The 121,896-nt window shown below is 46.6% G+C and overlaps 4 protein-coding genes and 1 long non-coding RNA gene across 7 annotated transcripts; 2 read left to right on the top strand and 3 right to left on the bottom strand.

Annotated features, from left to right (window-relative positions):
- The first annotated feature begins 16,350 nt into the window (after positions 1-16,350).
- On the top strand, positions 16,351-17,416 carry LOC129152068 (uncharacterized). Its single transcript, XR_008558815.1, has 4 exons — positions 16,351-16,441; positions 16,557-16,642; positions 16,762-16,916; positions 17,121-17,416. It is a non-coding gene; the product is annotated as an uncharacterized LOC129152068 (long non-coding RNA).
- Positions 17,417-24,631: 7,215 nt separating this feature from the next.
- LOC103289503 (core histone macro-H2A.2) lies at positions 24,632-64,974 on the top strand. Its single transcript, XM_008145427.3, has 9 exons — positions 24,632-24,770; positions 47,562-47,792; positions 55,821-55,927; positions 56,691-56,888; positions 57,900-58,010; positions 59,681-59,780; positions 61,096-61,185; positions 62,923-63,097; positions 64,213-64,974. The coding sequence occupies exons 2-9, from the start codon at positions 47,621-47,623 to the stop codon at positions 64,376-64,378; spliced, it is 1,119 nt and encodes a 372-aa protein (XP_008143649.1). The 5' UTR covers positions 24,632-24,770; positions 47,562-47,620; the 3' UTR covers positions 64,379-64,974.
- A 20-nt stretch (positions 64,975-64,994) lies between these two features.
- Positions 64,995-83,112, bottom strand: AIFM2 (apoptosis inducing factor mitochondria associated 2). Of its 2 annotated transcripts, XM_008145426.3 has the most exons (9): positions 82,808-83,112; positions 74,363-74,552; positions 73,889-74,004; positions 72,464-72,583; positions 71,621-71,713; positions 69,688-69,796; positions 68,572-68,724; positions 67,198-67,398; positions 64,995-66,544 (listed from the first exon to the last, which is right to left on the bottom strand). In XM_008145426.3, the coding sequence occupies exons 2-9, from the start codon at positions 74,538-74,540 to the stop codon at positions 66,393-66,395; spliced, it is 1,122 nt and encodes a 373-aa protein (XP_008143648.2). In that variant the 5' UTR covers positions 74,541-74,552; positions 82,808-83,112; the 3' UTR covers positions 64,995-66,392. The 2 variants fall into 2 exon arrangements, with proteins under 2 accessions (XP_008143648.2, XP_054584829.1); XM_054728854.1 differs by lacking the exon at positions 71,621-71,713.
- A 2,062-nt stretch (positions 83,113-85,174) lies between these two features.
- On the bottom strand, positions 85,175-94,140 carry TYSND1 (trypsin like peroxisomal matrix peptidase 1). Its single transcript, XM_008145504.3, has 4 exons — positions 92,863-94,140; positions 90,860-90,990; positions 89,686-89,871; positions 85,175-86,822 (listed from the first exon to the last, which is right to left on the bottom strand). The coding sequence occupies exons 1-4, from the start codon at positions 94,026-94,028 to the stop codon at positions 86,605-86,607; spliced, it is 1,701 nt and encodes a 566-aa protein (XP_008143726.2). The 5' UTR covers positions 94,029-94,140; the 3' UTR covers positions 85,175-86,604.
- Positions 94,141-97,557: 3,417 nt separating this feature from the next.
- On the bottom strand, positions 97,558-114,462 carry SAR1A (secretion associated Ras related GTPase 1A). Of its 2 annotated transcripts, none has more exons than XM_008145425.3 (7): positions 114,332-114,462; positions 109,768-109,841; positions 109,522-109,641; positions 108,592-108,657; positions 105,035-105,138; positions 101,325-101,456; positions 97,558-99,970 (listed from the first exon to the last, which is right to left on the bottom strand). In XM_008145425.3, the coding sequence occupies exons 2-7, from the start codon at positions 109,823-109,825 to the stop codon at positions 99,854-99,856; spliced, it is 597 nt and encodes a 198-aa protein (XP_008143647.1). In that variant the 5' UTR covers positions 109,826-109,841; positions 114,332-114,462; the 3' UTR covers positions 97,558-99,853. The 2 variants fall into 2 exon arrangements, with proteins under 2 accessions (XP_008143647.1, XP_054584848.1); XM_054728873.1 differs by lacking the exon at positions 114,332-114,462 and adding an exon at positions 113,908-113,926.
- Between the last annotated feature and the right edge of the window lie 7,434 nt (positions 114,463-121,896).

Raw genomic sequence — 121,896 nt, 5'->3', positions numbered from 1 at the left:
AACCAACCCTAACAGAAATCTATGGAACATTTCATCCAGAAACAACAGAATGCACATTCTTTTGAAGTGCACATGGAACATTCTTGAGGCTAGACTGTATGTTAGGCCACAAAATAAGTATCAATAAATTTTAAAAGACTGAAATGATACAAACTATGTTTTCTGACTATAATGGAATTAAATTAGAAATCAATAACACAAGGCAATTAGGAAAATTTACAAAAATGAGGAAACTAAACCAACACACTCCTAAATAACCAATGGGTCAAGAAAAAAAATCACGAGGAAATTAGAAAATACAACATTCCAAAACATAGAGGATGCAGCTAACGCAGTGCTTGGAGAGAAATTTATAGCTGCAAATGCCTATACCTAAAAAGCAAAGAAAGGAAATAAGTCTCAAATCAATAACTTAATTTTTTCCTGAAGAAAACAGAAAAAGAAGGCAAACTAAATACAAAGAAAGCACAAGGACAGAAATAATAAAGACCCAATGAGAAATTAATGAAATTAGAGAACATCAAACAATAGAGAAAAATCACTGATAACAAAAAAAAATGTGTTCTTCAAAAAAAAAAGTTGATTTAGCCAGACTGACAAAGAAAATAAAGAGAGAATTCAAATTACTAAAACCGAATGAAAGAGAGACTTTATTACTGACCTTACAGAAATAAAAGAAATAATAAAGGAATACTATGAGTTATTGTCTGCCAACAAATTAGATAACATAAATTAAATGAACAAATCTAGAGACACAAACCATCAAACCTGACTGGAGGAGAAATAGAAAATCTGAATATAATTATAACAATTAAAGAGATTAAATTTGTAATTTTAAAACTTCCCAAAAGGAAAAGCTTCATGGTGAATTCTATCTGGTTCCCGACATTGCCCTTTGTACAACTTCAAAATATTTTTCATTATCCTCTGTATATCATAGACCATAATTATATACATATCTATATATTCTACAGATAGATAGATAGAGATATAGAAAAAATACAGATATAGATAATATGTGTATATAAATTTTTTCCCATTATAAATGTGTAATTAGTAGGCATTTTCTTAGAATCAAATTTAAAGGCATGCGATCTGTTATGGACTGAATGTTTGTGTCCTCTCAAAATCCATATGTTGAGGCTTTATCCCCAAATATGATGGTAATTGGAGATGGGGCCTTTGGGAGGGAATTAGATTTAGTTGAGGTCATGAGGGTGGGGCCCCCTGACCCGAGGATCTTTGCTAGAAGAGGAAGACAGACCACAGCTCTCTCCGCCACGTGAGCTGACAGCAAGAAGGCGGCTGACTACAAGTCAGGAAGAGAGCCTCACCGGGAACCAAATTTGCCAGCACCTTGATCTTGGACTTCCAACCTTCAGAACTGTGAGAAATAAACACGTGTTGTTTAAGGCACAAAACGCCTGTTGATGTTTTGTTGTAGAACCCAAGCTAAGACAGGATCTAAAAATGCTTTGTAACCTCCTTAAAAACACACCCAGATTAACCAGATTAATTACACTCTGGGGAAAAAAAAAATCAATCAAACATTTACAAGTCTGGGGGAAATTAAACAACAGAATGTAGTTTCTTCCTGAATAACAAAATTGTGGGTTTTTTTATCATTGAAAATAACATCAGTACAATTGGCAAGGAATCCCAAAAATTATTCAGGAAAATGAATGTAATAATTTATATCAAACCATAAGGCTTTGGAATACAAACAATGCTAATTTATAAGAAAAGCTTTCTACATCCTTTCAACACTTAGAGTAGGAAACCACCACCCACCACAGAATTCCTATGGAGCAAGCTGTGGTCCACGCTGGTTGCTATAGAGCCATGGTCGGCAAACTGCGGCTCGCGAGCCACATGCGGCTCTTTGGCCCCTTGAGTGTGGCTCTTCCACAAAATACCACGGCCTGGGCGAGTCTATTTTGAAGAAGTGGCATTAGAAGAAGTTTAAGTTTAAAAAATTTGGCTCTCAAAAGGAATTTTAATCGTTGTACTGTTGATATTTGGCTCTGCTGACTAATGAGTTTGCCGACCACTGCCCTAGGGGAACATAAAATGCTCATTTCCATAAAACACTGGCCCCTCTGCCACCTCGTTGAAAAGTCAGCTCACCCAGCACCTCAAGATTTCTAAGAGGACGGATCTGAAATTATTTCTCTTCCCATAAATATCCTGCTCAGAGACTCCTAAAATTCCTAGACATTTTTTCTTTAAAATGATGGATTCCAGCAATCATTTTCATTCTACAACCTCTGTTAAACTTCTCAGCCAATTGCTAAACAATATCATTTGTAGTTTACAGTCTTTCCAACAGATTGCAAACCATGTGACTGTGTTTCTAATTCCAAGGCATCTTAAATTTTACTGGTAAAATTTTCAAACACTGAAATGTGTTGTTAACACATAAGCACATTACATCTACTGCATCTCCTCTCATTTAAAAGCTATCAAAATAAGCTACAAAACATTGCCTGATATAACTTCTTCCCCTGTTAAACCCTCTGTGCTTAAAACCCATTACTCTGTTCTCTCCAATTCCTTACCATGTATTCAAAAACATCAATGTTAGTTTTAAATATGAATATTCTCAAAATGACACAACTTTGTAACGCATCTTCTCCTTAACTCCCAACAGTCTTCCATCACAGCCAAAGAAAATTCAGAAGTTTCAGTGACTAGATGGCTATTCTTTTCCAACCACAACCCGTCACAGGTGGGCCAGGGGTGGGACTTAGGGGTGGCCAAGTGAGTGTATGTAAAGGTCACATCACAAAACAGTCAAAAGCTGGGAGAGAAGACTAAAGCCAGCATCCCAGGGCAGGGACAGGATGTTCAGCCAGAGAGAACAGTTACCAAAGTCAGTTTCTTTTGGGATAAAAATTGAGAGGTGGATCCAAAGAGTAAGACTGAACAAAACTGAACTGAAGCTCCAGCAATTCCAGAACAACTGAACAGATGGTGGAATCACCTTAATGGGGGCCTGGGAGTTATCTTTATGGGCCAATTGGCATGACATAACAGCATATACTTTAAAAGATGGACAGGGCTAATCTTTAGTATGAATTAGACCTTCTACAACTGATAAGACCTGCTTCACAACTTCATAAATTTTCCTCTCTCCCTTTACAAAATTAATTATTCAACCACCTGCCCAATTATAAGCAGTCCAACAACAATAGATCCCGCTTGAGGTGTCCTCTCTAGCTCCTCCTCCTCCACCTCCTCCACCATAAACTCCGCGGAAGCTCACTCAGGTTAAGGCACTTCAACCCCCCGTCTCATGCCAAGCTGAGAGAAGGCTGCTGCCACTCTGCGGCACTGGCCAGTGCTGTCTCACCCATGCTGGTGGGAGTGAGGAATTCTACATTTTTGGGAAATTATCTGGCAATAGCTATTGACATTCAAAATGCACATACCTTTGACACAACAGTCCCACTTCTGTGACTATACTTTACCAAAAAAAAACTGAAAGACTCAACAAGAATGTTTCTTGCAGTCTTATTTGTAGTGGTAAAAATAGGGAACAGGCTAACTCAATGTATGTACTAGAATGATAATATGCTATATTAACCAATTTTTTAAAATATGTTTTTATTGATTTCAGAGAGGAAGGGAGAGGGAGAGAGATAGAAACATTGATGAGAGAGAATCATTGATCAGCTGCCTCCTGCACGCCCCCCACTGGGGATCGAGCCTGCAACCCAGGCATGTGCCCTGACTGGGAATGGAAACATGACCTCCTGGTTCGTAGGTCAACATTCAACCACTGAACCATACCGGTCGGGCTATATTAACCAATGTTTAAAAATAATTAGCTAACCTAGAGAGTCAGCTCTAAAGCAAGAGAAAAAATTCCAAGAACCGAAAGTAAAAAGATAATTCAAATTAGAATGATAAAAAGAAAGAAAGAGTACAGTGGCATAAAGGGATATTAGACTTAAGACATAATCGTTTGCGGTTGGGATTTTCATGCCCACTGAAGACATGAACAAATGTCTAAGGCTTATATAAGGCAAGAGCTAAAATTTAAAAAAAAAAAAAAAAAACAATTTTGAATCGCTTTGTCTTTAAAAGAGGGACTAAGCCCTAACTGGTTTGGCTCAGTGGATAGAGCGTCGGCCCGCAGACTGAAGGGTCCCAGGTTCGATTCTGGCCAAGGGCATGTACCTTGGTTGCGGGCACATTCCCGGTGGGGGTTGTGCAGGAGGCAGCTGATCAATGTTCCTCTCTCATCGATGTTTCTAACTCTCTATCCCTTTCCCTTCCTCTCTGTAAAAATCAATAAAATATATTTTAAAATATAAATAAATAAAAATAAAAGAGGGACTAAAAAACACTATCCACAGGCCCAAGGATGCAGCAAAAAAATCTGCTGTCCACCTGGGCCTGGGGCTGGGGCGGGGGGAATGTGCAGTCTGAATTTATGTTATTTGAATGGTAATATAAACTTGGATGTTTTTGTTTTTATGTATAAAATAAAATAAAAATGCATAAAATAATATTCACACCACTTTAAAGTGTACAACTCAGTGGTTTTTTGTTTATCCACAAAGTGGTACAAGCATCAAAACTAATTCAGAACATTTTTACCACCCCAAAAGAAAACCTGTTACTGTTAATAGCAATTCCCATTCCCCCTCTACCTACAACCCTGAAATTAACATTAAAATTGGTTGGAGATAGTAAAACCCCTACAGTATTACCAGAGGCAAATGCAGAATTGTCTATTAGAAAATTTCTACAAACCGTATTAAGAACTCCAACATAATGATTCTTGGTGAAGATTAGTTTGCAATCAAAAATTACAGAACACACGAGGCACAAAGCTTCACACAGGAGAAATAATATCCTAAGAACCGACAATAATAGAAAACTGAAAGATGGAATAAAGACCATCTGCTTAAAATTTTAGAGATATTTTAAGTGCAGAAGCTATATCGAATGAACAAGACACTATGAAACAATCAGACCATTTAAAAAAATAAGCAATTAGAAATGCTAAAAAAAAAATCATTTAAATATTTACCAAAATTAAAACCCAGTGAAGTAGGTTCTATTCTGAAAATGATAGGCTAGCTTGTTTTGTTCTACTGAAAACAGCTACAAAAGCTACATTAATATTCTTTTTATTTGCTGACTTGAAAACAGCAGCTGAGGGGTGGGGCAGAGCTCTCAGGTGACTCACTGGCTGGGAGAACAAAAATCGAAGCTGAGCCCACCAGGGAGGAAAGACCTTTCAGATGAGACTCTGAAGAGCTAAAGGGAAACGTGAACTCTCTAAGCTGGAGGCACTGACAGGTGGATACGGAGAATCACAACTTCCACAGAGCCAGGGTTGGGCAGGAAACCTGAGCTGTGATTGATGCATTGCTGGAGGCTCAGCGTGGACAGGTCTGAGAGCTAGTAACTCCCGGGAGCCCTGTCCCAGGGTAACCCTCCCACTCTTGTGAGTTTTACCTCCAGGAGCCCTCCAAGGTCCTCAGCACGAGTATCAGAGAAAAATGCCCTGTGCTTCGGGCAGGAAGGGGGGAAAGGAACCATTTTGAAACACCCCAGAGCACGCTGTTCTTTTTAACAAGTCTTGCCCTTAGGAGAAATCATTTTTCCAAAGGCTAACCTGCTGGGTTTTATCAGAGCCTAACCAGCCGGGTGAAAGGGAAATACCCAACTCCAGTTCCCTCGAGCCCTCCACGTAGGGAAAAGGAAATACCTAACTCCAGACCCCTCTAGCCATCCTGTCCCGCCTCCTGGAGGCGGGGTGGGGGGAACTGCCCCCCGTGAAGTTCATAGTCCATGGACACAGGCTGACCAAAAGACTGACACTCCCTCATAGACTACAGAGTGCTCCTCTTCCCCTGCATCTCACCACTACATTACTAAAGGCCTGTTCACTGCAGTTCCTTTTACCCCAGACTCCAACCACAGACCCAGAACACGCAGAGAACACTAAGGATGGGTGCAAAACACAAATGATAACTACACCCAGGCATATCCTACCCAAATTTCAGAAAATCAAAGTAAAGAAACAATCTTGGAAGAAGAGGGGGTAGAATGCGTTACTTATAGAGGAGCAAAGATGAGAATTACATCTGACTTCCCAGAAATCATGCAAGCAAATAGGGAGTGAACTGAAATATTTAAAGTGTTAAAAGAAAAAAATAATGCCAACCTAGAATTCTGTGCCCTGAAAAATTATACTTCAAAATACTTGCTCAGACCAAAAAACAAAACAAACAAAAAATTGAAGGAACTTGTTGCCAGCAGACCTGCCTTGCCAAAAGTTTTAAAAGTTCATTCAAGACACAGACAATGATATATGTCAGAAACTCAGATCTACATACAGAAAGGAAGAACATCAGAGAATGAATAAGAAAAGCTAAAAAAAACCTTTTATTTCTCTTATTCTTAATTGATATAACAGCTAACAGTTTGTTCAAATAATAATACAATGTATTTGATTATGATAATTATATAGATAAATGCTTAAATTTGCATACGTACAAGTAAAATAAATGACTATCCATGAAGCAGTATAGTACTGCTTTTAAAGTGGACTTGAATTAGTTGTAAATGTATATTGAAAACTTTAGAGCAACCACTATAAAAGGTTTTTTTGTAAAGTGTTATGATGTACTAATAAAGGAGAGAAAGTATCTATACTAATAAAAGGGGATTATGCTAATTAGACCGGGAGACATTCTGGACGTCATTCCAGACAAAGCCATGGTGGCGGGGCCAAGGCAGAGGCGGTTGGGGGCAATCAGGCCAGGAGGGGAGGGCAGTTGGGGGTGATTAGGCTGGCAGGGGGTTGCAGTAGGGGGCGAGCAGGCCAGCAGGGGGGGCAGTTGGAAGAGAGAAGGCCAGTGGGGGGGGGGGGGGCAGTTGGGAGCGAGCAGGCGGGCAGGCAGAGTGGTTAGTGGTGATCAGGCAGGCAGGCAAGTGAGCAGTTAGGAGCCAGAAGTCCCAGATTGGAGAGGGTGCAGGCTGGGCTGAGGGACACACCCCCATGCATGAATTTTGAGCACCAGGCCACTAGTAATTATATAAAATGCTCAACTGAAACCACAAAAAGCAAAAATAGGAACAAAGAGCAAGGGCCAAAAGAAAAACAGTAATAAATATAGTAGATATTAATCCAAATATATTATTATTTTTATTCTGCATGTTCCTAAACAAAGGATACATGTCATTATACATTTGCTGAAACCACTCCAAGAGTGAACCCAGTGTAAACTATAGACTTTGGATAACAACATGTCAAGATAGTTTCATCAATTGAGACAGATGTACCATTAAAGGACAGGATGTTGATTATGTGAATGTAGCCAGGGGAGGGGGGGAAGAGGGAGGGGATGTGGGAACACTCTGTACTTTCTACCTAATTTTGCTGTGACCTTAAAAGTGCTCTAAAAAAAATAAAGTTTATTTAATAAAAGAAAGTAATTTCAAAAGTGTGAAAGAAGATTAGAGAAAAAGTAACAAATACTGAATATAGGCAAAGAAGATTCAATATATAAGTTCATAGGAGTCTCCAAAGAGGAAAACTAAAACAAGGAAACAGAATCATTGCCAAAACTGCAATTCAAAAACACATTTTTTAAACAAAATAAGTTTTGAAACTACATTTTAAAAGAACACACCATGTACCTAAGATTACCAATTCAGAATGACCCACATCACAAAGTATTCTAATGAAATCACTAAACTTTAAAGAAAAAACACTTTGAGCATCTAGTTAAAACAGTAGGTGAGTTATAAGAGAAAGAATTATACTATCATAAAATATTTCTGCACTAATATTTCTCCAGAAGCAAATGGAACGTATTTTTAAGATACTCAGATAGAAAATATGAGCCAAGGATTGTAGAAACACTAAAAGTGACTTTTAAGTATAAAGAGCAAAAAATGTTATCCATGTGCAAAAATAGATAATTTTGGTCCCATGAGACCCTCCTTGAGAAATATACTAATGAATGAGCTTCAGTCAAGCAAAATGACTAAAGAAATATTTAACACAAGGACTAGTGATAAGTAATGAACAAGTAGTTATTTATAGAAATAACACTAAAAGGAAGAGATTTATGCAACGGCTTGCTGTGAAATTCAAACAAGGTAGATACAGCTAATTGTTTTTAAATGGAGGTAGAATGGGGAGACGATATGCAAAAAAGTATTTAGTTGCTCTTAGTGATAACATTGGTGGTAGTAGTATTACAATTGTCCCGAGGGTGTTTTGTATGAGTGAGGGATAAAGTAAAATTATGGGTTGTTCTAATTATATCATCTTTTATGTCCTTGAGAATCAAAATTCCTGGTGGAGAAGAGAGGAGATACAGCAATATAGAAAAGGTTGAATTTTACAACTCCGTGGTTACGAATTACAAGTATCAAAATAAACTTATAAGATATTTTCTCTTCTAAAATAAAGAAGTACACACACATAGCCCTGGCCAGTGTGCTCAGTGGTTAGTGTTGGCCCACACACCAAAGGGTGGAAGGTTTGATTCCTAGTCAAGGGCATGTAACTGGATTGTGGGTCTGCTCCCTGGCCCCAAGTGGGGTACTCAAGATAGGCAACCAGTCGATGTGTCTCTCTCACATCTCTCTCTCTCTCTCGATCTCTCTCTCTCTCTCTCATGCAATTTCCCTCCCTTCCACTCTCTCTGAAAAGAAATGGATAAAATATCCTCAGAAGAGGATTAACAACAACAACAAAAAAGTCCACACACAAGCACACATATAAAATCTTAGTTCTGGGCCCTGGCCAGCTATCTCAGTTGGTGAGCATCATCCAGATACACCAAGGTTGGGGTTCAATCCCCGGTCAGGGCACATGCAAGAGTCAACCAATAAATGCGTGAATGACTGGAACAACAAACTGATGTTTCTTTCTCTCCCCGCTCCCTCCGCCTTCTTCTCTCTCTAAAAAACCTATACAATTAAATTTTTAAAAAATCTTATCTCTGTTCATAAAGAAGCCTGGAAACAATGATGACCTAATAGCAGTGATCATCCATAGCACTCAGATTGTTTGTAATACCTTTCCCACAGAAAGAAATTAGGGCTTCTCGGGGAAGTTGCTGTTCCTAGTTTGGGGCAGAATTTGTACAAAATGAGCCCAAAACATCTTGTCACACTAGATAAAGAGGCAGCTATCAAGCTACTAAGGTATTAGAAGGACTCAGAGCCAACTTGAAGAGGCTCCCCCAAGCCAGAGAAGGGACAATTTGAGCTTCAAAAAGGATAATTATTGCAATTGATTAAAACCCATCAATCTATGAGTTAAAATATTTAAAATGATTTAAAAAAAAAAACTAATAGGTCATCCTGAGAGAATAATATGAAACCAATTCATTATCTTAAATGAATCGTTTATTCTGCCTTCCCATATAACTGTACCATGGGTAATCAAATAGTAATGAGGTCATGTGACTCTTTATAAAGGTACTCCATCTAATGAATGAAAAAAGAAATTAAAGAGTTAGAATATCACCATTTTATAATCCTCAATCAATTGATAAATTTGGCATTAAGCATTAATGCTAACATCACAAAAAGAGAGTCAACCGACATTATGTGCCTCCTGGTGAAAGAGGACAGAAGCACTGTAATCTCGCCAAAGATATTGAACCCAAGTCTGATCAGACCTCTGGTGCTACCCACGGCAGGAAACACAAAAGACTAGCGCAATGTGTGAAGGAACTGAGCCACAGATATTCACCAGCAAAATCCAGAGCATGAGAAACCACAGGTCAAACAGTCCAGTTCTTCCACAAATAACATGAAATGAAAACAAAGGATGGAGAAGGATTCTGTATATTAAAATAGACCTAAAAGATATATAATAATTTTTAAAATATTTTTATTGATTTTTTACAGAGAGGAAGGGAGAGGGATAGAGAGTTAGAAACATCGATGAGAGAGAAACATTGATCAGCCGCCTCCTGCACACCCCTCACTGGGGATGTGCCCACAACCAAGGTAAATGCCCTTGACTGGAATCAAACCCGGGACCCCCCCCCCACCCCCCCCCCCAGTCTGCAGGCTGACGCTCTATCCACTGAGCCAAACCGGTCAGGGCTGTATAATATTTTTAATGGGCAAGACTAACCTATAATTTCTGGAGATGTACATTTGGGTGATAAAACTACAAAGTAACTTAAGGAAGTGATCACTATAAAAGTTGGGATAGGGACCACTGCTTCTGACCACAATGGAGTAGCGGGGACCAGATTTACCCTCCTGCGTGCAATAAATAAAATACAAGACCAAATGTATTTTATTTATTTTATTTTAATGAATCTTTATTGTTCAGATTACAATTGTTTCTCCTTTTTCCCCACATATCTCCCCACCACCCAGTTCCCACCCCCTTCTGCCCTTTTCTCCCCCCTTCCCCCCCACTGTCCTTATCCATAGGTGTATGATTTTTGTCCAGTCTCTTCCCATACTCCCCACACAGACACCCCTTTCCCCCTGAGAATTATCAATCCACTCCCATTCTAGGCCTCTGATTCTATTAAGTTCACCAGTTTATTCTGTTCCTCAGATTTTTAATTCACTTGACTTTTAGATTCACTTGTTGATAGATATGTATTTGTTGTTCATAATTTTTATCTTTCTTCTTCTTTTTCCTCTTTTTAAAGAATACCTTTCAGCATTTCATATAATGCTGGTTTGGTGGTGATGAACTCCTTTAGCTTTTTCTTATCTGTGAAGCTCTTTATCTGCCCTTCAATTCTGAATGATAACTTTGCTGGGTAGAGTAGTCTTGGTTGTAGGTTCCTGCTATTCATCACTTTGAATATTTCTTGCCACTCCCGTCTGGCCTGCATGGTTTCTGTTGAGAAATTAGCTGATAATCGTATCAGCTCCCTTGTAGGTAACTAACTGTTTTTCTCTTGCTGCTTGTAAGATTCTCTCTTTGTCTTTTGCTCTTGGCATTTTAATTATGATGTGTCTTGGTGTGGTCCTCTTTGGATTCCTTTTGTTTGGGGTTCTGTGCGCTTCCTGGACTTGTAAGTCTATTTCTTTCATCAGGTGGGGGAAGTTTTTGTTCATTATTTCTTCAAATAGGTTTTCAGCATCTTGCTCTCTCTCTTCTTCTGGTACCCCCCATAATTCTGATGTTGGTTCGCTTGAAGTTGTCCCAGAGGCTTCTTACACTATCTTCAACTTTCTGAATTCTCTTCTCTTCATGCTTCTCTGGAGGAGTGTCCTTGGCCTCTTTGTATTCCAAATCTTTGAGTTGATTCTTGCAATCCTCTAGTCTGCTTTTGGGTCTCTGTATAATATTTTTTATCTCAGTCAGTGTACGTTTAATTTCTAGTTGGTCCTCATGGAATTTATCGGCCTTTTCCATGAAATTCTTGAAAAACCTTATAACCGTGGTTTTGAACTCTATGTCCAGTTGCTTGTTCTCCTCCATTTCTTTGGTTTGGGATCTGTTTCCTTGCCTTCTCATTTTCGCTGCTTCCCTGAGTTGGTAGGGTAGCTTTGTGTACTAGGTGTCCTATTGGTTCAACGGGTCAGCCTCCCAGTTACTTGAGGTGGACACTCTTGGTGTACCCTTGTGTACTGTGTGTCCCCCAGCAGGAGCTACAGCAAGGGCTAGTTTTCTCCTCCTTTGCTTGGGCGGATTTGGAGCAGTCTGACTAGAGCTACAGTTAATTTGGTTGAGCTGTCACAGAACAGGCCATTTATATGCAAAAGCCGCTGTGTGGAGCCTGGGCGGGTTTGTAGAATGTGCGGGGCGGGGCCTCGGGGCTGGGCGGGGTCTCAGGGCGTCACTAGGCTGGGGCGTGGCCAACAGCGATGGCTGCCGTCAGCCCTCTCTGCCTTTCCACGTTTCCAAGTCCCTGCGCCCCGCGCTCCAGCGCAGTAAACAATGATTGCTGGGCGCACCACTGCAAAAAAGTCACTCTCACTTTCCGACCCGATGGCCGAGAGTCCAGCTTCTCCCCGTAGGTGTCTGGGTCCCCCGAGTGTCCCCAGAAACTGGATTTCAGAGTGATCGGGAGCTTGTCTCCCTGCGGGTTGAAGAAAAGCCGCGCACCCAACCGCCCGCCGCCGGCCCGATTCGCGTGCCTCCGTACCTCAGCTTTTCAGCGTTTGTGCTCCTTTCTCTTCTTAGCTGTATATCTTCCACTCAGCCAGCTTTCCCGTGGTTCTGGGTGGTAGATGTTTTGTCTTTTAGTTGTATTTTTGAAATTGTTGTGTGAGGCAGCAGATTAGTTGTTTAACTATGCCGCCATCTTGGTTCCTCCCCAAATGTATTTTAAACACTTGGTTTTAGAAATTGGCTATCTGACTGCCCAAAACAGTGATCCCTGAGAGAGGGGAAACAAATGAGGTGTGTTCTTAAATTGCCCCAGCTTGCTTAAGCCTGGAGAAAATATTCAGGCCAAAACATAGAGAGGAGGAACCCAACTGTCTTCCTGAATTGAGGAGACAAAACTCAGAATTCAAGGAGGCTGTGTGGCTAGAATCCACAGGGCGAAGTACAGGAGCATCGAGGAGCACACAGAGATCTGCAGAGGGCACTCCTTGAGTACTGATGAGCACATGGACATAAGGAGCTACCCAAATCTGGAGAAGGAACCACTCAGCAGGAGCAAGGTGAAAAACATCTCGAGTTCACATAGAACCAGGTGAAGTCTGTGGCTGCACCAACTCGAGTAGAGAAGGCTTGTAATTCCTGAGGCATTAGTGAGGCAAAATCAGCCCCAGAACAAAAGCTGCTCTGATCCCATCTGACAAGAGCTTAAAAGAAAGTCTCAAAGTAATCAAACTCTTTCCAATTAACTGAACCCCGGGAATAAACTCAAGAATATTGGTAGGAATGCAAAATATACAGTACCCACAATACCTGGAGCCAATTAAAAAATTACCAGGAGCCAGGCCAGTGTGGCTCAGTGGTTGAGTATCGACCTATGAACCAGGAGGTCATGGTTCCATTCCCAGTCCAGGCACATGCCCGGGTTGTTGGCTTGATCCCCAGTGTGGGGCATGTAGAAAGCAACTGATCAATCATTCTCTCTCATCACTGATGTTTCACTCTCTCTCTTCCTCTCTGAAATCAATAAAAATATATTTTAAAAAAAGAAACTGCTGAACTATTATATTTTAAAAATTACCAGGAAAATATGATCCATAATAAGAAGATACAGCAATGATATGCATAGAATTAATCAACAAGGACACAAAATCAGTTATTATCATTACAGTCTATATAGTCTATAAAGCTGAGAAGAGATTAAGCAAGTGGAAATATGAAAGATATATTTTTAAAGACCCAAATGAGCTAGAGGTGAAAACGGCAACATCCGATATTTTATAAACACACTGGATAGAAGGAATAGCATATTAGATATTGCAGAAGAAAAGATTAATGAACTTGAAGACACTACGATAGAAATTATACAAAATAAAACATACAGAGAAAAAAAAGACTGAATTATTTTTAACAAACTAAAAACAAAGAAACAAACGAAAAACAGAGCATCAGTGAGTAGTGGGAAAATGTCCAGCAGCCTAAAAATATGCAATTGGAGTCCCTAAAGGGGAGAAAAGAGGAGGGATGGGGCCAAAAAATAATTGAAGAAATAATGGCTGAAATTTTTCCAAATTTTATCAAAATTACTAACCCATAGATTCAAGAAGTAAACAAGAAGAAAACTCTACCAAGGCATATCATAATTAAATTGCTTAAAACCAGTGATTAAGATAAAATCTTAGCCCTGCCGGAGTGAACCAGAAGGACTCTGTTCGATTCCCGGCCAGGGTACATGCCTGGGTTTCGGGCTGGATCCCTGGTGTGGGGCATGCAGGAGGCAGTTGATTAATGATTCTCTCTCATCATTGGTGTTTCTATCTCTCTCTCCCTTTCCCTTCCTCTCTGAAATCAATGTATTAAAAGATAAAAAAGACAGAAAGGATATGAAAAAAGTGTTAACAATGGTTATTTTATTGATGTTGAGATTAAGAATCATGTCTACTTTTCTGTTTTTCCCAAAATGCCTACAATGAATAATATTCACTTTTGTAATCAGGAAAAAAAGAAATAAAACCAAAAATACTTAGAACGAAAATACCTTACCCAGAAATTGTATGTATGGTCCTTGGGGACAAAATGCATACCTTTGGATCCATTTCACTGCCTTTGCTTCTTTGGATTGATTGCATTAGTTCTACCCATTCCTATCCAAATTGCTTCATGGTACGTGCTAACAACCGAAAGTAGGCATTCAAATAATTTTATACACAGAACTGAATTAAAGACAGCTAAAATCACATTTTATGAATCTGTTGTTCTAATTAATAATAATATTTGGCTGAGCGTCGGGGGATGATGAACAGTTACTCCAAAGCCAGAGCTGACAATCAGCTACCCTGGAGGTTCCTCTGTGAGGCTCTGATATTGTCCAAGAAATCATGTGATTGTTTTGTAAACAGGGAGACTGAGCTATTGCATTTCAAATTTTGTAGAAAAACCCCTATGTTCCCAGTATTCCAAACAGAAATATCAAGTGCCTCTAAATTACCTCTGACACAAGCCTTATGCCTGAACTAGCAGCACCCCCAAACAAGAACAAGCCTGAATGAAGACAGCCACAAGCCTCGAACCGCACCCAAACACTGTACACCAAAGAGGACAATCAGCACAAGGAAAATTCCAAGTTTGACTGGAAATCTGAGGCCCTGAAAAAGGCACAGAGTACTATGCACTTAATTGCTCACAGAGCAAGCAGGAAAGTGAAAAATATACCATGAACATCTGTTGTTTGTGAATGACTGGGGTTGGGTCTAGTAAGATTAACCACATAGAATACCAACCTTATAGTGTTTCCCAAGAAAACACCTCATGCATTCAAAATATTAGCAAAGGAGCTACAGTACACATTTAAAAAAAGAATGCCTAGTTTGATTATTGATTTTTTTTTACATTTACAAAAGTGAAAAAGAATGCATTGTGGCACATGGGATGTCTCACCAAGTATAATGCAGAGTTTAGTTCATGATAACAGAATTCAAAAATTGGGATTTTATCTACCTTTGAAGCAATGGTAAGAAAATGTTAAATAGTCCCAGTTGAATTCAATTGAGTCATTAATACCCATAACCATTTTAAGGCTACATAAGCGTGAGCTAACGGTAACCTGAACACTCATTCTGGCTTGGAAAATAGAAATATGGACGTGTGAGGGTTCGACTACAGAGTTTATTCTTTAAAGAATGAGGGCCTCTGAGAGGTGAGCATTTGCTTCGGTGGGTTATGTACCATAATGTCCCGGACATAATTTTCATTACAAATGACCATATGGGTTACCAACGCAAACATATATATCACTGCAGCACGCTGCAGTAATGTATGCAGCCCCTTAAGCTGACTCCAAGATGGAGAATGCAGTCCTGGAATCATTTCCTAGACAGGGGACCACTAGCAATAACCCTTAATAACCCCGGGTCCCCGGCGGCACCTTTAGAGCAGGATTCCTGGAGCCTGCATTTCAGCAGCCACCGTGGAAAGAAAGAAACGCTTTGGAGCAGCGCAGGCCGCCCTGCGGTTCAGAACGGGCTGGTTCTGAGCCAGTGGTTCCTCATCCCGATGAGCAGCGGCTGCCAGGGCCACTCTGCGGGGATGTTGTTCTGAAAGTTCCTCAAGATCTTAATGGTGACCATCCCTCTGGCTCTCAGTAAGGTTCTCCTTGCTCACTTGTCCTATTGTTTGAGAACACGGAATTTTATGATCATCGGCATAGAACGGAGTGGAGCACACCCTCACGGCGTGAGCTGGATGAAAGGAACCACCAGAGAGAGGGGCGGAATGGTGAGCCAGAAAGACAACGGGGCCTCCTGGCAAAACTGCTCTCAGAGGACAGGCTGCTGCGACTGTGCACAGAGAGCGTCATCGGTAAACGGTGATGACACAGTCTATCAGTCATAGATCTATGAATATGCCTTAAGAGTCTAGACAGGGCCATTTAGTACGCCTCTTTAAAGAGTGTCTTTTTATGAAAATATATGTGTAAATAAAGAGATTGGGCCATTTTTATTTCTCCACATAAGACCAGTTCCAAAAAATTCTCAAGTTGAAATATTTGGGAGTCTATTCTAGCCTGTGATGTGATATCTCACACACACACACACACACACACACACACACACACACACACACACACACACACACACACACACACACACACACACACAGTGATGGGGAGTGATTAACTGGGCCAGGGAGAGGGAATGGAAAGAACCTTAGAATCTCCATCACAAAGCCCCAGTTCTGATGCCTGCCAGGCCACTAACCAGCTGTGTGACTCGGGGCCCACACGACAAGGTTAGAAGACGGTGAAGTAAGGGTGCCTCCTGCCAGCGATATTCTCAGAGAAGGCTGGAAAGGGGAGGGAAGAAGGTGCCCCAGGTAAATTTCAGTGATTTGTTGCGATGGGCTGTTCTTCTTCTTTTCTCGTTCAAAATGCTGATTTTAATGCACATCGCTTAGTTTAAAAAATGTGACCCGCTCTCTTGTTGTACAGTAGGGGAAATCAAAATGCTACCTCCCTGCAGAAAGGGGAAAGTGATTCTGTCGACAGTGGAGCTCAGGGGGGATCTGCTCCAGCAGGTGAGGAAGGGCTGGTCTTTCTGCCCCAGGGTCTCCCCACCACCATCCATAGTGCATGCACAGTTGTCAGGGGAATCTTCCAAAAACGGGGCTCTCAGACTGTCCACTGCCCTATCCAGGAGCAGCTCCAAGATCTCACTGCTTACTGAAGCCAGTACCAAGCCCTCACCCTTGTTTCAAGGCTCCCCGTACTAGGTCTCCCACCTAACTGCAGGAGTGCTTTGTGGGAAATAAAGCGGAGTGGCATGAGGCATCTTCAAGGAACCATCAAGAGGTAAAGGGAGGCCCTGGCTGGTGTGCTCAGTGGTTAGAGCACCTGCATCTACCAGTACCTGGGTTGCAGGTTCGCTCCCCGCCCTAGCGCCAAGTGGGAGGCCACCAATCGATGTGTCTCTCTCACCTCTCTCTCTCTCTCTCTCTCTCTCTCTCTCTCTCTCTCTCCCCCTCCCTCCTTCCCTTCCTCTCTCTCTCTGAAAAGCAATGGAAAAAATATTCTCAGGTGAGGATTAACAGAAAAACAAAACAAAGAGGTAAAGGGTGGATCCTCTTATCTCCAGAGCTGGGGTCCTGAACTGTCAGCCTGCGAGACAAATGTGCCCGCGCGTCCCTGGCTTTGACTTAAGCCAGGTGAGGCCCTTCCCAGATCTGAGATGGACCTTTCACAGCCGCATCAGCAGGAGGCCCCGCATGGATCGTGCCTTTGAGCGGCTGAGACCTCAGCAGACAGGAGTACATGTGCTGCCTTACAAACTGTCCCCTTTGGGATTTGAATATTAAGACTCAAATAAGACCTCCAGCCACAAAAAGAAACCTGAGAGAAAAGTACGTGCATGGAAGGACAGAAAAAAACGTAACTTCGTCTACATATGGGACACGAAAGGACCCCTTAGACCACCTACCTTTCCACCTTTTGATTTGTCTATCATACTCAAGCACTGCCTATTTTAAAATGTTTGGAAAATAATAAATTAAAAGTAAATAAAATTGGGGTGGGCGGGAGTACCTGGTTAAACTAGTTTTTTGTTGTTTTTTTTAAAATATATTTTATTGATTTTTTACAGAGAGGAAGAGAGAGGGATAGAGAGTTAGAAACATCGATGAGAGAGAAACATCGATCAGCTGCCTCTTGCACACCCCCCACTGGGGATGTGCCCGCAACCAAGGCACACGCCCCTGACCGGAATCGAACCTGGGACACTTCAGTCCGCAGGCCAACGCTCTATCCACTGAGCCAAACCGGTTTCGGCTGGTTAAACTAGTTTTAAGAGTGCTTTGGAAAACCAAAATGTAAGAATTCGTGTTAACTTAAGAAAAGTGTTCAGTGATTACTCCTGACTCTTGTTAACTTTGCTTATTTCCATCCTCACCGGAAGATACTTTTCCATTGATTGTGAGAGAGAGTAGAAGAGGAGGAGGAGGAGGGGGAGAGAGAAAGAAACATCGACATGACAGAGACACATCATTGGTTGCCTCCCCTAGGCAATCACTCTTGACCAGGAATTGAACCCGCTACCCTGAGGTCTGTGAGCCGACGCTCTAACCACTGAGTCAAAGCGGCCAGGTGTTTTGTTAACTATTTTTCTTTATTAATTTCAAGGTGATTACTATACCTATTGCCATGTTCTGAGTTATCAGGTAGATCGCAAGTTTCCTGAGAGAAAAGAACATGCCTCTGTGTACCTCTCATGTGATGAGAGTACGTATTAAGAAATATTATATGTGATACCTTAATCAATAAAGAAATTTTAAAAAAAGAAATATTAGATTGCATTACAAAATAAATATTAAAAATAAATAGCCTTAGCTGGTTTGGCTCAGTGGATAGAGCATCGGTCTGCAGACTGAAGGGTCCCAGGTTCGATTCCGGTCAAGGATACATGCCCGGGTTGTGGACTCAATCCCCAGTAGGGGGCATGCAGGAGGCAGCCAATCAATGATTCTCATCATTGATGTTTCTATCTCTCTCTCCCTCTCCCTTTCTCTCTGAAATCAATGAAAATATATTAAAAAAAGAATATCTTTAATTAAGACACCTAGGCAATAAATAAATAAACATTCACTCAAGTGTCTCCTTTATGTGTAGGGGGATTGGAAGAGGGATCCTTCCCTTTTCTTCCATTTCTATTTCTTCCAGCCTAGAGTCCTTTTTTTTAGTATCCTATATAATAAAAGGCTAATATGCAAATAGACCGAACAGTGGAACAACCGGTCACTATGACGCGCACTGACCACCAGGGGGCAGATGCTCAATGCAGGAGCTCCCGCCACCACCACTGTGCTAAGGATGTCCAACTGACGGCTTAGGTCTGTTCCTAAGCCATCAGTTGGACATCTCCCAAGGGCTCCTAGACTGCCATGCACCAGGCCTCTAGTTAATAAGATCTAATTTTTTAAAATATATGTTTATTGATTTCAGAGAGGAAGAGGGAGAGATAGAAACATCAATGATGAGAGAGAATCATTGCTCGACTGCCTCCTGCACACCCCACACTGGGGATCGAGCTCCAACCCAGACAAGTGCCCTGATGAGGAATCAAACTGTGACCTCCTGATTCTTAGGTTGATGCTCATCCACTGAGCCACGCTGGCCGGGCAAGATAAAATTTTTAATAAGGGCCATCAACAATGCCTAGAGATCAAGTGGTCATAGTCATTCAGTGATTTGTCCTCGGTCCTCCAAAAGCGAATTCAGGGCTTGAGTTCAAGCACATGGGCCTATGCCCACCCATCAGAGCACTGAGCTGTCGCGTGGCCAAAGTTCTCTGAATGCTTTTATTTAGATATTTCTTCCAGAAGAAGCATGTTTCATGTGCAGCAATCTTAGTAAATGCAACTGGGCTCTATTTCTTGGCTTTGAAGCAATGAAAAATTAATTACCGTACTTTACAAGTAATAGTTTCCACTCACAGCACTCCCTTAGAAGTAAATATATCATAAATAGTTACTATTATACAATGGCTGGTGGATTGGGCAGCCTGTCGTCCATATCGTTTTTCAACAGACATGTTATTTCTTCTGGGGAACAAACAGATTTGTTTTAGATCAGAGAGTCAACTGACAGATGGCCTTTGTAAAAACACACCACTTGTATAAATAAATTATAGTTTTACTATGGCATTCTGCTTTTGTAGATTTGGAAAGTCAATGCCCCCATTCTCTGGAGCTGATCTAAATTATAGAGAGCAATTTTGTTTAGGTGCGAGGCTACACTGCCCAGATCTCCCAACACAGATGCAAAGGTCCAGACTCTCGCGCTGCATGCTGCCACTCCCCAGCACAGAGCTGCAAAGAGCTCTGCCTAGAGGTTGATCTCCCAGAGAGCTCGGCACCGAACAGACCCAGGCACCAACTGGCACACTCCCCTTAGCTCTGGGCTCTGCTTCCATTAAGTTTAATGACATTATGTGCCTTATTTTCCTAACCACAACTTTATGTAATTGGGGGTGACAAGATATTTCTCTTAAAAGCCTAAAACATGTCATTTTCCTTTACAAAATAGTTCATGGGTTAAACACTAAACATTTGGCAGATCCCTTTAAAATCCAAATCAGCCTTAACTCTGAGCCTACTATAGTCTGAGTCGCTATCCATCTTATAAAGTACGCACATGTAACACACACACATCAAATATTTATTTATTCCTATACAGATGCATCTACATAGATACGCATTTATACACACGTTCCCACTCATTAAATCCCCTTTTCCAGAACCAAAGGGTCAGGACTTAGTATCCAAAGCGCTGTGAGTGGAAACTACCCATGGTAATGTTGTTGTTGTTGTAGTAAAGTGCTTCTTTTGTTAGAGAGGAAGATGTTTATTTTAGCCAGCCACACTAAGAATGGGCTTTGTTAGCATAATGATTGCCTAGGTGTCTTTTCTTTAAGGACATTAATCCTTTCCACAAGAGAGGAAGATCCTAACGCCACCAGTTCTGATCATGGAAATAAATGTTTAGCGTTAATCATGTTCGCTATTTAAAATATAACAGCAGGAGCCCTGGCCCGTGTAGTTCAGTAGGTTGGAGCGTCGTCCAGTGCACCAAAGGGTTGTGGGTTCGATTCCTGGTCATGGCACATACCCAGGTTTCGGGTTATGCTGCGGGTTCGACCCCCCTTTGGGGCATGTATGGGAGGCAGCAGATCAATGTTTCTTTTTCACATCAATATTTCTCTCCCTCCCTCTCTCTCTAAAATTAAAAAAAAAAAGCATATCTTCCAGTTAGAAAAGACTTTGCATATTTCTAGCTAATAAAAAATGTTAAGTCAGATTGCCTAGTATTTCCCAGGCTATACGGTACATTTAGAAGCTGTATTTATGTCTTAGAATAAAAGGGTACCATTTCGCTTGGTGCTTTGTCTGCATTCATAACCTCAGGGCCCCAACTTGCCACCTAGAGTTGTGCCAGTTGGTGCCTTGATGGAATTAATATAACGTCTAGAATTGCCCCAAGTTTGGAGTTGGTGGAAACAACATGAGCTGGGTATGTGGGAATGCACCAGAGCCTCTCCCACGTGGCCTCGATAAGTCGCTGCACCCACCTGAATACCAGACCTCTCCCTATAACATGAAGCCTTTGAACTCTGTGACCCCTTCTAAGAACAAGAGGATCATGAAGCTGACAGTCTCCTTGATTCTTTACATTCAAAGAAGAGTTTAAACCAATGATCCCCATCTGCTTTTATAATACTCCCAGGAAATCTCAGGTTACTTCAAAGAAGATGAGAAACCTCACATAAAATGAATCTGGATATGTAAATCATATCCACATATGTCAGATATCAATACCTACCCACATGACATAGTCTTTCTGGAAGAGCCAAGGGCCAGGAAATTAATAGGGTGATGGCATAACAGGACTTCAGAAGGGTAAAACGATCACAAATTACAATAGGTGTCACAAATTATATAAAAGTCATTAGGACTAATCATGGAAAATAAAAACCCACTCACTCCACACATCATAAATTTGGATCATGAGAAATAAAAGGTTTGGGGGGACAAAAATCATGAAGCTATTTTTTAAATAGGTGATTTTCTGGATGAACTACTAGTAGACTTAATAGAATATTAATCTAGTTGCATGGTTGATTAATTTGTTCAGTATCTAAATCATGCTACATGTCTGTCTCTAAGTGGAGAAGTCCATCCTGCATCCCAATAAAATGTTCACTAGACATCCTTGTCGCTAATGGAGTCAACACACAATCAATACATTTATTCATAATATTATGCACACATACAGGTCAAAGGTTAAGGAAGTATTTTCAGTGCAACAGTAATCAAGCAAACATCCTATAATTAGGCTTTCTGCTGACTGCTTCAGGATATGTATTGGGAAAGGTCCAAGGATATGTATATGTAATGGTTCAATAATGTGACTAATCACAAAATTCCTTTGTTTAAACAGAATAAACACATTCATACCACCAGACTAAGGCAGGGATTAAGAGCACGAACCTGCCACTTCCTAACTTTGTAACTGTGAGCACGTTTCTCATCCGTTCTCTGCCTGTTTCTCCATCTGCAAAAGGAAGAAAATAGTGCCCACCCCATAGAGTCGTTGGGAGGATTAAATGAGTTGGTAAGGGGAAAGCTCAGTGCACATGGTAAGTATTCAATACGTGTACATTCTTATTATCACAATTATTCACCTTGTCAGAGGTTCCCTGAGCTGGAAGCCACTGCAAAACTCAAGATTACTGATGAGTTGATAGTCACGTTGACTATTTTTAATGTATTTTAACTACACATTATTATTTGTGTTAAATTTGGCTCGTGTGTTAAATGTTCAATATTAAATAGCTATAATTTAACTACATCTGCATATTAGGTTGCCTATTTGTCCCATATACATCCTGAGAAGTTTGGAGTTGGTGGAAACGACATTAGCTGGGTATATGAAAATGCACCAGAGTCTCTGCCACTAACTACCCACGTGGCCTTGGGTGAAGTCACTTCACCCACCTGAATACCAGACCTCTCCCTATAACATAAAGCGCTTGAACTCTGTGACCCCTTCTAAGAACAAGAAGATCATGAAGCTGACATTCTCCTTGATTCTCTGAGTTGCAACTATCATCTATTTGAAGAAACTAACCTGTAGGACATGGGAGACAAGTTTCTTAGACCCAGCTTTTCTCAGAATAGCACTAAACAAAATGCTAGGATGAAACGAGATACATAATATGCACATAAAAATGACCACACCTGTCATTTTTATTGGGAAGTTACAGGGAGAATGTGAATCTAATATATATTGATAAATTATTAAATCATATCTCAGTCAGCCTAGCTGATTGGATCATTTTTCCAGCACTCCCAGAAGGCTCCTGAACCCTCCTGAATGTTGGCCTGGAGGCTAATGCTGATCAAGAGTAGACACCAGAAATCTCTATAAGAAGGGAGGTAGGCGCTTCCTATAGGAAGAGGACCGTGAAACCATTATGAGATGCCCAGGGGATCATTTGAAACCCTTTAATTATAAGTCTTGGGCAAAGAGGGCTTTATCCCAACTAGATTTCTGACCTAGAGAGTACCAGGTCAAAGACAAAGACAGTGAAGTCGTCTAGAGAGAGGGTAAAGAGAGTAGGAAGAAGAGTGCAGGGAACCTCACTAAACTGAGACCAGTGAGTCCAGGTGAGTTTGAGAAACCATGTGAGATTTAAACAGTGAGAGGTTTACTTACACCTTCACGATACATCCAGGATCTTTGGGTGAGTCAGCTGACTTCCCAGACACTTGTTTAAAATGCACGTGGTCTAAAGCGCTATCTACTAAATACGTCAACAGCCCTGATTAACTGGGAATATCCAGAAGGCAGTGGGCATCTGGGTTCTTCCCACTCAAGCAATTGGAGGCTCTCAGTCACCCCAAGATTCCCCCTTGCCTAAACATTTATAAATTTATAGGGGCAAATATACACAATTATACACAAATATACACAATACTGCCAAATGTGAGAAGCTTTCAAACACATTTGCTCACTGCTTAGAGAATTGTGGGTTTCTCCTTTGTGGACAAATAAAAATGTTGCCTCTCACAGTCCTTCATCAGGAAAAAAATCAGAGGAAGTGTGGATAGCCCATAGCAAGTTAGCATTTCCCACTGAAATTAAACAAATTCCTTTGACTCGCCCCTGGAGCCACAGAGCCCTGGCCAACATCTCGGGTTACAAAGAAGAGACTGGCTTCCAGAAGAAACAGAGCAACTACTAATCCCGTCACCACACCCGATGCTGCCCACCACAGGGCCATCAAAAAACGTATTTTCTAGAAACTGATAAAAATTGGTCCTGAGGACAAGAGCCTTGTGTTAATCTTAGTAAGAGCTGAAATATTACACATTAACGGACTGTAAAGCAACTGAACTAAAAAATCCTGTCCATGCAGTTATAACCACCACAACATACATCTGCTGCTCCCAATATTACCGCCGCGCTGGATTCTAAATCAGCCTTACTTTGTGAAAAGCCCACAGGCATGGGCATGAATTCTCAGTCCTTGTGGCTGGGGCCACCCTGTGCTATGGTCCCTGCGGTGGACACAAGCGTTAATGTGTTTATCACGATTCAAGGACACGAGACCATCGCAGGTGGCAATGTTTGCTTTCATCTTCTCAGGCTTTTCCCCCAGAGCTGCCCACGATCGCCCACACCTTCTTCCACCAAAGGTGGGTCCTGCAGACTCTGGATCGCGACCCTAGCGCCGGCGCCCCGCTCTGGGGAAAGCCTGGCCCTCGCCAGTGGCCCTCGGCGCATCCAGCGGGTCCGCCAGCGGCGCGGAGGCCGCGCGCTCCCACCCTTCACGCTCCAGGAGGACAATAGCCCATCAAGCCCCGCGGAAAGCCCTGGACCCGTCGCGGAGCTCGGGCTGGCGGGGGATGAGGCAGAGCAACTCCTCCTAGAGGTGGTTATGTGGAGAAGGAGCAATCCCTTCTCCCTCCTCCTCCTCCCCCCGCCGCTATCCGCGGCCCGGGGAACTGCTGCTTGCCGCCATTGACACGCACGGGTAGAACCTAAAGAAAGGCGAAGAGTCCTGCCCCGCACCGGCGCCGCGCGGGCCGAACCTGCGCGCGGGGAGCGGCGCGCGGAGGGCACCGGCGCCCGGAGCAGGCGGCGCAGCACCAGGTGAGCCCGCCATGGCGGTGGCATTATTGTTCGGGGGTCTTCGGGGTCTGGAAACAAAACCGGCCGCGGGAACAGGGCAGGGGCCCGGGAGAACCCCCCGCCTCTCCCCGCTGCCCAGCCCCTGCGGGTGCCCCCGGGATAGTCCACTCGCCCCGCAAAAAGAAAAATGTATAAATCAAGCCGCCCAACTTGCTTCCTTAGGAAATAGGGGAGGGGATGGGAGGAGGGGGGGGCGGCAAAGAAGCGGTAACATTCCTGCGGCCGGTGAGGAGCCGGGGCATCGTGGGCGAAGAGGGAGGGCGGAGGCGGGGTGCGGGTCCAGCGGCGGGCCCCGGGCGAGGCTGGGCGCGGAGGGAGCGGGCGGCTCCCGGGGATGCCGAGTTCGGGGCGCAGGAGGAGGAGGGAGGCGCCCAGCCACCGAGGGGACCGGCGCGGGGGGCAGGGGGCTGCGCAGGGGCCGAGGGAGCCCGCAGGGCCGCTCGGGGGGCCTCGGGGGGCGCCGGGCCGGGCGCCGGCTTCCCGGGCTGACAATGGAAAGAGCGCGGGGGCGCCGGGCGGCGGGCAGGGACCGGAGCCCGCGGGGCGAGGACGCCGGAGCCGGGAGCCCGGCCGGCGCGGAGGAGGGCTCGGGGCCGGGCACTCCCCTCCGGTTCCCTTTCCGGGGCGCCCGGTGCCGACGCGCGACGCGCTTTCCCCGGGAAATGGCGGCCCCTGCGCGGCTCGCTGGGGCAGCCCCGGATCCCGGCTTTGCGCGGGAAAAAATGATGATAATAATAATAAGGAAAAGGGGGTAAAAGTAAAGTGGCTGCGGTGCGATCGCGGGCGGGGGGCGGGCGGGGGGGCGGCCCGCGGCGGGCGGACCGGCCTGCCCCCCGGGCTCCCAGCCCGCTCTCCAGGAGGTGCGCACCCCACTTCCAGCCTCGCCCGCCGGCGGCATCGTGCCCGTGGTGTCTCTTCCCGCCTCTCCTCGTGGGGGCGCCCTCCGCTCCTGCCCTCTTTGTTCCACACAACAATGGCCAAAAGGGCATTGAGCCCCCAAAGAGCCACGTGCCCCTCCTCCAGGAGTTTCCCGTCGCTGACACGGGCCACCACGGGCCTGGCTTAGGCCCGTTCGCTGCTGGGGTTTATTGGTAAACTATTGGGGTTTATCGGTAACAGCTCATCGAAAGGGCAAGGGCCAGGGGAAATGGGCTGAGAAACCAGAGCGCGGGTCCACGTGTGTGTGAGGGTGCAGCCTCGCAGGCCCGACGGCAAAGGCCGTCCTGGTGTTCCGACAGCCCTGGGGCTCCGTCCAGCCCAGGGAATTGAAAGCAGGGCCCCCCAGGCCGCAGGGACCCGAGGGGGGGTCAGTCAGTCCACCATCACAAACGCCTTCCTCGCTTTCCGCATTTGTGTGTGCGCTGAGATGCAGTTGTACCCTCGCTGGGCTGCGCAGTCGGTGAGAGGAAAGGAAACATTCCTAAGAGCGGAAATATGTCTTCGCTTATGTTGTTTCTCACCTAGAACCAGCTCCTTTGTGAAACACACACGGAGCTACTCACAATTCTCGATTCGTTCATGTTTAATTGAAAGATACCTCTTACCGTTCTGGGAAACTCGTATTTCCAAGTAGTGTTCGGAGTGCCATCATTTTGGAATCACGCTCATGGAGTTTTAGAAATGTTTTAGCCCAAGATTATCATATAAACAAACAAACAAACGCACCGTCATTCACACCTTTAAAAACCTCTCTTTCCTCTCTCTAAACTTCCTTTAAAAATATGCCCAACTCTGCACTCCAGGTTTTCCTTCCCTGTCACAGTTCCTCCTCACCTGGATCCATTTATTGCCATGCTTTAGACATTATTAATAGTTTCCTCTCTTTTGAAACTCTATAAAAGAATTTATTTCCTTGGATGCAGAATGTTTCAGGATTCTGACCTTACTCCCTCATCCTCTGCCTTCTGTCTAGTTCCCAGGCATTCTAAGGCGCCTTTAGTCTGCTCTTTCCCAGTGGGTGGGACACCCTGCCATCTATTGTCTGAGAAAACCAGGTCTGTTTTCCCTGCCTCCTGCCAGCGAAGCAGGAGGGAACCCTGTCTTAGGCAACTTTAAATGAGAGATGTCTGTAACTTGTTCAGAGGGAGGTGTGTGCAAAAATTCCACCAGCTTTCTTAAGAATGTTTTTCATTCTTAAGACATAGCCTCAAAGTTAGATGCGACCTTGGGAAATGCTTTTTGAAAAGTGTGTATTGCACAGAGATGAGCAAAGAACTTACGGTTAGAGATCCTTCAACAAGCATTTATTGAACACCAATTACTAAACACCTCTGAATACGGGACGATATGCAAATTTGAAGTCATCATGGGTCTGCTCTCAGCGTTTTCAACCCCAAGCCCAGGAGATAAAATATATATGCAGGGAAAACAAGGTAAAAAGTTATTAATATTGGCAAGCTGGTGGGAAAACTCATCCTTCATATACTGCTGACAGGTATGTACATTGGTGTAGTTAAGTTGAAGGGCAGTTTGGCACCATGAAAATTTATAACGTGCACATTCTATGACCCAGCATTTCCACTTCTTGGTATGTGTCCTAGAGAAGCAGGCACACACCAGCACAGATTTTGTAATTCCCTTTCATTGCAGAGTTTTGCTAATTCTGAAATTGAAAACATCTAATGGCGAATGATAGGGAATGGCTAAATAACCTGGTACATCTATCTTCCGGAAAATTAGGCAGCAGTTAAAAAGAATGAAGTAAGTCTGCCTATACGGAGACAGAAAGATCACCAAGACATATAGTATTAATGAAAAAAAAACACATTGCAGAACCATACATACTGTATAGTACCATTTTAAAAACAAAATAAAACTATGCATTTCTATAAGTACAAACGCATAATACATAAATGGATAGGGAGTGTGTAGAACGAGATACCCACTCAGAGACAAGAATTGGAGGACTTGTCAAGGAGGCATTTAGTCATATTATTATTCACTAGAAGCCCGATGCATAAAGATTCGTGCAAGAATGGGCCTTCCTTTCCCTGGCTGCCAGCATCGCCTTTGCTCTGGCCCTGGAGCCGCCTCTTTCCGCTCCAGCCCTGCCTTCCCACACTGCCCAGAGGCCCTGAACGGCTGGGGTGGTGCAGAAAACCTGTGTCGTCGCCATGGTGACGACGCAAGCATCCCACCCCACCCCTGGCCGTTGGGTGCCTGCATATGCAAATTAACCTGCCATCTTTGTTGGGTTAATTTGCATGCTCACTCCTGATTGGCTGGAGGGTGTCGTGAAGGTACAGTCAATTTGCATCTTTCTCTTTTATTAGTGTAGATATCCACCCATAACCATGATTAAAATATTAAAATTTGCATTAATTTATAAGTTGGTTGGATAACAATTAACAACTTAAGAGTGACTAATAATGTGCAATAAAAGTCACAAGTAAAATGCTCCAACAATTTTGAAAGGGAGAAGAGAATTCTAGGCTGCAAGCGAGGACTTGCACTAGGCTTCATAGAGAATACAGTGAGGTAGCGGGACAAGTGACAAGGCAGGTCGAAGGAAGCCTGATGCAGACTCAGAGCTCCAGCTTGTTCCTCCTCTTTCTTCATCAGGTTTACATAAATCCCCTTGCAAGGCTGATTTCTGCCCTTCTAAGGGCCAGATGGAGGAGTGAACTAAGTAAACAGGTCACAATTTCTTGCACTGCGATGATTCTATGGATGTCTTACATTAGATTTAGAAGGAAAGAATGAGCCAGTAGAATCCTAACAATGGTATTGGAAGGTGGTGATTTTTAAAAGGAATGGACGGTGTTGCTCAGTGGTTGAGCATGGACCTATGAACCAGGAGGTCATGGTTTGATTCCTGGTCAGGGCACAAGCCCGGGTGAGGCAGCCAGTCAATGTTTCTCTCTCATCATTAATGTTTCTCTCTCTCTCCCTTTCCCTTCCTCTCTGAAATCAATTTTAAAAAATATATATATATTTTTTAAAGAAATGTAGTGAAAACGAGAATGGGGTGTGGTTTTTTTTTCTCTTGAATGCACGCTGGGATACATATTGGAAATTAGGCTGCAGAGAAAGATAAGGGTTGAGAAGATCATTCATTTTCCTAAAAAAAAAAAAAAAATCTCGCCAAAACCAGTTTGGCTCAGTGGATAGAGCGTCGGCCTGCGGACTCAAGGGTGCCAGGTTCGATTCCAGTCAGGGGCATGTACCTTGGTTGCGGGCACATCCCCAGTGGGGGGTGTGCAAGAGGCAGCTGATGGATGTTTCTCTCTCATCGATGTTTCTAACTCTCTATCCCTCTCTCTTCCTCTCTGTAAGAAATCAATAAAATATATTAAAAAAAAAAGTCAAAAAAAAAGTCTCAAAACTGCTTTTAAAACAAATATTTAAGGCTGGTTTCATTTATTCATTCACTCACTTAAGGAATATTTGTTGAATGTTGATTATGTCCATAGCACCATGCTGGGTGCCATGGGGGAGTGAAACCACAGCAGAGTACAGGAAAAACAGCCCCAGGCCTAGGGCGCTGGTTCTCCATCTGATCTCACACAGACTGTGTGAGTCCTTTAATGACCACTCCCCTCCCAGGCCACACCTTTTATTGTGGCTAAAATTAGGAAGGGAATCCACTGACCACTCAAGTCCCTTTCAATATTAGATTATGATCTTGTGAAATCCTAGGATTCTAACATTGCAATGCTTGTGAATTCTCAGGCGGATGGAATTGGGGGAATATAGGATTAGACGAGGAAGGGCCCAGCAGTGCCCAGCCTTGGGGAAAAACAAAAATATTCACTGTCATGGACGTTCTCAGTAGATGATGTGCCTCCCAGAGTTTTTCCAGGGTTAAAACTGCGTTATCACCCCGTTACGCCACCCCTAAGATCAGTGGTGTAGAAAGATGTTGCTGAGTTTTAAGTCTCGTGTTCATACACACAATGTCAAGCACTATAATATTATAGTACAGTTGACCCTTGAACAACACTGGTTTGAATCCTCTTATATGAGAATTTTTTTTCAATAAATACTGTAAACGTATTTCCTCTGTTGACATAAGAATGTCCACAGCTGTAGAGAGTTTTTATAAGAGTTTATTTGAGCCACATAGAGGGCATGCCTGGAAGCAAGAGCTCCACAGTCTGAGAAAATGCTCTGGTCTCACTTCCTTACGATTTTCCTAATAACATTTTCTTTTCTCTCGCCTACTTTATTGTAAGAATATAGTATATACTACATATAACATACAAAACGTGTTAGTCGACTGCTTATGTTATCAGTAAGGCTTCCGGTCAACAGTAGGCTATTAGTAGTTAAGTTTGGGGGGGAGTAAAAGTTATATGTGATTTTCGACTGTGCTGGGAGGTCAGCACCCCCTAACCCTGACATTCGGGGGTCTACTGTAGTGGCTTGTGAAATGGAGGGACAGTGTTAGCATTCCCTAAAAATAATTCTCTAAACCTTTATTTTGTGGAAATAAGTCATAATAGCCAATGTTTATTAAATGCCTGCTACCTGCCAGGTACTGTTCCAACCACTTTACATGTATTAACCTATTGAATCCTTATTAAGCGTACTAACTAAGATACTTACTAAATAATACCTAGTCCTATAGGTACATACTGTCATAGCCATTTTACAGAAGAGAGGCTAACCATGTGCCCAAGGTCACCCACCACTCAACTGGTAGGTACTGGAGTTAGGACTCCAGCCCTGGCACCCTCACTTCTCAGCCCTACGTCCTTCCGTCCATGTGGAGGGAACAAGCCAGCATCCCAGTGACTCTCAAAGTCTGTTTAAATATTATGCAAACTTTTATCTTAAAATTCCTTATTTGCATCTGTTTTATCCGACTATGCCAAAAGAAAGATAAAGAGCATCAGATTGAGCCACATAGCGCTGTACTTTAAACCGTCTTGTCACAAAGTATTAAGTAAGATAAATTTGGTGGTTTCTCTGAAGGCTTTAATGTTCATTTATCCATCTCACCATCCATCATACTTTGCCCGATTTACTTGACTGACATTGCCAATTTGGACTTGGACTAGAGTAAGTAATTCAAGTCAGAATTCTCTCGCTGTGACAGGCGTGTGTGTGCAAATATGGGCAGGGCCGCCAGGCTCGGTACAGGGACGTTTGCTGCAGCTGAGGATGTCAGGAGAACTAGCTACAGCCACCATATTGACGTTAGCCCAGAATCGCAGCACGCGGTCTGAGCAAATACCCGGGGGTTGTTTCTGGATGAGAGGCCGTCCTGATGGCATAGTTTAGGTGCCTAAATTTGGGGCGTTTCCATGACTACAGGACAAAAATATAACAAAAATAAAACCAAACTTACCCTGGAAAACCCAGGCCCTGTAAATAGTGTATACACAGAATTATGTAACTGGGGTTTCGTGCTGCCTCCATTGCTCAATAAAATTAAATGGTGGTGGTGGGCTACAAAAAGGTGAATTCCAGCAGCTTACAAAATAAGAACATAAACTTTTAGATCAGATGATAATTCACTGGGTTCGCCACCGGAGCGCTAGACTTCCACATCGATCGGTCTTCCAGAAATTCTTTGAACGCAAGTGTTGCCCCTTTGCTATTAACGTGGATTGTGCCCCAGCTGCTGTGTAGTAAACAGTGGAGATCATTGTCTCCGGGTGGGGAAGAAGCAGTCCCGTAACAAAATAAAGCAGTTTTCAGGCCCAGTTTTCCTTTTCCCTGGTTATCGTGGGTGATGAAATAGTGACTTCAGAGGAAAGCTCACCTGGATGGGACTGAATTCTACCCGGTTGTTCCATCTCTATGAATGTAGGTAACAGAGGGGGGGTCAGCAGGAGTGACATTTTGAGCATCTTCATAGAAAAGCATCATTTTTTCAGGTTGGAAAGGCCCTCCGAGGTCAGCTGGTGCAGCGGTTCTCAGGTGCAGCTCTGCAGAGCTCAGAGTTCCTCAGAGACCCAAGGCAGGAAATGTGGGGACCAAGACACTGAGGTTCCCAGGCACCTCCCAGCTCCAACCAGCACAGCCCCCTTCCTTCCATCTGCTTGATTAATTAGAGCTCCTGGAAGGTTTTGTTTGAGCAAAAGGGAAGTTCTGAAAAGTCAGCTGATTTGCTGGTCAATACAGAACTGGACCCCTTCCCCCTCCCACACATCTCCGCTCTGGTCCATGGCACCTTCCATTCCCGCACCACGATGCCCCCTAGACGTCTAACCAGTTCCACCCACAGGTGAAATGGCGTGGGATGGCTAGTGGTTGCTTGGTGCAGCTGATTCAGTGAGCCAGGGCCCAGAGGCTCTCGAGGACTCACACGGCCATGACCAGGAGCTGTGCTGCCTGTCACTAGCATAAAACAGTGCGACTGAAGCCACATCCCCCAGCCACTTGTCTCCACAGTGCAACCACTGCCTGAGGACTGACAGTAAGGAAAGCAGGGTAGGGAGGAGCAGGCAGGTGGAGGGATGAAGAAAGGGGCAGCTGCCTCTGCTTAGAGCACAGTATGTTGTAGCTTTGAGAACCCAAACTGGTCCCACCCCCTCTCCCCCACCCCCCATATACTCAGTTGCCCAGCAATCATGCTTGTCTCTGGACTGCTGCCTGGTACTGGTACTCCCATTCTCACCCCCAAAGGGAGCTCCCAGGTCCCCTCATCCCACCTGAGAAGCTCCTCTTGGCTCAGAGAAGCGAGACACGCCGCTGTTTAGAATAAACCTCACTGTTAATATGAAACTTTGATTTTAAGAAAATAGGTTGCTCACAGTTCCTATTTGCCAATTCCCAAAAAGCAAAAAGACAAGAGACCAGGCTGGACCTAGTGAAGGGGTTTGTCTTTATTTTGTTTTCCATGAATAAATAGATTCAGGAAGGCAAACCAGTTCATTTTCTTCTGGGATGCATTACTATAACTCAGATTCAAGGGGCACTAAAGTTATTTTTATACAGTAATTTCTCATCCAGCTAGTACCATAAGTAGCCAAATATATTTATACTAATACTAGAGGCCCGGTGCATGAATTCGTGCACATTGAAAGGAAATTAATTAGAAGAGATATTTTAGAGGCTAGGGAGGGACCGCAGGAGGTTGGCTCCAGGGCGTGTCTAGCTTGTCTCACCCAGTCCCAATCAGCCGGACCCCAGCAGCAAGCTAACCTACCAGTTGGAGCATCTGCTCCCTGGTGGTCAGGGCACATCATAGCGACTGGTCAAGAGGTTGACTGCTGGGTCAGACACTTAGCATATTAGGCTTTGATAGATAGATAGATAGATAGATAGATAGATAGATAGATAGATAGATAGATTAGAAAATACTATAAGGCTAATAAAAAGGAAACAATGTATATCAACAACTTGTACTTTTCTCTTAAGAAACAACACACCAACGAAGACAACACGTGTTCAAGTCACTGCAAAAACACACACACACACACACACACAAAAAAAAATAATAATAAAAAAATAAAACAAAATTAAAATTAAAAATAAAGTCACTGCATACTGCAGTAGCCACAGATAGCCTAAATCCACCCCATATCATAGGCTCCCATCCTACGCTGTGCTGCCTCTAGAATGCGCCTCCCCTCTGAAGGCCCAAGATAGCCACACATTCTCTGCCTCTATATTAGAAAGAATGTGTCGGGAGTGGAGCTTCCTGCTAGATTATTCCAGGACATGACTTGAAATACTTTTTAAAAAGGGAATGATTTGTAATCCAATGGTATAATTTAAATAAATTGGGTTAATGCTTGGTTCTAACGTTCATGGATGGTTAATTTGGTTAATTTGATCCTCATGTCATTTTGATGAAATTGCATTTGATAGAGCTCTTTACATTATAAATTGTTAATGTGCTTTAACAGATATGACGATAAAATTATTGACTGTTCTCATTCACTTAAAGGTGGCCTTGGAAGAAAATGGTTTGAAAAGGATTACTTGCGCAATAATGATTTGCCCTTGGAGTTCATAAATGGAAATGTAATAGAGCAAGTGATTTAGCTAGTATTACTGAAAATGGTTTTTACAGCTACAAAATAATACTAACAAACTATCATTTTAATACAGCACTTAGGGTAACACACCAAAATATATTAGAATTCTATTAGTTGCGAGGCTAAGAGATTTTTTTCATACCCTTTAAAAATATATTTCCACATATAGTGAATATGTTTATATTGAATTCCCTTATGTCTTACCTAGTTTTATTTCATCTCATTTTATTCTCCCTAAGGATAACTTTCAACTGACAAGAGTAAAGATGCTTCATTGCAGTGTCTACTTCGTTTTTTCATAAATATTTACAATATAAAATATTCTGAAGCACAATATTATACAGATTAGGGAAATGTCATGGGGACTAAAAATGAATAAATTTCAACAATTTTAAAACAGTACACGAATCCATTAGGGGATGACACTATGAATTTCATGTTCGTATACATTTCAGAAAGCAGTAAAGTTCTTTTTAAATTATATCATTAAAAAGCTATAAGGCCTGTTATTTCCAGATTTAAGATAATGTATATATGAAAGCCTTAGACTCGTTTACTTCTGAAGAGAATTATCTCAAAGAGAGCTTTAAAATCGCGGTCTTATAGTTCCAGGTCCTTTGTCAAGGTGGGCCATCAGCCCAGCTAAACGGCACCTGTGACTCACTGGCCTGTAATCACGGCTCCCAGTCTCAAGTGACTGTCTGCTCTCTCTTTTTTTTTAAAGCTGCTTTGCAGCCAGACCATTGTGGCTCAGCTGGTTGAGCATCATCCTGTGCACCAGAAGGTTGCTGGTTGGATTCCAGGTCAGGGCACATTCAGAAGGCAACCAATTGATGTTTCTCTCTCATCGATGTTTCTATCTCTCTCCCTCTCTCTTTCTGAAATCGATAAAAACATTTTAAAATAACAATAATAAATAAATAAATCCTATATAATAAAAGCCTAATATGCTAAGTGTCCAGTCATCTGGTAGGCCATTCACCAATCAAAGCGTGATCCTATATAATAAAAGCCTAATATGCAAATTGACCAAACAGCAGAACGACCGGTGGCTATGACATGCACTGACCACCAGGGGCCAGATGCTCAATGCAGGAGCTGCCCCCAGCCAGCAGGCCTCAGGTCAGCCAAGGTGGGTGCCAGCGGGGGCCCCGCCAGTCACCCCACAGATTGGCCCTGATTGCCAGCCAGGCCTAGGGACCCTACCCGTGCACGAATTTCGGGCACCGGGCCTCTAGTAAATAAATAAAAGCAGAAGCTTGACGGCAGAAAAATGGTCATTTAAATCAAGATTGCTGGCAACTTCTAATGAACCATCTTGCTGATTGGCTAGGATTTGTCACATTCTCATCAGTTAAGATAGAATAAAAATTTCAAGAAGTTGTTTAAGAGGTTTAAAAAAATAGTTTACTCTTTATCAGCTCTTTATGCTTGAGAAAGAATTTATTGAAATTAAAAGAAAATATGGGTCTAAAGAAACCAGACTGTTTTGTCTTTTCATGCCGTTTCCCACCAACAGCAATTCATTCAATCATGGCAAATGCTTAAGAGTTTTGCTTTCTTTTCTCTCCTCCCTTATGGCATTACAGTATAATTTTAAATATTGTTTACAGTAATACCATACGCTATAACCAGACAAATACAGAGACACTGAATTTGATTCTATTATATTAATGAGTCTTACATAATCTCTTGATACAAAATTTTATATTCCTCAATTATCTCAAGACCAATTAGTTTCCAGTGACTCACCTGGTAATGAAAGTGATCTAAATTTCTTAATATGACATTATTACTCAATTATAAAACAGTTGAGCGTTTTCTCTTTGCCAGCATACTCATTTCTAGGCTAATTCCCAAATGATGTTTGTTAAGATGTTAAATTAAAATGACACTTTCCGTTTCCAGTTCAAAAACGATGGACTGAACACACGTGCTTTCCATCTCTAGAGCCCGCCCTCAAAAAAAAATAATAATAATGGTAAAGAAGCACAAAGAAAATAAATACTTTAAAAGGGAGCAGGAACTGGTGTTGGTCATCAGCAGATGGGAGATTTCAGCACGTTTGTGGAAGACTGGAAGTGCACAGGACCATGTAGACACTATCACAGGGAAGCCACAACTAAGAATGAAAGCAGGAGGCCTGCACGGAGGTTGGGCAGGGTGGAAAGTGGGGAGTCATTGAAGATCTGTCTGCAGAGCAGCCAGGTGAATTGGCCTCTCTCCCTCCCCTACTCCTAGATGAGTTTCTGACAATCTGGCACGACTGACATTTATCCCCCAAACTAACAATCTGAGGTTTCCCCTCTAAAGAAATTGGACAACTATAGAGCAGGTCTAGAATTTCTACGATGGATATGGCCCCACAAAGGAAAGCTCCCCATTCTGGCATTCGGGGGCTCTCGGTTCCGACCTAATAGGGCACTCTAAGGTGACGCCTGCTCGTTGGCATGTCCTGTGAAAGCACCCAGAGGTCCCACACAGGAACCTGCCTACCAAACAGTAGCTGAGGAAAGCTTTTCTATCTGCCTCTGATAACCTTGTCTTTCATTCTTAAATATGCATGCATGACCAGAGATCACCAGACGTTTAAGGAAAGCCAAGATGAGAGAGAAAGATGAGAATAAATAGGACAACTGACTGGATAAAATGATTTCGAGAACAGAAGATAACATAACTAGTTTCAGAGCGATTGGAAGATATGGTGCATTCATAAAAGAATAGGATGCTATGAAAGTGGAACAAAGAACAACAAAGAGTTCTTGGAAATTAATCATATGATTACCCAAATCAGATATTCAAAGGACTGAAAAGGTAGAAGGAAAAGTATGAGATTTCAGTAAACAATCCAGAAGATCCAACATCTGCCACACAGGCATCCCAGAGAGACAAGTAAAGAGAGAGGTGAGAGGAATCAAGAGATGAGGGAGCCTGGCCGGCGTGGCTCAATGGTTGAGCGTCGACCTATGAACCAGGAGACCACAGTTTGATTCCCAGTCAGGATACATGCTTAGGTTTCGGGTTCGATCCCCGATCCGGGGCATGCAGGAGGCAGCCGATCAATGATTCTCTCTCACCATTGATGTTTCTATGTCTCTCTCCCTCTCCCTTCTCTCTGAAATCAATAAAATTATTTTTTTAAGATGCAGGAAAATAAATACAAAAACAGAAAGTTTCAGGAGTTACAAAAGAAGTGAATCTTCAAATTAAACAGGCTTATGGCCAAGTGCTGAGCAGGATGAATGAGGTGGGGAGGACCCACACCTAGACATATCCTTGTGCAGTGATAAACGTAAAGAGAAAATCTGAGTGGGTGAAAAAGCTGGGGTCCATTTACACAATGGAATGCTATACAGCTGTGAAACAGAAGGATCTCTTACCCTTTGAGACAGCATGGAGGGACCTGAAGAGTATTATGCTAATTACGAAATAAGCCAGTCAGAGAAAGACAAGTATCACATGATCTCACTTATAGGTGGAATATAATGAACAAAATAAACTGACTAACAAAACAGATCCAGAGACATGAAAGTATGGAACAGGCTGACGAATCTCAGAGGGAAGTGGGGGTGGGATGGGGAGCGGAGATTAACCAAAAAACTTACATGCAAAACCCATGGACACAGACAGTAGTGAAGGGGGGAGGGGCCAACGGGAGGAAAAAGAGGATATCTGTAATACTTCCAACAATAAAGATAAATTAAAAAAAAAAAAAAGAAGAAGATCTGGAAGCTTGGGGGGAGGGCACCAAACTTCTCTATAATGCAGGATACTAAAAGCAATGGATCAGTGGCTTCACAGGGCTGAAACAATATGATTTTGATGCTAAAAATTATATACCCCACCAAACTACCATCCAAAGGTCATTCCATAAAAACAGCTCCATTTTGTCAGAAAGCGAAGTTGACTTCTCTGGGCTGTCTCATGAAGGGGATGCCAAGGACCCCACGGAGAAAGCCCAGACAGAGGCGGTCCCGGGACAGGGCTGAGCAGGGAAGACAGTTCCCCGAGGACCGCAGGGCAGGGCCAGAGGGCAGAGGGCGTCCGGATAAATGTCCCGGGGAAGAAAGTGGTCCCCAAAGAACAATGTGCTTGAGAAGCTGGGTGATCCGGTAAAGGCACGTTTCTCTTTTGTCAACAAGAACAAAGAAAGTGCATTGGATCCTCATTATTCACGGGTTCCATAGTCTCACATCCCACCTACTCAATAAACGGTGTTTGTAACCCCCAAGTCAGTACACCGCCCGGGGCCTCTGCTGTCACTCAGGGATGTGCACAGAGCAGCCACACCGCAGCCGGCCATCGCGCACCTTCCCAGCTGAGCCCGGACAAGGCCGCGCGCTCCGCCTTCCCGTTGCGTCTCTCACACTGTAAACTAGTGTCCTGTCATGGTTCACTTAGGTGTCACGTTTTGCACGGTTTTGTGCTTTGTGTTGGTGATCTCGCTGTTTAAAATGGCCCCGGGTGTCGTGCTGACGAGCTGTGTAGGCTCCTGAGCACAGCAGGGCTGGGAAGTGCCTTCTGGAGGAAACACGTGTTAGGTAAGGTTTGCTCAGGCCCAAGTTCAATGTTAATGAATCAATAATCCTTATTAAATAAGGTGTCTGTGTATAGAAACACACGTAAAACAAGGTTATGTATCGATCCATTGATGAGGAAGTTGTGACCAGAGGCCCATAGCAACCGAACCCTGTTTCCCCCAGGAGCATCATTCACTGCTCACTGACCCAGGGCTTCTGGCTCGTGTGTAAACAGAACCACCGCAGTCCCCTCTTATCAACAGAAGATACATGTTTAGGCACAGCAGAGGCCTGACACCGCAGATAGCACCGAACCCTATATATATAGCAGGTCCCGCATAACATCATCGATAGGTTCTTGGAAACTGCAACTTTAAGGGTGTGATGAAACCAATCCCACCGCAGGCTACTTGATACAAACAAGAGTTAAGTTCCCACGGCATCTTTCTAGTCACAAAAACATCACCAACTTCTAAACAACGACCCAAAACACTTCCAATATTAAAAATTGAAATAAGAATGTGCGCTCTATAGATATTTAAGAAAAATGAGTGAAAACGAGATTGTTTTCCAACCCCCTTATTCCAGTTCAGGATTGCAGGTGGCAGAGCCTGTCCCGGTCGCTCAGGGGCACAAGGCAGGCGCCTGCCATCACAGGACGCGTCACACCCCACTCACTCACACCGGGACAGCTTAGATACGCCAGTTCACCCCACGTGCCCATCTTGGGGATGTAGGAAGAAACCAGAGTTCCCTGAGGAAATCCATGTAAAAATGGGGAGAAAGTGCAAACTCCACACAGACAGGGGCCCAGGGCTGGGAATTGATTTTTTTCTCATCAGCGTGAACAGTGAAATGACTTTGAATGAGACGACATTATTCAAGGACCCTATACTCTGTTTCCCTACACATTAATACCCTTGCTGACGTCTTCGTAGAAGCTCAATGCTTTCTGATGCAACACATTGCCATCAGTTGGGACATGTTTTCCGTTCATATCTCCACCCACAAATTTTTAATAATTATTTATTGTTGAAAGTATTACATATGTCCCCTTTATCCCCCATTGACCCTCTCCAGCCCGCCCCCACCCAAGCACTCACCATCCCATTGTCTGTGTCCACGGGCCATGCATATAGACTCATACAAGGTCCTTGGTTGATTACATCCCACCCACCCACCCTCCCCTGCCTTCCCTCCAGAGATTCCGCACTATGTTCCATGCTCCATGTCTCTGGGTCCACTCTGTTCATCAGTTTACTATGGTTTCCACATGTGAGTGAGATTATGTGATACAAAGAGAATCCACTTCTTGATACTGAGACGCAAGAGCCCTAGAGTTGGACCACAGAGGAGGAAATTCGAGGCTAGTGCCCCACTCCCTTCTGAAGGGCGCAGTATTTACAAAGTCCTAATCATGTAAGTGCTGCTTATGGGCGTTTAATTTCCAAATTAAACCTAGAGACAAAAATGAAGATTTCATTGTGATTACAGAACAAAATATAAATGTTATGAACAATCAAAAGTATAGATACAGCCCAGCTGGCGTGGCTCAGTGGTTGAGCATTGATCTATGAACCAGGAGGTCACGGTTCAATTCCTGGTCAGGGCACATGCCTAGGTTGCACACCACTACGGGGTGTGCAGGAGGCAGCCGACCAATGATTCTCTCTCATCATTAATGTTTCTATCTCTCCTTGTCTGAAACCAATAAAAAATATATTTTTTTAAAAAAGGTATATTAGAGAGAGGTAGAAATAAGGAGGTAGAGAGGAGTGGACCAGAGAAAGATTAAGGGCACACACGTCCGCATCTTATGTAACAATGACTCAAGAGATTATACCTAAAGTTGGTGGAGTCGGAAATAGAGATTGAAGTGTATTATTTGACATTTCCAAGGTAATCAGTGGAAGATGTAAAAATGGAAATATACTGCCAACAACTGGAAAAGGGAGGAGAAAAGGGAGTTAAGTTTTCATCCTTAGCATTGACAGACACTCCAAAAGTGAAACTAAATCAGGAAGAAGAGGTATAAACAGTTTTGGAGGTAACCACCAGGACTAAAATTAAAAATTGTTACATGAAATGGCCTCTGGAAGTGAGATTGGGGTAGAAAGAGTAAAATGAGAAATGGTTGCTTTTTATTTTATGCATTTCTTTTCCTTTTTTATTCACTTTGTTATGTGCAAATATTACTTAGATTTAAAGATAAAATACACTCAAAAATTTAAATAACTTGTTGTTTTCCTTGCTTCAGGGTGACCTGAAGCAAGTCATAATTATATGTTTAATTTTGTTGTTGGTGGGCACTAATAAAGAAGCTTCCAAACTTTCTCAGTCCGCGGAGGACAAAATGTCTGGGTCATTTCTGGGAGCTCCTAGGCCAAAAGAAATGCCTATTAGTTCTGTTTATTCAGTGATTACGTCCAAACAACTTAATAAGTACATATGTCTTCACAATTTAGTAGCAGTTTAGAACAATATTAACCCATGAACTAGAAGAAAAAAAAGAATATTTTTATTCCGTTCTTAAATAACCATAATGAATTACAAATAGGATGTGTGCACCCATTGGACACTGCACAGTTTCTCAAACCTGAGGATCAGATTGGACCCTGCCACTCTCATTTTCTGTTCCATGTTGATTTTCACCTGACACTTGCTCTTAATCAGAGTGGCAGCCAAAAGCTCAGCTTTACAAAGGTGTGGCATCATCAAAAGGAAGATAATGCAAACTACCACAAACCACTGGTAGAACCACTGCGAGCTGGTAGTTGTGGGGTTCAACAGAGGTTGAGTATCAATGTATTTTTCTCTGAAAGCTTAAACACTCGCTGATGAGTCTCAGGGTGCCTTGGCACACAGTTTGGGAACTGTGTCCCTCTCATCTATTTGAAATTGTGAAACTTTATTGGAAAACATTTGAGGACAAGGGCCATGTATATTCTACAATATCTAATGTAGTTTCTTGTTTAATAAGTGCTCCAGCCCTAGCCGGTTTGGCTCAGAGGATAAGAGCATCAGCCTGTGGACCCAAGAGTCCCAGGTTCAATTCTGGTCAAAGGCATGTACCTCAGTTGCATGCTCCTCTACGGCCCAGGCTCTGGTCAGGGCACATGCAGGAGGCAACCAATTGATGTATTTCTCTCACATCGATATTTCTGTCTTTTCCTCTCTCTTCCACCCTTAAAAAAATAGAAAAAAAATCAATGGAAAAAAATCCTCAGATAAGGATTAAATAAATAAATAAGTAAATAAATAAATAAATAAATGCTCCATAGCCTGGCCAGTGTGGCTCAGTAGTTGAGCATAGACCTATGAACCAGGAGGTCTTGGTTTGATTCCCTGTCAGGACACATGCCCAGGTTATAGGCTCAATCTCCAGGAGGGGGCATGCAGGAGGCAATAGATCAATGATTCTCATCATTGATGTTTCTCTCTTCCTTTCTCTCTGAAATTAATAAACATATTTTTAATAATAAAGGCTCCATAAATACTTTCATTTGAATCTATGATGTCATAGATTACAAGATGCATACTGATTTCTAGAAATAGTAGAATGTTTTAAAAAAACATAAAATCAATAAAATACAGTAGTTATAGACTCTTGTGAGTTTATTGTCCATGTCTGAGTCAGTGCTACAGTTTAATATTTACCCTTGTGATATCTGTAAAGTCAAACTCATTGGTGTCTTTATGGGCTTAAAACCAATCATAGAAATAAATCCTAAAACAATGGAGTTTGACTATGTCTCCTTCCCCAGCACACACAAAACCAGTCTTGTTCTTCCAACTGCTGGACTCTTGGAGGTGAAAGGGACTGAGCAGTCAGCACTGCCTTTCCCCCTTCCTTCCCTGAATTTTGAGTTTTATTTTCCTGTCCCCCACTGTTAACATGTTTCAAACTCTCCCATTCACTTTGCAGGTAATTACAAAACTTGGTATTCTTGGTCCCTCAGATACGAAAGGACAGCTGTAATGCAGATCTAGGTTGTATTTTTCTGATCTTATTCCCAATTTCTCCTAAGAAGCCCAAAGTAGCCTGGAGGATGGAGCCATCCAAGCATGGCCACGGGGCCTCCAGGGGGGCCCACATAGTGCCTGTAACCACGCAAAGACCCTATTTTTCAAACATGAAAACAAACATGATGAACTAGAGTCCTTAAGCTTTGCTTAATTAGAGTAAAACTTGCTGCAGAGCAGAAGGTAAATAAATGTAAACATTGAAATATTAATGTTTGGATGGAAAGGGAAGTCGGATAGAAAGAAATTTCGCACTGCAATAGTTCTTTTCTCTTTAGGTGGATAGCCCTTCAAAGATTCAAATTCACAGGAAGCAGATCAAGTTTTTGTCACATGACCTCCCAAGAAAGGATAGAGTCTGGGGAAAGAGTGACTTAGAAAAGAAGGAAGCCAGAGATTATAATTTCTTACAATTCCAAGCAGAGTCCAGTTCAGGCCTGGTTGGGGGCGGGGGGGTGGGGGGAAGCGGTCTTCAGAAATCAGGGTCTTCTCTCAAGGAGTTCTGGGAGGCGAGGAGGCAAACACTTCCTTCCATCTGTGGGATCCAGTAGGCGGGATATGTCAGCTCCCTCCAGCATCCTCCCTGCTTCCCCAGGGATTCGGTTCTATGGTCCAGTTTTTACAATTACGGGGACCTCCCAGCCCTTGGGTCCTAGGAGTTAAGAGCCTGGTTGCTTTAACTCAGCACAATGTCTGAAAAGATGGGCTCCCCAGGTACAAAGAACTCTCCAGGTCTATTAAACTACTTACAACAGCCCTGGCTGGTGTGGCTCGGTTGTGTGTCGTCCCATGCACCAAAGGTGGCCAGTTTGATTCCTGGTTCAGAGCACATGCTCAGGTTTCAGGCTCGATCCCCAGTAGGGGGCATGCAGGAGGCAGCCGTTCAGTGTTTCTCTCTCTTCCTTTCCCCTTCCCTCTCTAAAAATCAGGTTTTTTTAAATGCATTAAAAGCACATGCAACAGTCAGTGTCACACTTAGACTTCAAATGGAGCTGCATCTTCAACTCAGTTTTGAGGCCCTAACATAGAGGAGAGTCTGGGAGCCAAAGAGTCTTGTTATACACGCTGTGCTTGGGGTGACCCCTACATGTTATAAATATCCAGATGATATGTTTGTCTATTTGATCTAACCCTGGTTTTCCTTACTTGACTGTTTTATAGTCATGAGTGTTTCTGGCATCCATCCCCAGATGTCACCTGTTCTTCTGTGGCTGGTCCTAATTCCCAGTTTTTAAGGATGTGTGTGACTCCTCTTGACTGGCATTGGGAAAGCCCCTCGCCTTATCCTGCACACCTACCCACTCTCTGGCCATTTTCATTTGAGAAAAATGAAGGAGAAGGAGGGCGGTCCTGCCCTTGTGGCCTTTGTCCTCTGTGCATGGTTCTCTGTTGGTAGGAGAGATGTGACCAGCCAGCATGCACCTATCCACAGGGCATGTCCACCCTGGGATGCACATGTTTCAAACTCTCCCAAACTCTTAGGTGGTTCCTTGGCAACCAGACCTACTAATCCTTCCCCGCCCTCCACTTACCAGTAACTAGAAAGAGCACAAAATTGGCTTAGTGGAGCCACCAGTACTAACACATTGTTATGAACATGCACAGGCTCTTTACATTCCAGAACTCATTTTCTTGTTTTTTGTTGTTGGTGGTGTTTTTTCTTTTGTGGGTTTGTTGTTGTTGTTGTTGTTGTGTGTGTTTTTTAAGAGGAAGGAGAGGGAGAGAGAGAAGCATCAATGATGAAGAGAGAATCATTGATCTGCTGCCTCCTGCACGCCCCCTACTGGGGATCGAGCCTGAATGCAGGAGCTGCCCGCTGGTGGTCAGGGGGAGTGCCACTCAGCCATGGCTGGTGAGTGGCTCATGGCTGGTGAGTACAGTGGTGGCAAGAGCCTCTCCTGCCTCCACAGCAGCGCTAAGGATCTCCCGACTGATGGTTTAGGGGAGCAGGCCTAAGCCATCAGTCGGACATCCCCCAAGGGCTCCCGGCCAGGCTGAGAGACACCCCCCCAAAGTGCACTAATTTCGTGCACTGGGCCTCTAGTCTATCTATAAGTCTACTTCTGAGAGTTAGCAGCCTTGAACAGCCGAAGCACGGACAATGTAGCTCTAAAAATGGTGATATTATTTTATTGCCGCGTCTTACTGTGAAAGGGATAATAATCTAAGACTGACTGCTCTCTTTAGAATGAATACCTACGTCTTTTGGTGGCAAAATGACACATATAGGGGGAACCTAGTAAATACACAGATGCATTTGAAATTAATGTATGTGAGGTATGTAATAATATGCCTCAAACTCGCATCCTTTAACTTGGGGATGGGAGGGTGTTGAGAATGGGGTTTGTTGCTAATTCCATAGTTTCATATAAAAGTCCTCAGTCATAACAGAGCAATCAGATACTTTAGAAAATTGAACACTATGTTCATTCTTCCATCCGGATTAAATAAATCCCAGTTTTGTAGCTTTCACACTAGCCATGCATTCATTTAGAGCTTTCTTCCATCATACTGTATTCTTAGCCACTTCCTTAGGCCTTTTCGTTGCCATCTTGGCTGTTAGTAAGCTGACTAACCAAAATTTGAAATGGCTGTCTCCACAGGTAGAACCAATTTCACCTTAGCTTTGACTTTCTCATTGTCCATCCCCAAACGAAATGGCCACAGAGAATGGTGTTGCCTTTGGGGCAGAGCGCTTTGATTCATTGAAACATTTCCTACAAGTTTTCTGGCTTCTTTTCTTTCATCCTGCTTGCTTGCCCTTTATAATTTGCTTTTATTTATTCTGAATTATATTCTACTAGAGGCCCGGTGCACGAAATTCGTGCACGGAGCGGGGTTCTCCCTCAGCCCAGCCTGTACCCTCTCCAATATGAGACCCCTTGAGGGATGTGTGACTGCCCGTTTAGGCCCGATCCCAGTGGGGATCAGGCGGTCGGACATCTCTCACAATCCAGGACTGCTGGCTCCCAACTGCTTGCCTGCCTGCCTTCCTGATTGGCCCTAACCGCTTCTGCCTGCCAGCCTGATCACCCCCTAACCACTCCGCTGCCAGCCTGATTTGATGCCTAACAGCTCCCCTGCCAGCCTGTTTGCCCCCAACTTCCCTCCTCTGCCGGCCTGGTCACTCCTAACTGCCCTCTCCTGGAGGGTTGATCACCTCCAACTGCCCTTTCTTGCAGGCCTGGTCCCTCTCAACTGCCCTCCCTTGCAGGGCTGATCCCTCACAACTGCCCTCCCTTGCAGGCCGGGTGCCTCCCAACTGCCCTCTCCTGCTGGCCATCTTGTGGTGGCCATCTTGTGTCCACATGGGGGCAGGATCTTTGACCACATGGGGGCAGCTATATTGTGTGTTGCAGTGATGGTCAATCTGCATATTATTCTTTTATTAGATAGGATTGTTTGGTCACAGTACTCCCTCGACCAACAAGTTAAGCTCTATTACAATTCTCTGAGTTAGTGTTAGCCTTTTAGAGACTCTTTCAGAAGCATAGAATTGTTTTATCTTCACACAGAAATAGCTCCCTGAAATTCACATGTCTGGGGGCATTGTATTGAAGTCACCTCTTCCTGCTGATTCTGAAGTTTCTCCCCCAAATTCCAAGGAGCAGAAGCTTGGGCTGCATTCTCACGTTTAATTTGCGGTGTTTGGTTACTACGCATCAACATGTTCAATAAAGTGGCCTCTTCTGGCATGTTTCGGTTTTTAAGAATTACTGGAAATCAGCCGTGAGCTGTAGGTCAAGGCTGTGAATAAAGTACTATGTATTAAAATAGGCAGAAGCAAATCAGAGAAAAGAGGAATATGTTAGTTTTGTTATTGCTGCTATAACAAATCATCCTCAAATTTAGTGGCTTAAAACAAAACAGACTGACTCACAGTCTGGAAGTCAGAAGTCCTTATACTGGGCTATAATGGCACCAGCAGCCTCAGCCGGCTTGGCTCATTGGATACAGCATCGGCCTTCGGACTGAAGGGTCCCGGGTTCAATTCCCATCAAGGGCACATGCCCGGGTTGCGGGCTCCATCCCCAGCAGGGGGCGCACAGGAGGCAGCTGATCAATGATTCTTTCTCATACTTTAGAAAATTAATTCTTTAATTCTTTATTCTTTTTTTATAATAAATCTTTATTGTTCAGATTATTACAGGTGGTCCTCTTCCCTCCTTCCCCCCGCATAGCTCCCCTCCACCTGATTCCCCACCCCATGCCCTTACCCCCCCGCCACTGTCTTCATCCATAGGTGTAAGATTTTTGTCCAATCTCTTCCTGCACCCCTCAGACCTCCTTCCCCCTGAGAATTGTCTGTCGCCTCCCTTTCTATGTCCCTGATTCTATTATATTCACCAGTTCATTCTGTTCTTCAGATTTTTTTTATTCACTTGGTTTTAGATTCACTTGTTGGTAGGTATGTATTTGATGTCTTTTTGTTGTTCATAATTTTTACCTTTACTTTTTTTTTATTAATTCTTTTATTTATTCTGAATTATATTCTATTTTTTGGTCACAGTACTCCCTCGACCAACAAGTTAAGCTCTATTACAATTCTCCGAGTTAGTGTTAGCCTTTTAGAGACTCTTTCAGAAGCATAGAATTGTTTTATCTTCACACAAAAATAGCTTCCTGAAATACACAAAGATCAATGATTCTTTCTCATCATTGATGTTTCTCTCTCTCCCTCTCTCTTCCTCTCTGAAATCAATAAAAAAAAAAAAAAATTTTTTTAAACATTAAAATAAAATGGCATCGGCAGGTCTGGTCCTTTCTGGAGGCTCTGAGGGGAGAATTCGTTTCCTTCCTTCATATCGCTCCTCACTCTCACCTCCTGCCTCCCTCTTGGAAGGACCTTTGCAATTACATTAGAGCCGCCCAGACAATCCAGGATAAGCTCCCCAGCTCGGAACCCTGAACTTAATCACATCTGCAGCGTCCCTTTTGCCATATAAGGCTACACATCGCAAATGGTTCTGGGGGTGATGCAGTGGACATCTTTGGAAACCGTTATTCGCTGACTAAAAGGCCATGGCCTCTCCCTAGTGACAGAGTCTTTGGCCTCTCGTATTGAGGTTGGGCTGGCTTGATGGGGTGGGGAGAGGTTTGTGGGTGGGCCTGCCAAGACCCCACGCCCCGCTTCCTGCCTGCAGCACCCTGCAGTGGCAGCCGGGCTCAGCCACCTCCCGGACCGTCAGGCATGTCACGTTGTGCTCTGGGACCGCTCACTGTTCCCAAGATGTTCCCCAGCCGCCCTTCCTCACCCCGGTTTCTTTCCTTTTCAGCCTTGTGCTCGCGCCAGGAAGCCACTGTATCAGCAAGCTGAGAGGGACACTGAGGCAAGATGTCGGGCCGGAGCGGGAAGAAGAAAATGTCCAAGCTGTCCCGTTCAGCCAGGGCCGGTGTCATCTTCCCGGTGGGGAGGCTGATGCGTTACCTGAAGAAAGGGACATTCAAGTACCGGATCAGCGTGGGTGCTCCCGTGTACATGGCGGCCGTCATCGAGTACCTGGCAGGTAATGTGACCCCGAGGGCAGGTAACTGCCCCCAGATGGCACCGTCCGCTCGGCCCCCCTCACACAGGCTGGCAGGGTGCTGTCTCAAGGCTACTGTGGGTGGCAGCTGGGGTGCGGCGTGCCTGCTTGCTAACCAGCTTCCGCAGACTTTAGGGGAGAGGAAGGGGCATCAGACGGACAGGTGAGCAGCACGGGAGGCAGAGAACCCACAGGAGAGTGGCTTTTCCAGCCCAGCCCTGAAAAAGCTGTGTCTTGCCTAGGGAGATGCAATGGGTGAGAATCTCGGGTCCCAAAGAAGAGAGGCTATGGGAGGATGGGGGTTGCTGTTCGTTTTGTAAAAGGGGGTCTTCACTTTACATGAAGTCCCATTACCCATCGGTTCTCCGGGGTACGAGACTGGGACTCAGGGTCCATACATAGCGTTGACCAGAGCATCAGAGGCATCTTCGGTGGGTCCCACGGAGCCAACGTCCTAATCCTGCCCCTTTACAGCGGTGGCTCTCTGTCTACAGTGGGTCCGTAGGAAATCGTTCCCCATATTGGTTGTGAAAATTACTTTTTTTACTAAGAGATGAGGGTTTTGCTGCATGGGTTCTTTATGTATTTGGGAAATTTTTACTTCGTTTTTGTTCTTGTACTCTTATGTCGTAAACAGAAGATATACTTCACAATTTCAAGGATGCTTTAAAATATATATAGAGAGAGAGAGAGCCAGGCCAGGGTTGCTCAGTGGGTTGAACCAGGAGGTCACAGTTCAATTCCGGTCAGGGCACAGGCCCGGGTTGCAGACTTGATCCCCAGTAGAGGACGTGCAGGAGGCAACTGATCAATGATTCTCTCTCGTCATTGATGTTTCTATCTCCCTCTTCTTTTCCCTCTCTGAAATCAGTTTTGTTTTTTTTTTAATTTTTAAGATATATAAAAATACAAATCTGTATAAATAAGTGTGGTTAGTTCATTGAAGGGGTCCTCTTAGCCATTGGCAATCATGTCTTGGACTCTGCCCATGGGGATTCCCTAGACACCAAATCCTTGGAAAGTCCACCAGGGAGAAAAGTAAACTTCCCCAAACCATCTCCCTGGAAGCTGAGCCCCTTGCAGCCACAGCACGAAAACCCCCGGCGGGCAGGGCTGGACCCAGTTTCTCTCCCAGCTCCCTCTTCCCCTCCTGCTTCTCGCTCAAGCGCAATCTCTTCCTCCTTAAATGTACGGTCCTGTTCTGCCCTCCTGGTCCCCATCACTCACCGAGCACCGTTACCGAAGAAAGGTTTGCCTTGATCCATTCGTGGAAACTTCTCCCCTGGACCTTCTGTCGGGCACACAGACCTCGGCACCATGAGCCTGTCCCTTATTGTGAAATAAAAGCCCTCCTGAGCAAAAAGTTTTTCAGGGGATCCTTTAGGACAGTGGTCAGCAAACCGCGGCTCTCAAGCCACATGCGGCTCTTTGGCCCCTTGAGTGTGGCTCTTCCACAAAATACCACGTGCGGGCATGCACGTACAGTGCGATTGAAACTTCGTGGCCCATGCACAGAAGTCAGTTTTCGGCTCTCAAAAGAAATTTCAATCGTTGTACTGTTGATATTTGGCTCTGTTGACTAATGAGTTTGCCGACCACTGCTTTAGGAGGTGGGAGAGGGGCTGGAGGGCTCTGAAAGTCGACTGAGTCCAGTGAGATAGAGCAGTGCTTTTCAAGGTGGGATCACCTGGGGATCTTGTTGACCAGGGCCGGGTGGCGCCTGAGACTCCGCCTTCCTAACGAGCTCCCAGGTGATGCCCATGCTGCTGGCTCCAGGACCGCTCGGAGGAGCAAGGTGGTAGCCAGTCTCCCAGCAGCAGGCCTACAGGCTTGGGGGATGCTTGTTCAAAATGCAAGTTCCTGTCTGCGCCCCTTCCGGTGGCCTGGTTCCCTGGGTCTGGGGTAGAACCCAGAAACCTGATGGGAAACCTGCTGGCTCTGGGATGCTGGCTTCGAGAAAGATGAATGAAACTTTAAAACAACCTGTTAAACTCCTGTCACCCACTGAGACTGGAAACCACTTGGGTGACCCAGAGATCCCAGAGCCTCCCAGGAGGAGCTGGGCTTCCCTGAGACCCTCCGATCCCAAGCTGTGCACTTTCTGCTACCCCACCCTGACCCATTACAGTGTGTGTATAATCAAAGTAATTAAATACCTTCTACGTCTCCGCTTGGCCAAAGTCACACTTTGTGCATAATAAAACACAGTTTGGCCTTTTGAATCACGGGCATCTCCGTTCATCTTTGGTTCAGATAAAAGCTTACATTTTCCCATCTATTTATTCGACACATATCTGTTAAGCATCTGCACGTCAGTACACACACTAAGTCCTCCTCAGGCTGCTCTCTGGTCATAGAATTGGACCGCTGCTAGGATTTTTCATGTGTCTTGGATTAGAGCCCCCAGCCTCCACAGCAGTCACACTGTGACTTTGATCCAGCAGGTCTTTAAGGACCTCTAGTGCCTCCCAGAGTAGAGCGTCCTTGTGTTTCTCAGTGGAGTTCTCACACACAGTTGTTGAACACCTGCTCTGGGCCAGGTGTCGTAGATGCTGAGGATGGAGCCTAGACCAGGACAGACAGGAATCCCTCCCTCAGCAGAATGCATTCCTGAGGGAGAAGCAAGCAAACAAGTGGAGGGTGTGCTGCATCAGGCGTGCTAAGTGCTGGGGACAAATAAAGTGGGTTCTACTGATAGGGTGTTCCAGGAAAGGGGGGGGGGGGGAGAGTTGTAAAATAGAGCCACCCAGCAAGGCCCATCTGAAGGAAACCCGGGAGGGAGTGGGCCTGCAGATGTCTGGGGTGGGTGCCCTAGCCTGAGGGAAGGCAGGTGCTGGGAGTGTTGGGGGGACAGCAGTGGGGCCAGAGGGCTACAGCCGGGGGAGGGGGTTTGGACTGTAAATGAGGCCCCAGGGAGAAGGGGCTGGGATTGGAGGCGGGAGCGGGGATAAGAGCTAGCAATAGCGGCTCTGCAGGGTTTGGAGTGGAGGCGGAAGGGATCTGATCCTGGAGGAGGGGTACAGGGTGGAAGCAGGAGAAGCAGCTGGAAGGCTACAGCAGAGATCCAGTGAGTGGGCAGTGACGGCACCGAGGAAGAGCAGAGTACTGATACATTTTGAAGGCAACGTCAACAGGACTCGCTCATGAGTTGCACACGAAATAGAAGAGAGGTTGAGCCCCTAGAAGGCAGGCATCACCATTAATATCCGGCCCCCTCTCTCCAGCCAGTCCCAGCATCCAGCATCTTCCTCAGTCAGATGGAGAAGGCGAGCCTGGCCGGTGGTGCTCAGTGGTTGAGCGTAGACCTGTGAACCAGGAGGTCAGGGTTCGATTCCCGGTCAGGGCACATGCCCGGGTTGCGGGCTCGATCCCCAGTGGAGCACGTGCAGGAGGCAGCCAATCAATGATGTTTCCTCTTTCATCAGTGTTTCTATCTCTCTATCCCTCTCCTTTCCTGATGCCTGGGTCTCAACCCCAGAAATTCTGGGGTATGTTTCAAAGCTCCCCCAAATGATTCTGATGGGCAACAGAGTTGGGAATTGGTAGGAATTACCAGATTCAGATGGGAGGGGTTGAGCTGGGGGAGATTGCCAGGTTGGGAGGAACAAGGATGAAGTTTAGAGGAAGTATGTAGCACTTCCAGAAACTAGAGGAAGTTCTGTCTTCCAGGAACAAGCTGGGAAATGGCAGGGCCGGCGGTTGGGGGTGGGAATGAGATGGGGGAGGGGCAGGCCATGGAGAACCATGATGAGCTAGCTATTGAGAATGAATCATTTACCTTTTTTATGTTGAGAAAATGTTTTATAATAGAGTTTTAATTGAGAGGACAAATAAGTCTTAAAGCAGGGTTGAATTTCAGGGCACCTCATGAAATCATTGTGTAACATAGGAACTCATCATTTCCGTACAACAGGGTCTATCCATTTAACACCAGGCATTTTTATCTAATGATTTTTACTTACTGCATTTGTGCTTTGAAGAGCTCACTTTGGCAGCAAGAGCCACACGCGTGGTTGTGCAGATTGCACATTTCCAGCAGGTGGCAGTAAAGGGTCTTGTTCAAAGGAAATCGGGGCAGTCCAGGGTCTTGAGGAAGGGGCATCTTTTTCTAATTTGCACAAAGGCACCTTTGGCCTAGCGGTGGCCTTGTTGGCATGGATCTGGAGGAGGACAAAACGGGGACAGGGAAACCATTTCGACAGTCACTACTGTTCTCTGGGCCGGAAGAGAAGAGAGCCTTAACTCGGATAATGGCAACAGGCGTGGAGAAGAGGGGCAAAGGCGTGTGAGCTTGATGAGGCTGGGGGGAGGAGAGAGGGCGAGGAGGAGGAGAGAACGACTCTAAGGTCTGTGTGGAGCTGCCAGTCCCAAGGGCAATGGGAGGAGCAGGTCTGGGAAGGGGGTGATATGATGGGGGAGTTTGATTTACCTGTGGAACACCCAGGTGAGGAGGCCCAGGTGACATCTCAGCAGAGCTGGAGGTGCAGAGCTGACCACACAGGAAGGGAGGTGGAAGCTGGAGCCACGAGGGGATGGGGTTCCCCCAAAAGACTCAGGGCCTGAGCAGAGCAAAGGGCCCAGACAGAGCCCAGGGGCCCCATCATCTAGCGGGCAGGTGTGCAAGCAGGATGGGGCCGGAGTGGCCACTCCGTGCCCTCTGTTCCAACCCTCCATTTAATGTGCTATTTCCCATCTGCTGGGGCCGGGATATCCGGTGTTGATTCAGTCCGTGTACAAAATGAGAGGACACAAGCTCTTCCAAAATAATGTGCAACGTCCCTTTTGGCTACAGAAATTTTTTTATTTTTTTTTTACTACCAGATACTCAGGTGCGTGCCAGATGGTTACTATTGCTGGAAATCAGACTTCCAAGAAGTTAGAGGTTTGCTATGGAAGTCTATAAACTTCCAGGGAAGTCTCCATCACTTAATGGAATAGTGCTCTCCCCACAGAATTTCCAGTGAAACAAATGTGTGCACATAAATCCAGCTTTCCTACTGATTGCCAAGAGAAAGAGACTGGTGTTCCCAAGATCAATAAAGTCCCTCAACAGTGTAGCAACTATAACGTGGAAACGATGTGAGAATGAATTTGCAGTGATGTAGCGCTTTTCATTATGGAAATGCCCTATAAATATTTAATGTTAATGCTTATTTTATAATCCACATGAATGCATCTGTCGGAACGGCATTTGAGAATATTAATAATGATTAATGTTATTTCACACATTTAAATGGTGGCATCTCTGTCGCAAGGAATGTTCAGATGAAACATTCAAGAGAGAAAAGAACTCCTTGGTCTCGATTTTCTGGTGTGTATCATTAAGTTTCCCGCTTTAAAGAAAAAATAAATAAAGCTCTACCTTTGCTTTTTCACTGGAGCACATGATCAAGGTTTCCTCTCTAGAACGGATTTTGGAAGGGCTAGTCCGGGAGCTGAGTCGCACGCGAGCCTCGCCTTGTGCCCGGCTCCGTGCCGCCTGCAGAGTCACTGCGGTCACGCTCTCCTGAGCCGCATTTAATTCTGGCAGATTCCCCGTCTGTGAATCTCATGTCTGTGCATCTGTCTGTCCAGCTGAACATTACCTGACCTTCAGGGGCTTCTTGCAGGCTCCAAGCATGGAGGGTTTCCCATTAGCCCTGCTTCTCCTGCTGACGGCTAAGTTAATGAACTTGGAGGGTGCTTACCTTCTTCCTCTAAATGCAGGTGACAGAGGCAGGAGAGTGATGGGCCAAGATGCTAAATTAAATCTGATTTCTCAGAAGCTTAAAACTGGGAGGCTCCTTGGCCCCTACACCCATCTAGAAAAAAGGGTGAGTGGAGTGCACCTTCTTCCCAGGCATGGGGCCCCCGAGATGAGCAAGGGCAGGAAACTCCGTTTTATTGCGCACAGTGGGAAGCTGCACGTTTTAACCTAGAGTCATACTGCAGGTCTATTTTTTTTAAATACATTTTTACTGATTTCAGAGAGAGGAAGGGAAGAGAGAGAGAGAGAGAGAGAGAGAGAGAGAGAGAGATCAATGATGAGAATCATTGATTGGTTGCCTCCTGCACGCACCCTACTGGAGATCAAGCCTACAACCTGGACATGTGCCCTGATGGGGAATCAAACCGTGACTTCCTGGTTCATGGATCAACGCTCAACCACTGAGCCACACCGGCTGGGCCAGCAAGCCTATTAGTGAAAGCTTTGTGACTGCATTTCTTTTTGATGGGTACACTTTTTTAAATAAAGAAAGGGTTGGGCAGCAGTTTGAATGCAGCACATCAGATTATCCAATGTGGCATTAATTTCAAATACTCTGTCCCATTGTCTCAACAAATATGCTTATACTTCTCAAACTACAGTGCCCCCTCAATCTTTGATTCAGAAAACATAACTACTGTATAAATGAATAGTTGGTAAACACAGTATTCATTGCTTAATAACCTGGAAGGGATGCTATGAGATGAATTTGCAGTGATTTAGCACTTTTCATTATGGAAATGCCATATAAATATTTAACTCTAATGATTATTTTATTGTAATTTTTGTTAATTACATTTGCTTAATTAATATGGCATACTTATGCCAAGTTTTTATTTTATTGCCATATATTTTATAAGTGATGGCAATTTCATGTGCTATTTTATTTGAAATTAGGTTGATTGTAAAGACATACAGAATCCCCTGTTAATTTTAGAGTTTAATATTTATGCCATTATACCAGCAAATCCCCAACACACACACACACACACACACACACGCCTGTGCAAACACCTCACAACAAACTTATGCACACATGAACATACGTACACTTTTCCTCCCACGTATTAGTGAAACAATTTAATGGCACATTGTTGTTAGCTTTCTAAGGGAAGGAATTTTTCTTTATAGGCTCATTCATACTTTTAAAAGCAGACAAGTTTGATTTAGCAGAACATCCTAACATTGAGGAAGAAGGAAGAATAACAAAATAAGAGGAGAAAGGAGAAAGCATACAGATGGTATAAAACAATTCTATAGATTTTTTTTTCAACTTGACTCAAAAATTTGGTAGCAGGTGAAGTAGTATTAGGAAAATTCCTTTCTGTCAGTTCTTTCACATTTACCACGTAACATGTTTTAAACTCAGAGCCATGCTTAGGCTCTGAGGGGTTTGAGGAAACCCCTGGGCCCCAACATCCCTTCCTTGGCAGATCTCCTAGGTCTCCCCATAGGAATTCACCTCTCGGGTTGAGCATTACCTCATCCCTTAGTGTAAGTGAGTTCTTCCCGTCCACTTTCCTTTAGGACAAGAGGGACCCGGGGCATCAAGTGAAGCAGAAAAGGGGATATGGAAGGGGTCCCACTGGGTTCCAAAGACAGACTTCACCTACATCACTATTCTCTTCAGAGATGCCCTGCTGTCAGTAGGCTGAAAGGAGCTCAGGTCCCATGCTAGGGTTTAAACAAGAGTTTATTTCTCCCTCATACAAAAGAAGTCTATAGAACATAGCCCAGGTTGGTAAGGAAGCTCCACAGCCATAAGATACCTCAGTTCCTTCTGTCTTGTTACTCCATCATCCGCAGCTTCTTCATGGTCAAATCCCAGCCATCACATCCTCAGTCCAGCAGTAGAAAAGGAAGGGGTACCATACAACACGACTGCTTGCCTTTCACTGGCCAGAACTTAGTCACATGACCACACTTATCGACAAGGGAGGTTGGGAAAAACTGTCTTCATTCCTTCCCATGGATATGGGCTCAGCAAAAAAATCAGATCCATATGCCAAGGAGGATGGGGAGGAATTAATGTCAAGGGACAACTAGAAGACTTCGTTACAGGATCATATGTCAGGTCTTGCTAAAATACCTTACTTGTCTAGGACCTGAATTCTTTTCAGCTTTCTGGATTTCTTTCCAGGCCCAGACTTAAAAATCACAAGTGAATCAATGTGGTCAAACTCAAAGACCATTCCCAAGGAAAAGCTGCAGGAAGCTCAGACCCCACTCTGTGATTGCCTATTAACTCCCCCTTGTAATTTCAGCGGAGATTCTAGAATTGGCTGGCAATGCTGCGAGGGACAACAAGAAGGCCCGGATAGCCCCAAGACACATCCTGCTGGCAGTTGCCAATGATGAGGAGCTCAATCAGGTACCTCTGCCCCACGGACATGTGCCCCCAATTGGGTTTGTCAAACACACGACTGCATGGGACACAGCTGGCTGCAATCATTCCTGCTGTAGTTCCCAGTCACATTTACACCAAAAGAGATCTTTTAGATCATAAAAGAGAAGAATCAAGTCTGCTAGCATATCATTCAGCTTCAAAATAAAATTGCCTCTGGAGTAGATCCTATTATATATTCTGGGTCTGGCCAGACCTTCTTTTCCTCAAAGGAGTGCGGAGAACACTGGTCTGCTGGGCCTAGCCCCAGCTTTGACCTTTGAACTTCATTTTGTCAAGCTGCGCTCCCCGTGTGTGAGGCTCTTTATCCTCTGTTATGTCTGGAATTCCAGAGCCCTCGGCAACATCGCCGGTGTCAGCCTCTGTACCCTTGCATTTTGCTTTGCTTGTTGTGTTTTCTGCACAAGATCACAGGGGCCTTAATACCTACGGAGATACTCTCTGTGAGAGAAACAGGAAAAGCCGATTAGACTGTGTATTATGTAACTTAGGGGAAACAAAGGCCAGATCTAACCTTGTTTTGCCAACAGTTGGAACTGTATTCAATCCAGAGTCAGCAAGCTCTTAGTCGTCTGAACTAGGCTCATTCATACTTTTAAAAGCAGACAAGTTTGATTTAGCAGAACATCCTAACATTGAGGAAGAAGGAAAAATAACAAAATAAGAGGAAAAAGAAGAAAGCATACAGATGGTATAAAACAATTCTATAGATTTGCGTTTCTCTCTTCAGCTGCTAAAAGGAGTGACCATTGCCAGCGGAGGCGTCCTGCCCAGAATCCATCCCGAACTGCTGGCCAAAAAGCGAGGGACCAAAGGCAAGTCGGAAACTATCCTCTCCCCTCCCCCCGAGAAAAGAGGAAGGAAGGCCACGTCAGGCAAGAAGGGGGGCAAGAAATCCAAGGCTGCCAAACCACGGACGTCCAAAAAGGTGAGCCAGGCTGCGTCTGTGAGCCAGGGACTCTCAGAACAGGAGGAAAGTTGAACCATCAAAGATGGAGGTGTAGCCACGTCTCCAAAAAACGGGGGACTCCACAGCGTGGTGCTGGGAGAAAATGCCAAGCATGAGCTCCAGTCGTCAGGCGGGGTCTACCAGAGGTTTCCAAAGCGTGGGTGGTTCTCATGTTTCCAGATCCCTGCCACTGCCCCCATAGCACCTTACGGGAGAGCCCACGGGAGAGCCGACAGCCTGGCAGGCTGCCTTTCACTTCTCCAGCGCTCCATGTTGCCACTGAAATATCTCTAGTCTCCCCTAGAGAGGCCCCTAGGGCCGGCCGATGGCATGTCAGGTGGCGGATAACCTGGCACGCGAGCTGCTACAGCCAGAGGTGCCGTTTGCAGAGTGATGCTTTCAGGTGCTGCCCAGCACAGTAACTGCTCTCCACGTGCGGTTCTCTCCGTTTGCGTTTAACTTAATTAAATCAGATTTAAAAGTGTTTTCTCGGTTGCACGAGCTCAGTGCTCCGTTGCCCTGAGCAGCACGGACGCAGGACGTTTCCACAATCACGGGACGTTCTGTGGGACAGCGCAGCGTCAGAGGCTGTCAGTTCCCCTCCCCAGACCTGCATGACAACACAGAGGTCATGTGAGAGCTCCCTGCCTGCCTCGGTGCCCCAGGGCAAACCCAGGGACAAGCGGGTGGAGCAGTGTGCTAGGACGACCCTCCCGGGTTCTGATGCTTGTCATCATGAGAAGAGCGAGAATCACACAGCTGTGTGCGGGCTTGAGTGAGAACTACAGGTGCACGTGAACCCTTGAACATGTCGTATTTTTGGCAGCTCCCTTTTCTTGTCCTGATATTGCTACCCTTTGCTTCCCTCCATCAAGAGCAGTAGAACATACGCTAACCACTGCCTTCCGTGCCCACGGTGGTGGCCGTGGGAAGAGCTTTGGGCTTTTTCTCGAATGACTGCCCACCTGTTCCTCTGATTTCTACCCACAGTCCAAACCAAAGGACAGCGATAAAGAAGGGACTTCGAATTCCACCTCTGAAGACGGGCCAGGAGATGGCTTCACCATCTTGTCTTCTAAGAGCCTCGTTCTAGGGCAGAAGGTACTAAAGAGAATTGTGCTGTGCTGTAGTAAAACATGATTGCATTTTTAAATCCTCACCTGAGGATATGTTTATTGACTTTTAGAGAGAGGAGGGGAAAGAGAAAGAGAGAAACATCAATCGCTTGCCTCCCATACTTGCTCTGACTGGGGATGGAATCCACAACCTAGGTTTGTGTCCTGACCAGGGATCGAACCCACAACCTTTTGGTGCATGGGATGACACCACAACCAACTGAGCCTCCCCCCAGGGCCATGGTTACATTTTTATAACCTACTCTTTACAAGCAGTGATGCCTCCTTCATCCCCGGTTCCCCTAATCTGACTTTCGCTCTGGCCTTGAATGATTCATTTTGAACTAAAGAGTTAACAAGTTCTTTCGTGCTGAGAATTGTTCATGCTGACGTTGGTCGGCCAAAGGTAAGCATAGAGAGTAGATAGTTGGTCAGTAGATAGGATGGCATTACTGGTTTTGCTGGAAATGGCCCAAGCCCGTTATTTCTGTGCTCACCGAAATACTCATAGCTAAATTCCCAAGCAGGTTTGGGAGGTCCACGTTACATGGCTCACTGGAATTCATCAGAGAAAGAAAATAGAAATATGGTTCCTGGAAACCCCTGGTGTTAGAAATGAATTATTTGCCAATCATTTTGTCGGCCCGCCTTTCTCAGCTGCAGGAAGAAACAAACAGGCCAGACACATGAACAGTCTCCAGCAGCACAGCAGCGACCCAGCCAGACATGCAAATAATTCATTCCCCCAGCATAAAAGTTTACCAAACAGACGACTATCTATCAGATCAACTGGGGCTGAAATAAGATCCACAAGGAACAGTTGATCAGATCTCTGGTAGCGCAGTGTTTGCAGCCTGACAACAGTACAGTGTGAATCTCGATTGAGGCGGTTGGGACGAGCATGTGTGGGAAGAGTAAATGTGGCAGGTTCCTCAGGCATCGCTGATGGAAGCCCAGAGCAAAGAGGTGGAATTCATGTTCCCTCCAGGGGCCGTCCGCGGTCACAAGGCGATTAGCTTTCTCTCACTTCTTGAGGGGATCGTGAAGTTCTTGCTCACATGGGGAGGCAGTGGACAGTGCCTCCATTCCACTAAGCCCTGTGCACGCATGGCAGCATTTCACAAGTGTAGCCCCAAGAATGTGGTCCACTACAGGCGAGGTGGCCAGACATATAGGCAGGTCAGGGTCCTGGAGCCCATCGCGTCACTCAAGCAAGGTCAGCAGCTTTGCGACCCTGCCCCACAGGTCTGCATTGCTCTGGGAAGGATGTAGGAAATGGAAGGCAGAGGAGAGAGCGAGCCCCGGGCTTCCCTTGCAGAAGCTACTCAGAGACTCTGTCACCGACCAGCAAGGCTGCCAGGATTGGGAAAGGCAGGCATAGGCTGTAGGGACAGGAGAAGAGGGGAGGTCCCGTTTCTGCTCCTGGAAGGGGAGATGTGTGCAAGCTGCTGACCTCAAAGAGAAAATCAAGTCCACTGAGCTCCAAGAGCCTATGGAAAACCAAACACCTGGGAAACGTGAGACACTGCTCCATGGACAGCCCTTTGTGTTGACATTCGGTATTAGTAACAGAGAATTAACAGATAGGATGTTAAATATGAAGCTGTCTAACAGGATCTAATCTTCCCCACACTCCATCCTTTCTTCCCAATGCAGCTGTCCCTGACCCAGAGTGACATCAGCCATATTGGCTCCATGAGAGTGGAGGGCATTGTCCACCCAACCACAGCCGAAATTGACCTCAAAGAAGACATAGGTAAGGTCCCCGGACTTGAGTAGAGGAGCCACAGGATAGCCCGCTGTTCAGGCACGCTCTTGTGAGGTTGGTCCTTGTCAGCTGGCTGTCCCCTGCTTGGGGTGCCTACCTTTGTATGTAGCTGAACAGCATTCCTAGAGAGTAACTGATTTTGTTTTAAATCTGCATATATTTTTGAAATTTTCATTGAAATGTTATATAAAAACAGATCATTCGTGCACAGCTTGGTGAATTTTTCTTAAAGTGAGTACATCTTTGCAACCAGCACCTTGATCATGAAGCAGAACCTTACCAGCACCTCAGAAGTCCCCTTCTCCCCACTCCCAGTCACCATTCCCTCCAAGGGTGACCACTATCTTGTCTTCTGACAGCACAGCTGGCGTCATCTGCTTTGGAGTCTTTATAAATGAAATCATGCAGTATGTCTTCTTTTGTGTCTGCCTCCTTTTGCTCAACTTTGTATTTGTGAAGTTCACTCATATTGTTGAGTACGGTTGTAGTCCGTTCATTTTTCTTTGCTGTATAGTATTCCACTGTAGGAATCTATCCCAATTTGTTGATCCATTCTACCATTGGTGGCATTTGGGTGGTTTTGGGTTTAGATAATAATGAGTAATACTGCTACAAACACTGTTGTACATGTTTTGGGTAAAATTCTACATATATTTTAAACTTAAATATTGAGAAAACCATTGATCAAAAGGAAATGGACACCTAGGAAAAGTTCATTGTCTTTAAGGCAGGAGGTGTTACCAGGCTAGGTAGAAGAGCTTGGGAAGGAAAGCTATGAAGGCACGAGAAATAACAGCATACTCAAGGGTCACCATCTCAGCCCTGGCCGGTGTGGCTCCATTGGTTGGGTGTCGCCCCTTGCATCAAAAGGTTGCCAGCTCGATTCCCAGTCAGGGCACATGCCCAGGTTGTGGGCTCAATCCCCAGTAGGTGGTCATCAAATCAAGGCATTGAATTAAATGAACACAACAGGTACTGAGCCCAGAAAACAGAACACTGGGGCCTCAATTAAAAAAAAAAAAAAATCAACTTCAGGATTCCTGTCAGGAGACACGTTATGGTCAAATCACCCCCTAAGAAGGTCCTTGAAGCGTTTGTTAGAATCTAAGTCCCGATGGACAGAAGCCAGACCCTGCCCCAGGTGACCACTGGAAAACCGGGATGTCAGTTGCAAAGTTTTATTCCGACTTTCTAAGTACGGTGTGTTGTTTGCTTGCTCTGGCCAGTGAAAGCGTGTCTAACGGTGTGGTTGGTGGCATGGAACAGAATAGCCACAGTGGCTCCCGCCTGTTCTCCTTCACAGGGAAGGCCTTGGAAAAGGCTGGGGGCAAAGAGTTCTTGGACACGGTGAAGGAGCTCCGCAAGTCCCAGGGCCCTTTGGAAGTGGCTGAAGGTGAGTGTGGAACGGGGCCATGTTCCCAGCACAGCCCCGCCACCTCCCTCTCCAGCAGTACATGCTTCCCACACGCTCACTTTGCAAAGTAAAACACGCCGTACCTAATCAGAAGGTTATTTCTTAATTTGAAGAGTCGCAGGTGGATCATGTCATGTCCTTCGGGGGCCATAGAGTATCTGGATAGTTCAAGTCAGTTTGCTTCAGGTCTCCCAAAAATGGTCCGGAGCTCTTGGGTAACTTCGGTCATTCTCCTCCCTCGGCCGCTGGCAACCGTCAGTCTGCCTCTGTCTGGATGTGCCTGTTCTGGACATGTCATACAAATGGAGTCATACCACATGGGACATTGTGTGTCTGACTTCTTTCACAAATAATTTCTTCGAGGTTCGTCATATTGTGGCAGGTATCAGAACTTCATTCCTTTTTTATGGCTGAATAATATTCCATTTTGCTTATCCATTCATCGCTCAGATTGTTTCCACCTTTAGCTATTGTGAATAGAGCTGCTATAAACATTTGTGCACAAGTTTTTGTTTGACACCTGTCTTCAAGACAATCGGGTAATTTTTGATGGATGTGTTCAGCTTCAGATCTGTGTCCCCACCCACATCACCCCCCCAATGACCATCTGGTCAGTGCCAGGTGCTGCCCTGATGCTAGGGCCCCAAAGGCGTGGCTCTTGACTTACGGAGGATCTGGTCACTAGCACAGGCCCTCACCAGACCTGCTGAGTCGGGATCTCAGGGTGGGGATGGACATGTCTATTGGTCAGTCTAAAAGCCATTGTGTTGGCTTCCTATCGCTGCTATAAAAAATTACCACAAGCCCTAGTCGATGTGGCTCAGAAGATAGTGTCGACCTGCGGACCAAAGGGTCCCAGGTTTGATTCCGGTCAAGGGCACATGCCCGGGTTGCAGCCTCGATCCCCAGTAGGGGGCATGCAGGAGGCAGCCAACCCATGATTCTCTCTCATCACTGATGTTTCTCTCTCTCTGTCTCCCCTTTCCCCTCTGAAAAAAAAAATATATTTTTTAAAAATTACCACAAATTTCATGGCTTCAAACAACACAGATCTATTCTCTATGAGCTCTGGAGGTCAGAAGCCCACAGGCTCCTGAGCCAAGGTGCTAGCAGTGCTGGTTCCTGCCCAGAGGAGCGGTTCCTTGCTCTTCCAGTCCTGGGCTGCCATGTTCCTTGGCTCCTGGAGGCCGCTCTCCCATCTCTGCTTCATCATCACATCCTCCTCTCCTACCTTGACCTTCCTGCTCCCTCTTAAAAGGATTGTGTTCCCATCTCAATATCCCTCACTCAATCCCATCAAAAAGCCCCTTATGCCATGTAGGTAACATGCACAGCTTCCAGGGATTTGGATGTGGACATCTGGGGAGGCCGTTCCGCAGCCTCCCACAGCCCCAGAGGTGACCCTGATGTGCACCTTGGATCAGGACCCCTGGTGAATAGGTAGCCTCACCCGGTGACTAGTTGGCAGGACACGGGAAGTCAGGTGGTGCCACATCAGCTTTAACGGAGCTTGTGCCACTATCAGAGCAATGCCGGCACGGCTCCTGCTCTGTAAACCTGCCGTCCCCTTCGAAGGCACAGAAGGTTGTCCAGTCAACTTCTCTGTCGCCTCCTTGTCCCCACACGTCTAACAGGTGTACGTGGGGTTCGGCCTAACCCCCTGGCTTAAGGTGAAGGCTAGGGAATAACCTGCAGCATGTCTCTCCCACGTCCCAGCTGCCGTCAGCCAATCCAGCGGACTTGCAGCCAAATTTGTCATCCACTGTCACATCCCTCAGTGGGGCTCCGACAAATGTGAAGAGCAGCTTGAAGAGACCATCAAAAACTGCCTGTCGGCAGCTGAGGACAAGAAGCTCAAGTCTGTGGCCTTCCCACCCTTCCCCAGTGGCAGGTAGGAGGGGCTTCTCCAGGCGGGCGGGGAGGTCCTGGGTCCAGCCTGCTCCCCGGGAACCAGTGCTCTCCACTCACACGTCCACTCTGAACGGCTGCCGTTAGCTACTGACCAGCTAGTCAGTGCCAGGTGCCGCCCTGATGCTAGGGCCCCAAAGGCAATAAATCCCTCTCCTGCCCACAAGCACCAGACAGCCTAAGAGGCAAGACGGACTCAATAGTGGGGCCCAGAGAGATGGGAACAGGACTGCAGGGCCCACCCTCATGCAGACAGGACCAAGCGTGCTGACCAGGTGATAGGGCAAGAAACCCAGCCTCCGTCCTTCAGAACACTCGGAGAGAGGCAGCTTTGGGGAGAAGTGAGAGGCAGAAAACACCAGGCTTTGAAGGCCTTGCTACTCATGGGGATCCTGTGCTGCTTTGCGGGGGGGGAGGGGGGGGATGGGGGGAAGGGGCGGAAGGAAGGCCAGGGGGCCAAGGCTGTGACATGCACACCCAGAGAAAGGAAAAGCTCTCACCGAGGGTTTGCTTTCGGGGGTTAGAAGAGGGGAGGTCCCGTTTCTGTCAGTCACTGCTGCTGAAATGGCATCTGCACATCTGTCTGTGTTGATGAGAGGAACATTAAGTGCATGAAAAGTATGAACACAAGCTTTTGAGCATCTATTTTTGCCCTTTAATAAACAATCTGCCATGTAAACTGGTTTTGAGGGAGCTAATGAAGCCTTTATGTGCTGTTTTGAAGACCAGGTGTTTGAAATGCTGAATTGGTAGTGTTTTTTAAAGCCAAGCTTGACCTAAGTCGGGCTACATAGTCAAGCCCAGGGCACCGCTCACTGGTCCGTCCTGTGATCTTGGCTACAACCTCTGTGCCTGCGTCAGTGTGGCACCTGTAAGGGGATGATGTGGGTCCCCTGCTTCCCCCTCACACCCGGCTGTCGCTCTGACTCGCACCAAAGGAGATCGTGCTGGACCAGCCAGCACATGGTTAGACCCCGTGCGGTGGCAGTCAGCGCCCGGGGCCAAGATAGGAAGGGCCCACTTTGCCCCGCCCTGGGCTGTTACTCCGTGGGGCCCAGGGGCCCAAGTGACACGGGCTCTTCCTCTCCTTCGGCACAGAAACTGCTTCCCCAAACAGACGGCCGCTCAGGTGACCCTCAAAGCCATCTCGGCCCACTTCGACGACTCGAGCGCGTCCTCGCTGAAGAACGTCTACTTCCTGCTCTTCGACAGCGAGAGCATCGGCATCTACGTGCAGGAGATGGCCAAGCTCGACACCAAGTAGCCGCGCGGCCGCGCTTGCCGACAGGAGTTGCAGGAGGATCGGTCACAGGAGCAGGTTTTATTTTTTAAAAGGAGAGAGAAAGGGAGTGTTGGGCGGCTGAAGGGAAGTGGGTGGCAGAGGCTGCGGGAGCAGGTCCCGCCCACGGAAGGAGCCTCTGCATTTTATATTCTCGTTAAAAAGAGCCTCCGTCCTAAAAACCAGGTCTCCATGAGGGGTTCTTTCCATGTGTTTTCTTCCTGTTGTTTTAGAACTTTTTAAAAAAAAACAGACTTCATTTTAGATTTATAGCATTGACTTTTACACACACAAAGAAAATCCTTTCAAAATTCTTGTCTTCTGTTTCTCCTTTTGCAAGGGAGGAGGGCGTACGAGTGGCCCGGGCTCTGCTCAGAGGCTCTCTGTGTTCCGTGATGGAGGAGAAAATTAGAAAGGCATCTCACTGGTGCTTTATCTTTCTTAGTGCCCCGCCATCCCCCTGCCCCCTTATACCTGTAACTACTCCTAAAAAGGATTTACTTCAGGCTTTTTTCTGTTTTGTTTTGTTTTTTAAAGAAAAAGAAAATGAAAGGAAAAAAATAAAAGATTCAGTGTCTTTCTTACAACATATTCTTTTATTGCAACATTTTCGTTTGGAAAACTCTCCCCATGGGTGTGGGCGTCTAGAATGTTATAAACAGAACAAGGCCTGTCTCCAATGGGCTCTGGCTCCCGCCATGCTAGGTAGGCCCCAGGTCAGACAGCACAGAAGGGCCCGTTTCTCAGGCATTGGGTCCTGCTTCCAGAAGGGGGGGCCTCGTTGGCCTTGGTCCATAGGAACTCAGCCCTGGGCGATGCCCCAGTGGGGAAGCCATGCTTGGGGGAGAGGCGCATGTCTCATTAGCCCAGGCCACAGCCCACACGGGATGGAGTGAGAGCCCCCGTGAGGCTGGTGTCCAAGGACTCTGGCCAAGTATCCAGAGGCCACATCAAAGGTAAGCAGGGAGGGCAGGCAGGGCCAGAACCTGAGTTTATTTGGATGAACTGGTCAACCACTTCTGCTGTAGAGTGAACTTACGGGGTCCAAAACAGGCTCCTCCAGATTGAAGTTCTCTCCCAAGCAGAGGAGTCAGTATACCCTTAACATAGCTGCTGGCAGGCATCCTCCCTACCAGGCCGGGTCTCCAGGTAAGTGACATTAGGGTTGGCCAAGAAACCAGAAGCACAAAACCACAAAGGAGTTTTTTCACTTGTAACTCTGGATGTTAACTGCTCCCTGGATGTTAACCGATGGCGACCCATCCACAGGTCACACAGCTCGGCTGCCTCCCCTTAAACACCTCCAGCAGCTGGCAGGCCAGGTCTCGGTCTTAACTTCCTTAGCTTAGTAAAAACTCACTGTTAGCATGGACTAACCAACAGGGAAATTTTTATCTCTTTCTTCTTAAATATAACCTATGATATATAATCATAGTATATATGGTATAAAAATTGAAATATAGAAAGTTTCGTTAAGATTAAAGACTATAGGGACTAACAGTTTAAAATCAGCCTCCCGCTAACAACTGGAGTATTGCAGGATGTGTGGGCTTCCCCACCCTCTGAACAACGGGCAAGACTGGGGTGCAAGACCCCCTTCCTTAGCTGGTCTCACTTGGCAGGCCCTCCTTCCTGCCCTCCAGACAGGAAGCCAGCCCTCAGGAGACCCAGCGCCTGCACACGCACACACATCCAAGGGGAGCTGTTATGCAGAAGGCTGGCTTCGCACTCCCAGGACCAAGTGAAGCATTCGGCCTTGCCAAACCCAGAAAGAATCCTCTAGGGGGTGTCTTTTTAGTCTCTCTCTTTCTCTCTCTCTCCCTCTCTGTTTCTCTCTCCTCTCCATTTTTGCTTTTCAGTAAGTTGTGTTTCTGGTGAGTACATCAGCGGCATCTTTCTCCAGAAAGAGTGCCCTTTGACAGCAGTCAGGCGGGTACCACTTGTCAGGCAATCCGTTCCCAGGTGACGGTGGAACCTCGTCTCCCGCCCAGCCTCCTCGTCAGGGTGGAGACTGCCGCATGGTTTTCCAGCTCGTGGAGACGAACAGGTCCCGGCTCTTGGCCAGCCGAACCATGAACCGCCCCACATAGAAGCCGCTGATCTGGCCCACACCGTCATTTCTCCCCATGGCCAAGAGGAACGTCAGTGCACCTGTGGAGCAGAGGCACAAACTAGAGTCCTGCTCACCATCTGTGGCAGGCAATCCCAGATTCATTTATTAATTACAAATTATTAAAGCGCTCTAGGGAGTGTTTCTGTCGCCAGCTTTAAGAGTTTGTCCTAGCCCTGGCCGTTGGGGTTGGATGTCGTCCTGTGCACCAAAAGGTTGCCGGTTCGATTCCCGGTCAGGGTACTTGCCGGGCTTTCGGGCTCAGTGCCTGGTAGGAGGCGTGCAGGAGGCAGCCAATCGATGTTTTGCTCTCACATCGATGTTTCTCTCTCTCTCCCTCTCCCATAATTAATAAAAATATTTTAAAAAGAAAAACGTTGGTACTAGTGGTCAGTCATCTCAAAGACTCTGACCATGATTAACCCCTACTCATTTACAGCTGAAGCAAAAGTTGCCCTAGTTGGTTTGGCTCAGTGGATAGAGCCTCGACCTGCAGACTGAAGGGTCCCAGGTATGATTCCAGTCAAGGGCATGTGCTCGGGTTGCAGGCTCGATCCCCAGTAGGGGGCGTGCAGGAGGCAGCCAATTAATGATTCTCTCATCATTGATGTTTCTATCTCCCTCTCCCTTCCTCTCTGAAATCAATAAAAATATATTTTTTAAAAAAACTGTGAAGCACGTGGGACTCCCTCACCTGGTTTATAGGCCTTGAAGGGCCTCTGTTTCATGGAGTTGATGATATTGGCCACGGCGATGTTGGCGTGGAGGCCAGCATGATAGGCCATCTTGGGCTCCTTCACGTCGGCACAGTCGCCGATGGCGTAGATGTGGCTGTAGCCCTCCACCTGGAGGTACTCGTTCACCCTCAGGGCACCATTGCTGGCCAGTCCACTATCTGCCAGGCAAAACCAACAGGAAACCAGAACCCTCAGCTGCCATGTGAAGCGGCCCCCGGAGCACAGAGAAGAGGAGCTCTGGTGCCGGTCAAGCCACCGCAAGAGGCACATTCTCCGAGACACGCCGCCCCCCAGTTTGTCCGCTCAGAGACCCCCGCAGAGCTCCTCGGCAGAGGCACGGTCACCATTCCAGGGGGAAACTGACCAGAGAGACAGCTCGGGCCATTCTCTGTAATGTGCCCGCCTCTGTAAGTTACCATGACTGACACAGTGCTGACCTTCACAACCTGGCCAACTCTTGAATTTTCTTTTGAACGTGGATCAGCTTTTTAAAATAAATGCAGGGCTTTAATAAATGATAAACTTTTCATTTTAAGGGACTTAAAAGTTTAATCTTTGAAGTATATCATTAGGACAATTAGGTGTTAAATTTTGGGCTCTCTGTCCATTAACCCTCAGTTCCACCCACATGCCTGGCCTGGACTAGCGTCCTTCCTCTGGGATAGGATAAGTCTTTGCTGCAGGCACAGAGGAGGAGCTCCCCGGGCAGGAATGGGACTCAGGAATCAATGAGGGAACCTGAGGACACAGCAACATGGGGCCTGACCGACAAGGAGCCACTGAGTCTCCATTCACACATGGAGGCATGAGTCCATCAGCTCGATGTTTCAATCAGCTCGATGGTCCAATATTGAGCTTTAAGGACAAGAGGCCACAATGTTGCCCCCACTCCCCAAATGGTCATCCCAGCCCACGTGGCCACACACCTGGGTCAGGGTTTGGGGAGAGCAGCACACCTGTGGACAGAGAAAGGCCTGACCCCACAATTTCCTCTGCATCCGTGGTCCAAGGACAGGAAGAGAAAGCAGACCTTTTCCAGCTCTCTGAAACCTGTTCTCGTCTCTTGCTGCTTGGGGGCGGGCCCCCATTTTGAAAGAGTCTCATCTTGAGCTAAATCATTATCATAGCTGAGGAAAGGACAGCAAGAGTGAGCCTGAACCTAAATTTAAAGTTTGATGTCACCATTCAGAAGAGACAAAAGAGCTGTTGGGATGGAGGGGGAAAATAGGGGGTGCCAATTCCTGGGGGAAGGGCCTGAGGGGCCTTGGACACTGGGCAGTGAGAGGAGGAGGCAACCTGAGGAGTGGACAGTGGCTCTGCCACCTGCTTACCAAATGCACGGTGGTAGGCAAAGCTGTTGATCTTGATGCCGTTGCAGACAATCACCAGGTTGGTGGCCACCTCAGTGCCTTTGTCCGTCTGTACACTGATGCACTCGCGATACTCATTGAAAGGCAACTCTGCCATGTTGCTCACCCGCTCACCTGTCAAGGGAGGTCTGTGACCAGGAGGCTGGCAGAGGGTGGACAAGGCTGGCCCACGCCAAAGCTGACCCGGGGAAGTCTGGAGACCCATGAAGGCCCCAGGAAAGGCCTGGAGGCTGTAGCCCAACTAGGCAATGACTGCACTCCCCCTTCCCGCCCTGCTCCTCCCCCAGTCCACCTGCTACCCCCACGAAGCACAATCTGGACACCAGGCCCCAAGGGATACGATGGGAGGAAAGTTCCAAGAAGCAATTTGAGGCTGAGTTTCCCAAGTTCTGGGAAGAGCTATTTGAGGAAGACCTCCAACATGCCTCCCCGGCGGTGAGCTATGCCAACCTGCCCAGGCAGGACAGGCCCTCCAGACGAAGGTGAAGCCAGCCTACCCTCCTCACTGCCTAAAAGTAGAGGTGATCACAGTACTGCAGAGCCAGGAGCGAGGAGACAAGAGCCAGCCTGGCTTTCATAGAGCAGACAGCCCCCCTCCCTGAAGAAAACAAAGAGCTGAGCCCCACGAAGTGTGGAGGACACCCTGGGGTTAGAGGCCACTCGCTAGCTGCTGGGTGGTTCTCCTCCCTCTTGCTCTGGACAAAAGCCACACTCTCACCACCCTCAAGGTACAAACCAAAAAACCCATTCTCTCCACCACAGAGACATCATAATCCAGGTCAAATCCCTTAGATGATTTTTTTTAAAATCATTCAACAAATAGGTACCACCTGCACTTTGTCCAAACCAACAGCCAGGACAGTGCTGGTCCGTGACATGAAATCCCTTAAGTATGAGGGCTTCTGTCCTGCCCGAGGGCAGATACAACCTCCGGCGGACATCAGGGCTCAAATGGGCTTTGATGCTCAGCCTCAGGACTCAGAGAATGTGGCCACCCTCTAGCTGAGGGCAGTGACCCAGCCTCGAGCCCAATCGCACTGGGCCAGGGGGCGGGCAGGGCCGGGGAACGGCACGTACTCAGCAGCAGCTGCACGCCTTTCTGGAGCAGGATCTCCTTCGCCTCCTGCCGGACACAGGGCAGGAGCTCCTTGTCAGCCAGGGCCGTTTGGGAGTGAATAAGAGTGACCTGGGGACAAACGACCATAGGACAGAGGAGCCACTGAGCCTCCTGCACACAGTAAGAGGCTCAAAAACACGCAGCCTGCCTCCCCCACCTCCTCCCCTACCTCAGGTCACAGGTTTGGGAACTGGGGCCCAAGTGAAGCCATTTGCCCAACACTGGAACCAGCTCACGGCAAGCTGGGCTGGAGCCCTCGTTCCCGGTCCAGGACTCTCAGAATGGGCCAGCAGGCCACAACCACACGGAGCGCCACGTGGAAAATTACTTCGAACGTCCTTGGGCACTTATGGTCACACAGTCTATACATAAGCCATTGACATTGTGACTGTACGTCAACCTGACATTTACATTAGAGCTGGTTCTAAAACTGGCACTTCCTGGCATGTGTGTCAGCACAGAGAAGCGAGAGGCAGCCTGGAACGGTGTTCAAAGCCTGGACTTTGGAATCAGACTGCCTGGGTTGAAATCCCATCTTGGATACTCACCTGGACACTACCTGACAACTCAGTAAGACGGATCGTGGTCCCACTCCTAGAAATGTTGTAATGATGGGGGCAGGGATTGGGGTTGAGGGGGTCAATGGAGAAAAAAAAAAAAAAAAAGGGGATATCTGTAATACTTTCGACAATAAAGATAAATTTAAGCCCTAGCTGGTTTGGCTCAGTGTATAGAGGGTCGACCTGCGGACTGAAGGGTCCCAGGTTAAATTCCGGTCAAGGGTACATGCCCAGGTTGCGGGCTCCATCCCCAGTACGGGGCGTGCAGGAGGCAGCCGATTAGTGATCTCTCTCATCACTGATGTTTCTATCTCTCTCTCTCTCTCCCTTCCTCTCTGAAATCAATAAAAATATTTTTTAAAGATAAATTTTAAAAAAGAAATGTAATGAAATGAGCATGCGTGTATAAAGCACATAACAGCACGGTGGCTGTTATTACTGTTATGTGTCTACTGATCATAAACATATGGAAGTTTTCCTGAGTTACTTCTTACTTCAGACTGGTCTTTACCCCATAAATCAAAATTAATGAACTTTTACATCAATTATTCATAATAATTTCCAACAATTTGTCAGAGAACAACTGTATAATTAAATTAGCCCATATTGATCTCACTTTTCAAAACCAACGTGCCTTTCCCTCGGGAAAGAGAAGCAGCCACAGGCTCCACGCGGCTCTCAGAAGCGGATCTGGCATCAGCTGCAAGCATGCTCTTGCCTCCGTAATTACCAATCATCGCTCAGCCCTCAGCTGAGCCTTCGCAGCTGCCAGGATGTGTGTTTTCTCTCCGGGGTGCCAGCCAGATGCTCTATCCCTCCATCATTAAAGGGAACAGGGCCACCCTCCCGTGGGCAGAAGGCAGTGCCGGCCAGTCCTGCGCGAGGGGCTGCACCGCAGGCTCCCCCTGGGCTGTCCAGGGCAAGGGCTACCGTCTCTTCAAGACCAAAAAAACAACTAAAGGTACGTGTGACCAAGCTAGTTGTCAGCAAAAAGAGGCAGTCGAAGTCTATGTTCAGATCACAAAGCTGGGACATTGAGGGGACACAGGAGTTAATCTTTGTAAGGGGTCTCCCCTGGCCTTGATTCTCCTGGTTGGACCAGAAGGCAGGACCCCTCTCTGAACTAAGACACATCCTGGCTGTCCAAGCAAATTCCCATCAGAAAGGGACTTGAAGGGACCCCTCAGTGCAGAGAGCAGGAGATGGGAAACAGACTCCCACTGTGTGTTAAGGGAGCTCCGCCTCCTGGGCCTTGAGCAAATTCCTGATTTTCCTTCGACAGCACAGAAAGAAGCCGGCCACTGAGAGGTCAAGGCCAAGGCCGCTTGCCCACCTCTTTCTCGGGGTACTCGGTTTTAATCTCCGCTGCCATCTCCACTCCAGCAGAGCCTCCGCCCACCACCACGATGGACTGTGAGCACTGGACCTGGAGCAGAAGCAAATGGGAAAACACCCCCTCAAATTCACCCTGCCTCAAGGGGCAGCACTGGGGTCGGGGGGAGGCAGGGGTCCTTGCCAAAAGAGTAGAGAACTCTTTCCAAATCTGAGGTCTAAAGTGCTTCCTCAGGGCCGAGCACTTGCTGGGTGTCTCCCTGCATTTTCTCATTTGATGCTCACTCACAAGCCCCAAGAGGCAGGTATCATACCACCTGCCCAGCCTTCAGACGACCATGGCCCAGGTCTGTCTGAGTTCAAAGCCGGGCTCCTAACCTCTACACGAGGGTCTTTTCTCCCGGCTTCTCAGAGCTGTGCAGAGAGGGCAACACCTGGCCAAGTCAGGTAGCAGCATTCACCCCGAGATCCTCCCCTGGTCTCCACTCCTCATCATTTCGAAGGGGACAGAGCACCCACCCGCCCTCAGGACTGCTGTGAGAGCTGTGAGGGCATGGATCAAGCCTGCTCTATAAACCTCAAGGCCCTGTGCCACCAGGAGCCCCGAGAGAGGAGGTGGGATCCCCAGTCGCTACATGAGCAGGTCTGGGTGCTCATGTCCAGACATTGATGACAGATCCAAAGGTCTCCTCCCAGGACTCTCTCTAATAACTCTCCATCTTTGCAGCCGCTGTCACAGCCCTGAACATCTCCTAGGGTCTCCCTGTTGTCCCCCCAGTGGTTCTGCTCTCCAGGGGCCACCCAGTCTGCGCTCACGGCCCTCCCCGGGGCCAGGGGCGCTCACCTGCTTCACCATGTTCTCGTAGGCCTGAATGGCCTCCTGCTGGCTGAACACCTGGTTCAACTTGCCGGGGAAGAACCCAGTGCTGCCCGTGGCCAGGATAAGATGCGAGAAGGGCAGAGCCTGTGCGGGGCAAGGAAAAGAAAGGTGAGGGCAGGCCCGGGTTCCTCATCCGCCCCCAGGCCCATGGTACTGAGCCCTCTGGGCACTGAGGCAGCCCTCCTTGGTGGGGAGCAAAACCATCACATGGTTAAGCCAAGGGGGGGGGAGGGGCGGTGCTAGATCCCAGGAGAACCTAGAGAAGCAGACTTGCCTCCTGCCAGAGCCCCCAGCATGGAAATGAGAGGGCTGAGCTCTCCACAGTGGGGGGCAGGGAAGCTGGGAACGGGAAACCACCTGTGGGGAATAAGGAGGATTCCAGCTTCCAGTGTGGAATTAGTTTAGACTCTCCTAGGTGTTTTAGAAGAAACTGCCCCCCTGCCCCCCCAAAACAAAGGAAAGGAGGGAGGGAGGGAGGGAGATCCTGCTTGGAGCCTAAATATATCAGGTTGACAAAACCAGCGCTGCTCTGATGGGAGGAGGACGGGAGGTCTGCGTCCCGCCTGGCCCCCTCTTCCCATGGACCCTCATGGACCCTCCAGGGCTCTGAGAAGTCTGGCCCGAAACCACAGAACAAGGCGACTCTCGGCAATCTTTCCAACCGAGAGATTCCCGGCCCTAAAATTAATCCAAGTAGGATTGATTCACACCAAATCAAAGGACAGAAATTGAGGACAGACACTGCATCCCCTTTTTCCAATTCCCCTTTAGCTTTGGATAAAGTAGAGGGCAATTAGTGACCCTCAACATGACGATCGGGCTGGTGGCAGCTCATGGGTGGAGCTCACATCACTGCAGGTGTATACCAGGCGCCGAGCTACTAGCCGGGCTGAGGAACAGGAAGAGGAATGGAGAAAGAGTCTGCCCCCATGACTTCCCAATCCAGGGATGTGGATCCAGTGTGTGCCTACCCTTTGATTCCAGTGGGCGCAGAGGTTGGCCAGGCCTGGGGCTGGTCCAGGACACTGGCTTTCTGAGCGTGGACTCTGGGAGGAAACTGCCTGAGTTCAAATCCCGGCTGAGTATCTTCCTGGCTGTGGGATCCCGGGAGAGCCACTGATCCCCACGTGACAGGAGGATACACCACCTCCCCGAGTCATGGCGGGCATCACAGGAGACCGTGTAAAGCTCAAGCCAGTGCCCGGGGTACAGGAAAGGCTCGGGAAATGTCTGCCCCCACGCTCCGTGGCTGCTGCAGTCAAGCCTCTGCTTATGAGGAAGCTGCTCTCGGCACCAGGCAGGGCTGGGGGCCCGAGGCCGCTCACCCGCGTGAGGCCTGCCAGGTAGACCTGCCCAGGTCTCCCACCAGCAGCTGTCAGCCCTGCTCACCTCGCCATCCTCCAGCAGCACCGTCTGATTCTTCAGATCGATCTCGACCACCACGCCCTGCCGGAAGCTATTCTTGAAGCTCTTCACGTAGGAAATGAATGTCTTTCTGGCGAACCCTGGGAGCGGACACAGAGGAGGTCACAGGGTAAAACTGGGCTGCCCACAGGAGACAGAATAACCCAGAATCTCTCCGGCACTGCATACCAACAGGGGTGCCCCTGACCACACATCTGGGCCAGGGGTGTACCCAGGGTATCCACCACCCCAAAGTGCCAGTCTGGGCCCAGGGGCCTCAGGGAAGCTCAAGCTCTTACTCTGGGGCCTTGATATGGTAGCTGCTTAAGGCCAATGACCTTTAGATTCTCCAGAATTTTTCTAGTGGTTGAATCTAGGCACCGTGCCCTAAGTCAAGAAAACCCCCCTCAGACCCACAGTGTGATAAGACCAAGAAAGCCCCAGAAAGGAGCCCGTTACCGCTCTCCACGGAGGCCCGGAGGGCTGCCACGTTGTGGTGGAAGGAGTCCTTCATGTCCACCAGCGTGAAGGAGATGTTCAGGGCCTGCAGCTGGCTGGCGGCCGTTATCCCGCCAAAGCCCCCGCCTACGATCACCACATGCACACCTCTCACTTCCATGGAAACCTGGGACCCCATCTCGAACCGCCACTGCAGGGATAGAAGGAGAGACCACATCGGAGTTAGGGGAAGCTCAAGGCTGGGAGGGCAGGGTGAGCCCACAGCAAGAAAGGCCTCAAATGCTGACACTTGATCTTTTTAATTTATGTCATCGTTAAGATTTTAATTGTAAAATCTGAATTCCAAAGGAACAGGGGTATCCTAATTCCACCCCATCCCCCAACCACACAGTTCCGTTCTCCACTGCATCCATGTTACCAAGTTTATATGAGTCCTTCAGAGATTTTCTGTGTACCTACAGTCGTAATTGTTTTTGCACACATTAAACTATTCTGCATTTTCCCCCATTCAATATATTTGCTCACTCGTCAACGTAACTTAAATGAGCTCCTGCTCTCTGATGTGCCCTGTGCTGTGGATCCTGGGGTCAGAGACAGACAGACAGATGTCAGAGACAGACAGACAGATTTGGTCCCTGCCCTGGCGAAGGAGGGGCTTACAAACCGAAGGGCAGGAGGAGGAGGAGGACCTGGGAAGCTGGTCAGGTGCACAGTAACAGAGACGGCGGGCACACCTGTGGGGAACTGCAAGCACGGGCCACATCACAGGAACGGAATAGAATTCTTAAGCCCCAAGCTAAGCAAACACTCTGACCAGATTCTGCCCACTCACAGGTCACCAGCTTGAGCCCCAGGCCTAAGGAGATCAAGGGACAGGTTTTGACAATCAACCTGCAAAATAGGATGCGGTGTGACTGGGCCGTGACAGTGGGGCAGGGAGGAGAGGCCTGCAGTGGGCAGGTCATTCCCCGAGCATTCCTGGGACAGGGGCTATACACCAGGACTGCTGGGCAACCTCCCCGGAGACATGGGGCCAGAAGAGACGTCTGCTGCGAGAAGAAACAGTGCTGGTTAAAGACTGCGAAGGAATTGAGAAGGACGGTAGGGAGCAGTGCTGATCATGTGGGATCCAGTGAGGGGGAGAGGGGAACAAGCACCTGCTTGATGCCAGGGACAGTGTCTGCAGAGGGTGGAGGGCCAGGACTGCAGGCCACCTGTGTCCCAGGCCCACACTCACACCTGGACTGGTGCAGCTGGACCAGGGTCCAGCAGACTGAGCAAACCCTGGTTGAGTTCCTGAGGAGCTGAAATTCAAAAACCCTCAGCCCAGAGCATGACACTGGAGGACATCTGAGGCAGAGGACAGCCCTGAGCTGAGTCAGCACAGAGGGAAAAGGAAGAGGTGGCGAAGCTTGCCTGGTGCCCCCAGCCAGCCTGAGAAGCAATCTACCAGGCTCACCCTCCAAAGAGCCCGGGTCCCCTGGCGCATCCCAGAGTCTGTCCGAGGGCTGAGAAGCTGGCCTGGGGCTGCAGTCAGAGGCCTTACCCCAGTCCAGCTTAACCCCAGAGAAGGCTGCTCATGGTGCGGGGCCTCCGGCTCTCCAGTGTGGGAGCCCAGCTACCTGGGGAGCCACCTGGACTGCAGCTGAGATCCTGAGAGCAGTGAGAGGTTGTTGGGAGACGCTGGCTGGAGGCGACAGGCAATCACACCTCCTCCTGGCCTGTGCCGGGCTCTCAGGAGGCAGAAATAAAGCAGGCTGCCTAGGAGAGACACTCAAGGACGGCAAAGCTGACATGCACAGAAAGCAGCAAGAGAGGCCCAACAGCGGCTGTGGGCATCAGGGATGGAGGTTCACAGTGGGGGCGGCCGGGGGTGGCAAGGAGGAGGATGTGGACTCGGGTCAACCTTGGAGGGCAGACAGCTTTCCCTTGATGGGGAAGCGTGTTCCAGCCAGCCTGGGGCCCTCTCGGGCAGCACCCCAGCAGCTGGAAGACTACCCCACTGTCCTGGGCACAACCCCTCCCCCCCTGGCCTCCATTTACCCCCTGTAATGTGAGGGGGCACCCTAAGATGTCTTTGCACACATAGGTTTCCAAGACATGGTGGCCCCAAAAATGGTCCCCACACTTATAGGAGCAGCTTATGGTTGGAGCTCCAGGCACTGTTCTTGTTGGTATTCAAATGTCCACTGCCTAATTTCTCCCCTGGGGGAGGGAGAACCTGATGAAGGAGGGAGAACCTGGTGGGGGAAGGAGAACCTGGTGGGGGAGAACCTGGTGGGGGAGGGAGAACCTGGTGAGGGAGGGAGAACCTGATGAAGGAGGGAGAAGCTGGTGGGGGAGGGATAATCTGATGGGGGAGGGAGAAGCTGGTGGAGGAGGGAGAACCTGGTGGGGGAGGGAGAACCTGGTGGGGGAGGGAGAAGCTTGTGGAGGAGAAGCTGATGGAGGAGGGAGAACCTGGTGGGGGAGGTAGATCTGACAGAGAAGATTGGAGGGGATTTTGTTTCTCACTGGCTAAATGGTCCCCAACTCATTGAGGCTTGTGCATTCTACCCATTTACAGATGAGGAAAGAGCCCTCAGCAGGGCTGAGACCAGGACGAGTCCCCAGCAGGCAGTGCCACCTTCACTGCTCCAGGCCCTCAGAAAGGTCGTCCTGAGTGTTCATCGGGCTGAATCTGCCAACTGGGCCAGAAGGAGAAGGTCTCCTGGGAGCCAAAACCGAAGAGGGCCCAGGGCCCCGCCAGAGGTCAGGAGTAAACACCAGGAGCTGAGCAGAGGCTGGGAATGAGGCAGGCGATGGAAGGGGTGTGTCACCTCCCCTCAGCACGGCCCCCTGTGTGCCAGCCTGCCTTTGGGTCCAGCAGCCCACCGGTCAGGGAAACACCAGAGCTGCTTCCAAGCCGGCTGGGCACAGGCCCGAGAGGCTGCCCAGCTGGTTAGGGGCGGGGCCACATGGTCAGGCCACACTGCACCACCTAGGGGAGCTCAGGAGGAGCCTTAGAAAATACCTGCGACCTTCTCCACGGAGGACAGAGTTTGGGCCAAGAAGTCCGGTGGCAGAAAGGGAGGCTGAAGATGAGCTCAGGGAACAAGGTGGGTGGCCAGGAGGGCAGGTGACAGGGGCCAGCACGCACAGGGTGCCTGTCACACCTACATGCTCACCAGTTCTGACCACCAGGCCTGCCCTGGGCCCTTCCCGGGGAGGAGAGTAAGCCCAGCAACCCAGTGCAGGCCTGAAGGGCACTAAACTGGCCCAGGATCAACTGGCTTCCCCAAAGGGCAAACCCTGGCCCACTCAACCAGGTGCACCCTCAGTGAAGGCAAGCTGCTTCTCTGGAGCTCCAGTGAGCAGAGTTCCAGGGTCTGGGCCTGAGGGCTCCCCACCATGAGGGGCTGGATGAGGTGATGAGGAGGTCCCAAAGCCCCTCCTGGAACCTGCTCTTCTCTCTCCTCCAGTGACCTCTGACACCCTCACTTGGGGAATGGTGGGCTGGCGGCTCTCCAGCTGATCCACCCTTCCTCCTCAGCAGCCTCCCTTGCCCAACACTCTTGCACACCCGAGTCTGCCTTGGCCAATTCCTTTTTTTTTATTATCCTCACTGGAGGATATGTTTACTGATTTGAGAGAGAGAGAGGAAGGGAGAGAGAAAGAAACATTGATGTGAGAAACATTGATCAGTTGCTTCCCATACATGCCCGACCAAGGATTGAACTCACAACCTAGGTATGTATCCTGACCAGAAATCAAACCTGGAAACTTTCAGTGTATAGGACGGCGCTCCAACCAACTGAGCCACCCAGCCAGGGCCCAGTGCCAGTTCTTGCTTGGCCCTGAGGACAGTTGGACTCCCCTACACTCGGCCACTATCCACTCTGTTAGATACCTAAACCAGGTACTCAAGCCACAGAGCTGCTTCCCAGCCACACACTCTATAGGTGCTCAAAAAGCACATGTAGCCCTGGCCAATGTGGCTCAGTGGTTAGAGCACCAGCCTGTGCACCAAAGGCTCACAGGTTCGATTCCCCATCAAGGGCATGTACCTGGGATACAGGTTCGAGCCCCAGCCCTGGTCAGGGTGTGGGAGGCAACCAATTGATGGTTTCTCTTATATCAATGTTTCTCTCCCTCTCTCTCTCTCCTCTCTCTCTCTCTCTCTCTTCCTCTCTCTCTCTTTTCCCCCTCCCTCCCTTCCACTCTCTCTAAAAATCAATGGAAAAAATATCCAGCCTCAATCAATGGGAGACCCCATCAACAGAAGACTACAGGATACACTGTTATACACCCATACAATGGAATATTCTGGAGCCATTCATTTTTAGAGGGGATGCTTTTTACATGAAATGCGTGTCCACGATTTGTCCACACCCATACGATGTACAAGACCAAGAATGAATCTTAATGTAAATTATGGTCTTTGGGTGACTGTGTCAATGCATGTTCATCAACTGTAACAAGTGTACCACTCTGGCGGGGGATGTTGATAATGGGGGAGGCTGTGCATGTGTGAGGACAGGGGACATATGAAAAATCTTCTGTACCTTGCCCTCAGTTTTGCTATGAACTAAAACTACTCCACAAAAATAAAGTCCTTAGAAAACAAAGTTTGTTACCTGGCCAGTGTGGCTCAGTGGTTGAGTCAACCTATGAACCAGGAGGTCACTGCACAGTTTGATTCCCACTCAGGGCACATGCCCGGGTTGCGGAGGCAATCCCCAGTGGGAAGGGGGGCTTGCAGGAGGCAACCGATCAATCATTCTCTCTCATCATTGATGTTTCTATCTCTCTCCCTCTCCCTTCCTCTCTGAAATCAATAAAAATATGCAACAAAAACAAAGTTTGTCCATGAAAAAGTCAGGTAATAGAACAGCCTAATCCCACTATGGGCAACCAGACATGTGTACCTAGCTACATAAAAACATATACATGTAATAATTACAACAGCTAGCATTCATTGCCTTTTTATCTGTGAGTTGTTCTCTCCATTTTTGATAGAAAGTCAGTAACTTGCCCAAGGTCAAGCCTCACAGTCTGACAGACCTGAGCTCTGGTCTGTGTGGCTCAGGGTTGAGTCAACCTATGAACCAGGAGGTCACTGCACAGTTTGATTCCCACTCAGGGCACATGCCCGGGTTACGGGCGCAATCCCCAGTGGGGAGAGGGGGGCGTGCACGAGGCAACGGTCCCAGATGACGTTTCTACTTTCTTCTTTGAGTTTGTTTTTGGGTTTGTTTGTTTTTTTGTATTGTTTGAATATTTTTAAATAAGTGTGTCATTTTTACAGAAATAATAAAGCTTTAAAAACAGGGCAGACCTCCTACCAACTAATTTTTTAAATTGAGATATTAGTCATATAAAATTCACTATTTTGAAGTGTACAATTCAGTGGTTCCTAGGACACTCATAAAATTGTACAACCATCACCACGATTAAATCCAGAACATTTTCAACGCCCTAAAAAAAGAAAAGAAAAAACTCATCCATTAGCAGTTATTCCCCATTCCCTCCTCCTGCAGCCCCTGGGAGCCACTAATCTCTGTCAGTCTCTACACATTTGCCCATTCCATACCTTTTGTCTGGTTTCTTTCACTTAGCATAATGTTTTCAAGATTCAGCCAAGCTGTAGCATGTACCAGTATTTCATTCCGTTCTATGGCTGAGTGATAGCGCATTGTACGGAGGCACATTTTGTTTATCCGTCAGCTGATGTACATTTGGGTTGTGTCCACCTTTTGGCTCTTGTGAATAATGCTGCTACGAACATTCATACACAAGTTTTCGTGTGAACGTATGTTTTTAACTCTCTTGAGTATATACCTAGGAGTGGCATTGCTGGGGCCTACGGTAAGTCTGGATTTAACTCTTTGAAGAACTGCCAAACCCACCATCTGATTCTGAACTGAACATCAAGCCAAAGGAGAGAGCACAGAGAGTCTTAACGCAATCCGCCCAGATTCAGGAAGGTTCGCTTAAGAGAAGGTCCAAGAGAACAAACCCTAATTGTCCAGGGACTCCGAAGGAAATTTACCTTTGCCCTTCCCCCAACACATTCATGCTCACGCCCACACATATGTACGTACACACACACACACACGCACACACACACGCACAAATTTGATGTACACTGGAATTTTCTCGGTAAATCCTGTTTCTTCCAAGGAGACCCAGCCTGACCCCCGGGGGGGGGGGGGGGTGTTAGTCTAATAATACAAACAGAGGCTTTTAGGAATCTACTGAAAAAGAAGCAAGTTACATTTATGCCAAAGTTGTAGAGCGGTCACACCTCAGAACACATACAGCAGGAACCACGTGGGTTCCAATCAATGCAAGGCCATCGTCCAGGATTGCTTCACAGAGATTACAAATGAAACAAAGTCTGGAGTCCTCAGTGGTTATGCCCAGGGTAGATTTCTACAGCCACGTTTCCAGAGTGGCCATCCTGTTTGAGAGGGCCTCTAGGTGTGACTCCAAGCACCACGAATGTCCCCTATCCAGCCGGGGACAGGCCGAGAGTAGGCCTTCCACGGCCCATTCCCCAGGGAATGCATGCTAAATATAACCCCAAAATACCAATTTCTGAAAGGGACTCAGTCTGACAAAGGAGCGATCCTTGCATGCCCCAGGAGAGGGCAGCTCTGTGCAGACAGGCTCATTCCAGCGTCCTGCACACTCCCCTACCACCACCATGTGCCTCCGCCAGTGGCTTAGCGATTCCCAAAACATCCCCGTGGTCTGCTCACTTCCTGTGTCTGGACCCTCCTGGCTTTCTTATTTCACCACCAGCCAAACACCAGCCAGGCCCTGGCGCACACCGGCCCTGGTCAGCTCTCCTGCTGAACTGCTGTCCTGAACAAGGCCAGGCCCACCTGGGAGCAGTCTCCCCCTGGAATGGAGGCCCTCCAGATGTGGGGTTACACACAGTGCTCTTAAAGGGCTTCTCTCTAGGGGCTGGGGTGAGGGTGGGTGGGTCTGCGGGCTTAGTGCTTGCACAGGGGCATACTGGAGCACACACGCACACACAGTGGAGTCTGAGCAGGCCTCCTTGATAGTTTACACTGTGAACGGAAGGAGCCACATGCTAACCTGACAAGCTCAGGGGAGGCCTATGTGGCACTCTTGCAAACTCAGAGACCTGAAATAACCACAAAGGATGGTTTGAAAATTAAATATTTGACTACAAACAGGTTATAGTGGGCAGTCATGTCCTAGGCCGATATCTTCCCTGACAAAGGTCAACTTAGATCTTCCTTACTGAGCCCATTTGCCTTTTTGCCTCTAAGATAACATATCTGTGAGATGTCTGTGAGATGTCTGGGTAACTTGTAACTTCCTTCTTTTGCTGGAGCCCCTGGGGCACAACCAGATGTGGTGGGCGCCAGGACAGATACTTCAAATTCCTTCATTATCATGTTAATTGTTCCTGTACCCACCTAAGTATGTGTCCATCATTTTACTTTTTATCCAATCCCAGGGGTTTCCCACCGTTTGACTTTATCCCACCTCCTTAATCCGTCACCAATGAATTTCATGTAGCCCACTTATGTCCCTCCTCTGATGGCAATGTATAAATACAGATGTAACACACCATTTCTTCGGAGCATTATCTCAATTCACTGAGGTTCTGCTTCCCGGCATATGTCGACATTTTGGCTCAAATAAACTCACTAAAATTCTTTACAGGTTTCAATGGTTTTTTCGTTAACAACACATTTACATATTTTACAATGGCCTTGAACACGAGACACACCGAATGTGGAATGCCTTACTGGGATGCCTGGTAAGCCCTCCCCAAACTGTCTGCCCCCCAGCTCTGTGCCAGTCCTCTGTGAGATCATCGGCTCCCAAGTGCCTCTCCCCTCCCCACCCTCAGACACAGCCAGGGGTCAAAGGGACACTTGTTGGAGGGGACAGGCAGGGTGTGTTTGGTGGGTGGGGCTGGCAGGAAAGCGCCCACCGTCACCCCCTACAAGCAGCTCCCCGGGAATTTCAGGCGTCCTGGGCTCCCCAGCCCCATCCGTTAGTTGGGCGCCCGCGGAAGCGGGGCTTCGTGGAAAGGAGAGGTGGACCTCCTAGCGCAGTGGTCGGCAAACTCATTAGTCAGCAGAGCCAGATATCAACAGGACAACGATCGAAATTTCTTTTGAGAGCCACATTTTTTAAACTTAAACTATATAGGTAGGTACACTGTTATTAACTTAATGAGGGTACTCCTCAGCTGGCCTAAGAGCCACACTCAAGGGGCCAAAGAGCCGCATGTGGCTCGCGAGCCGCGGTTTGCTGACCACTGTCCTAGTGTAACCCGGAGCCTGTGGGCCCTGAGCCCCCGGCATGTCCCTCCTGCAGCCGGAGGCTTTCCTCCTTCCCCGGGACTCCGGCTTCAGCCAGCGGCGGCCTCGGGCCGGAGGGTGGGGGCTGGGGGCTGAATGGGGGCACCCTCCTTACCTGGGCAGACTTGGCCGGCACTTCGGGGCGGTCGGGAAGGGGGTTAATTCCCCCTCCCCCCGCGGGTAAACCTCCCTGCTGTGTTTTGGGGAAAGTGGGGTGGTGCAGGCGCCCGCGTCCCAGACGACCGCCCCCTCCTCCTAAGGCCACAACTCCGCGCACCGACTTCCGCCGCAGTCCGTCGCGTTTCCCAGGCCCCGGCGGGTCCCTGCTGGGGAGTCTGCGGGGGGCCCCGCGGGCGCCGGGCAGCCCGAGAGCGCGCCTCCCGCCTCGGCGCCGCGGGCGGAGCGGGTCGCCTCGGGACCACGGCCCCTCCCGGCCCACGTGACTCGGGCGCCCTCTGGCCACGCCCCGGCCACGCCCCCGCGGGCTCCCGGGTCGGATTTCTGCTGGCACCCCCCGCCCGCCTTCCCCTTCGCCTCCCGCCCTCTAGCGGATGGGAGCGCCCCCTTCTCCCCCGCTCTCCCCGCCGTGAAACTGACGCCCCCTGAGACCCACGTCGCCTGGCCCTGCGCGAGCCCCGCGGACTCTGATCCAAGTTGGGCCCGACTTTCTGCCAGAAGCTGCCGGACTTCAGAGCGCGGGCTCTCGGGCCCCCGCTGTGCCGCCCGGGGCAGATGACCAACCTCCTGCCTTTACGCTTATAAGTAATAATCCCGCAAGCCCAGTGGAGCCCTCTGTGTGCCCGGCCCTGTGCTAGGAGCTAGGAGATAAAATGGAGAACAAGCTGGCCTGGTTTCTGCTTACCGTCTGATTGGGTGATAGTCTGGGGCAAGACTATATTAAACATCTCTCATTGAAGGAAGAAAAACTGGAGCAAAGGAGGCCTTTCTCCAGGGATGAGAAGGAGTTAGTCCTGGGCAGAGAGGAGGCAAGTGTGCTCTGGGTGTGCAAAGACCCAGAGGCAGGGCAGATTGCTGGCGGTGATACAGGCCCGGGGCCTGGTGAAGACTGGCCTGTCACCCCAAGGGCAGTGGGATTTGCCACCGCAGGATTTTAAGCAGAAGAGTGACAGCACTGAGTTATGCTCTGTGGTGCAAGGATGGGGAAGTAGGAGGGCTGCTGAAAATGGGGAAACTAGGAAAAAAAAAAAAAAAAGAGCTTGGACTAAGTAGGATATGTAAGGAAACGGACTGATGCAAGCTACAACCTGGCAGTCGGGTCAAGCTAATTAGGTGACAGAGATGACATCTATTTAAACAAATATTAGCACCTACCCTAAGAGTTTTGGAAAAGATTCACCGAGATCCTTCACGTGGAGGGTCTTAGTTGGTGTCTGGCACACAGCAGCCAGCTTGCCCAAGGCCGTGCAGTGCCTGGCAGCCTCCTGGCGCCCGCCCAGCGCTCTTTTGAATACTGCCCTTCACCTTCCCGGTTTTCACAAATGTCTAAGTAGAAGTGGCCCTTTCTGTGCCTCTTCCGAAGGCTGTGGTTAAAGACTTTGTATCCAATACCCCTGGCATAGGAGCCACGTGATCCACTGCCTGTAGAAGTTGGTGCTCAGATTCGTCTCGAGCTGGGAGAAAAGCTGGGGTACTCCTGTGAGCACCACAATCGCACCTCCGAAGCCCAGGCTGCACCTTCCTCTTCTCTGGAACCTTCACTTCTCCTCCTATCCCCGCTGATGCTCTGCCCCATGAATGTAGGCTGAAGGGGGGATACAGTGAGAGGTGTGGGAGCCTCCACCTCCTTCTCTCAGCCACGGGGGACCCAGAAGAACAATGGTGCCAGAGTGTGTGCAGAGAGCCCATGGGCCCCGCCCAGCCTGAACCGTCTCATAGGGAACCATCAGAGCCATGGGTTGGATCTGATGCTTCAGGCACAGCACTCCTTGCATTTGTCCTGGACTTTGCAAACTTCCAAACAGTTTTTATCTCTCTCTTTTTTTCTTTCTCCTGAAACCCGACCAGGAAAGTAGGGTGGGGATTAAACTCTGACCCCAAGGACAACAACCACCACCCTTGGCCAGCTCTTTGGGGCAGAGACCTCACTCTGCTGGACTTTGGGTCTCTAGCATCTGGCCCTGACCCAGCACTGGGTTCCTCGGAGTTCACAAATGTTTGCTTCCCATAAAATTCACTCTTCTAACATGTACAGTTCAGTAATGTGAAGGTTGTGCAACCATCACCAGTTTCTAACACCATTCTTCCCTGCATTTCTGATTAAACAATCCGACCAGTCTAGAAAAATAGTGGCTAATATTTATTGAAAACAAACTGTTTTGGATAGCTTCTCAACATTTACCCGGGTCCTCCAAGGTAAGTTTTATTCATCTCCATTTCACAGATGAGCAAAGTGAGGCTCACAGGCTAAGAATTTAGGCAAATTCACAGCTAGTAAAGCCAAGGAGCTGGAGGACCTTCACCCTAAAGCCAGGAAACCCCTCAGCAGGGCATCATTCCTAAGGGGGCCAGAGGTCACAGCAGGCAAAGGAGAGTCTCAACTGTGAGTCCAACAAGCATTGGAAATTTACTGGGCACATGCCCTGGCCCTGTGGGAGACGGAGAGCTACAGGCAGTGCTACCGCCTGCCCTGGGGCTTGGGAAGGTCAAGGAAGATTGATTGAAAGCTCTGGGCCTCTACCGATGAGTTCCAACGGGCAGGGTGCAAAGGCAGGATGCTAAAATCACGGCACAGACCTGAGGCCGGGGAGAGGAGAGGTGTATAGTGGCCCCACACTGGGCTTGGGGCATGGCTTATCAGAGCTGGTGGCCCATCTCCAAAGATCTACCCCAAACCATGAACCCGGGAAGATTCTGTCTGTCATTCAACACTTTGGCAACCAGACACCTTGATCCAAGAGAGGGAAGAGGGGCTCGGTGCAACCCCTCGTGCCCTTTCCGAGGCAGTTCACCCCACTCAACGGGGCCTATCGCTCTGGAAGTGAACTTCAGGGCTCCTGGCCTAACAAAGGACTGTCGTCTGAATTTCCAGGGGCCAGAGGCAGTAGAAGGGCCAGTTTGGCAGGAGAATATCCTGTGAGAGCAAACGGCACTGAGAAAGCCGCACAGAGAAGGTGTTTCTGTGCCTGGCGCTTGTTCTTCCCAATTCAATTCTCAAAACAGAAAGGGGGAAAGAATCTGATTCATACAAGTATACCGTTCCTTCCACAGGTTCTGTTTATTCCCAAACCCCAACCAGACACCTTAGAATCCTCTCCCCGCCTCCCGCCAAGATCCCTGAGACCCATTGGATGGGCTGGAAAATTAAGGCACTGTGGCAGAGTGCCCCGTGGGTCATGGACACGACATGTGGAGACCCAGGAGTCCTGACTTTCGGGGACTCTGTCTCCCCAAAGGTCTGGCAGAGCAGGGAGACAGATGTCGCTCTCCTTTCCCTCTGGTCTCCAGAGCAGAGCCTCTGTGTGCCGAGGTTTTCTGAGGACGCGCCAGTGCTCTGTCAGCTGCTGATTCTGACGGAGAGCAGGGCAGCCAGTGCCCATCGGGAGACGGGGAGACTCGAACCCAGGGCTGGGCCTGCCTGCCAGCCAACATGTCTGTCAGGACCAGGACTCTGTGCAGCTGTGCTGGGCCCCCCTAGATGGGGAACAACAGAGCTGTGTCTACTGCCAGGGAGCAGAGGGGGTGAAGGCTGGAGAGAGCACCCCAAAAGGGTCTACTGGCTTGGAGGCCCATGGGGCTGAGGAGAAATGGATCCAGACTCCAGAGCCAAGCACAGCGGGTGCTGATGGGGGTTCCGCCCAGCTGGGTTGCCGTGTCAGGATCCGAGGCTGCCATCACCTTCGCACCTCCCACGGCACAGAATGGCCGCTCTTCTCTCACGGGGGTGACACGGGCTCAGAGCTTGCTCCGCGGGGCCTCTGCCAGGGGCCGCTGCAGCCGCCACACCACCCTCACTGGCTCGGCAGTGTGGTCCAGCTCTCGGAGCCCGCCCATGTCGCCCGTCTGGCTGTACCGCCGCAGGCCCGGCTGGAGCACGGTGATGGGGATGCTGAAGTTCAGGTGCGGGTAGGTGGCCCCGGTGTTATTGTCCCGGGTGTTGCTGGCGACAATCCCTGTGGAGGAGTCAGAGAGGAAAAGAGGGTGTGAGCCAGGACACAGACGGATGGGGAGGGAGGCCCATCTCCACCTTGGAGGTCCTAGGCCTACGGTGGGCTTGAAGCCCCCCAGAGTGACTGATGCCAGGCTTTCTTTCAGGGACACCGACTCCACAAACCCCGGTCCCCCTTCCTGCCTTACCTTTCTCCACAACACTGTCAGCATCTAACACTGTTTCACTTACTCTGTTACCTTTCCCTCCAACTAGCGTGGGATCCACAAGGGCAGGGCTTTTGTGTTTTGTTCACGCGGCCTCCCAGACCTAGGCAGTGCCCAGCACAGAGGCGGCACTCATAAATAGTTGTTGAGTGGGTGAATCAAGGAATCAAACTCAGACACATTTTGTTTGGCCTGCTTAGTGTGCGCATGTGTGTGCATGTATTTTTTCAGACAATTTTAGACTTACAGAAGACTTGCCAAAACAGTACAAAGTTCCTGTATATCCTTCATCCAGCTTTCCTTTCTATTAATATCTTATGTCACCATAGAACATTGACTAAGCTCTGGCCGGTTTGCTCAGTCACGGGTTCAATTCCTGGTCAAGGGCACATGCCTCAGTTGTAGGTTCCTCAGCCCAGGTAGGAGTGTGTGCGGGAGGCAACCAATTGAGGTGTCTCTCTCACGCTGATGTTTCTCACTCTCTCTCTCCCTCTCCTCCCTTTGTTCCACTCTCTCTAGAAATCAATGGAAAAATTATCCTTGGGTGAGGATTAGAAACAAAAGAAAACAAATCAAAACACTGATCAGAACCAACAATTAACCAATGCTATTAACTGAAGCACAGAACTCATTTGGATTTCACCAATGTTTCCACTAATGTTCTCTTTCCGTTTTGGATGCAACCATTATCCCACACAGCAGTTAGCTGTTGCCTCTCCTACGTCTCCTCCAATCTGGGCCCGTTCCCCAGTCTTTCCTCATCTTTTGTGGCCTTGACACTTGGAAGAATGCAGGCCAGTTATTTTGTAGAATGTCCCTCAGTTAGAGTTTACCGGATGTTTTCTCAGGACCAGATCGAGGTGATACATTATTGAGAACACGGTAGAAGCAGTGTCCTCAGTGCTTCCGAAGGAGGTGTATGATGTCTATAAGAATGACTTGATCACTTGGCTACGGGTTATCTCCCAGGTTTCTCCACTGTAGACTTACTATTTTCCCCTGTGTAAAGTGCTAAATAGTTTAGGGTTAGGCAAATATCCTATTTCTATTTAAACTATCGCCCACTGCTTTTAGCATCCATTGGTGGATCCTGTCTGCGGCAATTCCTACTGTGGTGAACCAGCAGTGATTTCCCATTTCCCTCATTTCTTCTGCATTTATTAATTGCAAATCTTCTGTAAGAAAGAGCTGTTGCTTGTCTCCATTTAAAGATTTATTTGGTTATTTAGCCCTGGCCGGTTTGGCTCAGTGGATAGGGCGTCGGCCTGCGGACTGAAGGGTCCTGGGTTCGATTCTGGTCAGGGGCACGTACCTCGGTTGCAGGCTCCCGGCCCTGGTTGAGGGCATGTGGGAGGCAACCAATCGATGTGTCTCTCTCACATCGGTGTTTCTCTCTCTCCCTCTCTCTCTCTCTCTCTCTCTCTCTCTCCCTTAAAAAAAATAAAATAAAGATTTATTTGGTTATTTATTTGGACACAGGGATATTCATTCTTCCTTTGGGCGATCATCCAATACTATTGCTATTTGTTTTGTTGCTCCAGTTGCTCCCACGGGAGCTCCTTCAAGTCGGCCCTGAGTTCTTTCATCATTTGACATGTCCCATCACTTGGTTGTTAACATTTCCTTCCTTTCCAGCACCACGACAGCCGGTTTTCCCTATCCTGATCCTGGCATCAACCAGTTCCTTTCATTAGAGATCTGGTTCTCCGCGTGCTCACTGCAACTGGGCTGTCCCAGCGGACAGAGCCAGGGTATATATATTTACATTAGCTACTGCATACATACCCGTACACATCCATGTTTCCTTCTGTATGCATTTGTCTGTATATATATATTTTAAAGTCATGGTTGCTTGACTTTATTTGCACAGTGCCGTTGAAGAACTAAGTAAATCTATTGTAGCGAGAAAGAGCAAGGTCTCTCACGATGGCGGAAAGCAGTCAGAAATAAGAGAAGGGGCAGCACACACGAGCCCCGGGTGCGGGACTGCAGTTGGGCAGCTGGAGGTATCCATATGGATTCATGTTGTCTTGTGATTTTGTTTTTGTTTTAATAAACAGACTTTTGTTAAAAACCTGAATTAGTTACCAAAAATTTAAAATTGAAAGGTTTAACAACCATATATTTGAAAAAAGAAGAAGAAGAAGAAGAAGAAGAAGAAGAAGAAGAAGAAGAAGGTTCACAGCTTCTTGTGAAAAACTGGAGGTCAGCCAGTGTTCGCTCACATTCCTTCGTGATGTGGCAACAATGTGCTGCAGCTGAGTGGTGTTCACCCCAGCTCACCCTTGACCTTCCACTGCATACTGTCTCCACTCACTTATTCAATCCCTTGACCTTCCAGCCTCTGTAAGCTGTGGAGTCTGTGACCCCTGGACTAATCCAACTCCTGACTCTCACAGGTTGACTGAGGTTGGGGGGTTTACCTAAGGTTGCACTGTGGCTCAGTGGCAGAGAAGCAACCAGAACCCAGATGTCTTTCCTTGCAGCTCAGCATCCGTCCTTTCTACCCTCAGGAGCAGAACAAGCCTGAAACCTTGGCTAACTACCTCCCGGGCACAATGACACTACCTTCCCAGATAGGGGGTGAACACCAAGCCCTCACCAACTGGGACTGAGGCTCTAGCAAGAGGAAGGCTGGGAGAGGGCCATGGAGCTGCTTACCCAGGAGGTCCCCTGAGCAGGTAGAGAAGAGGGGTCCCCCACTGGAGCCGCCATGCACAGCACATGTGGTCTGCAGCATCACCGGTGCGTCATCCACCTGCACCACAGCCGACAGGATGCCCGAGGTCACCGAGGGCCCGCAAGCCTGGCCAAAAACGCCGAAGCCCACCACGCTGACAGCCTCGCCTGCCAGAAAGGGAAGAAGGATGAAGCAGCAAAGCCTCTTCCTCTGTCTGGCAGGACACATCCTCCCCAACCCCAACCCTGCCCTCTCCAAAGTTCCCATCACTCTGCCCTTGGAGTTTCTGCTCAGACACTCCTGCCTTCCGAGAGCCTCCCTAGGTCCCCAAAGTAAAAGGCCGAGACCTGCACTGAGCTCCCAGCACTGCACCTGCTCAAGCACTTCTCAGTGTCAGGCTGTGCCCCAGCCCTCGGACCCCAGCTGGATTGGGTAGTCACTTTTTGGAGTTCCTAAGACCTGGCTAGGTGCTCAGGAAATGTTTACAGAATTAACACCCACCTCCTCCTGGGACTAGTAAGTAGTCTCTTGGTAAAAAAAAAAAAAAAAAAAAAGTGGTGATAATGACCACAAAATCTTCCTTTACCAAGTGTTTGAATGCACAGGGCATGGGGCTGAGTGCTGTACAGGCCACATCTCACCCATGCCTCACAACACCCAGGAGCAGGAAGGCATCATTTTCACATGTGGAGACCGTGGCAGAGAACATCACGTTGCCTGTCCAAGGACACAGGGCTAGTGAGTGGCGAGAGAGAGGCCAGCTGGGAGAGTTCGTGCTCTCTGTGGTTACATCACACTGCATGCACCACGTGGGCCGCCAGCGGCAACTTCTGTGGCAGCATCACAAAGCCTTCTACTCAAATCATACCCCTGCGGCCTTACGGGTGCAACCCCGCTCTGACCAGCCTGCAGGTCCCAGCTGCCTCCCAGCACCTCGGGCGTGCTGGGCGCAAGAAGGGAAGTGTCCAACAGCAAAAGCACTGTACCCGGGAGGATTTCATGCCAGCTGGGTGCCACCCTGACTTATTAGTCCAGCAGGAGCGGGAAGGGGGTTGGCCGGGGGGACTGGCTCCCTGACCTGCAGGGTTTGAGTGTCCAACACGGACTTGCCTTCCTGAGGTCCACCCCAGAGCAGAGGGCCCCGCTGCCCTTTACCTTCGTAGAAATGCTCAGTGGGCACAGGCACAGGGACACCCTCTAGGTCTTCCTCCAGGCTCACCACTGCTATGTCATACGGAGACGTCTCCTGGGTGGCAAACACCACACGTCCCCAGATCTTGGCACTCCTGGGAGCAAGGGAAACAGACAGACAGGCTAGCGTTCCGACCCTTCAGTACTGGGAGGAAGCAAATGGATGAGTGACAGTGAAAGTCATGGACTTGGGAGTCGAAAGATCCGGTGTCAGTCCTGAAACCTACGAGGCTGGCAGCTCTGGGCATGCCCTTTAACCGTCCCGTGGTATTATTTCCCAACAGCTTTCCCAACTGCAAAGCTTCCTGCACGTCACCGTGATCACAAATACCCGACACCTGGCGAGCACTGTGGGCCAGGCCTAGTGTTCACACTCCATGGACATCACTCACTAAGTCCTCACAGAATCCCTGTGAACTGGGCACTGATGCTACCTCCGTGTTAGGTGGTGCATTTGAGGCCCAGAGAGGCTGAGTAACGTTCCCAAGATCACGTAATGCCTGAGGGGCAGGAGCCGGAGCCAGCGTGCCCAGCTTTTTCCTTCGCTGCCTCATTTAATAGGGACAATCCTGTCCATGGGTGGGGCAGGCGTGATAGGACTTCCACCCTCTGGGTCCTTGTGTACGTTAAGTGCTAGCATTTCTACGGCACTTACTGTGTGCCAGGCTCTGGTCCAAGGCTGCACATGTCACCTCAAGGCGAGGCAGCTTAGACAGCATCCTGCAGGGGGTGCTTCCAGCAGACCTGGTGGTTTCTTAGGAGCAAGCGTGGGGTGGGGTGGGGTGGGGTGAGGTATCTGGGACCACACAGGCAGGGAAATTCTCATCAGTTACGGTTGTCCCGAAGGCCACCAGCGGCAAAGCCAGGCTGGGTTAATCTCGGAAATCCAGTAGGATTTTGAAAGGCTGAGTTGAGCCAGGTACAGGAGAACATCAGGCATTGACACCAAGGTGCTATCCTGCTTTGTTTTGGCTTAAGTTAGGCACCTGAAAACTACAGAGGAAACAGAAAGAACTTGTACTAGAAAATCAAGCCAGGAAGCCACGGCCACTGTCCCCACTGCCAGGCAAGTGCAAGGAGGGCAAGTGCTTTTCCCTGCAGAGAGGGAACAAACGACTGTCTAAGTCCCAACCTGGCCCTGGCCGGTTTGGCTCAGTGGATAGAGCCTCGGCCTGAGGACTGAAGGGTCCCAGGTTCGATTCTGGCCAAGGGCACATGCCTGGGTTGTGGGCTCAATCCCCAGTGGGGGACTTGCAGGAGGCAGCCGGTCCATGATTCTCTCTCATCATGGATGGATGTTTCTCTCTCTCTCTCTCCCTCTTCCTTCCTCTCTGAAATCAATAAAAAATACATTTTTAAAAAATATATAAATAAATTCCCAACCTGGCTGCCCACCAGGATCACCTAAAGATTGTGCAAAATCTATTGGCCTGGCCCCACTCCCACATTCTAATTAGGTAGAACGCCACGTCTATGGTTTTGATCCAGATGGGAAGCTCTGGTTAAGATCTACAAGATAAATTAAATAGGATGAACAGGTCCAACCATTATCCTAGGAGCACAGCATCCTGGGCCCTGAGGCTTCACTACCACTATCAGGGAAATGGGGACAGGGTTAGGAAGTCTCCATTCAAAGGCCTAGTGGTGTGTGAGGGCAGAGAGGTTGCTCAGAAGGAAATCAGACTGGGAGAGGAAGGTCAAAGATGCCCAGGCAGGGCTGCAGGTGCAACCTATAGTTCCCAAATCTGGAGTTGCTGGGCATCTTGCCCAAGCCTCACTCAGCCCCTGCCAGGAGGCCCAGCATCCTCGACACTGGCGTTCTGGGTGCCAAGGATGAGAGGAGGGCCCCAAATCATCTGCGTGATGCCAAAAGGCCTCCATAATTCCAAGGATTAAGACCTGAGATTTAAGATCCAGATTTTAGACCTGGTGAAGGGGTAGAGTGGGAGCACCCTTGCGGGTCTTACTTGGGGGTGGTGGGGCGCACCAGGACTCTGGCCGTCTCGCAGGGGGCCACATGCCGGCAGGTCACCACGAGGCGGGGCGCCACGACCACTCCGGAGCCCCAGACGGTGCCACACTCCACCAGCACGGCCGCAGCTGCCCACGGGGGCCCAGGGTCTCGGAGGGGCAGGCCCCACGGGGCGCCCACGTCGGGCGGCAGGAGAGCGGCCAGGGAAGCGGCGTCGGGGCACAGGCGGCCGAGGCCGGCACGGGCGGCGCGGAGGAGAGGCGCGGCCGCGCAGAGCAGCGTGAGGCCCACCCACTCGCGGGCCTTCCAACAGAGGGGCGCCGCCACCAGCGCCACCAGGGCCCCCGCGGGGCGCACCGCGAACACGCCGCCGCCCTCGGTACCGGGCAGGCAGCGCGCATCGGTGAGCAGGAGCGGGCCCGCCGCGTTGCTGAGGACGCCGCGGCTGAGCGTATTGAGGAAGATGTCGGGGCAGAAGGACCCGAACGGGGAGCCACAGGCCAGCAGCGACGCGCCCTTGGGCACGGCCCCGAGCGGCGCCACGGCCAGTGCCGTCCCGCGCCCGTCCGCCTCCTCCTCGGGGTCGTGCCTCACGCGCAGCAGCGCGAACCAGCCCAGCGCCCGCAGCTGATCCTCCTCCTCGTCCTCCGACACTTCCTCGTCCGGCGCCGCGCTCGCGAAGCGCCACTGCTCGGCCGGCTCGCTCCCGAAGAGGCGCGCGAAGTGGGCCCGGAAGGCCGGGCAGCTCAGCAGCAGCAGCAGCTCGGCGGGGCGCGGGGGCCGCAGGGGCTGCCCGCGGGGCCGGGCCGGCGGGCCGGGCTCCAGGCCCGCACACTGGGGCGTGCACAGCCCAGGGCGGCCCCGCTCCGCGCGACCCGCGGGACTCGCGGCCGTTGGGCTCCACTGCACGTGCAGGCGCAGGTCGTCGCTACAACTGTCGCCGGGCAGGAAGGCGGCGCCGGCCGCAGTCAGCGCCCCGCTGCCGGCCCGCAGAAAGGGGGTGAAGATGCCCCCGTGGCACAGCACCAGGCCCGGGCTGCGGCTCAGGATCACCCCGCTGCAGCTCCAGGAGTCCGCCTCGGGCTGCCCGGCCCGGGAGGCGCTCACCACGCAGCCCGCCTGCTCGGCTGCCCTCATGGCGGGCCCCCACTGTCGCCCCATGCCTCAGGGACGGTGCACCCCGGCTTCCCGGAGAACCGGGGAGCTAGCGAGAACCCCGATCGGCACCTGCGGACCCCACACAGCGCCGCCTAGAGCTGGAAGCGAGCGGCGCAAACGCTGACTCCGGCCTTCCGCGTCCGGCGCGATTGGCTGTGCCCCACTGGCCCGGCGGGATTGGCTGGACCCGGGGCCAAGCCCTGATTGGCTGCTGAGGCCGGCCTCCCCTTGCTCCTCCCCTGTGGGTCGTGCCACCCGTGCGGCGTGGAGGGCGCAGCTGTCCCGAGGATGAGTCCCAGGAAAGCGACAGGCGTGCGGTTCACCGAGAGATTGCGGGAGGGGCAGGGGGCGGATCCCTCGGAACCTTAGTCTGGTCTCTGTTCGTTGGGCTTCGGGAAAGGGAAGAGAAATGAGCGCTGACGTGGCTAGATTTTCCTAAGCCATGACAGCACCTGTCAGCATCTGCCTAGGAGGAGGTGACATTCGACCTCTGATGGGATAATAAGGCAAAGAAATCCTTGGCCATTTCAATATTTTAACCCTTTGCACTCGCTTGCTTTTTTCTCGATTCCTTTATTCTACTCGGGATTTAATTTTTTAAATAACCCAGATTTTACAAAGCGCGGCAGTAGAATAAAAAACTGGATTTTCTTTTCATACAAACTTATTTATTTGGATTTTTTTATATTTCAAATTATTGATACATTCAATACTGATGCTAACCGTGTCGAGTCACACTCGACATCCGAGTGCAAAAGGTTTAACATTTTTGTTACGTAAACCATATAGCAATCCACTAGGGGGCATGGAGCGCACAATATTGCACATCGGGTCTTTTTTAAAATATATGTTTATTTCAGAGAGGAAGAGAGAGAAACATCAATGATCAGCTGTCTCCTGCATGTCCCACACTGAGGATTGAGCCAGCAACCCGGGCATGTGCCCTGACTGGGAATCGAACCCTGACCTCCTGATTCATAGGTCCACGCTCAACCACTGAGCCACACTGGCTGGGCACATCTTGTGTCTTTTGATGCCAAAGCCCAACACTACAAATCCCATGAAAACTGAATTTGCTACAAATAAAAGTGCCCTTTAAAATGGACTATGAACACTGGTTGAAGTAAAACATTTTAATTTTATAAGCCTATATTTTACAGTATGCACATTTCACATAATAACCCCCCAGAATTTATCTAGGTCAGGGGCCAAATGCCATTTCTGTAAGGAGCCAGAGTGCAGTGCAGTTTTTGTGGGCCATACATTGCTTCGAATACTCAACTCTGCAGTCCTAGCAGGCAAAACCCAACGGAACGGGAAGGCTGTGTCCCAACAAAACTTTATGGCCACTAAAATTTGAATTTCATATAATTTTCATGTCACAAAATAACATTCTTTTTTTCCTTCACAGACCAAAAATAGGCAGAAAGCCAGATTTAGCCCAGGGGGCAGTTTGTCATCTTTGATCCAAGCCAGTGCTCGGCAAACTCCTTAGTCAACAGAGCCAAATATCCACAGGACAACGATTGAAATTTCTTTTGAGAGCCACATTTTTTAAACTTAAACTTCTTCTATCGCCACTTCTTCAAAATAGACTTGCCCAGGCCGTGGTATTTTGTGGAAGAGGCACACTCAAGGGGCCAAAGAGCCTCATGTGGCTCGCGAGCCGCAGTTTGCTGACCACGGATCTAAGCAAACACAAAATGTCCCTTCTTTTCCAAAGAAATATCTTTGAGGATAAGGAACATGAATAAGTATGTTTGTGGGGAAAGGGATCAGGAGATCCCCAAAGCAGCCACAAGCTAGACATTTATCACCGTATCTCTAAAATACACATTTTAATAAGTTTATTTTAGGACATATTTGTTAGCATTAATGAAAAATATTCAATTACTAAAGTACTACATTTCTGTCTCAAATTTTTGAATAAAACTAGTAAAACAGGGTAATGCTCAGTGTTCCCAGTAACAAAGTTGTTGGAGAACAGGAAAAGATGATCCATTTTAGTATAAGGCAGGATTGCAATTAGCAGTCTTACCATAGCACACTAGTTTTTTTTGTTTTCTTTCTGGTTCTGTGACACACATGCTTGAGTACAACAAAATCTCTCAGCTGTCCCAACTTCCTAGCAATTGAGTCTCTTTCTCATCCAGTGATTCTCTCTTTAATGACTCTCAAGCCTCCAGCATGTTCTGTCAGGTTTTTCTGTTGATGGCACATCACAGTATAGAGTCCCAAGTCACAGCCAACAGCCAAGGTGAGACCCCTTGAGTATTGGGCTCATTGACTCAGCCTTTAATTCTCATGTTCCATTCCATCTCAAAAAACACAAATGCATATGAACATAGAACCCATGGCCTCCTATCATAAACATGGACATTAGTTTCAATCACAGGATGCCTCCAATTTGAATACGTACTTGGTCAAAAAGAACCTGTTGAGCCCAACCGGCATGGCTCAGTGGTTGAATGTCGACCTATGAACCAGGAGGTCATGGTAAGATTCCTGGTCAGGGCACATGCCTGGGTTGCAGGCTCCATCCCGTGTGGGGCGTGCAGGAGACAGCCGATCAATGATTCTCATCACTGATGTTTCTCTCTCCCTCTCCCTTCCTGAAATCAATATATTTAAAAAAAGAACCTGTTGCATTTTGTTTCCCATTATATTCATGCTGGTACTTTGTAGTTTTAGAATCTCATTTGGAATTTTCTAAAAGCAGGTCTTCCTACAAGCCTAGTAAATGCACAAGGTTTCATTTTTTTCCATTTTGCCAAATGTAGCATTCAACTGGATCTCTCCAATTTTGTATAAAATGATGAAACACAGCTAAAGATGAATCCAATCCTTGCTAGCATATTTTTTTGTTTAAATTTATTAAGGTATCACATATTTGTCCTCATCCCCCCATTCCCATCCCACACCCCTCCCCACGCATGGCCCCCACACCCCTATTGTCCTTGACCACTGGTTAGGCTCATATGTATGCATACAAGTCCTTTGGTTGATCTCTCCCCTTTATCCCTCCCCTCCCCTCCCTTCCCTCTGAGGTCCGACAGTCTGATCCATGCCTCCTTGTCTCTGGGTCTGTTCTTGTTCATCAGTCTATGTTGTTCATCATTTCCCCTAGATGAGTGAGATCATGTGCTACTAGAAATACCCTTATAAGAACCGAAAAAGAGACAAGCAATAATGGTTATGCTGAAAGGCAAATGAATCAGTCTGTAGTGCCTTGCTAGCATATTAATACAAGATTTTGTTCAAGTCTTCCCTATTCTCTCGCAGAGATTACCACCAATCCTGGGACCACTGCATGTTCCAAGGCGCTCAAACAGTACTAAATTCATTATTTCTAGCGGAAAGGGTAAATTGGCTTAGCCTTTTTCTCTCCCCTGGTAGCAAAATTTAAGTCTCTCACCTCCATTGTATATATTCCTTCCCACAAGTAGGAAAGAACTTTTGCTTTCCCCAGCACAAATCTTGTGATATGTTCAAACTCAAAATCATTGCAAAAAAAAAAAAGCAAGACAGCAAGTTTATTTTAACTTTTTATTAAAATGCTTAGGATACAGACTGACTTCCTTTTGTAAATGACTGCTTCACTTTTCCTGAAAGAGGACCTCTATGCGCTCTGATAAAACAGAGTGAAAAGTCTCAGTTCCTGGGAGTTCCTGCCCAAAGCTCAGATCCTCCCTGTTAGAGCCAAGCTCCTCGCGGCTGCTGCTTTCTGCTGTTACTACAGGACAGTGTTGTACGTGGGGCGACAGACAGACGGGTGCCACTTGGCTTTTCGACCCCCCCTTTCTCCAGCGGCCAAAATAAACCGCTTTCACCAAGAGCTGCCCTGCGCAGAGCCCATCGTTTTCTAGCTTGCCACAACGTGAGTAGGGGAAAGAGGGAAAAGGAGAAAAACAAGAGAACTAACACTGAGGCGATCATACTCTCCTGTCTCTGGATGGAGAAGGATAGATTACCTTTAGCCAAAGTAAATTAAAAGTATGCAAGTTAATTCACCATTAGCTAGATTTGTTCACTTAAGGCCTTAACCCCTTTCCAAACCAGCAACTGTCTTAATCCAGCTATGCTTGCTCATCAACGAGTCATGCTCATTCCAGACTTATACTCCACTGAGCCTCCGCATTTGGTACCTGGCAGTGAAAAAGTATGCTATCCTCATAGTACTGAAGGTATCGTTAACAACGAGAAATCCAACTAAAGAACAATACTCTCTCACCCCAAAAATATGTTATCCACACTTTCCCTACCTTCTTATTATAAGCAAGAATCCACTGAATTCAATCATCTGCATATCGGCATCATCACAACTTTTCAATTTTGAGGAAACTACCTCTAATTTTTCATTAAAAGAAAAATGAATGAAGGTATTTTCCCACTTTAAGACCACCTCCCATCCTGTCATCTTTTACTGCCAGTGTAGAAAATTGGTTAAGATCAAGAAAATCCAATTTCACCCATGGCATTAAGAAAATGGAAAGCTATAAACACCATCCTCATCACTCTGCTGGGGATGTGGCGGCTTCTGTATCGAGTGCTTGCTGACAATAAGTGATGCTGGCTCAGCAGGTAAAGTCCTACATGAAGTTCTTGAATTAAGAGTTCCCCCAGCTTATTTCTGGAATGGAGAAAGGCAATGCCATAAATATAAAATTCTGGAAAAGATGTTAACCTTTAAACACCAAAACAATTGATAACTGATTTAAAAGGGGGGGGGGAAGCTCATGAAAAGTCCAAAGAGACCAAATGCTGCAAGTGGAAAATTTCTAGTCCACTGAGTAAATCCCTCCCAGATTCAACCAAATGCTACAATACCAGATTTTTAAGTTCTCAAATCACAGAATTAAGAGCCCTTAAGCTGTTACCTGTGTCCTATGTGACTCTCCTATTTGGAAAAATCCCCCCTAAAATCTGTGCAAAAGTAACTGACACACTTGCAGTACAGTACAACATGGGAGATGGTCTCAACTCTATTCTGAGGCAAAAGTCACCTTCTATAACTGAAAAGAAAAGTGCTACAAAGAGAAATGAAACCACAACTCAAAGCCGAGACTGGCTGACATTTGTAACTTTATAGGTAATGATAATAGAATGACCCGCTGAATAATGACCTCCCCTGCAGTGAACAATCGGCTGTGCACTCCGTGAGGAGGAACAGCCCCAGCTGGCCACAGCAGGAACCTACTGCAACTGCGAGGCCAGGCCTGCCCTTTTCCGGTGCTCTGTGCCCAAGGTGATGCCACCTACTCCAGGCAGTTAGGCAGGGGAGCTTCTCCCACCAACTGCTAACACAACAGCAGTGAGTTCACTTGACTGAGCTCTGGCCACCAACATGTACCTCTGAATAATTTTATGAAGTATCTATATGCCATTCACTAGATTAAAAAAAAAAAAAAAGGAATAGAAAACTCTGGACCAAGTAAATTGTAAACTCAAAAAGTTAGAAGGGAAACCAATTACATAAACAACACTTTCTTTAAAAAATAGAATTGCTTTCTTTTGAAATCAACCTCAGTGGTGAGACGTGTTTTTCTGTTCAGGTGCCCCAGGATGGTACACAGCTTTTCCCGGCAAATCCTGCCAGCTTCCAAGTCCTGGGATGCTGACTGCACCAGCACGTGGGGCAGCGTGACCTCCCGACAGCGTGAAGAGCACATGTCACCACTGGGAGAAGAGAGAGCTGACAGACTCTTGGCTTCTCAACGCCAGACATGGTTGTGGAGAGCTTTCCTTGTTCTATTAGAAAAGTTCATGAGGAAGCTGTGAATAGGATCAGTCCAGAGAAGTAAAACTCTTTTATTTTCACTGTCCAAACATCAGTCAATATACTGGGAGAGCCAGCGGAAGCCCTCGCCGTAGCCTTGCCTCTTGAGCACACTGCACATGAACACTTCCATGGGGCGGGCGTTCAGCTCCTTCAGGGTCACATTTCCCTAAGGGAGGCAAAGTCAAGAAAGGCCTGTTAGCACCTTCCTGGTGGAAAAGTTCGAAAGAGTGATCACAAAAATCACTTTCCCCATCCTCAAAAGCAAATCTCAGGAGGGATTAATTAAAAAAGTATGGTCCAGCCGAAACTGGTTTGGCTCAGTGGATAGAGCGTCGGCCTGCGGACTGAAGGGTCCCGGGTTCGATTCCGGTCAAGGGCATGTACCTTGATTGCGGGCACATCCCCAGTGGGGGGTGTGCAGGAGGCGGCTGATCGATGTTTCTAACTCTCTATCCCTCTCTGTGAAAAATCAATCAAATATATTTAAAAAAAAAAAAAAAAGTATGGTCCAGGCCATACAAATGACTTCCCCAGGGCTTCATACTTTCAGGATAGAATAAGCAGCACAGTTCTACTCCCAGCCTCTCCCTAGGAAGTGCATTTGCTTTGAATACACCAACATTCACTGGCCAGCTATGGCAGCAAACCAAGAAAAAGGCCACTGGGACCCAGAGAACCAGCATGCTCTCTGATGGACAAAAGCCTGGGACTTTTTAGAATATTCTCATTGATGCAAACATTCAGAAAGATACACTAACAACAGGTTACACTGAAGAAATTAAGAATTTGTGTGTGTAATACTCATGCAAGAGAGGGAAACTAAAGAGATAGAGAAAGCATTTCTGTAAAGAAATAGGTAGCCCAGGAGCAAGACTAAAGAACCATCTAAAAAAGTAAAAAAATTATTACAGGTTAAATATGCCAAAATCCTGAGCTGAAAAGGCCAGGACTCCTGCTTAATTATAGTGGATTTAAATTTTCTCTCTCAAGCATACTTTTCTTCTTTAAACTGGAGACAACATGATCTATTGATCTAGAAGACTTGGGTCCTACTCCTGCTTTTATTACTGTCTTGCTGTGTAAACCTAAACAAATCACTGTCAGAGTTTCATCTTCAGAATAGGGATAACAGTCCAAGAATCCAATGCTTTGAATTCAATGCTTAGAAACTGATATATCTATAAATGAACACTCTTCTTCATAACCTGAAATCTCCAGTGAAAAAAATTGATTTCTGGCTTATAAAAGGTTCTTTCAAATGAGATTTCTAAGAATTGAATTTGAAAGATAGTAAAAAAAAATTCTTAAAATATTAAGTTTGCCATGTGTACCATTTCCTTCATTCTCATGTATCACATTAGAAAATAGTTAAAGGAAGAACATGTTCCAGCCTTCATAGTCTACAAATTACATGTAATGCAACAAATCCTAAACCCAGTTAAACTTTAGAAAAACAAGTAAATTCTAGATAGCAAAGCTGTGAATTCCCTTTGTATGTCCTCTGAAGATTTTTCTCTTACCTTCCCTGTGGTCTGTCCATAAAGCCCAAATATCTCACGGAGTTTTTCTTCACTAATTGCATCTGCTCTGTCAATTTTGTTACCCAAGATAAGGATTGGCACATTGGATATTGTTTCATCAGTCATTAAAGCCTGAAGACAAGATAAAAGAGTGAGGATCCAGAAAAGCCATCAGATAATGAAAATCACTTTGACTTTCATTTGTCTAAAAGGCAGCAAATGTAAAGTGAAAATCTAATCATCTTTACACTTGAGTGATTAACTCAAAGTTTATTCTGGACATTATATACAACACTCTTAATATTAGGTAAAAAGCCCCTAAAAATACTTTGACATTAGGCAAAAATCCCCCAATGGCTTCAAAACAATGGCAACTTAAGGCTGTGTCTGTTTACAAAGAGCAGAACTGCCCCAACCGTAGCTCGCACAGACCATCCTTGGGCTATCCACTGAGCAGTTCTAGAAGCATGAATGCTCTGGCTATTGAGGCTCAAAAATGACTACAGGAACTCCCCAGGTATACACTGAGTGCCCAATGTGTGCAAAATGTACTGACGGATACAAAAGGGAGGGTAAGACACATCCCCCTGGCCTCAAGAAATCCTCACTCTATGTTCACACATCTGTCAACAAAGCAAGGCAAGTGCATGATTAAGTGTCACAACGAATGGGGACAGAATATAAATTCTGAAAGGCAATCAGGGAAATAAAATGCTGATGTGGGCTTGAGGAGTCTTAGCAGGATGTAGAACCTAACTAGGCTCTGAAGGAGGGACAGGAACCCTAGCTGATTTGGCTCAGTGAAGGAGAGACAGGACTAGAATAGGTGAAAAAGAGGAAGAAGAAGATAAGCAATGGCTTTACAGTAGGAAAAGAATTCAGGAAGCTTTATGGACTATCATCTGGCTGGGCTAAAACATTTATGTTGACATGCAGTGACAGAGTAAATGGGATGGCAAGGAATAACCAACATTATGGTGCCAGTCTGAGAGGCTAACTGTAGGAGACCGTAAAGACCCCAAATCCAGAAGTTACAGAGAGAATCTATATACTTTCAGTGCAATGAATTCACACACAGTATCTACCTGAGAGCTCAGGTAAGAGATAATGATCCAGCCTAAGGTGGCAGCATATAATGAATAGTGCAGCAGGAATTCTGGAGTAGAGACTGAAGTTTGAATGATAAAAGACAAAAGAGGAGTCAAAGCTGGCAGAGATTTCAAGAATGGGTGTACCTAGTGCAATGTGAGGGGACATCATTTATTAGAATTGTTTAACACACAATTCTCGGTACGCCAGCTTGGTGTCCTACACAATTCAACTCAATTCTACATTATCTACCTGGAGATAAGCATCAGATTTCACAAGTTAAGGGTTCAGTCCTACAAGACTCCCACTCCTCTTCAGACACCAATAGCAAGTCCAGGTTAGTACTTGTACTTCTGACCAACTGGATATAAATCAGAAGTTCCCATAACCCCCCTTTGGGTTTAATTTGTTAGAATGACTCACAGAACGCAGAGAACCATTTTACTTACTGGATTACTGGTTTACTATAAAAGGCCAGATAAAAGAGATGCATAGGGCAAGGTTTGGGGAAAGGGCATGGAACGTCCACGTCCTCGCCAGGTGTACCCCTCTCCCCGAATTTCCAGTGTTCACCAACCCAGAAGCTCTCTAGGTTTTTATAGAGGCTTTATTACATAGTCATGATTGAGTAAATCCTTGGCCACTAGCAACTGATTCATCCGCCAGCCCCTCTCCTTCCTGGGGGTCAGGAGCTGGGGCTGAAAGTTCCCACCTCTGACTGGTTCGGTCTCCTGGCAACCAGCTTCATCCATAGGTGAGGTCTAAAAGCTACCTCATTAACATAACCAAAGATATCTATGTGGCTCCCCTCACTTAGAAAATTCCAGGAACTGTATGCCAGGAACTATGGATAAAGATCAAATATATATGAAAAACATATTTGGTCATTCAGATGATCAAAATATATTTCTGAATTACCAAATATATATTTTTTATAAATCACAATATTACACTGGGAATCTAGTTCTTACTGAAAGGAAAAGCTAGGAAATACTAGAGTTGAATGGATAAACAGGAACATGCTTTGACCATTTAAGTTCCAGGAAATGACAAAATCAGAGTAAGGAAGTCATTCATTCACGCTAACAAAGTGCCTATGTGTCCTATGTTTTGCTAGGTGCAGGGGTTTCGCAAAGAAGTAAGACAAGGTCTCTACCATTTCAGTTCACAGTCTGGTGGGAAAGACCAATAAAAAAAAACCAGGAAAGACAACAGACACTGGTGAGGTGGAGAGTCTAACAATCTGAGAAGGAAAAGAAGGATTCCTAGAAGTGGTCATGCCTGAACTCTGAATTCTCTTCAAGGACATTTTCAAATTTACCAGCAAAAGGAGGTAGGGGGTCAGGTGAGAAATCCAGGCAGGATAGCCACTTCTGTATACTCGAGAAAGGGCAAATTGTTTGAGATGTAGTTCAAGGTAAGCAACAGAAAAGTAGTTAGTGAAATAAACAGAAGCATGCTCTTGAAAGAGTTTATGTGCTATGAAGATTTGTAGATTTTGTTCTGAAGATGATAGAGATCTATTAATGGATATTAAATAAGGCAATGATAAGTCTTGAGAAAGTTCATTCTAGCATTACTACAGTGTATGGCAGGGTGGTGGTAAAATCTACAGTAATTCACAGGATTCTGGACTACATGTCCAGATAGATGGGGAGGAAGATCAATAGTTCCATTTCAGAACAGAATTGGTAGGATGAGTTGTCTAATAGGCAGCATTATGTATGAGGCTGGAGCTCAAGAGAGGTATAGTCCAAAGAAATCCATTTGGGAGTCACTGTGGCAAATGAAGGAATGGGAGTAGGCTGGACCAGCCTAGAAGCAAGTCTAGACCCTGGGGAAAAAACCAAGAATGTAAAGAGGAGTTTACAAAGAGAGAATGGCCAGTGCCAAGGAGTTAAGTAAGGGAAGGACTGCCCTGTAGGCGGTTTTACATGACACAAGAGGATAGATTTGAGAACCGTACTTACAAATAAACTTGAGACATGTTCAAATTGCCAGGAACAAGAAGGGACAGTTATAAATAAAAGAGAAAGAAGAGGCACAGGGCAAAGCAGTAAAAATAACAAAGGCAACATTATAGAAATTGTCAAGCCAAGAAAATGCAATACTGAGAAAGGAGAAAACTTGAAGCGAGTCCTTAACAGTACCAAACCCTGCACATTACCAAAACTGAAGACTGAGAACAGACTATTATGGTCTGGCAAGTCATTCAGTGCCAAGGTGGGTAGGCACAACCTGAGAAGGCAGACTCAAAATGTAAAGAACTAATGCTAATCCCTTTAAGGTATCACTATGCCGATACTGCATAAAGAGTAACCATATGTAGAATGTGAAAGGGAACGGCGTTAATTATGATGAGACAATAGGCATACACTGGGGAGTGTCCTGAGCAAACTGGACATAGAGTCACCCTATGATAGATATAAACAAAATTAATTTACTCAAGTGCAAGCTGAGTATCCTTAGGACATTGAAAAGCAATGTTGTAGATTTTAAAACACTTTCTTCCCTAACTAGGAACTTTATCAAATGTTAAATGGAACGTTTAAGTATAGGCACCACTGAGCTGTATTCCTTAAAAGAAATACAGGCCACGAGAGGAAAAAATATCAACATACATTAAGTTCAACTTTGGATTCCATGAGGCGAGGTTGATCTGCACAATCCACCAGAAAGACAATCCCATTAATTGCTGGGAGATAATTTTTCCAAACCCGACGTGCTAAAAAGACAAAGTTCACAGTTGCATCAATAAAAAATATCCATTTTGAAAAAGAATAATCTAATGATCTATGAAATGGTCAAATCTTGGCCAGGTTTCAGTAGCATTAAACTCCATATGATTTTCCAACTCTAGCCATTATTAAAAGTCAGAACAGAGCCCTAGCTGGTTTAGCTCAGTGGATAGAGCGTCAGCCTGCGGACTGAAGGGTCCCAGGTTCGATTCTAGTCAAGGGCACATGCCCGGGTTGCGGGCTTGATCCCCAGTGGGAAGAAGAGGCAGCCGATCAATGATTCTCGTTGCTGTTTCTAACTCTCTCTCTCTCTCTCTCTCTCTCTCCTTCTCTGAAATCAATAAAAATATTAAAAAATAAAAAGTCAGAACAGAAGGTATAAACTGATGGACCATGAACTAAATGATTTTTAAACTCAAAAACTAGGGGTTTTTGCATAATTTTCTCCAAGACCGCAACATCTGGCAACCCCATGCCCACCTACCCAATGCCCCTTTGGATAAGGTCTGGGCTGCTGAGTTTGTCAAAGTTCCCACCATTCCTTACTGTCTTACACCCAGTTCATTTCACTCACTTAAATCACCTTCCTTGCCCCTGGAGCCATTTTCGTTTGCAGCCTCTGAGTTAAAATATCATGATGACAATTACTTGTCCATATAATTTCAGTCCCAAGTTAGTTCCTAACTGATGTGTCTGTGTAGTGACATAATCATCGGCTCAGCCCGCAGGGAGACTGGGCTGACAAGTGGTCCAAGTTTCCAGGCCAATCACCTCAGTCTCACCCATTCAACCCAGTGTGTTTATAATCTTTTATTTGCTTATGATATGAAATGATAATGGTTTAGGAAGCAATGCTTTAATTATATTGTCATTTCTAAGCCATTCGTTTCTAGCTCATTCAATGGGATAACTAAGGAAGCATCTCTACACCACACAGTTAATAATGGTCACCTCGGAAGAGGGGCTGGGAAGCAGCTTGGGGAAGCTTTCCCTTTTACTTTCCATATGTGTATGCTGACCATATACTAAATTTGTTACACTGAGTACAGACTACTTTTATAATAGTTAGGTTTTTTAAGTTACATATATATAAAGGAAACTTCCAAATGTACAGTATTTTAGTAACTTCTGTATAATAGTGGCTAGGTTATTATGAAAAACTGCTTCTGTTAAGTAAATTTTCCTCAGTCAAACAAACCTATGTACATGAACACATTTCTCTTCTTTATCAAAACCTGAAAGCTAAATTATCACACCAAATAATACACAATTCCCACTTCAGGTGTCTAAAAACACCTACTGTTCCGTATTCTCCAGATGGCCTCAGTTCAGCTCATAACTATTACCTCAGAATATAAATTTGTAAGCAGTTACAAATCTTTTTAAAAAGAAGCAGAGCCGAAACCGGTTTGGCTCAGTGGATAGAGCGGCGGCCTGCGGACTCAAGGGTCCCAGGTTCGATTCCGGTCAAGGGCATGTACCTTGGTTGCAGGCACATCCCCAGTGGGGAGTGTGCAGGAGGCAGCTGATCGATGTTTCTCTCTCATCGATGTTTCTAACTCTCTATCCCTCTCTCTTCCTCTCTGTAAAAAAAATCAATAAAATATATATATATATAAAAAAAAAAAAAAAAGAAGCAGAAAATATACCATATACCCTTTTGAACCAAATGAAAGTAATACAAGCTCATTGTAGGGGGGGAAAGCCCTGGCTGGTGCTCAGTGGTTAGAGCGTTGGTCTGCACATTGGTCTGAGTTTGATTCCCAGTCAAGGGCATGTACCTGGGTTACAGGCCCAATTCCAGCCTGGGTCCAGGCATATGCAGGAGGTAACCCATGTGTCTCTCTCACACAGATGTTTCTCTTTCTCTCTCTCTCTCCCCCCACCTCCCTCCCTCCCACTCTCTCTAAAAAAAATCAATGGGAAAAAAATATCCTCAGGTAAGGATTAATGAAACAAAAAAACCCAAACAAACAAACAAATCAAGATAATCTACAATCCTCCATCAAAACACACACACTGCTATTTTATATGATTGCGTCCATGCTACATATATGCCTTGGTAGCATATAAGTATTAAATAAATAAAATACATATAATTATATGCTAATGAAATCTGACTATAAGATTATTTGGACTGCTTCCCGGCCTTTTGGCTAACATTTTTTAGCTGAACAATTAAAGTTACCAATACTCTATTTATTTATCTGTTTTGGTTAATCCTCACCAGAGGATATTTTTTCATTGCTCTTTAGAGAGTGTGGAAGAGAGAGAAGGAGGGGCAGAAAGAGGAAGAAAAAGAGAGAGAGAGAAAGAGAAACATCAAATGGTTGCCTCCCACACACACCCACAGGGGCCAAGGATCAAACCTGCCACCCACGTACGTGCCCTTGATCAGGAATCAAACCCATGACCCTTCAGTGTGTGGGCCAACGCTCTAACCACTAAGCCCACTGGCCAGGGCCCAAGATTCTATTTTTTAACTAGACTTTTAAAAAGCCATATTAGAGTCTAACATAATGCTCCAAAAGAAAACTTCTCAATAGGTTCTTTCTCCCACCTTCCCAGGATATTTATTCCCACATCTTAAATGTCTTCCTCCTAAGCCTAGAGTCTTGCCAAATGTAAAGTAGTGTGCATCAGATAAACATGGCCCATTCTGTATACCTCTAAAACACATCTAAGACACCTGATAGGAATCTGGGAACCAAACAGACAGACCAATACTGTATTGGATTATGTTTCAAAGGAAAAATGCTATAAATGAGATTAGGACAATTGACACACACACCCCTCAAAAAAAAAAAAAAAAAAAGAAATACACACTATAGAGTAGATAAATATAAAACTTCCTGGATTTGATAACTATTAAGATCAGATAAGGGAATATTCTTGTTCTTAGGAAATATACATTAAATATTAAGGAATACAAGACTATGATGGCCCTAGCCAGAATAGAGCATCAGGCCCATGGACTGAGCGGTCCTGAGTTCGATTCCTGTAAAGGGCACGTACCGCGGTTCCAGGCTTGGTCCCTGGTCAGGGCCCATTCAAGAGGCAACCAATCGATGTTTCTCTCTCCTCCCACCCCCTTCCTTCCACTCTCTCTAAAAATCAATAGAAAAATAACCTCAGGTGAAGATTAACAACAACAACAAAAAGAGCATGATGGACTCACAAATGGTTAAAGAAAAATAAGTATTAATATGTATTATATAGAGAGGGAGAGCAATCGAGTTCTCTATTATTTTTGAAACTTTTCACAATTTGGAAATTACTTAAAAAGAGTAAGGGAATAAACCAACTTCATTAAAGTAATAAGATTTCAATCCTAAATGCAAGCAATTTAAAAGGTAAAAATGACAGACTGCTTTTAAAAAAAAGAGGGGTACAAAATGAACCATAAGTCAATACCATCTTTTCAGTGAATCATTTCTTACCTTGCTCATGCCCACCAAGATCAAAAGTTGTAAAAGTCATTCCAGCAATTGTCAGCTCTTCTGATGCTGAAAAATTATCAAAAAGGAGAAAGAAATCAACTTCTCCATCCACACAAGGCCCAGCTATGAGTATTATAAGCCAATACAAAAGCAAAACTTAGTAAAGTTTTCACCTTGTAAAGAAAAGAATACAAGTGTGAAAACATTCTTAAATTAGTTTTAAAAGACAAGTTTCTTTTTCTCCAATGTGTCTGCTGCTTCTTAGAAGTAGATATGAGAGTTGTGCCCCATTATAGGACTAGTGGGAATAGAGAGTGACAAAGTTCCAGAGGCTCAGATTTATAAGTATGTGACCTGAGTGTGTCCTATAGAGAATTTTTTTTCAAGTGAGCTGTCTTTTGGGACCTCAGTTAAGAAAGTAACTAGTCCTAGCTAGTTTGGCTCAGTGGATAGAGTGTCGGCCTGCAGACTGAAGGGTCCCAGGTTCGACTGCGGTCAAGGGCACATGCCTGGGTAGGGGGTGTGTAGGAGGCAGCCAATCAGTGATTCTCTCTCATCACTGATATTTCTCTCTCTCTCCCTCTCCCTTCCTCTCTGAAATGAATAAAAATATATTAAAAAAGAAAAGAACTACACTGCCCAGCCAGTGTAGCTAAGTGGTTGAGTGTCAACCCAGGAACCAAGAGGTCACCAGCTCGATTCTCAGTAAAGGCACATGCCCAGTAGGGAGTGTGCAGAAGGCAGCCGATCAATGATTCTCTCTCATCGATGTTTCTATCTCTTTATCCTTCTCCCTTCCTCTCTCTCTAAAATCAATAAAAACATGTCTTTAAAAAAGAAAGAGAAGAACTACTTCAATTGGGGATTCATCCTCCAACCCTGATATTGACCTTTAAATATCAAAAGGTCATCTGGTATTTTCAAACCTACTCGGATGTAATGTTGGAACATGTTGGCCCAATCTGTCATCTTTGAGCATATGTAGAAGAGTGGTTTTGCCTGCATTGTCCAAACCCAAGAATACAAGTTTCCCAGATTTCTTGTAGAGTCCTAAAAGAGAAAAAAAAACCTTTAACATTTTGTTCTCTACATATCAAAGGCTGCTTGTATTTAAATTGCTGGAGGAAATGCAGAAAGTTTGAAACCTATGATATATTTCAAGGAAATTGGCTTTACCTAGGAACTGGAGCACACTGCTGAAGCCATTGTAGATCCACTCAAAGATGAAAGACATTATTAATGCTTACTACCTGTATAAAATATGAAACAGCAAACATTAGCTTTCTGAATGCCATATAGTTCCAGAAGTTAACTCTTATTCCCTGGCCCTGATGCATGTTTCCAGTCCCAAAAGAAACAAAGGATTTTACACCTGGAGGGAAGTCTCTGGGGCAAGCATGTCAAACTCACAGCATACATCGAATATTTTTGTAGCCCAGCCAATATACCCATATGTAAGAAATGTTTCAATAAAAATGTTGTAACTTAATTTTTACAATATCCTGTTATACATAATTATTAATAACGAACTACAACGTTCACTAATGACTGATCACTATAATTGTGTTGCATTCATTTCCAGGCACACCATTTCTCTCCACTAAGACCAGCAGCGAATATTTTAGCAGCCGATTGCCACGTCATTAGTCTTATACTGACTTGTTTGGTGTGTGTAACAGATAATATTTTGCTTTCGGAGAATAAGAAAAATAGGCTTATTTGCATTACACTTATTAATCTGTGCAGTTATTCAGTGTCTGGTAAGTTAATGTTCAAGAAAATAAATTAATTTTTATTAAAATGTTCTATTATTTTATGTTAATGATTACTCATTTATTTTAGCCCTTTGTATTCAGCATGTCTCTATCAAAATAAACCTAAGTTTCTATGAAAATTGAAGCTTTTGTTTTGTGGCGGCCCACATAAACTTAACCTTGTTTATTTGGCACGTGTTAGCCTTTTGAGTTTGACATGCTTGCTCTGGGGTCTTCAGATCTACACAAACTCCTGATTTTCTAACAGTTTTCAACCTACAATATACTTTCCTCTTTGAGTTTTACTCACTCCTCCAGGAAGCTGCTCATTCCTATTCCCTAGATACACCATTGCTGTCTACCAGTTAACAAAACCTGTAGAAAATCAGTCCCATCAATTATCTGCATCAAAATTTCACATCAATTCATTAAGTAGAAAATGAGGGGGGAAAAGGGCATATTAACCAGAATGAAAAGCATATTAACCCATCCTTGTAAACTGCTCTGAAAAACATAGTCACGGCCCTGGCCAGGTAGCTCAGTTGATTAGAGCATCATCCCCATATGCCAAGGTTGTAGGTTTGATTCCCCGTCAGGACACAGAAAGGAGCAACCAATGAATGCATAAATAAATGGAACAACTCTCTCTCTCTCTCTCAAATCAACAAATATTTTTTTTAATTTCTTAAAAAAAACAAACACAAACAAACAAAGCATAGTCACAATTTGCCCTGCTGCATTTATCAATGCTGTCTCTTTTTTGTCTGTTTGGGGTTTTTTTATCTTGCTTTCATTTTCTTTTTGCTATCTCTTCTTAAACAGTATTTGTTTAGCCCCCTCTTGCAAATAAGTGTCTCAACTTACAAGAGATACCACTATTTTGGAGAGCCATGTAGCAGTAAGAAGAGTACAAGTATGGATTTTCTTAAAATGAGAATACTCAGAGGACATTGTGGTAGGTTCCCAGCCAAGTACATACCTTAATTAGTACTGATATTAACATCACTTTTTCTACTGTTTCTCATAGGCCTAGACAAAGCTAAAGGTCTACATACACACTGGTAATAAGCAAAAGGACCTCTGAATGAAGTTAAGAGGACCTAGAGCCCATGGTAGGTGTTAAGGTTTCTCACCTAGTCAGCATTTCCTGGTCACACTGAACTTTTGCCTCAATGTCACAGATTTGGTAAAGAGAAAGATTCCCCATTTTCACTCCTGTCCATCATCAAAAGCATGTGAATACAGGGCTTTATACTAGATGTGACCAACTGCTTTCAAGTAACACTTTCATGAAGTTTTATTTTAAAAAATAAACAAAAGATCGGTTGCATTACTTTTACTACTAACTTGTAAAACCTATCTATAGCCCTAGCCGGTTTGGTTCGGTGGATAGAGGGTCAACCTGCAGACTTGATCCCCAGTAGGGGGCGTGCAGGACACAGACGATCAATGATTCTCTCTCATTATTGATGCTTCTCTCTCTCTCCCTCTCCCTCCCTCTCTGAAATCAATAAAGTTTATTTTTAAAAAAACACAATTAAAAAAATAAAACCCTATCTATATTCTTCATCCAAAGAATGCTAGATGAAGAAATTGAAAAATTGAGATAATGTGTGTTAATTTTCTTTTTCCTACAATTACTGGTTTTTGTGTTTGTTATTTTAAAATGAAGCCGTGGCCTCACCTATAAACCGTAGGGACTGCTTAATGCTTATTTTCTATGGCTCTGAACATAAAATGGCCAAAAGAAGGGTGCGAGTTTGAGCAGGTTGGAGACTGAAGGCAAAAACTAAATATGAAAAGATACTAAGGTTTTTTCCCTTTCAGTAACATCAATATATATTTTGGCAGAAAGAACAAATTTAGCATGTTAAATAACAGTTTTGTCTGGAAACTTGTCCTGCACTTCAAGAAGTCCAATGACTTAACACACTTACAAAGATCCTGTGCTTAACTTTCCACTGTAGTAAGTAAAAGGACAATGCGCCACGCCTCTCAACCCCACAAACAGTCATCCTCCCCTACTTTGCTGTCCACCGCTTGGAGAAGCGCGGGTCCCCTTCGGAAAGCACCTCTCCTTTAGGTCACTTCCACTCTGATCGCTCCTTTAGAACCCAGCACATCATTCATTTGTACCACACTGGTTTACAGTCAGTACTTTACAGACTCTTTGTCAAGTTTTACCACATCATTTTAAACTCCCAACTAAATGAATTCTCAGAAGGTGACAAGGGGAAAATCCCTTTTTAAGGAATTTTTCATTTTAAATGAACTATTTTGATTTTCCAATTCATTTTCCCTTGACATAACCTGCTTTAAAAGTCCCATAATTCTTCCCATCAGAATGATCTATGGAGAGTGAAGAAACCCTTCGGGTGATGTTAAAAGAAAAGAAGAAGGAAAAACCCTATTGGACACAAAGCATTGTGTTGCGTTACTACTCTCACTTCACGGCACCTCCATTCTTGAGATCTTAGGGGTCTGTATCCCTTTGTGAGCAGTTTTATAGTTTATGCAATGCCTGCACATACATCTCATTTCAACCTCACACCAATCCTACTGGGCAGGAATCCTTGGCCTCATTTAACATCATGAGGATGCTGACACTCCAAGGTTAGCTGGTTTAACAAAGACTGCTCAGCTGAAAAAGTAACAGTGCCAGAACTTAAACCTTCCTCTTTTAATGCCAAAGTCACCGCTCTTCCAGTTAATATCACATAAAATTCAAATTGAAATCACAAAATGCTTTTAAAAAAATCAAACTTCCTCAACCCACCAATTACACTCACGATAATCTTCTAAAGTTTTCTTCCATACAATGCATCACACCTTCTGAATGGTATGTTAACCAGCATTGATCTATCCTTGATCCACCTTAGGGCATCTTATAGCAAATTAGAGTACTCTACAACTTAAGGACTCTGAACTACCAACAAAAGCACTGCCAACATACCCCAAACTAAAATTTGCAAATTTATTTTCATTTACAATTAAAATTGAAAAAAAAAATTTACAAATTTCAAGACTGATTGATCTTGAAATAAAAAGGAAAGGCACTAGACTGACCATTAGCCAATAAAGAGTCTATGCATCCCTCACTTCCTACACATACTCATTACTCCTACACATACTCAGAGCAACTTGGAAACACCATTCCAAACTGATCTGGGGTAGCTAAGAAACCTGCTTAGCTGCGGGGGGTATGTGTCAAAGGCCAGACCCATTGCAAAGCTCCATAAGCCCCCCGTCACAACCTAAGCAATAGGTCAAGTCAGGAGAAAAGACAAGAGCAAGAGAGAATACTAACAGGCAATTGGGTATCGACGCTCCCTAGAGTACTCCTGGCCGCTCAGCTAGAATCGTGAACTAGACGTTCATCTATACCAAACTAAAGTGAAGAAATTTTGCCATGAAATGAAGACAGAGGGGAGCTAGAAGAGGGAGGCATAAGGACATCAGATGATAACAGAGCTGAAGTGTGGGGGGGGGGGGGGAGAGGAAGGGAGGGGAGAGCCCGGGACTGGGAGGCAGGAGAACAGGTTCCAACGCTCACACTTGCTACCTCTGGGGCCTTGGCCAACTCCCGGGGCCCCGGCGAGCCTCAGTCCCCGAGTCTGTAAAACAAGGGTAATCATCAAGGTCCCTCGCCCGCCTGCAAGGCTCTTCTGAGACAGGGACAGACGAAGCCGTTTCGTAAACCAGAGCGCCCAGTACAGACGAGAAAACTGTTATCCCGCCCAGCAGCTGCAAGACCCCCGAGCGGAATGCAGATCGACCCGGTACCCCAAGAGGCAGGCACGGGACCGAGCGGACCCGGCCGAGTCGGCCCATCCCCGCCCAGAACCAGTCCCACGGCCCCACAGAACCGCCTGCGTGTCACTTCCCCCCCCTTCCCCGCCTGCGCCGGCCTCCGCCCCGACCCTTCAGTCGTCCGCCCCGACCTGTCCGCCCCCGGCTCCCTCCCTCGAGGCAGCCGCCAGACTTACGGCCCAACAGGCTCCTCCGGCGGCGGCGGCGGCGGCGGCGGCGGCGGCGGGCGGCTTCGACCCTCCTCTGAGCACACAGCCCAGCAGCACCCGGGACCGCCAGCTACTCGCCGGATATACGTAACACCCCTCCCCCGGGACTTCCGGGCGCGTGATTGCCCCGCCCCTTCTAGCGTCGAGGAGCTCTGCAGCCGCGGGGCGCCCTACTGGCGCCTCCAGCCGCGGAGGGGCGGGCCTCAGGCGTGACGACACGCGCTCGGGGGCGGGGCCAGACCTGGCCACGCCTCCTCCCGTAAGGGGGGCGGGACGCGCGAGACGTGGCAGCGCGGTGGCCCAGAGGGTGGGGGCGGTCTCCTGGCGCCTGGCCGGGGACCCAGACGCTCCGCAGCGCGGCTCCAATTCTGACTCCCTTCCCAGGCTCCTGGGGAAAACTGGAAGGGGTGACGATTAGGTAGGTTCTCGGAAAGAAGAACGGACCTGAGAGCCCTCGACCTAAGGTGGATCCCCCCAAGGTTTTGCTTCAAGTCACGTTGCCCTGTGATAGCCTGTCTTTTAGACGAACAGCTGATATTTTTGGAGAAGTTACTTTCCAGGCCGTGCACCGAGCACTTGGAACGCCTCATCTCATTCGACCCTCGTCCAGCCCAAGGAAGGAGACACCGTCGTTACCTCCAGTTTACAAATGAGAGAACCGAAGGGACGAAGCCCAAGTTCATACGCCAGGAAGGGCAAAGCAACACGGTGACTCTACTGTCTTGTCCTTCATATGAATTTTCTCACTTAATTCTATGAGATGGGTATTATTACCCCCATTTTACAAATAAGAAAGCTGGGTCAGATGGAAAGATGAATATTTTTTTTTTTATTATTGATTTCAGAGTGAAAGAGAGAGAGGGAGGGGGGAGGAGAGAGAGATGGGGAGAGAGATAGAGGGAGAAGGAGAAAGAGAGATCAATGAAAGATGAATATTTTTGGATAGGAAAACTCAATATCACAAAGATCTAAATTATCTAAGTGAAATGGTAACGTTAACAGAATTCATATAAAAGTGCTGATAGAATTAATAGGTTATGTGTGTGTGTTTTAAACCACCCTGTTTGTTCCTAAAATTCAAATGGAAAAATAACACTAGTCAGGAAACAAGCCCTGAAAAAGAAGACCGAGAAGGGAGGAACTAGCACTATCAGATAGTAGAGCAGATGATAGGTCCTCAGTAATTAAACCAGTTTGGTGCTAGTGCACAAAAAGCCAATCAAACCAATGGGACAACGTACAGAAATAGACCCAAATACATACAGAAATGAAATGAAAGTGGCAATACTCAGAGGGGGCTGGATGGGCAAGCTCACCACCTTCTCTCCTTTTATCCTGTGGGTCTTCCACTTTGAGTTTGACACAGACACAGAAAGGGATCAGTCCATGCTCTGAGAATTCTCACCAGCTTTGGCTAAACTAGGGGAACTGTGTCCATAGGGCTGGGAACCCCACTGTGTACCTCCTGAAACAGGGCTGCCCCAGTACTGGCCAGTGCATTAGATTACTGTCCCTGATAGAAGTCTGGCTGCAAGAAGTGGGAGGTTCCCAAACCATAAGGATGATTGGGCGGCTGGGGAGGAAGGAGCACACTGGCAAATTCTCAGATCAGCAAACACCAGCTGGGCAGCCTTGGGCGATTTGACAAGTGCCCCAGGCTACAGTGTCCCCACCTCTAAGATGGGTGAAAGAGGCATTGTCCATGTTGGCAGTGTTTTTAGAGTATCCTATATAATAAAAGCCTAATATGCAAATTGTCCCCTCAGGCGGTAATTCAACGGGGAGTTCAACCACTCCCTATGACGTGCGCTCACCACCAGGGGGCGCATTGAACATGGCGGGCTTCAGCGACATGGTGCTGTCAGTAGGCGGCAGTGGAGGTGCTGTCAGCCCTCATGGGCCCCTATGAGAGCGGGACTGTGGCAGGATGGTGGAGCAGGTGAGCGGGTGGCACCAGGCCAAGGTGGGTGTGAGCAGGGGTCCAGTTGCCCTGCAGATGGTGACCAGCAGCGGGATGGTGGAGCAGGTGAAGGGGCAGTGCCAGGCCAAGGCAGGGTGCCAGGCGGAGCTGCGGGGCTGTGAGGCTGGGGGCATGAGCTGGGGCCTGATCTCTGCAGGCCGCCTGGAGGGACCCTGCCCGTGCATGAATTTATGCACCAGGCCTCTAGTGTTTTCAATAAATGTTTCAATTATGTGTTTAAAAATAAATAAATAATAAAAGGGTTGGGACAATTGGGTAGTCAAAAAACCTAAAAGGTGAATTTATAAATCCCATACTACACCAAGTCAGTTCCAAGTGATTAAAAGATTTGTATATTTTTAATTGACACCATAAAAGTACTAGAAAAATAGAAGAAAACATGGATGAGTTCCTTATATTCGTGGAATGGAGAAGACCTTTCTGGTTTGGATTGAAAATCCAGAAGCCATAAAAGATTGACAAATGTAACTACAGAAATATAGGAAACTTTTATATTAAAACAACAATGATGCTATCATAAACTCAACAGATAACAAGCTGAGAAAATATATATGTAATCACATCCAAGGCAAGTGAAAAATTAATATGAAAAAGACTATTGTTAAAAAATGGGCAAAGATTAGGACCAGACAATTCACAGTAAAGGAACTATAAGTGGCTCTTAAACACATAAACTAATAATAGAAATATAGTAGAGATTACAGATTACACAGTGGGGCAAAAGTAGGTTTACAGTTGTATGTGAAACACAGAGTTTATTCTTATATTATTATTTATTAATCATGTATTATTTTCCATATGAACAACTGTAAGCCTACTTTTGCCTCACCCTGTATATACATGTAGAAAATAATAAAAGATAAATAAATAAACTGAGGTACCATTTTCATTCATCAGGTTGGCAAAAGTCCACCTGTTTACTGGTAACAAGGCTATGTTAAACAGAGTAGTCAAGGAAGACCCCACTAAGGTGTCATTTAGACAAGACCTGAAGGACATCCGGGGGTCAAATGTTTCAGGCTGACAGCAGAGCCATGTGCAAAGGCCCTGAGGCAGGAGTGTGCTTGACAGGTTCCAGGAACAGCTGGGAGACCAGTGTAGCTAGACAGATGACAAGGGAAGGCGTAGCAGATGAGGTGAGAGAGGTGAGGGGGTAGGCAGTTAAGAACTGGGAATGTTCTGAGATTTTACCTCACTTGCAAGCTAACGACCTAGCCTAGTATGCTTGGGTGGATGCTGACAGAGACACCAGACTCCTAGGGCAGAGACAAAGGATTTTATTACCTCAAGCACAGCAAGTAGCATGAGCTTCATGTTTGTGTCTTTTCCACTTGCCTCCCTGACTACCCAAGTGCTTTGGGGGTGTCAGAGCACAGCCCAGTGATGCTAACCCTCAGAGTTTAGGGAACTCAAGTCTTTCATAATGGACTGCAAGCAAAGCTGCCTGACCTTTGACCCAGAAGGAGACATTATTATAATGGACAGTAAACCTGTCCCCATGCCCCAGACAGTCTGTCTTCCAAGGCTGTTCCTAAAATATATAAAATCCTTGAAAAGATAGTTCAAATAAAGGCAGCCAGTACTTCTGCTCCAGAAGAGCAGAAATGGGAGAGATTGTGGAGAATTGCCTCTCAATGGGGAGCAAAGCTTAGAGTCTTAGGCCACTGTGAGGACTTTAGCTTTCATTGGGAATGCTCTGGAGAGCCAACAGAGGGTCTGAGCAGAGGAGTTTTATGTATTTCTTCTTTCCATTCTATTCTATTCCCCTACACATGCTCAACATTAGCTAGACATGCACTCAGAAATTAAAATGGAGACTGAAAAGCAACTGCGTTAGGGTTCTGCAGAGAAACAGAACCAATAGAATCTAAATGGATGGATCTAAGAGGACATTTATTAAAGGAATTGGCTCACACGATTATGGAGGCTAAAATGTCCCATGGTCTGCTGTCTGCAAGCTGGAGAACCAGGAAAATCTGTGGTATGATTTAGTCCAAGTCTGAAGTCCTGAGAACGGGGCGGGGGAGGGGAGGGGTTGCTGCTGGGGTAAGTCCTGGGGTCAGAAGGCCTGGGAACCAGGAGCTCTGATGTCCAAGGGCAGGAAAGGTGAATGTCTCAGCTCAAAGAGAGAGAACTGGTCCTTCTTTTGTGTTTTTGTTCCATTTGGGCCCTCAGTGGGTTGGATGAAGCCATCCCACATTGGTGAAGGCTGATCTCTTTACTCCATCAACTGAATGAAATGCTAAACTCTTCCAGAATCGCCCTCACACACACACACCCAGAAATATTGTTTTACCGGGGTGTCCAGTATCTTTGCTGTACACATCTTTGTCATAGACATCTCTGCTGCAAGCATTTTTGTCACATTTTCGCTGCATAACTAATGGGCTATAAGGCAATTTTGCCCTAAGAAAGATAAAAATCAAAGAAATAAAAGAGGCATTAAAAAGGACATAGCAAAATTTAAAACTTTATTATAAAGTACAAAATACTGGAATTCATTTAAAATATATGTAGATTCATGGCACTACTTCACGAATAGCTGATTTTATTTTGCAGATTGTACCCAAGCAGGTGTCTTCATTCTGTGGGAAATGTGAATTCAGCTCTGCGTTCTCAAAGGGCCCTCAGCCTCTCTACTCCCAAGGTAGTGTGTTTCACAATAAGACGACTCTTGGGGCAAATCATCATCTTCTGGAAGAATGGCTAACTATTTCAAGACCAGCAACACGTCTGCTTGTCACTGTGTAGGCCATTGTGAGGACTAGCTGAATTTATATGGAATATAAAACTGGGAGTAACTGAGAAGTTCGTCAATGGAGAAATGAAGCCTAACTGAAAACTGGCTCAATTAAATACATTAAATCCGCGGGAGGCAGTTGATGAGTCAGTGGAGAAATGAAACCAAACAAACCAACAACCAAGCTGTCAGCCATTTATTTTATCGTTTTTACAGCAAAATTGCCTCACGGCCAGTTAGTTACGTGGCTAAAACTGTCGGTAGCAAAGATGCTATGGTCAAAGGACCTCTCAGCCAGGTGAGAGTTGAACATCCACCGTGACACATCACGTTGATAGCATGTGCCCTGCGTAAGATATGATGACAATGGCTCTTTCCCTCTAGGATCTTCCTCCCCTGAACACATCACCCCAGTCTAATCATGAGAAAAACATCAGACAAATCCCAAGGTGTAACGCCCGGAATGCTGGCCGCACTCACAAAGCACCAAGAGACGCCTCTCATGCAAAAAGCAAAGGGTTTATTGGTACAGGCATGCCCGGTCCCACAACATACTCTGAATACAGAGCAGAGGTTGTGGGCCCGGAAGCAGGGTTTGAACACAGGTTAAATACACTTTAGGGGGCAGGGTCTTTCCATTTTACAACCCGGTAACTTTCCACTGTGGTTTTCTGCTTCCTGGAACAATTAAGACAATTAAGTCTGTTGACATACAAACATTTTTCTTTAGGTATACACAAGCTCTTGGTATCGGGTTCCCCCCAGCCATAGATGGCTATCTGGTTTCTATCTCAAAGTTCTTGGCTGACTTATTCTAATTGTCTTCAACTGACCTTGTCTTCAACTGACCTCAGGCCCTTACTGAAATGCTGGCTTTTATGATTTTACAACTCTTCAAAGGGAGAGACATTCTACAAAATACCTGACCAGTACTCCTCAAAACTGTCAAGGTCATGAAAACCAAGAAATGTCTGAGAAATTGTCACAGCCAAGAGGAACCAAAGGAAACAGGACAGCTAGATGCAATATGGGATCCCGAAACAAAAATATATTTTTGGGTAAAAAGGAAATCTAAATAAAGTGAGGGATTTAGTTAATAATGTTTCAATATGGATTCATCAATTGTAACAAATGTACTATAGTAATGCAAGCTGTTAATAATATGGAAACGGGTTATAGGGTATATAGGATCCCCAGGAGGGGGGCATGTAGGAGGCAACCAATCAGTGATTCTCTCTCATCATTGATGTTTCTATCTCTCTCTCCTTTTCCCTTCCTCTCTGAAATCAATAAAAAAAAAAAGAAAGAAACACACATTTTCAGGTTCCACTGCAGACCTAAGAATGCAGGATCTCGGGGGTGGGACTAGCAGTCGGTTTTAACAAGCCCTCTGAAGTTTGAGAAACACAAGGTTTGAACATTCTTTTGAGGATTAATTAGACATTACTAGGAAGAAAGAGAAAGCACATTTAATAAACTAAGAGATATTTTTTATCACATTAAAGAACCTGAGATCTGAGGCACTTTTCTAAGCAGTGGGCAAGAAGGCAAACGTAAGCTCTTTCTGGAGGGCAGTTGAGCACATATTCGAAATCTTTGGAAATCTGCATACTCATAGTTGCCCTTCTAGGAATGTATCCTTAGGAAAAAATCAGACATTTTCTGAGATTTATTTATGAAAACGTTCATTCATTGTAGCAATAATTTAAAATTGGAAATAAACCAAAAGGCAAATCATAGGTGATTAGTGAACTATTATATATCTTCATTATTTTATATAGTGTTGAATGCTTTTATAAAAGGAGAAAAGTTTACATTAAGCTGAAATAGCAGATTACAAAGGTGTAAGTCAACTTCCCAATTTTGTTTTATAAATATACATATATATACGTATACATGTGTATCTATATTCAGCTGCTTCTCATTATTCACAGTAGTTATGTTCTATAAATTCACCCCAAACACTGAGTTAGTCTGTACTGAACCATTGCTGGTGGGGGAAATGCAGAAGCAAGTTCTTGCAATCCTCTGTTCACAATGTTTTCAATATGTAACCTTATTTTATGTGTGTTTCTGCTTAAAGACTGCTTATTTAATATATTTTGTTGATTCATTAACATTGAACTCATGGCCAACAGGAGTATAATTCATGTCTGAGCAAAGCTTATATAGTACATGTATTTTCTCCCTACAACACAGCACAGCCTTTGCTTAGGAACACTGGAGAGCACTGCACCGCACTTGGGGGCTATTAAATCACCAATAGAAAGTACACAGAGGGGAAAAACTAGACCCCAAGAGGACACTAGTTTACAATATGAGAGCTAGAACAAGAAGGCAGTGTCCCCTTGTTTGACCTCAGCTGGGAATGTGCACATCAGGTGACAGATTTTTCGCCACTCTGCATGTCTGTAAATGACCATAAAAGCACCTAAGTGTTGAGTTTGGGGTTACAGGTAAATTTTAGAGAGTAGGCAAATTCATAAATTTGGAATCTGCAAACAATGAGAAATAATGAGGACAGGCTATCTATTTATCTATCTGCCGGAAACCAAACATTGTCACTTGGTAGTTATGTGAAAAGGGAACCCGACAAGGCTGGTCAACCTTGAAGCTAAAGGTCAGAGCCAACCACTCCCTATCTAATTGAGACGATGGTAACTGAGGCAACTTCCCCACCAAATAATCATGTAAATCCTTATTGATAAGATCATCTGTCTGTTACTGGAATTACCTGCCTAAGGGCAATGGGTGTATCTCAGAACTCTAATAAAAGGGATAGAGCAAAGGCCAGAGCTTGGCAGTCCTCCC

The sequence above is a fragment of the Eptesicus fuscus genome, chromosome 17 (assembly GCF_027574615.1).
Source record: "Eptesicus fuscus isolate TK198812 chromosome 17, DD_ASM_mEF_20220401, whole genome shotgun sequence".
NCBI lineage: Eukaryota > Metazoa > Chordata > Mammalia > Chiroptera > Vespertilionidae > Eptesicus > Eptesicus fuscus.
Note: the sequence above shows the minus strand (reverse complement) of the source record. Positions and strands in the feature narration are given on the sequence as shown.

Excerpts from the sequence above, each read along its gene's own strand:
- SAR1A (XM_008145425.3), bottom strand. The coding sequence starts at position 109,825 with ATGTCTTTCATCTTTGAGTGGATCTACAATGGCTTCAGCAGTGTGCTC. Across the intron at positions 105,139-108,591 it reads TCTTGGTGGGCATGAGCAAG|CACGTCGGGTTTGGAAAAAT; the intron begins GTAAGAAATGAT and ends TTGTCTTTTTAG. Across the intron at positions 101,457-105,034 it reads AATCCAAAGTTGAACTTAAT|GCTTTAATGACTGATGAAAC; the intron begins GTATGTTGATAT and ends TCTTGTCTTCAG.
- AIFM2 (XM_008145426.3), bottom strand. The coding sequence starts at position 74,540 with ATGGGGTCCCAGGTTTCCATGGAAGTGAGAGGTGTGCATGTGGTGATC. Across the intron at positions 72,584-73,888 it reads TGCTGCTGGAGGATGGCGAG|GCTCTGCCCTTCTCGCATCT; the intron begins GTGAGCAGGGCT and ends TGCCCCGCACAG. Across the intron at positions 69,797-71,620 it reads CCGAGTACCCCGAGAAAGAG|GTCACTCTTATTCACTCCCA; the intron begins GTGGGCAAGCGG and ends GTTTGTCCCCAG.
- LOC103289503 (XM_008145427.3), top strand. The coding sequence starts at position 47,621 with ATGTCGGGCCGGAGCGGGAAGAAGAAAATGTCCAAGCTGTCCCGTTCA. Across the intron at positions 58,011-59,680 it reads GCCTCGTTCTAGGGCAGAAG|CTGTCCCTGACCCAGAGTGA; the intron begins GTACTAAAGAGA and ends TTCCCAATGCAG. Across the intron at positions 63,098-64,212 it reads CCACCCTTCCCCAGTGGCAG|AAACTGCTTCCCCAAACAGA; the intron begins GTAGGAGGGGCT and ends CCTTCGGCACAG.
- TYSND1 (XM_008145504.3), bottom strand. The coding sequence starts at position 94,028 with ATGGGGCGACAGTGGGGGCCCGCCATGAGGGCAGCCGAGCAGGCGGGC. Across the intron at positions 90,991-92,862 it reads GTGCGCCCCACCACCCCCAA|GAGTGCCAAGATCTGGGGAC; the intron begins GTAAGACCCGCA and ends CCTTGCTCCCAG. Across the intron at positions 86,823-89,685 it reads CTGCTCAGGGGACCTCCTGG|GGATTGTCGCCAGCAACACC; the intron begins GTAAGCAGCTCC and ends ACTCCTCCACAG.